This window comes from Phascolarctos cinereus, unplaced genomic scaffold (assembly GCF_003287225.1).
Source record: "Phascolarctos cinereus isolate Bilbo 61053 unplaced genomic scaffold, phaCin_HiC Scaffold_2;HRSCAF=192, whole genome shotgun sequence".
NCBI lineage: Eukaryota > Metazoa > Chordata > Mammalia > Diprotodontia > Phascolarctidae > Phascolarctos > Phascolarctos cinereus.
Window position 1 is genome coordinate 92,741,226 of NW_027555625.1, and position 121,896 is coordinate 92,863,121.

At 40.3% G+C, this 121,896-nt stretch overlaps 1 protein-coding gene and 1 long non-coding RNA gene across 4 annotated transcripts; one reads left to right on the top strand and one right to left on the bottom strand.

The window, feature by feature from the left end:
• Positions 1-27,661: 27,661 nt before the first annotated feature.
• On the top strand, positions 27,662-34,844 carry TMEM247 (transmembrane protein 247). Of its 2 annotated transcripts, none has more exons than XM_021001293.2 (3): positions 27,662-27,861; positions 30,405-30,746; positions 33,783-34,844. In XM_021001293.2, the coding sequence occupies exons 1-3, from the start codon at positions 27,739-27,741 to the stop codon at positions 34,026-34,028; spliced, it is 711 nt and encodes a 236-aa protein (XP_020856952.1). In that variant the 5' UTR covers positions 27,662-27,738; the 3' UTR covers positions 34,029-34,844. The 2 variants fall into 2 exon arrangements, with proteins under 2 accessions (XP_020856952.1, XP_020856953.1); XM_021001294.2 differs by lacking the exon at positions 27,662-27,861 and adding an exon at positions 29,728-29,868 and having other exon boundaries at positions 33,783-34,839.
• A 24,437-nt stretch (positions 34,845-59,281) lies between these two features.
• Positions 59,282-120,762, bottom strand: LOC110218533 (uncharacterized). 2 transcript variants are annotated; one of them, XR_002327339.2, is made up of 4 exons: positions 120,590-120,762; positions 119,234-119,287; positions 61,931-62,062; positions 59,282-59,994 (listed from the first exon to the last, which is right to left on the bottom strand). It is a non-coding gene; the product is annotated as an uncharacterized LOC110218533 (long non-coding RNA). The 2 variants fall into 2 exon arrangements; XR_002327338.2 differs by lacking the exon at positions 61,931-62,062.
• Positions 120,763-121,896: the final 1,134 nt, after the last annotated feature.

Genomic DNA, 121,896 nt, shown 5'->3' on the forward strand with positions numbered 1-121,896 from the left:
AATGTTCTTACATCAGTCTTTGGATCTGACTGTGTTTCTGGTCAGCATAACTTAGGTCCTTAGTTAAGGGTCTCTAAGCAGCAGGTAGAGGTGGTCCAGCTTCCCAGCCACACAGGGCTGGGTTCAAACAACACAACCAAGTTTTCTCACAATTCCCATAATTGAACAAAATTTTCTCAAAAGACAGAAATTGTCCTAGACCTGGAATTGAATAGAAACAGAACTGAGCTAGCTCTAGAATTGAGTCATAAGATAGAATCAGTGTGGCTCACCCAATTCCCACTACCACTTGCTGTTTTAATTTCCTTGATCCCCTCGGTATTAAAACACTTGGTAATTAACGTAAGTGCTGCTGGAGTTCAGAGAAGTTTTTTATTTGGCACTAAAATCTGGCCTGTGATAAAAGGACATTAGTATACAAAATGATCTGAAAAGGAGTTAGATTCATCTTATAGACAGTTTGACTATTTTGAAAGGCAACATGGTATATAGGATGGAGAACAGGGCTTGGATACAGTAAGATACTCTTCCTCCAACATTAGGATGCCCTTGAACATTCTTTAAGCCTAGGTGTAAATGGAAAATGGAAAGAGATATGTTCCGAAAAGTTCCAAAAAGATTCAGTGGGAAATGCTGGCCATGATGGGAGGAATAGGGAAAGAGGGGTAAGGAGCAAGAATTTTTTTAAGCACCTACTATGTGCCAGGCACTTTATAAATATTTCATTTGATCCTCACAACAATCCTTCAAGGTAGAGGCTATCATCACCCCCATTCCACAGATGAGGAAACTGAGGCAAATACAGATAAAGTAACTTGCCTAAGGTCAGGCAGCTAGTAAGTATTTGAGGCCAAATTTGAACTTGTCTTCCTGACTTCAGGTTCAGTGCTCTATCCCCTGTGCCGTCTAACATACTGCCCAAACCCTAACAATACTGAGAACTAAAGCCCTCTGGTTGAGAAGGATCTCTTGTGTGCCCACTGGTTAGGGTCATGTAGCTGACTAACAACAGGGCTAGAAATATGTTAACTTGTCCCAAGGAATGAGTCAAGGAAGTCTCATTCTGAAAGAACTCTAACATTTTGACTAAGAGGCAACAGTGGTGAGGGCAGCAACAGAAGAAAAAGGGCAGCAACAGATCTGGGGCAGGTAGGTGGTACAAAGGATAGAATGTCAGGCCTGGAATCAGGAAGACCTGTGTGACCTTGAGCAAGTCACTTAACCCTGTTTGCCTCAGTTTCCTCATCTGTAAAATGAGCTGGGGAAGGAAATGGCAAATCACTCCACTATCTTTGCCAGGAAAACCCTAAATTGTGTCATGAAGAGTCAGAAACAACTGAAACAAATGAAAAATAACAACAAACAAAAGATCTGGTGATCCATGGAGCTAGTAGCCATCTCCAGGCAAAGTATAAGGACTCATAAATCAGGTACACAAGCTTATGGCAGCAGACTAATGAAGTCCCTTGAATGGTGGAGGAATTTCTGGACCCAAGTGTACACCTTAATTTTGCCTGGTTCCTTATGTCATGTGTGTTGTGTAGGACTTCCATGACAACTCAGAATTCTGTCCCCATTTAAGGGACCTCAAGTCCAAGGTGATGCCACAAATCTGAAGCAACTGCATAAGTCTCCAAGAAAGGGTGGCTTACCAGAGGAGCAGGTTGCTAGACTCTTTAGAAAACCTGAGTTCTTTTCCTACATGGGGAGCCTGGAACTCTAGAGTGTTGCTATAAGTCTAGAATAACAAAATGGGTCCCTGAGGAAGATGGAGCTCACTGGAGGGCAAAGTGTTCCTTGCTGTCTGTGGGCTCAGGTATTCTTTGCTCTGTATCACACATGCATTCTGTATTCTATACCTCATCATCTTGGTACTTGCAAAAGACCTGAAAGCATGAGAAATGAGCCAAATTCAGAGGACTTAAGAAGGACAGAAAAATTCTTTGGGTGTGACCAACATACAGTTTACAGATTCAGAGGCAGATGGGATGTGGAGCCCACTTACTCAAACCTATTTATTTTGCAGATGAGGAAACTGAGTTGCAGGGAGACTAAGGAGCTTACTCAGGTCACACCGATAGGAAGTAACCAAGTTAGGAATCAAACCCCAGTTTTCTGACTCCAAATTCTGACTCTTGTCATTGTAGCTCAGATGGATTTATTATTGATAAACTTGCAAGACCAAACTTGCCCCAATCAATATAAGGATTACTGCAGAACAAATCAGCATTATGACACCTCTCTTTAGCATTAGGATTTCTTCCATGCTTTAGAGTCTAAGTCATTTCTTGGATTGGTTTGCAAGCCCTGAAGAACATTTCACAGACAGGACTCTGGTCCTTCCTTGAAGTCACCAGATGCTTAAAACGTTGATATCCTTTCTTTAATCTACTCAGGGCATCAAAGAGAAACCACATATTCGTTGTGCCATTGTCTGAGCAAACCCAATTACATACAGTTGACAGGAAAGTTAGTAATTCAATTTCTTCAATCTAATTATACCCCCCCATTTGGCCCCCCCTTACCCAACCTATTTTTCTGCTTACTATTTCTCAATACAGGAAAAAAATCCACTATTTACAAAGGACACTTGGAGATTGAATAGTTTCCTTGGAGTCTTTGAGTGGCTTATAATTACACTTACAATTATAATTTAATGTAATTAATTTGTCATTAGAAGCAGAGACTGATTCAAGGCCTGTGCTACTAGGACACATGGAAAAATAAGGCCTCACCTCAAATTAAATATTTGTGCTTGCAAGGAGCTGGCTGTTACATTGTACTATTGATCTTCCATTTAGATCTTAGGCTTTCAATGGCTGAATAGATCTGGGTTAGTGAAGGGTAGGTATTGAGTTTGTTTGTTTTCTTGGCTCCAGAGTGATGGTAGTCACTGGGAATATAAGCGAACTCAGGCTTCATGGACACTTTAAGATCCTGGGGTCCCTTGGTCAAATATATTTAAGAACACAGAGTCAGACCTTCTCAGTCACTGAACCTGCAAAAAGCCCAAGCTTAAGGTCAGAAAAAAGGCATCATTCACATCATCAGGATGGGAGCCTGAGGAATCTCCCACTGAAGATTCAATGGGATTGAAGCAGGGGAAAAACAGATTTAACCCATTTGTCATAGAGGAAAACCTACTAGAAAGTACAACCTAATAAAGTACAGAGATGAAGAGTGAAGTGAGCAGAACCAGGAGAACATTGTACACAGTAACAGCCATGTTGTGCGATGAGTAACTTTGATAGACCTAGCCCTTCTCAACAATGCAAGGATCTCCAAAAGTCTCGTGATGGAAAATGCTATCCACATCCAGAGAAAGAGCTATGGAGTTTGAATGCAGATCGAAGCATACTATTTGCTCTTTTTTTTTCCCTTCTGTTTTGTTTTGTTTCCTCTTTCTTGTAGTTCCTCCAATTGGTTCTAATTCTTCCTTACAATATGACTAATGTGAAAATATGTTTAATAGGAATGCATATTATAGAGCCTATATTAGATTGCACACCATCTTGTGGAGGGAGAGGGAGAAAAATTTAAAACTCAAAAGCATATGGAAGTAATTGTTGAAAGCTAAAAATAAATAAATAAATAAAGCACTGAAGACCGAAGTCTACCCATTTTGTAAGCATTGTAGAATCCTATTGAAAGAATTAATACAAGGCAAAATGTGTAAAGCAGATGAAGTGTGCCTTTCACATTTCATGAGGTCAGGCTTTTCAACGAGCAAAGTTATTTCCCCATTCATTTTTTCATTTCCTCACAATATGCCTGTGAAGTAAAATCAGAGCTGTTATTCCTATTCCCATTTCAAGGTGAGAGAACCGAGTTCACAGAAGTGAATTAACTTGCCCAAGATCACAGAGACAGAACGTGAACTCAGAATTCCTAATTCCTAGGCTAGCACTTTATTTTTCTTCCTATGAATTTAATAACCACAAATAAACATTAACAATTCATTTTACAAAGAGAACAAGGAAGAAAAGGAGACTGAATACAAAACTTTCAGCTTATGTTATGTGCTTTTTTCCTATTATATACATCTTAGGGTTGGTTTTTTTTTTTAATGTAATTCAAGTTTAACACGATAGCTCTAACCCTTCTCTGATTGTATCCACTTCCGGGCTTCATCTCTCTTCTTTTTTTTTTTTTAAATGATTCATTGATGGTTTTTTTCTTTTCTTCCTTTTTTGTTAGAACATCTATTATCATCCTTACAACTCTTCCCACTTTGTTGTTGTCATCATTGTTCAGTCATTTCAATTGTGTCAGACTCTTTGTAACCCCATTTGGGGTTTTCTTGGCAAAGATACTGGAGTGGTGTTGCCTTTTCCTTCTCTAGCTCATTTTACAGATAAGGAAACTGAAGCAAACAGGGTTAAGTGATTTGCCCAGGGTCTCCCAGCTAAGAAGTGTCTAAAGCCAAATTTGAACTCAAGAAGATGAGTCTTCCTGATTCTAAGCCCAGTGCTCAATCCACTGTACCACCTAGCTATCCCTTCCCACTTTATCCCGCCCTCCAAAAGAAGAAAAATAAAGCTTCTTCCTTGTAACAAATAATTATAATCAATATTGGTTGTGGCTGGAAATATCTGTCTCATGCTGCACTTCTGGTTCCTCTCTTCACCAAGACAGAAGAAGCATGGTGCACCATTAGTCTTTGGAAGTTGTGATTAATCATTGTATTGATTATAGTTCTTAAGTCTTTCATGGTTGTTTTCTCTTACAGTGTTGTGGCAATTGTATAAATTGTTCTCCTGGTTCTCAATGCCCAAAGTATTCTTTCCACTGTCCAAGTTCTCCCCTACTGGTGCCCTTCTTCCTTTTCCTAGCTGCATTTACCCAGGTGCCTTCATGCTACCCCAGAAGCTCTACTGGAGAATCCCCAGCCAGGTATACTCTCCTCAGTCCCTGTAACACCCTCTAGACCTTTCTGCTTCACCTAAGGCTTTTATCTCCAAAGTTAGTTGTCTTATCTCCAATCTACTATGTATGATTAGCAAATCTGAAATTAAATTATGCTAATGTATTACCCATAGGCCTTCTAACCATGTCTTTCTGTAGACCCAAATGAGAGATACCTGTTGAAATGGGATGGGGACAGTGTGTAAAATTTCATGCATTGTAACAGACCAGGGGAGAAGATACTTTGGGAGTGGAGCAAGGGTGAGCCAATAAACATTTAAGAATTGGCTCTCCAGAAAGGAAAAAAAAACTATTTACAAACATTTTTAAAGTTTAATCTCCATTATTCACATTTCCCCCTTCACTTTCTTAAGTCTAGACAATCAATAAAACAAATTGAGCCCTGATTTGTAGTGATTGCCAGTTCCCAGGGTGTGAATGTTCACACTGAAAATTTAATATATAACTCTCCTGAGCCAGTATGACCCCGCTCTGTCACTGGCATGGAGATATTTGTGGTAGCCCCTCAAAACACGTGGATGTCTATGCTTAAGGTTGGCATTTCCCATTAACACATCTTTTTTGTTCCTATATGAATTTGGAAATACTTTGGGCCAAATCACAGGGCCTGAAACATACCCTTTCCCTATTGTAATAGGGAGACAGTGTGATAACACAAAGAGTATTTGACTAAGCATCAGAAGTCCTGGATTCTAGTCCTGACTATGCCAGCAAACAAAAAACTCAAAAGCAGCCACTGGATTGGAAAAGATCAGTTTATGTCCCAATCCCAAAGAAGGGCAATGTCAAAGAACATTCAAATTACTGAACAATTATGCTCATTTCACACACCAACAAGGTTATGCTTAAGATTGTAAAAGCTAGGTAGGGGCGGAGCCAAGATGGCTGAGTGAAAGCAGTGACTTGCTTGAGCTGTCCCCCAAACCCCTCCAAATATTCATAAAAAAATGGCTCTAAACAAATTCTGAAGCAGCAGAACCCACAAAAAGACAAAGTGAAACAAATTTCCAGCCCAAGACAACCTGGAGGATTGATCAGAAAGGTGTATCGCGCCGGGCTGGGAGTGCAGAGCAGCGCAGCGTGGGCGTGCAGGCCGCAGGGGACCTGAAGCAGGCCTCAGAGGACTGAATCGCAGGCAGCTGTAGTGGTTTCCAGACTCCTCAATCCACGAATGCCACATACAACTTAGAAGGTCAGTGGGAAAAGTCTGTTTCTGTCAGTGCTGAGACAGGAAGGTGGGGTTTCAGCTCCATTCCCCAAGAGCGTGGCCCTGGGGGGGGGGGGGCAGCTGCTTCCCGAGCTTCTGGCCCACAGACTGAGGGGGAATCCAGTGACTGATCAGAGAGGGACTGTAGGGATCTCTTTGCCAGTGCTGAAGCAGGAATCTCTTGCTTTGCCCCTGTTTGGATCTGGGTGACAGTTCTGGGCGGCGGTGCTGGGGTGAAGAGGAACGCTGGCATGGTAGAGCTTGGAGTGGCTGTGGAGAGGAACCCTTCCTCACAGTTACAGGACAGAAAGGAATACTTGTGGTCACAGGCCAGGAAAGGAGTAAACACCTCGCCCCTTATCATACCACCTTGGAAGAACTGAAAATTTACAGGTCCCTACAAGTATCTCTGAAAACAGCTGTACAAACCCCTGAAGCTTGGGACAGTACATTCTCCACATTGGAAGCAGACTCTTACCTTAACAAAGAGTTTAAAACTCAAGTAATTGGCTGGGATCATGAGCAAGCAGCACAAAAAGTCAGATATAGATCTTACTTTGGTGAAAAAGACGATCAAAATATACAACCAGAAGAAGACAACAAAGTCAAAGCTCCTACATCCAAAGAAAAATATGAATCAGTCCCAGGCCTTGGAAGAGCTCAAAAGGGATTTTGAGAAGCAAGTAAGGAAGTAGAGGAAAAACTGAGAGTGATGCAAGAAAATCACAGAAAACAAGTCAACTGCCTGCTAAAGGAGACCCAAAAAATACTGAAGAAAATAACACCTTAAAAAATAGCCTAACCCAAATGGCAAAAGAGGTCCAAAAAGCCAATGAGGAGAAGAATGCCCTAAAAAGAAAAGTTGGCCAAATGGAAAAGGAAGTCCAAAAGCTTACTGAAGAAAATACTTCCTTAAAAATTAGGATAGAGCAATTGGAAGAGCAACTTTATGAGAAATCATGACACAGTAGAACAAATCCAAAAGAATGGAAAAATTAGGAAACAATGTGAAATATCTCATTGGAAAAACAACTGACCTGGAAAATAGATCCAGGAGAGAGAATTTAAAAATTATTGGACTATCTGAAAGCCATGATCAAAAAAAGAGCCTAGACATCATCTTTCAAGAAATTATCAAGGAAAACTGCCCTGATATATTAGAACCAGAGGGCAAAATAGAAATTGAAAGAATCCACAGATCTCTCCTGAAAGAGATCCCCAAAGGAAAACTCCTAGGAATATTGTAGCCAAATTCCAGAGTTCCCAGGTCAAGGAGAAAATATTACAAGCTGCCAGAAGGAAACAGTTCAAGTACTGTGGAAACACAATCAGGATAACACAAGATTTAGCAGCTTCTACATTAAAGGACCGCAGGGCATGGAATATAATATTCTGGAGGGCAAAGGAGATAGGATTACAACCAAGAATCACCTACCCAGCAAAACTGAGTATAATCCTTCAGGGGAAAAAATGGTCATTCAGTGAAATAGAGGACTTTCAAGCATTCTTGATGAAAAGACCAGAGCTGAATAGAAAATTTGACTTTCAAATACAGGACTCAAGTGGAACATGAAGAGGTAAACAGGAAAGAGAAATCATAAGAGACTTATTAAGATTGAACTGTTTACATTCCTGCATGGAAAGATGATATTTATAACTCATGAGACCTTTGTCAGTATTAGGGTAGTTGGAGGAAAAAAATTATATGTATGTATATGTAGATAGATAGATAGAGGGCACAGGGTGAGTTGAAGATTAAGGGGTCATATCTGGAGAATAAAATTAAGGGATGAGAGAGGATTATACTCGAGAAGAAGAAAGGGAGGTAGAATGGGGTAAATTATCTCACAAAAAAAACAGAAAAGAAAAGTCTCTTACAGTGGAGGGGAAACGGGGAAGGTGAGAGGGAATGAGTGAATCTTATTCTCATAGGATTTGGCTTAAGGAGGGAATAACAAACACATTCAATTGGGTATGGAAATCTGTCTTACCCTACAGGAAAATAGGGGGAGAAGGGGACAAGAGAGCAGGGGGATGATAGAGAGGAGGGCAGATTGGGAAAGGGGTAATCAGAAGTAAATACTTCTGAGGAGGGACAGGGTCAAAAGAAAGAATAGAATAAATGGGAGGGCAAGATAGGATTAAGGGGAAATAGAGTTAGTTTTTCACAACATGTCTACTATGGACGTGTTTTGCATAACTGCACATGTACAATCTATATTGAGTTGTTTGCCTTTTCAATGAGGGTGGGTGGGGAGGGAGGAAGAGAGAAAATTTGAAACCTAAAGGTTTAAAAACAATGTTTAAAAAAAAGTTTTCACATGCTACTGGGAAATAAGAAATACAGGAGATGGAGTGCAGAAGTCTATCCTGCCCTACAGGAAAATAGAAGGGGAAGGGGATAAGAGAAAGGGGGAGAGATAGAAGAGAGGACAGACTAGGGGAAGGGATATTCAGAATGCATGCCATCTTGGGGTGGGAGGAGGGGGAGATGGGGTAAAATTTGGAATTCAAAAACTTGTGGGAGTGAATGTTGAAAGCTAAAAATAAATAAATTTATATTAAAAAAAAAAAGACTGTGCAAGCTAGGCTTCAGCAATATGTGAACTGAGAATTACCAGAAGACCAGGCTGGTTTTCAAAAAGGCAGAGGAACTAGAGACCAAATTGCCAACATTCACTGGATTATAGAGAAAGTGAGAGAATTCCAGAAAAATATCTACTTCTGCTTCATTGACTACACTAAAACCTTTGACTGTGTGGATCACAACAAAAGTGGCAAATCGTCAAAGAGGTGGGGGTACCAGTTCATCTTACTTGTCTCTTGAGGAACCTGTATATAAGCCAAGAAGCAGCAGTTAGAACTGAATACGGTTTAAGATTGGTTTAAGATTGGAAAAGGATACACAAGGCTGTGTACTGTCACCTTTTTATTTAACTTCTTTGCAGAATATATCATGTGAAATGCCAGGCTGGATGAATCAGAAGCTGGAATTAAGGTTGCTTGGAGAATTATCAACAATATGCAGACAATAGCACTCTGATGGCAAAAAGTGAACAGAAATTAAGAAGTCTCTTGATGAGGGTGTACAAGGAGAGTATTAATATTGGCTTGAAGCTTAACATAAAAAAATTAAGATCTTGGCATCTGGTCCCATCACTTCCAGGCAAATAGAGGGAGAAGAAATGGAAGCAGTGTCAGATTTTATATTCATTGGCTCAAAGATGATGACTGTAGCCATGAAATTAAAAGATTTTTACTCCTTGGAAGGAAACTATGGCAAATCTGGACAGTACCCTAAAAAAGCGGAAACATCATCTTACTGACAAAGGTCTGTATAGTCAAAGCTATGGTTTTTCCAGTGGCAACATATGGTTGTGAGACTTGGACTACAAGGAAAGCTGAACACCACAGAATCGATGCTTTCAAATCAGGGTGCTGGAGAAGACTTTTGAGAATCCCTAGAACAGAAAGGAGATCAAATAAGTCAATACTTAAATTAATTCAGAAGGTCAAATACTGAAGCTGAAGCTTAAATACTTTGACTACATAAGGAGAAGACAGGACTCATTGGAAAAGACACTGATGTTGGGAAAGATTGAAAGCAAAAGGAGAAGGGGATAGCAGAGGATAAGATGGACAGGCTGTGTCATCGAAGAAACAATTATGAGCTTGGACAGACTTCAGGAGATAGTGGAGGACAGAAGGGCCTGGCGTGCTATGGTCCATGGGGTCACAAAGAATCAGACATGACCAAATGACTAAACAACAACAAATCACAGCAAGTGACCTTAAACAAGTCTCTATTCCCTTGCTTTTGTCTAGATGTCAGCTCCACTAGAATATCTCATTTCCCCTTGGGAATTCAACATATCTAAGATCAAATTCACCAACTTTTGCCACCTCCTTATTTTTGTCAGTGGCACTGTAGTTTTCCCAGTCACACAGGCTTAAAAGCTTCAAGTCCTTCTGGGCTCCTTTAGCTCTCTCATATCCCCCAAGCCATGTAGGTTTTTCTTTCCCCTTCCACATCTCTAGCATCTCTCTGTCTCACCATCCAGTTTAGATCTCCATCCCTTCATACCCCCTTAGAACTGGAAAGGACCTTAGAGATGACCTAGCCCCACTCCTAACTTTACAGATGAAGAAATAGAGGCTTATCAATCTAGACTTCTGTCAAGCACTCTTTGTGCTCCACTTCTTCCCTGATCCCGTCTTCACTGATGTCCTGTCTGCTCTCTTCCCATCTCCAATACATCCTACATAATGCTGCCAGATTAATCTTCCTACCACAACTTGTACACATGACTTTCATACTCACAAACCTGTGGCCTTCTAGATCCTTAGCAAATCAGAGTGTTCTGTAAAATTTGGATTCAGCCAACAGTCCACATTTAAGGATCCACATGTAGCCTCAAGGCCACAGGTTCCCCACCCCTGGACTATGAGAAAATCTAAAGTCAAACTTTGCTTTATTTTTTTTTATTTTATTTTTTTTTAGGCAATTGGGGTTAAGTGACTTGCTCAGGGTCACACAGCTAGTAAGTGTCAAGTATTTGGTCTGAGGCTGGATTTGAACCCAGGTCCTCCTGACTTCAGGGCCGGTGCTCTATCCACTGTGCCACCTAGCTGCCCCCCAAATCTTGCTTTAGACAATAGCTGCAGGATCCTAGACAAGTCACTTAACCTCTCTCAGCTTTAGTTTTCTCATCTGTAAAATGGAAACAATGATAGTACTTCCTTCCCAGTATTGCCATGAGAATCAAGTGAGATAATATATGTAAAAATGCTTTGCAAAAACTTCAAATTGCTGTATGAATGTTTATTGTTATTACATGCTACTAGTTAAACACAATGTTAGGTAGAACATGACAATACATTGTCTCATCTGAACCTTATAGTAGTACTCTGGGATAAAGATCCCAGAATTTGGATCAATGCACTGACCAATTCAAATGGCTAACTGTGAAACAGGCCTCTCCCTCCTCTCTGGAGAAAGGCAATGGGCTATAGGTGCAGAATAAGGCATACTCCATCAGATGTAGCCAATGACTTGGTTTGTTTTTCTTAACTGTACTTGGTTACAAGGGTGAGTCTCATTGAGATGCCAAAGTCATTGGAAAGTGATAGTGATGTTCAAAAAAACCATCAATAAAGCTTTTATCATGAGGTCAATAGGGCAAGTATCATCATCTTCATTTTATGGATGAGAAAACTAAGACAGAGAGAAACTACATTATATGTCCAAACTCAGACATCATCCCAGACATCACAACTGCCATATTTTATTTTTATTTTTTTTTAACAAATCACCTTTATTCTATGCCACACGACCTCATCTCTAGCATCAAGAACATTATTTGAGGCATATGCTATTTTTCTTCCTAAGAGATATGAATTCCCAAAAGCTAAACACACAAGCCTAGATAGTATTTGACAGGAGCTCTCTCCTAATGGGCCAATGTCTACAAAATGGCCTATGACTGGAAAAGATCTCAGTTAATTTTAATTTAATTCAAATTCCTTATTTTTCAAATGAGAAAAGTGAAACCCAGGATGGTGAAGTGATAGCTAGTTAGAAGTAGAGTGGAGACTGATTGCCGGTCAGTGTTCTTTCCACTTTACTGCACTGTGCATGGGCCCATGTAGATGTTGCCTCATTTGGAGATGAGTGGGGCTAAAAGTCGCCACTTCTACTCAATCCACCACCACCACCACCACCCAGACCCTAGTTAGATACTAGGTAGCAAGGAAGATACTTGGCTCCAGCATTTCTGGAACAGAACAAACTGACTGAGAGGAGGGGGAGAAGTACCTAGATTTACTTTGGCATTCTCAGTCCCTGGCTAGCTAAGCTGTCATCAGCATCTAGGCAATCAACAAAAGTAAAGCAACCTCTTAAAATGTGCACTGGCTGGCCTGACGATGATTGCTCAGCCAGTCCATAATATTGCAGGGCCACATTAATCCTGGGGTCCCACTGGCACAAAATTCCCCCATGTTGTCCTGCTTTTAGCTCAAAATTCTGTGATTAGATTTGAGTAAGGGTGGACTGTTATTCCCAGGCATGGAGTCACCCTTAGCCTGCAGACAGTATAATGTTCTTTGATACAGTAATACTCCGTCTATCTCCTAGAGCCAATGCCATTTTTTTTAACATGTGTTTTTAAAACTTTGGGTTACAAATTTTCTCCCTTCCTCCCTCCCCACCCACCCTCATTAAAAAGCAAGCATCTCGATACAGGTTATAGATGTGTAGTCATGCAAAACACTTCCATAGTAGTCATGTTGTGAAAAACTAACTATATTTTCCTTCATCCTATCCTACCCCCATTTATTCTATTCTTTCTTTTGAACCTGTCTCTCCTCTGAAGTGTTTGCTTCTGATTATCCCCTCCCCCAATCTGCCCTCTCCTCTATCAACATCCTGCTCTCTTGTCCTCTTCCACTCTTATTTTCCTGTAGGGTAAGATAGATTTCCATACCCCATTGTGTATGTTATTCCCTCCTTAAGCCAAATCCTATGAGAATAAGATTCACTTATTCCCTCTCACCTTTCCCCATTTCCCCTCCACTGTAAGAGACTTTTCTTTTCTGGTTTTTTTTTTTGTGAGATGTTTACCCCATTCTACCTCTCCCTTTCTTCTTCTCAGAGTATAATCCTCTCTCATCCCTTAATTTTATTTTCCAGATATCACCCCTTCATCTTCAACTCACCCTGTGCCTTCTATCTATCTATCTATCTATCTATCTATCTATCTATCTATCTATCTATACATACATATAATTTTTTTCCCTCCCACTACCCTAATACTGACAAAGGACTCATGAGTTACAAATATCATCTTTCCATGCAGGAATATAAACAGTTCAACCTTAATAAGTCTCTTATGATTTCTCTTTCCTGTTTACCTCTTCCATGTTTCACTTGAGTCTTGTATTTGAAAGTTAAATTTTATATTCAACTCTGGTCTTTTCCTCAGGAATGCTTGAAAGTCCCCTGTTTCATTGAATGACCATTTTTTTACCCTGAAGGATTATTCTGTTTTGCTGGGTAGGAGATTCTTGGTTGTAATCCTATCTCCTTTGCCCTTCGGAATATCATACTCCATGCCCTCCAGTCCCTTAATGTAGAAGCTGCTAAATCTTGTGTTATACTGATTGTGTTTCCACAATACTTGAATTGTTTCTTTCTGGCTGCCTGTAATATTTTCTTCTTGACCTCAGAATTCTGGAATTTGGCTACAATATTCCTAGGAGTTTTCCTTTGGGGATCTCTTTCAGGAGGTGATCAGTGGATTGTTTCAATTCCTAGTTTGCCCTCTGGTTGTAAAATATCAGGGCAGTTTTCCTTGATAATTTCTTGAAAGATGATGTCTAGGCTCTTTTTTTATCATGGTTTTCAGATAGTCCAATAATTTTTAAGTTCTCTCTCCTGGATCTATTTTCCAGGTCAGTTGTTTTTCCAATGAGATATTTCACATTCTCTTCTATTTTTTCATACTTTTGGATTAGTTTTACAGCGCCTTGATTTCTCATATAGTCACTAGCTTCCAATTGTTCCACTCTAATTTTTAAGGAACCATTTTCTTCAGTAAGCTTTTGGACTTCCTTTTCCATTTGGCCAATTTTGCTTTTTAGGTCATTCTTCTCCTCATTGGCTTTTTGGACCTCTTTTGACATTTGGATTAGGCTATTTTTTAAGGTGTTATTTTCTTCAGTATTTTTTGGGGGTCTCCTTTAGCATCACTCTCAGTTTTTCCTCTACTTCTCTTACTTGCTTGTCAAAATCCTTTTTTAGCTCTTCCATGGCCTGGGACCAATTCATGTTTTTCTTAGAGGCTTTGGATGTAGGGGCTTTGGCTTCATTGTCTTCTTCTGGTTGTATGTTTTGCTCTTCTTTGTCACCAAAGTAAGATACTATAGTCTGACTCTTTTTGTGCTGCTTGCTTACGATCCCAGCCAATTACTTGGGTTATAAACTCTTTGTTAAGGTGGGGGTCTGTTTCCAGTGTGGAGAATGTACTGTCCCAAGCTTCGGGGGTTTTGTGCAGCTGTTTTCAGAGATACTTGTAGGGACCTGTAAATTTTCAGTTCTTCCAAGGTGCTATGATTCCAAGGTGTTTACTCCTTTCCTGGCCTGTGCTCTGGTCAATGAGTGACCACAAGCACTCTTTTCTGTCTTGGAACTGTGAGGATTTTCTCTTCACAGCCACTACAAGCTCCACCACACCAGCGCTCCTCCTTGTCCCAGGATCGCCACCCAGAACTGTGATCTAGATCCAAACACGAGCAAAGCAAGAGAATTCTGCACCAGGAGAGAGATCGCTGCAATCCCCCTCTGATCAGCCACTCTATTCCCCCTCAGTCAGTGGGCCAGAAGCTCAGGAGGCAGCCACCACCCTGGGGCCAAGCTCAGGGAATAAGGCTGGGACCCCGAGCTTCTCTCTCACCACAGAAACAGACTTTTCACACTGACCTTCTAAGTTGTCTTTGGTGTTCATGGGTTGAGAAGTCTGGGAACCTCCACAGATGCCCACGATTCAGTCCTTTGAGGCCTGCTCCAGGTTGTCTGTGGCCTGCGCGCACATGCCAAACTGTGTTCCTCTCCCAGCCCAGCACGATATACCTTTCTGATCAACCATCCAGGTTGTCTTGGGCTGGGAATTTGTTCCACTTTGTCTTTGTTTAGAGCCATTTTTTATAGGTATTTGGAGGGGTTTGTGGGAGAGCTCAAGCAAGTCACTGCTTTTACTCCTCCATCTTGGCTCTGCCCCCAACCACCATATTTTAAAGAAGAACAATGACATCCAGAGAAGTTAAGAAACTTGACCAACGACCTACAGGTAGTAACCAGGGACCCAGCTCCTCCAACCAACCCAATATGCTTTTGTCCTTTTTCCCACTGCCAAACAGCAAGTCAATGGTGGTACTAGGACCAGGACCCAGTTCCCCTGACTCTCCAAGTCCAGTGTCCTTCCTTTTGCATGTAAGTCAAGAATGAGGAGTGGAGAGTGGCAGGTAAAATAGTTGCTTTTTTCATGGTGTGACAGAATGTTAGGGCTGGAAGGGCCTTTAGGTATTATTTAGTCCAATCCACTCACTTTTTAGATTAGCAATTTGAGGTCTAGAGAAATTAAGCTATTTGCCCAAGGTCACACATATAGTAAGTAGCAGAGCATAAACCCTGGTGGAAAGAAATGGGGCATCATTGTAGACCTGATAATCCTTGAGAAGAAGCACTTAGTAAAGGTTTGCTTCCCAATCAGCTAAGGGAACTAGGTCAAGCCTCAACTTTTTTAAAAAAAATTAACATAAGATTTTATTTTTTCTCTAATTTCATCTTAGGACTATATGCAGTACAGTGATTTATTCAGTCATTTTTCAGGTGTGTCCAACTCTTCATGTCCCCATTTGAGGTCTTCTTAGCAAAGATACCAGAGTGTTTTGCCATTTCCTACTCTAGCTCATTTTACAGATGAGGAAACTGAGGCAAATGGGGTGAAATGACTTGCCCAGGGTAACACAGCTAGTAAGTCTCTGAGGTTAGATTTGAATTCAGGAAGATGAGTCTTCCTGACTTCAGATCCAGCTGTCTATCCACTGTACCACCTAGTTACCCCATATACTGCTGCTTTAACTTACCCTCAAAGTTAAGGAAAAAGAGGTATAATTTTTTTTTAAATTCCTACTGTTGTGTAGTAGAAAATATTAGGAGGCAAATGTCTCTGGTTTCCTAGAAGATGGTACTCCAGGAAAGGCTGTTGTATTTGTGTTTTCTATATCATCATGTTTACTCGGGAGAGGTTTAATCTTTTGTCAGCTGATATAAGAAAACCCAGTAGCTCAGTCTTCGAAATAGGGCCTCATTGTGAACTAGCTGTCACTGGCTGGAAGCCCAGCTTTATCGCTAACAGAAGATTTAGATTGGGAGAAAAAGAGATCTCAGCTGCATCTTTAAAGACACTTTAGGTGTAAGATCTGGATAGTATCCTTGAGTCAGCTTTTCTTATCCTAACAAACACATTTCTGACTCAAGGGAAAATGGCCTTAGAGATAATTGTCATCTCAGATAAGAGTTAAGAAAATGCTCTTTCCTCTCTTTTTTGCAATGGTGAAGGATCATGAGAATGGAATATTGCGTCAGACATGGTTGGTGTGTTGGTTGAATTTGCTAAGCTGCTTTTTTCCCTTTTCTTTTTAAATCTTTGTTATAAGAGGTAGTTCACCTGGTAGTCAAGGGCAGAGAAATAAAGGCAATGCAAAACAAAAGAAAGAATAAGAAAAAAATTTAAAACAAGAAAAATAAGCTTTTAAAAAGTTAGTCATAGTCATAGGATCATAGATCAGGAGCTGGAAGGGACCTCACATCCCATCTAACCCAATCCCATCATTTTACAAATGAGGACATTGAAGTCCTAAGACATGCAGTGACTTTCCCAAAATCACACAGGTAGTATATGGCAGAGCTGGGATTATGAACTCAGGTTCTGTGAATCTAAGATCTGTTTCTTTCTACTGCACCAAGATGGCTTCCTATTGGAAATCCCTTGGGTGAATTCTTAGGGACTCTCCAAGAACATTCACATCACTTTAATTCTTTTTAGTCCACAAGTCTTTACTGATACCTACTGTGGACTATGCTTCCCTTTGTTAAGCCTCATGACAGGTACAAAGAGGACCAAGTAGTTCAACCACATATTTTCTAAAGAAAATCATATGTGGTCTGCAGGATTTTCCTTATGCAAAGTCTTATTCAAAACACACTTTCTTTTCTTGAAATAAAAACTGTTGACAAAAAACTTGGGGCATTTGATTGTTCTTCCCCCTTGCTGTATGACTCTGCTGCTTCTGTGTGTGAAGGTGACTCTTGGTTCTTGAAAACCACCCAAACTCTGAGACCTGCCACCAAACCAGAAGCTACCAACTGTTAAATACCATGTCAGTCACATGAACATCAACCTAGCTGGGTTATTTTATTGGAGAAGGTTGGTCATGAGCTGATTTGTTTTATTTAAGCTGTGGAAGACTGTCTACTAAGGCATGGAGGACCTGAGATATGCATCAGTGCAGAGAGCAACCATATAGATGAAATCATGAAGCTTAGGTGGGCTTTGAGGAGGTAGGGGAGTTCTACGTGTTCCTCTCCATCTGCAAATCGATAATCCCATAAAAGTATTGAAGGATAATTCCTGCAGACATGATTCTTACTTCTTAGAAGCTTCCAGTCCAGCTAGAGAGCAAAAATACAAACAAGAAATGGAGAACAATTTCCAAAGTCGTTCTTAATCCATTCTTTAAGAGCTAATCATCTTCAATCATACAGGGGAATTGTTGTTCAGTTGTTTCAGTGTGTCCAACTCTTTGTGACCCCATTTGGGGTTTTCTTGGCAAAGATACTGGAGTGGTTTGCCATTTCCTTCTCTAGCTTATTTTATAGATGAGCAAACAGGGTTAAGTGACTTGGCCAGGGTCACACAGCTAGTAAATATCTGAGGCCAGATTTGAACTCAGGTCTTCCTGACTCCAGGCCCAGCACTGTATCCACTGTACCACCTAGCTCCTCTGCATACAGGGGAATACAAACAGTTAAACAGATAAGGTCCTAGGTGGAAAGTGAGGAAGGTCTTGCCTGTGTCCAATTTATAAGGCAGGTAGGTAGATACAGTGGATGGAGTCTTAGAAGTTAAGAAGAGCTGAACTCAAATGCCATATCAGACGCTCAATAGCTGCATAAGTCTAGGCAAGGCGCTTAATCCCTCAGAGTGTCAATTTCCCTCATCTATAAAATGAGAATGATATTAGCACTTCCCTTACAAGGATCAAATGTGATCATCTAAAGTTCTTTACAAACCTTAAAGCTCTACATGAATGCTAGTGATTATTATTACTATTATTGTTGTGTGTTTTCACTCCTCTTCCCAACTACTTGAGGAGATGCTACAAGGAGGCTATGAAGTTTGAGTGGAAAAAGAAACAATTTCCTCAGTGCCTGCTCTAATTTCTTCTGTTTAAACAAGTTTTCAAAAGAAGTCCCCTTTCTAAGCTACTGTGGGGTGGAATCAACTGAAGTTTTGACTCAAAGGTCATAGCCTAAAGTCTATACACACTTATAGAAATAGCAAATATTTGTCTGACACCCAGTTTTCATGTTTTCCTTTATCTTTTAAAGGTAAGCAGGAAAAAAAATATAAACTGTGGGAAACTAAAAGTAAACCAGATGCCAGACAAAAATGAAAAGATTTTCTCTTAGTAGAAACTGCCATCTTGTGGAGGACTGGGAAACAGTTCTCTTCACTAAGCCCCACAGCCTCCTCTGACTTCCACTTTTAGCAGTGTGGGAAATTAACAGAAGTTTCCATTAGTGTTTTGGGGCAATAAAGGAGTAAGGAGGTGAAGACAAGTAGAGAGAGTACAACTAAAAAAAATGATTGGAGAGAAAAATAGTATTAAAAATGAACAATTTATAATTATGGGGAAATGGTATTTAATCCTTAACTACACTATATTATTATTTTACTATTTCATGGTGCTGTGGTAAAAGTAGAAAAAAATCTTACACATCTCAGATTGGCTAAAATGATAGAAGGAAATGACAAAATGACAAAGGAAAAACAACCCAAAAAATGAAAAGAATCTGTATGTTCTAAAATAGTTATAGCAGCTCTCTTCAGGGTGGCAGAGAATTGGAAACTTCAGGGATGCCTGTCCACAGGGTAACGGCCAAACAAATTGTGGTATCTGATTGTAGTGATAGAATACTGCTGTGCTGTAAGAAATGGTGAGCAGGTTTATTTTAGAAAAACATGGAAAGACTTGCATGAAATAATGAAGAGTGAAATGAACAGAACCAAGAGAATGTTGTAGCAGCAATAGTATTGGAAGAATAACTATGAACATCAAAGCTACTCTTAAGTATTACAAATATTCAAATTAGCTACAAAGGACCCGTGAAGAAAGATGCTATTCACCTCCAGAGGAAAAAAGAAAACAGGAGCAGCTAGGTGGTGCAATGGATAGAGCTCTGGCCTTGGAGTCAGAAGGACCTGAGTTCAAATCCTGTCTCAGACACTTGATACTTACTAGCTGTGTGACCCTGGGCAAGTCACTTAGCTCCGATTGCCTCATCAAAAAAAAAACCTGATAAATAGAAGTATATATAGTATAGTTTTACATATATAGGTACGGGTTTATCTGTGTCAAATGGTTGCCTTCTCTAATGCAAGGTTGGGAGAGGAGACAGTTCAAAACTTAAAATGTAACAAAAAATTAAATTTAATCAAATTTCTTTAAAAAGAAGAGCAACACTGGTGTTTTCCAGGGCAGAAAACCTAGCGTCAGATCCAATTTCTGACACCTACCTTTCTGGGCCTCAGTTTCCCCATCTATAAAATGAGAGGGCTGGAACAGATGTTTTCTAAGGTCACTTCTCATGCTAAATCCTATCATTCTGATTGTATCTTGCTTCTCCTACTGATATAGTAAACAACTTGGAATCAGAGTCTGTCTTCTATGAACACATTAAGTGCACAGCAAAAAAAAAAAATGTATTGAATTGAACTAGCATGCTAAATTGGAAAATGCTCTCACTAATTATATATAGTCATTTCAAGTTCATGGCCATCAGTAACACTGATGTTAGGGCACAGGTCCATGTGGGAGGCCATTTTTGGTTTAAGATTGTGAGGTTACTTGATTCTATGTGCAGTAGATCTGGATAAGTTTGGCCGCCCAGTGGTCACAGCATTATGACCTTGAGCTAATCACTTCATCAGTGTGAAGATTTGCTCATCTGAAAAGGGCTAACTCCAATTGACATCGCTTCCCCAGCCACACACTATACTGGTGACCTCAGTTGGGCATCTCCAGACCATAAAGCATGTGCTGTTGGCAGTCACAAAGGTCCTAATTGGTCATGGAAGCAGCAGAGCACAAGGTGAGTGAAGAGAATATGGCCCTATGGATGTTTCATTACAACCTCTCCCCATTACTGAAGAAAAAACTAAAAGTATAGAGCCAAAAAGGACCTTAGAGGAGCAGCTAGGTGGCGCAGTGGATAGAGATCTAGGGACCCAAGTTCAAATGTGACCTCAGACAGTTGACCCTGGGCAAGTCTCTTAACCCCATTGCCTAAACAAAAAAAAGAAAATGCCAACAAAAGGGACCTTAGAGATTATCTAATCCAACTCCTTTTACAGAGGAGCAAACCATGTTTCAGAGAAGTGGAGAGACTTGATCAAGGTCACACAGAGGTCACACAGGTAGTCAAGTGCCAGCACTAGAATCTGAGCCCCTGCCTCTAAAGCTAATGTTCTTTCTACTGCAGCAGTGGTCCCTAACCTTTTCTGGTATTAGAACTCCCTAACATTAAAAAATTCACAGATTTCCCCCAACACACACACACACATACACACACACACACAATAGTAGTCATGCTATTAGTATCTATTAATTGAGAAAATGAATAATGACAAAAAGCTGCTATGAATTTGGTAACCCTTTCAAAAATAAGTTTTTATCTTTTGTTTTGTATCCTTCTTCCACCCCCTCCCAGAGAGCCATCCCATATAACAAACAGTATTTAAAAAGAAAAAAGGAAAAAAATCAGTCAATACATTGAAAAGTCTGAAAATACATGCTACTGTGTTTTTTCATGTGAGCAGGAAAAGGGGTACATTGAGTCTGTCCTCTCTTATCTCTTCATGTGAGTCACGCATGTTCTTTATAATTTTGTTACATTTACTTTTGTGTGTGTCTGGCTGTTCTTTCCATTTACCTTGTTACAGTTGCTATGTATATCGTTTTCTTGGCTCTGCTTACTTGACTCTGTGTCAGTTCATACAGATCTTTCCATGTTTCTCTATATTCATCACGTGCATCATTTCTTACAGCACAACAATATAGCATTCCACTCACATACCACAATTCGTTTATCTGTTCCCCAATCTACAGGCATCTGTTTTGTTTCTAATTCTTTGCTTGCACCATAAGAAAAAAAAAGTGCTGCTATAAATACTCTGGTGTATATGGGGACTTTTTCTTTGTTGATGGTTTCCTTGGGCTTAAACCCAGTAATGGAGTCTCTGGGTCAAAAGGTATAGACATTTTAGTCACCTTATTTGCATAACTCCAAACTGCTTTCCAAAATGATTGTACCATTTACAACTCCACCAACAATGTATCTATCTCCTTCCATAAGTCTAGGACAGCCAGCTGAGTTAAGTTGATTCCGGGAAGGGTGGGGGAGAGAGAGAGAGAGAGAGAGAGAGAGAGAGAGAGAGAGAGAGAGAGAGAGAGAGAGAGAGAGAGCGCTCCCCCCATCTCATGATTGCCACAGAACAACCTATTTCACTTTCTTTTATATAGAGAGGTTCACAATAATAATAGCTAGCATTTCTATAGTTTTGCGCATTGTCTCAGTTAACACTCAGAACAGTCAAGTTATTCCATTATTACAGTTTTACAGATGATAAACCTGAAAGACTGACAGAGATTAAGTGTCTTGCCCAGGGTGTTACACAGCTAGAAAGTTTATCTAAGACAGGATTTGAACTAAGGTGTTCTTGACCTCAATTCTAAAAATCTATTCCTTGTAACACCTAGCTGACCTTCATAAATGGCCCATTTTCCAGAGAAGGCAGGCAGCAAGAGAACACTTAGGTAGACATCTATGGAGGGGTAATAAAAAGTGGGAAGCAAGAATACAAAAGACATAATTGGTTTATTTAGCCCTGCTAAGTGCCAGGTGCATACACACATATGTACATACAACAGCTAAATACATACATAGTTAAGATGCAGTGTATGGAATGAAGGACTTGGAATCAGCAAGCCCTGAGTTCGAATTCTGCCTCAGACACTTACTAGCTGTGTGACTGTAGGCAAGGCTTAACCTCTATCTGTCTAAGTTTCCTCAAGCATAAAATGGGATAATGCACCTGCCTCCCAGGGTTGTTGTGAGAATCAAGTTAACATATGCAAAGGTCTCTGAAAAATCGTAAAGCAAAGCTTGGCAGCTGCTTGGCTCTCTGCCCCCTTTGCTCCTCTGTCCTGCAAAATTAGGGTCATTTCACCCCTACCTATGAATAGCTTTCAGCCCTTCTTCAGATTCTCTGGCCAACCCTGGTGGTGGCCAAGGGAAGTTTTAGGGAGCCTCATTCTAGTAGCTCACTGGCTCTGCATTAATCCAGGGTAGCTGCTCATTCTACTCTAATGTGGGTCCAGCAGTGGCTCAACCCGTCTTACCCATGTCACCAAACCCCCACCTCACAGTTAATAATAATAATAGCAACTTTCAAAGCACTTACTATGTGCCAGGCATTCATTTGATCCTCACAAAAACCCTGGGAGGTAGGTGCTGTAATGATCTCCATTTTACAGATGGGGAAATGGAGCCCAACATAATTGAAGTGACTTACCAAGGGTCAAATAATCAGTAAGTGTCTGAGGTTACCCAACCCTCCATTTAAAGAAGCTTTGAATGCCATTAGGCTTCCTCTCATGTGGCAAAGTGCCTGGTGCTGATTCCATTCCAGTAGAGATTTACAAGGTAGAAGATCCACTGCTCATACAAAAGCTGATTGAGGGGCAGCTAGATGGCGCAGTGGATAGAGCACCGGCCCTGGATTCAGGAGGATCTGAGTTCAAATCCGGCCTCAGACACATAACACATACTAGCTGTGTGACCCTGGGCAAGTCACTTAACCCCATTGCCTAGCCAAAAGAAAAACAAAAAACAAAAAAACAAAAGCTGATTGAAATCTTCTAGGTTATATGGCAAGAGGAGGTTATCCCCCAGGAGTTCAAGGATGCCCCCGTCGTCCATCTCTATAAATAAAAAGGAAATGAGTTGTTCTGTGACAATCATGAGGTACAAGAGGAGGGATCTCTCTCTCCCCATTTCTCTCTCTCTGTCTCTCTGTCTTTCTGTCTGTCTCTCTGTATCTCTGTCTCTCTTTCTGTCTCTTTGTCTCTGTCTCTCTCTGTGTGTCATTGCTGCCAAGATTCTTGCCAGAGTCTTCCTTAGTTGGCTGATCCTTCACTGGAAGATAGTCATCTACCCAAGTGTTTCAGAAAGAGTCAAGGAATAGTTGATATGTGTTTGCTGCCTGACAACTCCAGGAAAAATGTCAGGAGCAGAACAGAAGTCTATACACAACATTCATCAATCTGACCAAGGCCTTTGATGCTATCAGTCATAAGAGCTTGTGGAAGATCATGGCAAAATTTGGTTGTCCAGAGAAGTTCATCAGTATTGTATGCCAGCTTCATGAAAGGCATGCTTGCGCGGGTGCTGAATGATGGGCAATGCTCTCCCGCTTTCCCAGGCACCAATGGAATAAAGCAGGGCTGTGTGCTTGCTCCCATGCTTTTTAGCATGATGTTCTCAGCGATGTTGTTGATTGAACATCTTCAATTAGGATAAAAGGTCAGCTACTGTCCTGATCACAAATCATTTAACTTGAAAGGACTATAAGCCAAGACTAAAGTGGAGGGAGAGTTGGTGTACAACTTTTTGTTAGCAGATGATTGTGCATTTAATGCAGACTTGGAGGCTGGGTTGATTCTCTGCTGCTTGTGCTAATTTTAGCCTAATAATTATGTTGTTGTTCAGTCATTTTTCAATCATGTCCTACTCTTCTTGACACCATTTGGGGTTTTCTTGGCAAAGATACTGGAGTGGTTTGCCATTTTCTTCTCCAGTTCATCTTACAGATGAGGAAACTGAGGCAAACAGGGCTAAGTGATTTGCCTGGGGTCACATAGTTATTAAGTATCTGAGGTCAGTTTTAAACTCATGAAGATGAGTCTTCCTGGCTCCACTGTACCACCTAGCTGCTCATGGCTTGACAACACCAAGAAAACACTCTCCCATCATTCATGCGAAGCCATTGGTGATAGCAAATGGAGAATCTTGAATGCTGTGGTTAAGTTTACCTTCCAGGGATGATGAGATTAACATATGCATTTCCAGAGCTAGCTGTGTTTGGTAGGCTCTGAAGGTAAGTGTGAGAGAGATGAGTTATTAGGCTGCCTACCAAACTGAAGGTGTACAGAGCCATTGTGCTGACCTCACTGTTGTATGCCTGTGAAACCTGGACAGCCTACCAGCATCATGCCAGGATACTGAATGTCTTCCATTTGAATTGTCTAAGGAAGATTCTGAAGATCACCTGGCAGGATAAGGTACCAGACACTGAGGTCCTTTCTCAAATTAAACTGCCACACATTCAAACTGTACTGCAGAGAGTGCAATTCTGAAGGGCTGGCCATGTTGTTTGAATGCAAAATGGACATTTGCCTAAATGTCCTAAATTTTATAGAGAACTCACAGCAGGCAAGCTCTCATATGGAGGTCAGAGAAAATGACACAAGGACACTCTCAAGGTCTCTCTGAAGAACTTTGGAATTGATTGTGAGACATGAGAGACACAGGACTGCCCAGCATAGTGTACCCCCAGCAAAGAAGGCATTGTGCTATATGAGCAAAGCAGAATTGAAATAGCTCAAAAGAAACGTGAGATGTGCACATTTAGAGACAGCTCCACTCCAAATGTTCATATGGACTATTTGTGCCCCACCTATGGAAGCACTTTCTGAGTTCGTATTGGTTTGATCAGCCACAGGTAGACACACTGTACCTTGACCCCAGCAAGTGATGTCATTTTGGTCTTCTTTGATCTCGAAATACAACTATCAACCAACCATTGAGGTTGGATCTGAACTCAGGTGTTCCTGACTGGAGGCCCAGCACACTTATCCATCTACTATACCATCTGGATACTTAGGTCTGTGTTCTCTTTCATTCCCACCCACACTCCCCCCACACTTGAGTCTCAACTGTGGCTCCCTAACTAATAACTTGATATTTCTCCAAGATCAGGGTCTTGTCTTGTGTCCCAGGCTTCCAAAGTCTAGACATCTAAGGCTCAATGCCTGAGCCCAGGTCCTATAATCTGGACCCCAGCTAGCGGCTGCTATTCCTATTTGATTCTGGCTACCCACATACCTGGACTCTAGACTTGGCTTTCTTCCCGAGACCTGCCAGTCTGGCCCAGGATCCATCTTGTTGTCCAAAGGGCCCAGATATGAATCCCAACCTCAGTCCTTTTTCTGGGGCATAGAACTCCAAGAATAGACTCTGTTCTAGAAGTAGAAACTGCCTCTGTGTGTCGAGGGAACAGTTCTCCAATTGATAGGGGGAGACCATCCCACTGATGTCCACTCCCTTTCCACAAAGGACTAGGCTAGGGAATGGCCACCATCTCCACTCACACCAAATACCTTCCTATCCCCACCCTTCCTCCTCTGCCCTCTGGCCAACAAAGATATTGAAGAAATGAGACAGGACCACAAGGGGGTGCCCTTAGCCAACACAAGATAATAATGCTAGTCTCAGGCTGCTCAATTCCTTCCTACAGAAGAAAAAAATTCTATCCCAAGAACATACTTTTTTTTCTTTTAATTTTGAAGTAAACCACAATGAATTACAAAGTGTCTAATAAAAATGTTTGTTCATTTGAGGGGGATAGTTTAAGTAATCTCTAGTGTCTCCTCCAGGAGGTAGCTAGGTGACTCAGGGGAGAGCACCAGGCCTGCAGTCAGGAAGATCTGAGTTCAAATTCAGCCTCAGACACCAAGAAAACCCCATGGACAGTATTACCATGGTCATGAAGAATCAGACATCTCTGAATAACAACTCAAAGATCTCTTCCAACTGTAAATCCTGTAAGTCTGACTCATTTATTCTCCATTATTCTACAATGAAATGGTAATTAGGAGAATGAGGGCCACAAGTCCCTTAGATAGATCTGTCATAGGCAGAGACCTCCTCTAAAGTTCTCCTCCAATACCTACCTTGTCATCAAAATTTGGAGGTGACCAGAGGTGGATCCTTATGCTGCTGCTGCTGCTGTTTCTCCTTTATTCTTGAAGAGAACCATGACATCAGGAAGGTGATGCCATGACATGCAAGTGAATTGGATTTAAGTGAGGGAGGGCTGTGCAAAGTCACCAGCCTCACTTTGTCCTCCAGAACCATCTGGGTCCATTGGCCAGATACAGATCAAGACAACTGGAGATGGCCCAGGATACATTGGGGGACCTTGGCCTTTTCAAGCTAAGGTCTTCAACAGGTCTGTTTGACTGAGGCAAAGCCCATTCAGTGATTAAGACTTAATAAGAAATGAGGCAGAGAATGGCATTTTTACCTCTTCCAAAAGAAAAATTGATCTAGGAATGGGGCACAAGCTCTGCTAGGTCATATATAACAAGATAGAAAGGCTTCAGGTGCAGACCTGGTGATAACATGGGAACCAGGCTAGCTGGGTTTGAAGATGTCCATGATGAGAAGGTTGACCACTGGATGATGAATTTGTCAATTGGGCAAGGGAGAGATCTTTTTGCAGATGGGGAAACTGAGGTCTAGAGAAGTGAAATTACCTTGGTCACATGGTAAGTCAAAGTTAGTACTAGCCTGTCTCCTAACTCCTAGTCCAATGCGCCTATCCATTACACACCATACTTTTCTATCTCCCACTTAATCAGTCAGAAGGTACCCTGAACGGTATGCTCAGCTCAGGTTAAGCACTAGGAAAAGGACAGAAGTAATGTAACATCTTCAAGGAGAAGAGGATTAACAGCTCAAAGCCTGTTTGCATAGGATTCTCCTCCTTGGTGGTGATTGATTACTCAATTCTCTGTGCCTGCATGAGACTCTGGGAAGAGGCCTACCTGCATCACGTCTTCTTCCTTTCTCTCACTTCAAGAGCCTCTTCAAGAAGAGCACCTTCTCCCGCCAAGCCAAAAGATCAGGCTCTCTTTTCCCAAGCTCTCTCTCTAGCTCTTGCCAACTTCACCCTCTCCAGGCTCCAGCATTGAATAATCAATATCTACCAATGAGGATAGTCTTATGCAAATGAACCTGAAGCCTCTGGCTACCCAGACATGAACCAACTAGATGGCATCATCCAGAATAATGAGGGACAAGTTGGGTAGCCCAGACTCTTAAGAACTGAGAGGGATGTGCATGAGAGGGCTAGAATAATTATAGAAAGCTTCATCAAGAAATGAGGGATTTGTTGTGGGCCTTGAAGGATGATGGGATTTGGACAGTCCACTGGGGCAGGAGGTGGTGGTCCTTGGCAAAAATCTTCATGCTCCCCTTCCCCTAACTACTATCACCATACACATACCCTTTCTATTCCTAAGAGCAGATTAAAAAACTCACCCACACTACAAAGATAGGGACTGGATGTATTCACCCTCCCAGGAGGATTTGCATTTTCAAAAATGGAGTTTGGGAAGGGCAATACTTAACCCAAAGGAATGGAGTTCTAACAGAATTCTAAGTTCCCTGGCAGGTCAATGGGAGAGAGAGAGAGAGATTTTGGAGCAAGGACTGTCACACTGCAGCAAAGTCAGCAACTACCTTCTCTGTTTCTGACTAAAGAAATCTCCAGTCCAGGCCCCTAGCAACTGGTGGAATGTAGGATATTATGAGGGCAGGGGATTGTGATGGCGGCTGAGGGTGGAATCTGATGAGGCCACGCCAGTGCTCTGAGAGTGCTCCTTTGGCTTAAATCAGATCCATTTTGGTTGCTCAGATGACAGCAGAGGTCAGAGACATTCTGAAGGCTGAGTGTGATGAGGGTGAGGGCTGTCTGGCTGATCCGGTGTGTCCTACTGACCCTCCAGTCCTGGAAGAGCTAGGGGTTTCCACGATAAGAGTAAGACTCTGGGCCTTGACTACCCCTATCCTAGTTATTTTCAGTGGTCCTATTGGGGTATCATTAAATAGGGGCAATCAGGGGACTTGGGGCTATCCAAACACATTTGATCTCTTTAAGGCCACCAAGGGTGCTGGATAGGATGGCATTATCTTCTAACAGAAGGGAAATTTTGCACTGAAATATCATCCCTTGACCTGCATGCTACTCCTCCTATACCTCACTATATACCTCATTGGGCAACTAGGTGGTGCACTGGATAGAGTGCCTGGGCTGGAGTCAGGAAGACTCATCTTCCTGAAATCAAATCTAGCCTCATACACTTAATAGCTATGTGACCCTGGGCAAGTCACTTAACTGTTTGCCTCAGTTTCCTCATATGTAAAATGATCTGGAGAAGGAAATGGCAAACCATTCCAGTATTCTTACCTAGAAAACTCCAAATGGGATCACAAAGAGTCAGATATGACTGAGAAAAACCTGATGGAAAAACAATATACCTCACTGATCTCTTTACAGCCTTGTTGACACTTGCACCTCTCTAGCACAGGGTCTGGCACATAGTAGGCACCCAATGAATACATGCTTGTTGACTGACTTATTGGGAGCCTAGCATCTTTCACAGTTTCCTTGGCTCAGGGTTAGCTCTCAAAAACAAAACAAAACATCAGAGTTGTTCCACAACACCACAATATTCATCTTCCCCCTCTATGTGTTTCACCCATCTTTCACTCCCTTCTGCTCACTAACCACCAAGTGCCATAGGATTCTAGAATTCAAAAGGACCCTAAAGATCATCTAGAAAAGGGGTGTTTAACCTGAGGTCCACGAACTTGATTTTATATGTAACATACATATGCGCGCGCACACACACACACATATATCTATACACACATGTATTATTGTGTGTATATGTTTATATATGTATGTGTGCATGTATATATGTATATGTGTACAATTATCCTTTCCACATCGTAGGGGCTGGGACACAGCACCCCCACGATTTGGAAAATCCATGTAAAATTTTTTGGCCCGCCCTTTATACTAGAGAGGAAATCTGAATTATTATTGTATTAAAAGATAAAATATATCAATATTACATAACACTATGCATATATTTTATGCATTTCTGAGTTTCTAAACTTTTTCTGTCATTTACTGGCCTACATGGGTTGTCTGCAGCTTCCACAAAACTCCTCAAAAATTTCCAATTAATTTCTTGCGCCAACCTGCAATACATCAAAATTGTAATGGGGAAAGTCATGACGTGGAAGGGATATGTATATGTGGATATGTATATATGCACACACATACATATATATGTACATATGTGTTATGTGTTCATACATTTATATATGTGTGTACATTGTGTGCTGTATTTTACCCACGTATGTATGCTGTGTTCATGCATGTACACATGTGGGTTGTGTGTTCATACATTTAGATATGCTTATGTACGTGCATATGTTGTGTGTTTGTATCTGTGTATATGTGTATATGTGCATGTGTGTATATGTGTATATCGTGTGTTTGTGCCTGTATGTGTGTGTGACTGTTTGAACATAATTTTTTTTTGTAAGCTTGAGAAGGGATGACCAAAGGAGTCCATGACACAGAAAAGGTAAAGAACTCCTGATTTAGAACAGCCCCCTCGCTTCACAGACTGAAATAAAAAGAATAGAAACAGGTAGTGACAATGGCCGGGATTTGAAGAGTCCTTTGCCTCCAAATCCGGGCATCTTTCCCATCAGTGAAGTGAAAGTACCTGCTGAAAAGATGAGAGGGACTCCCGTGTGTCTCCTCATAATAGCAAGGTGGGGCCATGTGTTTGTTTCCCTCCTCACAACAAGTGGGTGGGACGACAGCCGTCCCCTCACAAAAGAAGGGTGGGGACCAGACCCGTAGCTTGGCCTCCTCCCAGCTACAAGACCTGCCTCCTCACACCAGAAGATCCCTCATGGAGGGGCCATGTCTCTTCCATCCTCTGGACCCCCTGTGGCACACAATGTAGGGCTGACCTCATGTTGACAGAGGTCATAGAATCATAGAATGGTAGAGCCGGAAAGAGGCCGTAGAGATTACTTTAGCCCAACTCCCTCGTTTTATAGATGAGGAAATCAGAGAAGTACGAGTGACTTCTCTAAGGTCACGCAGTGACAGAACAGGGAGGGACTAGAACCCAGGTCCCCCTACTCCCTTGCTCCAGAGCTTGTAGTTTAAGGGCCACTAAGAAACCCAACCTCCCTGCTCCCGCCCCCCAACCCATTTCCCCCTCATCGGTAGATTTCTAGGTTTGAAACTCCAACACTGGGAACTTTGCTCCTTAGCCTGCCCACTTTTTAAAAATCACAAATCCCCCAGAGAGCGACAGCACTTCTGGTGTCAATGATTGATTAGAGATTTTTCCTTTGAGATAGATGGGTGCAAAATCACAGAGGACAGACTAGGGGAAAGGGAGAGAGGAGGCACTAGGGTATTTCTTTAAAACTGTGCCCAGCTCATCAGATCTCTCTGTCTCCTTCTCTCCCTGTCTGCTCTTGCAGGACCTGCCATATGTAACCCAAGACTCTTCCTATGACTTCCTAGAGGACGGCGGGGCCAATGTGGAGAGCAGCCCCCAAGAAGAAGTGAAGCAGATGAAGGTCCAGGTCACCGAGCTTCTCCCCTTGAAGCCAGCTCCAGGCAAAGGGCCGGCTGGCGATGAGCCCGAGCCTTCCGCTGCGCTCGGGGAGGGAGCGGCTGAACGCACCACCGAGATGGAGCTGGAGAAGGTGCGCATGGAGTTTGAACTGACCAGGCTAAAGTACCTGCATGAGGAGAATGAGCGTCAGCGGCAACATGAGGAGGTGATGGAGCAGCTGCACCGGCAGGCACCCCCTGGGCTGGTAGGTGCCAGAAGAAGGGGATGGGGGGGCCTGGGGGAGCATCTGCACCTGATGCATCCATCACCCGCCCATGAGGTTCAAGTGTCAGGCCTAGCGTCTCCCATAGGTCACACAAGCAGCAATCGTAGGGTTGGAAGGCTGGAAGGGGGCCTTTGAGGTCATCTAATTCAAGCCCCCTTATTTTATAGATGAGCAAACAGGTCCAGAAAGCTAAGAGACCTTCCTAAAGTCAAACAGGTCAGTGATAAATCCAGAATTTGAATCCAGGTCTTCTTACCCCTAATCTAGGGACAGCAAATCAACAAGCATTTATTTTGCTGTCCTTGTGCTGATGCTTTAGCACTCTACTGAATGCTGGGAATACAAAGAAAGGCAAAAACATTGTCCCTCCCCTCAAGGAGCTTACATTCATTTGAATGGGGAGGCAACATGTAACTAATTTGACATACAAGATACATACAAGGCAAATGGAATGTAATATCAGAGTTCTTTCCAGTGTGACCTTAGACGAGTCCCTCCCCTCACTAGGCCTTGGTTTCCATATCTGTAAAATAGACTTACTACTACTACACCCGCATAACTTACATGGAGTTTTGTTAGCATCACAGAGTCTTAAAGGCTAGGTGGGGCCTTCGAGGTCATTCCCCCTATTCAATGCAACAATTTTCTCTATAAAGCATTGCTGACAAATGGTCGTCTAGTTTTTGTTTGAACTTTTCCAGTCATGGGGAGTTCATTGCTTCTGGGTGCTGCCCATTATAGGACAGTTGGACGGTTCTGTTACAAAGTTCTTCCTTTTATCAGGGAAAAACTTATGTCTAATTCGTCCTAATTCTAACCTCTGGAGATAAAGAATAAGTTTGATGAAATTCCCATGTGGTAATCTTTTAAATATCATGCCCCCCAATCCTCTTCAAGTTAAAAAACCTGAATTCCCTCAATAGTTATTTTTGTCTAGACATACTCTAGTTTATTGATGTAATTCAATTATTTTTTAATCCATATCTTTCATAAAATGTGATGTCCAAAGCTTTAAATAATTCTTTAATAGCGTTCAGACCAATGGAATAGTTAAGGCCCTTCCCTACCTCTTGGATCTGGAAAACTATATTACTTTTGATAGAACCTACAATCACATTAGCTTTTTTAATAGACAATCATATTATTGGTTCATATTGAATTGGTACTCTTTTGAATTGCTGTCATGCCAGGTCTCCTGCTTTCTTTTCTTAGGCAATTGATTTTGTGACATAAAATGCCAGATTTTCTGTCCTTTTGTATTTCAAGGAGCTATGATTTTAACAATGTGGATACTCCTTCCACATATAAAAATCACAACCCCTCTACAATTTAATGGGTGGACTTTAAGAACTGTTGTGGCTAAAAAAGCCTCTCCAAACTAGGCTAGACTCACCTTGGACCACAGATAATCTTTCACCCAGCCCACCCTCAAAGACTTATTCACCTTGGTGGTGATACCTGCCAGTATTTGTGTTCTGCTGACATAGACTTTGAGGCTGTATTAACCCTGCTAACCCATCACAATTCTGCTATTCTCCCTCACCTTGGAATAAAGGTGCCCCTAAGTTCTAGAAAGGTAATGTCAGGGTTCCACAAGTTCTGGCAGGGCCTATCATTTTGAAAATATTTTGAGCAGGGGTCACATTGAAGATCAGCCTAGCTACTAAGGAGGTTCAGCACCAGGTTGGCCACCAACTGACTTATTGTTGTTGTTTTTTCCAACCACAGCAACCCACAAAGACCATCTACTAAGGTGTAGGGGCAATTGTGATCTGTATTGGTTGTTGGAATATCCACACCAAGGAAATTATGGACTTTGAAAATATTGAGGTTTACTTATGATTCTGATGATGATGATGATTAATTTTGGCCGATCAAAACCTTTTGTAATCTGATTCTATCTACTCTATTAGCTATATGAACTATAATCCCAGCTTTATGTCATCCACATTTGATATATGTGCCTTTGGTGTGCATTCAAGTTATTTATACAAAAGTTGAATAAGGCAGGATGAGTTCAGAGTTCTGTGGCATACTATTTAAAGATCATCATTCTCCAACTTGATATGGATCCATTAATGACATTATTTGAGTATGGTTTAATTTTCTCCTAAATCATTCCTCAATGTTTCCATCAGTGACAGATTCCTAGGCTTGCATAAACCATGGGACTGACATAAGACTCTTTACAGGAGGAAAAAAGTCGGAAAAAATAGGGCTCCCCAATGTGCCCACAAAATAGCCTATGCTCAGTCTTGTCCTACAATTCTCCCAAAAGTTGGTTAAGTATGAGGTTGGGTATGGTGGCAGATAGATCGTTGTACAAAGAGCTCCAACCCCATTAGCTTTTTCAACATCCATTCCTGGCTCATATTGAGTTAGTGGTCTTCTGAACTGATGCCAAACCAGGCTTCTCCCATTCTGTTCTTATGCAATTGATTTTGATCTCTACCTTCGAGTCAGATTGTCAGACATCAGTGACACTGATGCCTGAAGGTGGGACACAGAGACAGCTGGCTGGGCCTGGGTAAAGGTCAGTGGAGAGGAGGTGGCCCCATTCTCCCAGATTCAAGGTAAAGGCAGAAAGAGGAGCCATAGCCATGGCAGTCCTGTGTCCAGAGCAGGCAGAATCCTTCAGCTATCCCGATGACCTGAGGCTGTGTTGAGTTTCAGTCTCTTTTTCTTCCCCTTACAATTCCCAGGAGGATTCCAAGACCTCCTGCTTCCTCAGAATCAGTTTGCCATGTTCCTGTATTGCTTCATCTTCATTCACGTCATCTACGTCACCAAGGAGATGATTTTCTTCCTCTTCACCAAGCATTACCTCTTCTGCATTGCTGCCATTCTGCTCTGTTTGATTAAAACCTTGTGGTTTTATGTCCCTGTGCCCCCCTGCTCTACCCACCTAATGGTCCACCATGGAAACTTAACTTTCAAGTAGGCAAAGTTGTCCTCACTTTTCGTATCCTGATCCCTCATTCTCTGGTATTCTCTCTCTTTTTCTTCCCCTTACAGTTCCCAGGAGGATTCCAAGACCTCCTGCTTCCTCAGAATCAGTTTGCCATGTTCCTGTATTGCTTCATCTTCATTCACGTCATCTACGTCACCAAGGAGATGATTTTCTTCCTCTTCACCAAGCATTACCTCTTCTGCATTGCTGCCATTCTGCTCTGTTTGATTAAAACCTTGTGGTCTTATGTCCCTGTGCCCCCCTGCTCTACCCACCTAATGGTCTACCATGGAAACTTAACTTTCAAGTAGGCAAAGTTGTCCTCACTTTTCGTATTCTGATCCCTCATTCTCTGGTATTCTCTCTCATTCTCAGGCATCAAGACAATTCCACCACTCCCAAACATGTTCTGAAGAAAGGGATAATATATATTGTTCCTGTGCTCCCTCTCACATGCTTTTTTCAGGCTCCTCTCATTTTGAAAGGGAATGCATTTTGTTCTGTGATAAAGGAATTTCATATACCAGCTAAAGGGTGGGAAAGCTGTTTTGGAGGGGAGGGGGACTTTCAAAATCAATATCACCTCCAAGATCAGTATGAATTGTTTTAGAGGAAAAGGGCCCTCCTAAGATCAATCAGCTCCAAGTGGGGAGATAGGAAATGATTTGTGGCCCACCCCATGACCACTAACCTAACCAACTTTTCTGAGATTTGTGGAGTCAGAAAATGCAGGATTCATTTTGACTTCTGCCTGGAAGTAGATGCATTATTATCAAAAGCTTCCCTAGAACCCTGAGTGAGACCCTGTGTAAAAACAATGACATAGAATATGGCAGCCAGACAGAAAAGAATGTAATAGATGGACAGGCAATCATAAAATATTGACCTGTGAAGGGTCTTAGAAGCCATCTTGTCCCAAGTGATCTCGTTAGCGCGCATAGATTCTGAGCTAAAAGGGAGAGAGGCCTGAGCATCTATGCCAGTGATGTCCAAACTTTATGTAGCAATCCTCCCTTTTTTATGCTTTTCATAAAATGACCGATGCAAATAATTCTCTTAGCTCGCATTTTATTCAAGTAAAGTTAAGAATTTATTAAATATTTTTGGCACAAAAAATCTTAAATATATAATAAAATAGCACAACAGGAATTCGTTGATGGATTAAATTCTTTGCAATTTCCTTAATTATAAAAAATAACTACAATAATAATACTATGGTAGTGTGGCATAATAGAGAAGCAGGCTTAAAGGTTAAGAAGACTTGAGTTCAAGTCCCAGGCATGATACCTTGCCAACTTCTTTGTGCCCCAGGCAACTCTGTGGAAGTTGCAGGTGTAGATTTGCATTAGTAGAAGGTGTTTCTTCCCCGGGAGTTCCTTATACCAATGAAATCACAAGTCCAGTTTAATAACAGTATACAGTTACCCCTTCCACATCATGGGGCTTAGAGGTGCAGCACCCCCACAATCTGGAAAATTTGAGTAAAAATTTTTGGCCCTCCCTTCGTACCAGAGAAGAAGTCTGATTTTTTTTCTTTTACTTTTATGGGCTGTTTACAGTACCTTATTGTAAAATCTGGAATATTTGATCATGGGCTCTATGTCATCAGCTAGCCTTAATGTGTCATCTGCAGCTTCCACAAAACTCCCCTCAAATTCCCACGTATGCCGACTCATGATATATGGAAACTGTGATGGGAAAAGTCATGATGTGGAAAGGAAAACTGTGTTACTAATATGATGGGGAGGCTTATTTTTTGGTGCAGTTTCTCAAAACCTGGTGTCACTGATGACATTGCTACTCCTAATTCTTTTTCAGTCACAATTCAAGACCTATTTTTTTTTATAAAACATGCATTGCATTTTATTGTATAATATATACACAGCAGGAAACTTTCATACAAAAAAGACATTATGAATGGTAGTGAAATTTGTATCATTTAGTTTGACAATACCGAGAACTCTATATATGCAACCAGAACATAGTAATACTTTTCAGTTTCAAATTTTCATTTCAAACAGATGGTACAAGTCTGTTGACTGTTCCTACTCACAGAGGCAGCTAGGGGGAATAGGGAGAGGGAAGGACTTGAAATAAGGGAGACCTGAGTTCAAATCTTTCTGCAAACACTTAGGAGCTGTGTGCCCCTGGGTAAGTTGCTTACCCTTTGTGTCTGTTTCTTCATCAGTAGAAGGAGGATAATAATAGCATTGACTTCACAGGGTCATTGTGAAAATCAAATGAATTCATATATAAAGTGCTTTGAAAATCTTAAAGCATTATATAAATGATAGCTGTAAATGTTTTACATCTGTCCATGGCAAACTGATTCCTTATTCATTCTTATCATCTAGATCTTTAAAATCAAATTAGGATTGTTTCTGTGGATTAGTCAATTGACTAAGAAGCAAATCTTTACTTTCTTCTGGGTATTTTAAAAAATTAGGAATTTTTTTTTAAAAATTGTAAATGTACTATTCATGGCTCTTTTTCCATGAATGTGTAGCTACTTTTTCTTTCTGAATCAGTATATGATTTGAGGACCTTTCATTAATTTATTTGGAGTATTTAGATATTTTGGATATGGTGAACAGAAAGCTGGAAGAGTAATCACTTTCTCAAGACTTTTTCAATCCCACAGCCTCAAAAAGAAAGGGATCATGACTCAAATCTAGAGAAATTACCACTGATTCCATAATATCCAATGGCAGAACCACCCTCTCCTAAATATACACACAAGGTTAAACACCCCATAAATTAATGCCCGAGAACTCTAATGTTTAGAACTACCATTCAGAGTGCCCTTTCCCCCACCCCTGCCACAGCAAACTCAAACTTTCAGGCTTTTGACTGGGTACCTCATAGGGTAGGGACAACCCCCATGGCTACAGTGGAGTTGACCAAACATGCTACCCCTACCAAGAAGGATGATCTTGGGCAAGTCATTTAACTTCTCGTGGTCTCATTTTCCGCATCTCTAAAATGAGGGAGTTGGACTCAGTAGCCTCTAAGGCTCCCTTCCAGCTCTAAATCTATGGTCTTATGATCCTATGATATGTATGGGGAAGGAAAAATCAGGCAGGCTAAAAAAATATGCCTATGAAAGCAGCTTGATTCAGAGTCCTAGTGTACAAGAAGATAAACAACAGAAAAGACTTCTTTTAAAATAGGATGAGGAAAATCCCAGAGAAACCAAAGCATAGTAAGAAAACAATAAGGCAAATGAACCAATAATGCCTGTTGAAAGAATGTTATTACTGCCCCAGAGATTGTGGAACCACAGAGACTCCAGAATGGTTCAAAAGAGAAAATGCATAAAAGAGATTAGGAGTGAATTTAAGGAAGAAATTATAGCTCATACTGAATGCAGGATTATAAAACAATTATCACAGTAGGAAAAATTAAAGATATGGAGAATTTCTCCAAAGAAATAGGAGCTATGTGAGAGAGAATGACAGATTTGGAACACAAAAGTCCTGAAGTGGAGGAAAATTCAGCAGAAGAGAAGCGAATGGCAACATTTTTTTTAAAAGTATGGCAATTTAGAATGCTTTGTGGTTCGGTCATTTCAGTCATATCCAATTCTTTGTGACACCATTTGGAGTTTTCTTGCCAAAGATACTGGAGCACTTTGCCACTTCCTTCTCCATCTCATTTTATAGATGAAGAATTAATGCAAACAGGGTTAAAAGACTTGCCCAGAGTCACAAAACTAGTGTCTGAGGCCAGATTTGAACTCAGGAAGATGAGTCTTCCTGACTCCCAGGCCTGGCACTCCACCTACCTGCCAATTTAGAATGCTCAGTTTTGTTTTATTGTTGTTGTTGTTGTTGTTGTTTTTCAAAATAATCCACCAAACACGGACAATTCTGGTAAGATGGTGGAAAGACAAAAAATACCAGGCTCTCCAAATTTCTCCCTCAAACAAGACAAAATATCACCTCAAAGTGAACTTTGAGTGTCACAAATAATTAAAAGTCAGGGTAAAGCAGCTGTCCTAAGACCACTTGGGAGGATCTGGGGAAAGACCTGACCTCCAGAGGTAGGAATTTGAGCCCATGGACCTGCAAACACCTCAAGGCAGACTGTGCTGATCAACAAATAAAAAGCCCTGGGGGAGTGAGGAGGTGGGGGTGGCCGTTTTTGCTTCAGGAACTTTTACTTCTTGGGCTATGTGAGGGTTAAACAGCTGAGCGGGGAAAGATTGAAGAACCCTTGGCTGTCTTGGGATGCCAGGGCCAGTTGTGCTGACCAGACATGATCCTCGGTCGTGGTTGTGGGAGAGGATGAGTGAGCACACACCCAGTGAGTGCAGTGGCAGGAGAGTGAGGACCCTGCTGCTATGGGCACTTGCAGGAGAATGGAGTCCCTGGTTTCACATCGAGAACAGAGGGATGAGCTGAAGCTTGTAACCTTGGGAGGGACCACAGGAAGCAAGAGCATGTGTGGTAACAGCTTGGCTGGGAGCTGTAGCTGTGGCTCAGGAGTAGAGAGGAGTGGCCAAGTTTCCAGACAGAGCTTAGAAAACAACAGTTTAAAAAAAAACAAAAACCTGAAGCCTCCTACACCTCAGGACTAGAACCTGACTCTAATAATCTGATTTTAAAATAAAAAAAAAAATTAGTAAGCAAAGGAGAAAGAACCCAGCCATAGATATCTACTAGGGGGATAGAGAAGATCTGGGTTCATACTCAGAAGAAGATAGTGATGTTTTTAAAAGTCACTTCTACTTCAAAGAAAAATATCAAATGGTCACAAGCCCAAAAAAAGTTCTTGGAAGAGTTTAAAAAGGACTTTAAAAATCAAATAAGAGAGGTTGAGGGAAAATTAGGGAAAAAAAATAAGAGCAATCTAAGAAAATCAGGAAAATTGTGAAAGTCAATCAATTGGAAAAAGATATCCAAAAACTTAAGGAAGAAAATAACTCTTTAAAAACCAGAATTGGGCAAGGGGAAGCTAATGACATTACAAGACAGCAAGAAATAAAAAAAAAAAACAAAAGAATGAAAAAAGTAGAAGACAATGTGAAGCATCTCATTAGAAAAACAACTGGAGAACAGATCTAGGAGAGACAACATAAGAATTGTTGGACTACCTGAAAGCTGTGATCAAAAAAAGACACTAAATACAATATTACAAGAAATTATTGAGGAAAATTGACTTGAAATTCTAGAATGAGAGGGTAAAATAGAAATAGAAAAAAAAAATCCATTGCTCATCACCTGAAAGAAATCCCAAGATAAAAACTCACAGGAACATTATGGCCAAGTTTCAGAGCAGCAACAAGAAAAAAACCAATTTAAATACTGTGAAGCCACCGTCAGGATAATCGAAGCTCTAGCAGTTTCTGTATTAAAAGACTGAAGGGCTTGAACCATTCTATTTAGAAGAGCAAAGCAGCTGGATTTGCAACCAAGAATAATTTACCCAGCAAAGCTGAGTATAGTTTTGAATGAAAAAAGGGGGTGGAACATTTAGTGAATTGAAAGATTTTCAGGTATTTGTGACAAAGAACAGAAATCAATGGAAAATTTGACATATAAGATCCTAGAGAAACATAAAGTAAACATTAAAGACCAATTATAAGGGGCACAATAAAGTCAAATTGTTTACTTCTTGTATGAGAAAATGTTATCTCTTAAGAATGTTGTCATTACTTGGATAGTTTGAAAGAGTGTGCATAGAAGGCGTAGGGTTGAGTTGAGTGTGATTAGATGATTCTAAAAAATAAGATTGGGTAGGGAGAGGTCAAATGAAGTAATCTCATACAAATGAGGCATCAAAGGAAGAACTATACAGAGGAGGCAGGCGAGGGTGGAGGGCTAGCAACACTGGGACTTTATTCTCATTGGAACTGGGTTAAAGAGGGAATAACACCTATATCTAGAAGGGCATAAAAATCTTCTAAATTTACAAAGAAATAGGAGGGCAACAGGAAAAGAAAAGGGAGGGACTCTTAAGAGTGGGTAGATTAAGGAATAGGAAGGTAATGGAAGAAGATAAGGGAGGGATTCTGAAAAAGGGTAAGGGTTAGGGGGTAGTGGTTAGAAGTAAATTAGACACATGAGGAGGGAAAGGGTAAAAAGAGAGGGTGAGAAGGACAATAGTGAGGAAAAATAGAATGAAGGAAAATACACAAATAGTAATTATAATGTTGAATGTGAATGGCATGAACTCACCCATAAAACAGATTAAAAATCAGAATCCAATAATGTGCTGTTTACAAGAAGCACATACAAGAGATACCCACAGAGTTAAAATAAAAGGCTGGAGTAGAATTTATTGCGCTTCAGCTGATGTAAAAAAAAAAAAAGCAGGGGTAGCAGTCATGGTCTCAGACAAAGTTAAAGCTAAAATAGATTTAATTTAAAAAGATAAAGAAAGAATTACATTATGATAAAAAGGTACTATAGACAATGAAGCAATGTCAAAACTAAACCTGTGTGTACCAAACGCTATAGCATCTAATTTTTTTTTTAAAGAAAAGCTAAATGAATTAAAGGTGGGAAATAAATAGTAGTACTATAATAGTGGGGGACTTTAACCTTCCCCCCTCAGAATTAGATAGATCTAACCAAAAAATAAATAAGAAAGAAGTCAAGGAGATGAATAGAATTTTGGGTAAGCTACATATGATAAATATCTGGAGAGAACTGAATGAAAATAGAAAATAATACACTTTTTTCTCAGTGGTACGTGGTACTTTTACAGAAATTGACCCTATATTAGGCATAAAAACTTTATGGTTAAATGCAGAAGGGCAGAAATACTAAATGCATCCTTTTCAGATCACAATGCTATAAAAATTATGTTCAACAAGGGACCATGGAAACACAGATAAAAACTAATTAGAACCAAATCTTAAAGAATGAGTAGGTTAAAGAATAAATCATAGCAACAATCAATAATTTCATTAAAGAGAATGATAACAATGAGACAACATATCAAAACCTCTGAGACACAGCAAAATCAGTAATCAAAGGAAAATGTATATCTCTAAATGCTTATAAAGGGGCAGCTAGGTAGCACAGTGCATAGAGCTCCAGCCTTGGAGTCAGGAGGACCTGAGTTCAAATCTGGATTCAGACACTTGACATTTACTAGCTGTGTGACCCTGGGCAAGTCACTTAACCCCAATTGCCTCACCAAAAAGTGGAAAATAAATAAATAAATGTTTATATCAATAAAATAGAGAAAGAGTAGACCAATGAACTGGATATGCAAATTAAAAAAAGAAAAACTAGAAAAAGAACAAATTAAAAATCCCCAATTAAACACCAAATTAGAAATCCTAAAAAATAAAGATGAGGTTAATAAAATTCAGTGTAAGAAAACCATTGAATTAATAAATAAAACTAGGATTTGATTTCATGAAAAAAAAAACCAACAACAAACTAGATAAACCATTGGTTAAAATGTTTAAAAAAGACAAAGAAAACCAAATCACTATTATTAAAAATGAAAAGGGTGAATATACCACTAATGAAGATGAAATCAAAGCAATTATAAAGAGCTATTTTGCCCAATTATATGCCAATAAATTTAATATTTTAAGTTAAATTGAAGAATATTTACAAACATATGAACTGCCTAGATTAACAGAAGAAGAAATAGAATATTTAAATAAACCTATTTTTAAAAAAGAAATTCAAAAGGCCATAAATGAACTTCCTAAGAAAAAAGCATCATAACCAGATGGATTTACAGGTGAATTCTACCAAACATTTAAAGATCAACTAATTCCAATATTAAATTAATAATTTATAATAAGAGGGCAAAAAAGGAATCCTACCCAAGTCCTTTGACAAAACAGATATAGTACTGATATTTAAACCAAGAAGAGCAAAAACAGAGAAAGAAAATGATAGACCAATTTCATTAATGAATATGAATGCAAAAATCCCAAATAAGATATTAGGTAGGAAGCTACAACAATATATTACAAAAAATTTGCATTGTGGCAAAGTGGGATTTATACCAGGAATGCAGGGATGGTTTAACATAAGGAATACTATTAACATGATTATATCAATAACAAAAGTAACAAAAATTATTTAATTATATCAATAGATGCAGGAAAAGCTTTTGATAAAATACAATACTCTTGCCTACTAAAAACACTTGAGGGGCATCTAGGTGGCACAGCGGATAGAGCATAGGCCCTCAAGTCAGGAGGACCTGAGTTCAAATCCAACCTCAGACCAAACACTTGACATTTACTAGTTGTGTGACCCTGAGCAAGTCACTTAAGCCCAATTGCCAAAAAAAACAAGCAAACAAAAAAACACTTGAAAGCATAGTTATAAATGGATTTTTCCTTAAAATGGTAAGAAGCATTTACCTAAAACCATCAGTAAGCATTATTTATAATGGGGATAAGCTGGAAGCCTTCTCAGTAAGATGAGGACGGAAACAAGGATGCCGATTGTCACCAATATTATTCAATATGGCATTGGAAATCTTAGCAATAGTAATAAGAGAAGGAAAAGAAATTGAAGAAATCAAAATGTTGATTGAGGTAATAAAACTATTTTTTGCAGATATATGATGATATACTTGGAAAACCCAAAAGATTCAACTAAAAATCAAAACAATAATTTTAGCAAAGTAGCAGAATATAAAATAAACTCATATAAATCATCAGCATTTCTATGTATCACCAACAAAACCCTACAAGAAGAGATAGTAAGAGAGGCTCCATTTAAAATAACTCTAGGCTATATAAAATACCTGGGAATATACCTGCCACAACAAACCTAGAACATATATGAATATAATTATAAAACACATTTTATACAAAGTCAGATTTAAATAATTGGAGAAATATTAATTGTTCATGGGTAGGCAGAGCCAATATAATAAAACTGACATTTTGCCTAATCCATTTATTCAATGCCATTCTAATTAAATTACAAAAAAATATATATTCTACTGAGTTGGAAAAATATAATAACAAAATTCATTTGGAAGAACAAAAGGTCAAGAATATCAAAGGAACTAATAAAAATATAAAGGAAGGTTTAGCAATACCATATCTTAAACTATATTATAAGGCAGTAATTATCAAATCTATCTGGTACTAGCTAAGAAATATAGAGGTAGATCAGTAGAACATAGTAGACATACAATACACAGTAGCAAATGATTATAGTAACCTTGTGTTCAACAAATATGAAGATTTAAGCTTTGGGGATAGGTATTCATTATTTGGTAAAAATTGTTGGGAAAGCTGGAAAGCAGGCTGGTAGAAATTGGGAATAGATGAATATCTTATACTATTTATCAAGATAAGGTCAAAATGGATACAGGACCTAGACATATCACAAGAAAATTAGAATACAGAACATAGAACATATTACCTATCAGGCTTATAGATATAACAGGCTTATAGAGAACAACTTATGAATAAACAAGAGATAGACAGCATTGTGAGATATAAAGTGGATAATTTCAATTACATTAAATTAAAAAAGTTTTGTACAAATAAAACTAATGTAGGCTAGATCAGAAGGAAAGCAGAAAATTGAGGGGGAGGTGTTATAGACAGTTTCTCAGATAAAGGTCTCTTCTCAAAAATATAAAGAATTTTGTCAAATTGATAAGAATACAAATCATTCCCCAACTGATAAATGGTCAAAGGATAGGAATAGGCAGTTTTTGATGAAGAAATCAAAACTATATATACTCATATGAAAAAATGCTCCAAATCATTATTGATTAGAGAAATGCAAATTGAAACAACTTTGATATATATCTTTTACACCTATCAGCTTGCCTAAATTAATAGAAAAGGAAAGTGACAAATGTCAGAGGAGACGTAAAGAAATTGGGACACTAATTCACTGTTGGAGGAATTGTAAACTGATCCGACCACTTTAAAGAGCAATATGGAATTATGCCCAAAAAGTTATGAAACTATATATGCCCTTTGACTCAGCAATACCACTATTAAGTCTATTTCCCAAGATGATGAAGGAAAAAGGAAAAGAACTTATATATTCTAGAAGATTTATAGCATTTCTCTTTGTGGTGGCAAAGAACTGGAATTGAGGGGATGCCCATTAACTGGGAAGTGGCTGAATATGTTGTAGTATATAATTGTGATAGAATCCGTGCTATAAGAAATGATGAGGTAGTTGATCTTAGAAAGCTATAGAAAAACATGCATGAAATAATGAAGAGTGAAATGAGCCGAACCAAGAGAATGTTACACACAGTAACAGTGATATTGTTCTAAGAACAACTTTGAATGACTAAGTCATATTGAGTATTATAAATACTCAAATCAACCACAAAGGACCTATGAAGGAAGATGCTATCCACCTCCAGATAAAGAACTGATAAATAAAAGTACGTATAGTATGGTTATACATATATATATATATATATATATATATATATATATATATATATATATATATATATAATTGTGTCTAGTGGTGGTCTTCTCTAAGGTGGGGTGAGGAGGGAGGGAGAAAAAAATTTTAAATGCACAGAAGAAAACAAAAGAAAACTTAGGAGGAAGCACAGAAAAGCAGGGTACCTTTGAAAACATTGTGTAGTACTTTTTACATGGTTTTTCAAAAGAAGTAAACAGTATGAAATGGAAGTTTATGGTTTTATATTGAATCCTCTTTTTATGTTGTGCTGTGTACATGGAAATGTTCTTTCTTTGTCCTTATGTATGCAAATTCAAAATGAATGAGAAAAAAGGAAAATATCCACCAAACATCCACGAAAAATGGCAGGATAAAATTTTGATATAAAATGAATTTACTTCATTTTCATTATCAGTAAAAAAAAAAATGAAATTGCCTCCTTTCATTCAGAGTGCTTTGGCAGCAATAATAATATAGAAGTGAATATCACAGTAAGTGAAAGAGGCAAGATCATAGAATAACAGAATTTGAGAGTTGAAAGAGGGATCCCATGACCAGCTGAGATCTGAACCTAGGTCTGACTCCAAACTCAGTGGGCTGGGTTTTTTGTTGTTGTTGTTGTTTGTTTATTTTCCATTATTCCTTTCTCTTCCCAACTCACACTCATATTCTTTCATGCCTCTAATCCAGCCTCTGCCCTCCTGTCTCTTATACAAGGACATTATTTTTACTTCCAGGGATAACTCTCCAAAGTGCCCAAATCAAATGTGTACATTCTTCCCTCCAGAGCTCTCCCCAGGACCCCTATCCTGTTTTCCTCCTATCCTAGACTCTCTTTTTTGTCTGCCTCCAGGTCCTCAATTTCTTTTCTGTTTGCCTACATTCACCATCTCCTGAACCATCCTTTTAGTACTAGAGTCTTTCTTTTTGGGGGGGAGGGGGGTGGGGAAGAGAGAAGGCAATTGGGGTTAAGTGAAATGCCCAGGATCACACAGCTAATAAGCATCTAAGGTTGAATTCGAACTTGGGTCCTCCTGACTTCAGGGCAGGTGGTCTCTCCACTGTACCACCTAGCTGCTCCTAGTGGTAGGCACCTCCCTGTCTTAATTCCCCCATGACCAGCCCAGTGACTCATTGGTTTGGTCCATTGGTGTAGCCCATACCCTGAAAGACCAGGTATCCTTATACCTGCAGCAGAATCGCCTGTCCTTGGTCATCTCAAAGAGACCACCATTAATGGTCACAAGGATGCAGGGCTCCCAGCTGCTGATGAAGCATGCAGTTTGGGACTAGGTGAAATCCTGCTTCTTGAAACTTGCACAGATAGAGGTGTCTCTTCATCTTCCCCTGGACGCTGAAGGATGTTCCTGCCCATAATCTTTCAGAGCAGGAAAACACAGATACCTAGTAGGTAAGTTCAGCTGTCACTTGAAGACTTTGTGGCCCTGGCCTCACTGTCCACTTCATCAGGGTCTCTGGTCACCACTTCCTTGGTAGCTATGGTTACATGGCAGAAAATATCCAATAATTTTGGCCATCACTTCATGCCCCACCTCCCAGATTCTGGAGAACTCAAATCTAATCACAACTCCTTGTTTTAAGAGTTGAGAAAAACTGAAGCCTATACAAGTCAAGTGACTTGCCTAAAGTCACAGAGAACAAAGCCAGGATTTGAACCCAGGTCTTTTGACTCCAGATTCTGTACTTATTTCATAGCAACCCGGTGACATTCTTCATTGAATTTGGAACATAGGTAATAAGCATCAAAGCTTAGATTGGAAACTAATTTCTCTAAGCCCAGATCCACTTACCTTTCTACACTACTCCTCTGCTCCAAGTGGAGCCGTCACTTTCATTCAAGTAGTAAGTGCTTACTCAGGGCAGCTAGGTGGCCCATGCTGGTTCTAGAGTCAGGAAGACCAGAGTCCCAATCTGGCCTCAGATACTTACTAGCTATGTGATCCTGAGCAAGTCACTTGATTCTTTACCTTAGTTTTCTCATCTGTAAAATGAGCTGGAGAAGGAAATGGCAAACCACTCCACCACTCCAGTATCTCTGCCAAGAAAACCCCAAATGAGGTCACGAAGAGTCCAGCACAACTAAAACTAAAATAAATAGACAACAAAAAATTATATTTGTAAGGTATTGAGTAGGCCCTGAGAAGAAAAATGCAAGAAAATAAAAGAAAACATTCCTGCCCTCAAGGAAGCTTACCTTCTACTTGGAACTTTGGGTTTATCAAATTCTGGATTACTGTAGTCATTTACCACTGCATATTGTGTGTCTAATTTATTCCACTGATCCACCACTCTATTTTTTAGCCAGTAGTAGATTGTTTCAATTATTACTACTTCATAATACAATTTGAAATCTGCTACGTCTAAGCCATCTTCCTTCACATTTTTAAAAATTGATTCCCTTGATATTCTTGACCTTTTGTTCTTCCAGATGAATTTTATTATTTTTTTTCTAGCTCTAGAAAGTAATTTTTGAAAGTTTTCTTGGTATGTCACTGAATAAATAATTTAGGTAGAATTGTCATTTTTATTTTATTGGCTCGGTCTACCCATGAGCAATTAATGCTTTTCTAATTTATGTGAAAAATATTTTGTAAGTGTGTTCACATAGTTCCTGGATTTGTCTTGATAGATAGACTCCCAGTATTTTACATTAACTGCAGTTATTTTAAATGGAATTTCTCCATCTCTTCCTGCTAGACTTTGTTGGTAATATGTAGAAATGCTGATGATTTGTGTAGGTTTGTTTTATATTCTACAACTTTGCTAAAGCTATTAATTCTTCCAACTTGTTTTTTACTTAACTCTCTAGGATTCTCCAAGTGTACCATCATATCTTCTGCAAAAGGTGATAGTTTCGCTTCCTCATTGCCTATTCTAATTCCTTCAATTTCTTTTTCTTCTCTTAATCCTATAACTAGCATCTCTAGTACAATATTGAATAATAGTGGTGATAATGGGCATCCTTTTCTCTCCTCTGATCTTATTGGGAAGGCTTCTAGCCTATCTCCATTATAAATAATGCTTGCTAATGTGCCTAACATTTTAAGGAAAGCTCCATTTATTCCTATGCTTTCTAGTGTTTTGTTTTTGTAGGAAGGAGTGTTATATTTTGTCAAAAGCTTTTTCTACATTTATTGAGATGGCCATATGATTCCTGTTGGTTTTGTTATTGATATGTCAATTATGCTGATAGCTTTACTAATATTGAACCAGCCCTGTATTCCTGATACAAATCCCACCTGGTCATAGTGTACGATCTTTGTGATATATTGCTGTACTCTCCTTGCTAGTATTTTATTTTAAAATTTTGCATCAATATGTATTAAAGAAATTGGTTTATAGTTTTCTTTCTCCATTTTTGCTCTTCCTCTGGTTTAGGTATCAGCATCATATTTGTGTTACAAAAAATTAAAAAATAAAGTAGGACTCCTTCTTAGCCTGTTTTCCCAAATAGTTTCCTCTTCATTGGTGGTGAATTCATCCTTTTCATTTTTGATACTGGTAATTTGGTTTTCTTCTTTCTTTTTCTTTAAAATCAAATTAGCCAATGGTTTATCTATTTTATTGTGTTTTTTTTTCATAAAACTAGCTCTAGGTTTTTAGTTCAATGGTTTTCTTACTTTCAATTTTATTAATTTCTCCTTTTATTTTCAGGGTTTCTAATCTGGTGTTTAATTGGGGATTTTTATTTTATTTTATTTTTTTTGTGAGACCATTGGGGTTAAGTCACACAGCTAGGAAATATCATGTGTCTGAGGCCGAATTTGAACTCAGGTCCTCCTGACTCCAGGCCAGTGCTTTATCCACTGTGCCACCTAGCTGCCCCTAATTGGAGATTTTTAATTTGTTCTTTTCTAGTTTTTTTTTCTAGTTGCATGCCCATTTCGTTGCCCTGATCTTTCTCTGCTTTGTTGCTATGTGTTTAGAGAAATAAATTTCCCTCTAATGACTGCATCTCATAAATTTTGGTATGTTGTCTCATTGTTATCATTCTCTTTAATGAAATTATTGATTGTTTCTATGATTTGTTCTTTGACAAGAATGAGTGGTTATTCCTTAAAATTAGATTATTTAGTTTCGAATTAATTTTATATCTGTGTTTCCATGGCCCTTTATTGAATAATTTTGTTGCATTTTGATCTGAAAAAGATGCATTTAATATTTCTGCTTTTCTGCATTTGGTTATGAGGTTTTTATGCCCTAATACATGGTCAGTCTTTATGCAGGTGCCATGTACCACTGAGAAAAAGGTATATTCCTTTCTATTCCCATTCAATTTTCTGTTCAACTCCTTAACTTCTTTCTTGTTTATTTTTTTGGTTAGATTTAACTAGTTCTGAGAGGGGAAAGTTGAAGTCCCCCACTAGCATAGTTGAAGTCCCCCGCTAGTATAGTATACTGTAACTCATTTAACTTTTCCTTTAAGAATGTGGAAGCTATGCTATTTGGTGCATATATGTTTAGTACTGATAATATTTCATTGTCTATAGTACATTTTAGTACAATGTAGTTTTAATTAGGGCTGTTTTTGCTTTTACTTTGTCTGAGATCATGATTATTATCCCTGCTTTTTTATTTCAGTTGAAATGTAATAGATTCTGCTTCAGCCCCTTATTTTTATTCCATTTTTGTCTCTCTGCTTCAAGTGTATTTCTCGTAAACAACATATTGTAGAATTCTGGTTTTTAATCCACTCTGCTATTCGTTTCCATTTTATGGGTCAGTTCATCCCCTTTGCAGGTTTTTTACCTACATCATGCACTCTAACAGTGGACGTACCAAAGGCTTTGTCCTGGGCCCTCTTCTCTTTTCATTCTATACTATTTCATTTGGAGATCTCAGCTTTCATGGCATTCAATTATAATTTCTAGGCAGATGATTCCCAGATCTATATATCCAACCCTAGTCTCTCATCTGAACTAGTCATATATCACCAACTAACCTTGGAACATCTCAAATTGTTGATGTATGGGCATCTCAAATGCAACATGTGTAAAGCAGAACTCATTTTCTTCCCCCTAAAAACTTTCTTCTGTTCTGAACTTCTCTGTTACTGCTGAGGGTACCACCATCCTCCCAGACACCTGAATGTCATTCTCAACTCCTCATCCTCACTCACCCCACAACAGCAGCTTGTTGTCAATTCTTTTTGTTCCTACCTTCACAATGTCTTTCAAAACAGAAACCAAGGGGAACATTAAAGAATGAAAAACCAATAGGTATTTGAGGGAGGAATGGATTCAAGAGAGAAACGGGAATAAGAAGCCTAGTTCAAGCCCTCATCACATCTCACCCAGACTCCTATTAGATCCTTCTAACTGATCTCTCTGCCTCAAGGCTTTCCCCGCACTAACCCATCCTCCACTTAATTGTCAATGTGATTTTTCTAAAGTGTAGGTCTCAATAGGTCATTCCCCTCATTCAGTGAGTTCCAGTGGTCCCCTATCACCTCCAGAACCAAATATAAATCCCTCTATTTGACATATTCAGAGCTCTTCATAAAATGGTCCCTTCTTACCATTCCGGTTTTCTTATCCTTTACTCCCTCTATGTACTCTATGTACTCTATGATCCAGCAATTCTGGCCTATTTTCAGTCACTCAAACAGGATCCTCCATGTCTCATCACCCTACCTTTGAACTAGCTGTCCCTAGTGTGTGGAATACTCTGTTCCCCCTCCCTCTCTACCTTTTAGTTTCCTTGGCTTCTTCAAGACTTGGCTCAAACCCCCCCTTCTGTAAGGATCCTTTCCCAGCCCCTGCTCCCCATATTAGTGTTTTTTCCTCTCAGGCTGCCTCCTAAGTATGTTTTGTATGTGCCTAGTTATTTACAGCTTCTCTTATCCATTCAAATACGAGCTCCTTGAGGGCAGGAGCTATTTTTGCCTTTATTTTTACCCCAGTGCTTAGTGCAGCGTTCAACACATAATTAACATTTAAATACTCATTGACTCGACCATTCTCGGTGTAGCTTTCATAAGGTCTGCAGATCCTTATCCCAACTTCCACCTACACCAATGACTCTGGTCTCCAGAGTATCACTGCTACGTCAGCCTTTGAAGTGCTAGACATACCCCTGAGGGATTTAGATCACCTGTCTTTAATAGTGTTTATATGTACATACACATGTGTGTATGTATCTACATATATGTATGCACATTATGTAAGATTGACAAGAGAATCTAGGCTAGAATCACACAGGGTAATTTGTGATCTGCACCACTAGAGGGAGTAGCAGTATTGGTGAGATCATTATTCCAAAAAATTATGGAAGTGCCATTGAAGGTTTTTGAGTACAGGAATGAAACAACTGTCAGACACAGATAGGCCGTCTTTTGCCAAACCCATACTTGAAGCTACTCCAGCTTGGATGGACCTATTAGAGCTTGTTGTCCAATGGTATAACCATTGAAAGCCCCTTGCAGAGTCAGCTCCCCAATTCAGGGATTCATTGGAGAAAGACTTAAGTGAAGGAAATAAGACACATACCAACATGAAAGCTTGCATACACAAATACACAGCAAAATGCGCAAAAGAAAATTTCCAAATGCACACGCACCCCCAGAGGCAGACATTATAATGTCTATACTCCAAGGCTCTGTAATTTTGCTGGTATAAGTAGCTCCCTTCAACAATGTGCAGCTTCCATACCCCTCTTTAACTTCATAGGGTACCCACCCCTCTTTAACTTCATAGGGTACCCCTAAAAGCTGTGGATCTGGCTGGAGAGTTCATCATGCTGCATTCAACCTGGCACTGAGCATCCCTGGAATTAACCGGGCTCATGCTCAGAAAACAGACATACAGCCATTACCAGGTCCATATTTAAAGCCTCTCCTGCTTATTGGAACCTCCTAAGGCTTGTGTTTTCCTTATGTAGTCTTCAGAAACCAATCACCAACCACAATGAAATATTGGACTGGGATTTCAGGGATTTTGATTCAATTCACGCATATATTAAGTACCTACTATGTCCAGGCATTTTGCTGAGCACTGAAGGTTTGAAAGCAAAAAAGTGAAACAACATTTGTTCTGGAAAATATCCCCTTCTACTGGGGGAAACAATATCTTATAGATAAGAAAATGCCTCAAACAGGCAAGTTAAAACCCAAGTAATTTTGAAGGAAAGAGAAAAGCACTAACAATGAGGGGATGAAGAAAAGTTTCATGTAGAAGGTAAGACTTGAGTTGAAGGGGAAGGAAAGAAGAAACACATTTATTAAACAGCTACTATGTACCAAGCACATTGTAAAAATTATCTCATTTGATCCTCACAACCACCTTGGGAGGTGGGTGCTATTATGATCTCCATTTTCCTGTTGAGATAATTGAGGCAGACAGATGTTAAGTGACTTGCTGATGGTCACACAGCTGCTAAGTGTCTGAGGCCAGATTTGAACCTAGGGCTGTTTAACGCCAGGCTGAGAGTTCTATCCACTGCACCATGTAGCTGCCTAGGGATCCTATGAGATGGAGGTGAGGAGGGAAAGCATTCCATCAATGAGGGAGAGCCTGTACAAAGACATGGAGTCAGGAGATGGGATGTGATATTTGGGAAACAGCAAGTAATCCAGTTTGATTTGAACAGAGTACATAAGGAATAATACAAAATGTAGCTATGGCAAGAGAGGTTGGAGCCAGATTGTGAAACACTTCCAATGCCAAAAAGAAAAGTTTGTGTTTAATCCCAAAGGCAACATGGAATCACTAAAGCTTCTCGAGCAAGAAAATAATGAGTCAGACTCACATTTTAGGAAAATCAATTTGGCAGTCATGAGGAGGATGGATTGGAGAGAGCAGAGCTGTAGGCAGAGAGATGGATTAGAAGGCTCTTGCAATAGCCCAGGGAAGAAGTGACAAGGGTGATCTAGGGTTGGAGAATAAAAAGAAAAGAGCAACAATAGGATAAGAGGCCAAGGGATAAAAAGGTAGAAGACAGTGTCAAAATAAACAGGTTAACTTTAGCATAAAGATTTCTTGGAGAGACCTTCAGCCGTACCTTTGAAGAGACATATGGCCCAGGATAGAGCATGTACTACCCAACGGTCTGAAAAGGGAAGCCCTCAATGGGGCCTTAACTCCAGCCTCCTAGTTAAATGAGAAAGGAATTCCTGATTGGGGGGGGCGAGGTTGCCCCATGGGTACAAGTTAAAGAATTTTAGAATTTGGATTTTTAGCTAGAGAAGAGTGATTTCCTAGTCAATGTGATCATGGAATCTCATCCTTCTATCCAGAGAAGGGAGATTTTGGGGGGCAGTGCCAGTCTTAAGGGTTGCCTCAAAAATAACCCCAAGTTCTAGAAAAAGGGGATCTGGCCTTCTATCCAGAGAAGAGGAATTTCCTGAGCAGCATGATTCTAAGAGAGAGGAAAGGATCAAACACTTGACTCCCAGTGCTGGGCAGAATAGCGGCAAGGGGCCAAAAGCCCCAATATGGAGGAATTACAGATTTGGACTTTGCGTTCTACTATTACCATAAGGTATTGGATAATGTAGGTCCAATGGAAAAGGGGTTGCCCATTTAGAAACCTCACATGTGTTTCATTTCTGAGAGAATCCAAGCCCTTGGGGTCATAGCATGAGAGAGACTCAGTAGATTGTTGAAGAATTGCCCCCCCATCAGAGACCATAAGTTCTGTCCAGGCCACAGCATGGTATCATCTGGAGTATTTCAGGACCCTGTGGAAAAGTAGTACTCACCAGAGAGAAAGAAAATAATTTTATGGAGTTTTATGGGCTATTACGAATCTGTTTATATATTTTCTGTATTTTTTTCACAGGTTCCTATGAATCTGCACTTTTAAAAGATTCCTTTAAGAGTGAAATAAAGACTACACTGCATTAAATAAATGCAGTTGCTGCCTAGAGTGCTTGTAGAGGTTATGAGGGACCTGTTTCCTACAGATTTGGGAAACCAGACACAAACTATATTTAGCGATTTTCCTAGAGGAAACTGGGATAAAATGAGTCAGAGAAAGAATGATCTTTTAAGGGCCACCCGCAAGATTGGACCACGTCCATGTATGCCCAGAGCTTGAAATGCTTGGCTGTGGGTTATATATCATCATAAAGCTAGAGAAACTAAGGAATTCAAAAAATAAACCAAGGAAATCTACTCTGTCAGTTATAGGGACTGAAAGGAAAATGAGGGTTGGTCAGCAATGAGGTAATGATATACAAGTAAATAATAGGAAAAACAATTTTCTCAAGTGAAAGAACAGCCTCAACAGAAATACCTAAAGGTCACATAGAGTCTCATCTCTGAGCAGTCCTCAAAACTAAACCTTAAGATACTTATTTGCCAAAGCAAAGCATTTTGCAAGCTGCCAAAAAAAAGGTTGCGGGGGGAGGTAATATTTTCAGATTTTAGACTTTAGATGACTTTGGATTAGTCCCTCAGACACTGAAAAAAAGCAAGGGCTTAAGATAAAATCTACAAAAACAAAGGGAAATTATGCCATCAGGAGTATAATACCTTTACTGAATTTTTTTATTCTTTTTAAAAATTCTTTACTACAAGGGATGGCTTGCTGGGAGATGATATAGAGGGAAATCTAAGCAATGTAAAACAAAAGATATCAATAAGAGTCAGGAATACAATCTGTGGCCAATTTAAGGTGGTGCTGGGGTTGACCTTTAAAGAATGGATAGAAAGATAAGGTAGATTTTTGTAGCAGAAATCATGGAATGAGAGAAACAGGGTCACTCTATATTAGTGTACCAATTATACCTCACATTTATATAGTCCTTTACTATTTATTATGGCAAAAGATTCATTGACCAATAAAAACTTAATAATGTTGAATTTTTATGTCCCAAATCCCATCATAGCAATATATTAGAGAAAAGCTGGCAGGAATGCAAGAAAAAATAAGCCAGGAATATTATATAATATTATATAACTAGAAATCTCCACACTACTGTCAGTGATAGGTCAAATAGACAAAGTATCATAGGATTTAGAGCCAGAAGGGAACGTGAATATTATCCTTTCCAATCCCCTCATTTTGCAGATGAAGCAACTAAGTCCCAGGGAGAGAAAGTAATTTGACCAATATCACATAGCTAGCAACATTAATGAAGAAAAAAAATAGAGCTAAAAATATAACAGTGTAGAATAAACTGACATGCCACAAAACAGTAGGACAAAAAAAAAATCTTTTTTTCAATTGCATATTAATCAGTTGCAGGGGGAAACATCTCTTGGGACACATAGATGTATTTGATCAATACAAAAAGGCTGGGAAAAACGGCTGGGTATGTATATATCACATTCTCAGAGCACAGCACAATACAATTAGGAACATCTCCAAACGTAAGTTTCAAAAAAGCATTGTCATAAGTAACTCCTAGGTCAGAGAGATCAGCCAAAACACAAGAGAATTTCTTTAGAGCAGTGAAAAAATAAAAACAACAGCATATCAAGATGCATAGCAAAGGAGCACCTAGAGTGAACTTTATTGTTCTGAATGTAAATCTAGCATAGACACTAGAGGCACCAATACATGGCCTTTACTTAGCCATTGTGGTTTGCCCGGGTTCATATATGGAAAAGCCTGATTTCTTAATAGATAAATTGGGCTCCCCATTCTCAAAATTCATTTGCATGTCCCCCTTCCCCAGAATCATGAGGAAAGTTGCTGCTAATATGAATAGCAGTGGAAGACTATGCCATTACCTAGAGAGGAAGAAAGTACGGAAAATACTCAATGTACAAACTCTAATCAGGTATATAAAAGGTCATTTATCCCACACACACAGAAAAAGGAATGCTAAGCATAAAATAATCATAGTAAGCATTACAGAATATTTTGAGCAGAATTCAGTAACTCACTTATGACTATCATTGTGATCTAATGGAAGGTTGTTAGTTAAACCTTATCAAGACATAACAGAATTTGACAGTTCAGCTAATTAGTCTTTTCACATTCACCTCTGCATTGGACATTGTCCAATCACACTGCTCATCTTAATTTTCTTTCAGGTGGCTTCTCTCCTGGCATTGATTGAACCATCCAAATGTAGATGTTGCCTCCAGTGCCATTAGCCACTGTTGCTTTAGTGGGGGTGAGCTACTCCCACCAGCTTGCTGATAGAAGAAGCCATTGATACATTTTCTTCAGACCTTTCAGTGTTCATAAGGACAATGCTAGAGGAAGAAAACACACAAGAGAGGCAAAGGCAGCCAGGTGTCACAGTATAAACCCAAATAGTGGAGTATCTGCTCCATGTGGGGAATTGTGGCCCAAGCTGCTATTATACTGGGATAGAGAACTGTCCTTCACCCTTCCTTCAGATCACATCTAGTCACCTGAAAGCTTACATCCCAGAGAAGCCACTAGCTAGAAACTACCTCTACTTCTACCAGATGTGGCATTAGCTCTTCCAGCTCCACAAACAATCAGGGAATTCTTGGCAATAAGTCATACATGGCCAGAAGCCAGCCCCCAGAATTCTATCAAGATTGACTGACATGTCAGCTGTACATGTCCAGTGGAGGGTGGGGAGATGGAAAAGAAAAAAATAGAAAGAAAAGATTTTTTAAAAACAGAAAAAGGAAATATAATGCATTCAGTCTTTACCTAAAAGTATTGAGAAAATGAAAAAAAAAGTTATCAGGGAACAGAAAGAAGGAACCAGAAATGATTAAACTAAGAGTACCAATAAACAAACTAAGGGGGGGGGAGGGAGAGCTCGAAATAACCCAAATGCCCTAAAATAAGACAGTGGATAAGCAGATTCTGAGATTAGATGGATAGAGTACTTGTATATATACAAATGCACAAATGCATATCTATATGGTATAAATATGTGTGTCTATGTGTATACAATCCTTGGATCAAAGGGACAATTGCAAGGAACCATCCTTGTAGGTTGCTTGATTAATTGCTTGGCACTCCATGCCTGACTGAGGGGAGCTGGAGAGAAGAGGGATCAATCAATCAATATTTATTAAGCACCTATTATGTACCAGGCACTGAAAATATAAGGACACAAAAAATTTGTCCCTGCCCTTAAGGAGCTCACAGTCTAATAGGATTTTGCTCTTCTGGCTTCCAGCACCAAGAGAGAAGAAGCACCATTCCAGACTTTCCATGTCTATGAAAGAGAAGTCTCTGGGAAGAAGCTAATATGTGGAGGATCTGGCACTTCAGTCACATCCCTATTCCTAGCTTTCTATAGTAGGCAAGGAGGACTTCCCCTTGAATGAGACCCAGGGCTCTCTCCCTCTCTTGGTTGAGCTGAGTTAGTCACTCCCACTGGGACAGCTCCTTCACTCTGTAACTGGTATATGTTCTCCTACATATACTTCCTCTGATTCCTATTTTGCTATCAACTTGGATAAATGGGTTTATTTGCGATTTGCCATATGTGTGTTCATTGTGAAACTGGTATTTGGTGGGAAGGGAGTCAAGCCTTGGAAATATAGCTTGGAGCTTTGCTTTCCCATTAAGGAATAGCAATCATGAAAGTGGCTTGAACCTAAAAATTACTTCCCCTAGAATAACAATATTTAAGTGAGCAGGTGTCATTCTAGCTTAGTATCTTATCTCTCTGAGGAAGGTGGAGTGGCCTGCCTCTGCCCTCTGCCTCTTTCCCTTCTGACAGGAATCAAAGTCTGGGAGAAGAGGGGGGGAAGAGTAGGAATATCTATTCTTGCCTCCCTGCAATACGCATCACACACACACACACACACACACACACACACACACACACACACACATACACACACACATTATATCTATCTATACATCCATATACATATACACACATATATACACATACATACACACATATATACACACTATATATAGTATATACATACATATATATGTAGATATATATACATATATATATACACACATATACAATATACCATATATAGTATATATTGGAGTGGGGGTATATTGGGCAACCATACACAGTACAGTAAAGAAGATTCCACACTCTGGATAATACCTCAGAATATCACTAATTTGAGCTTAACTCATAAATCACTTTTTACCAGCCCCAGACCAGGCATTAATAGTGGCAGCAACAGGAGAAGATGCACATAATCCCAACCTAGGTAGCCATGAATTTATTTTAACAAATATCTAAAACAACTTAGAATTTTAGGGTTCATGATTCCCTATTATATAATGTCAATGTTGTGAGTTCTATTTTTTATTATTAATTTAGATCACTTAATTCACCAATGACCATTTACATTCACTGTAGCATATACCCACCTTTAAGGGAGGAGGGAGGCATGGTGATAAACACCTTTAATCTTTGCTGCTGGGGAGGCTGAGAGGAGGCTGGTGGATCACCTGAGTTCAGGAGTTCTGAGCTTCTGTAGGATTAGAGCCAATCAGGTGTCTGCCCTAAGTCTAGCTCCCTTAGCTGGGGGTCAACAGGCTGCCTGAGATGGACCAAACCATACCAGGTTGGAAATGGAACAAATCAAAGCTTCCATGCTAATCACTGGTGGGACCGGGCCAGTTAGCGGCCACACTACCCTTTCAGCCTGGACAAGATAGGAAGACTAGTCTCAATAAAAGTCTCTGTGTATACATATATTAATATGTATGTATGTATATATATATGTGTGTGTGTGTATATATATATATATATATATATATATATATATATATATGCATGCATGCATGTATGTATGGTAGTTCAGTGGAGAGAGCACCGGGCTTGAAGTCAGGAAGATCTGAATTCAAATCCAGCCTCAGATAATAGCTGTGGGACCTTGGACAAGTCACTTAATCCCTATTTACTTCAGTTCCTCATCCATAAAATGGGGGCACACTGGAGAAGGAAATGGCAAACCATTCCAGTATCTTTGCCAAGAAAATCTCACAGACAAAGGTCCATGAGGTCACATAGAATCAGATATAACTGAATAACTGAACAACAACAGTGAAATATGCACATATACAGGCATATAATAATCAAAATAATAGCTCACATTTCCATAGTATTTTCTATGTGCCAGACACTGTGCTAAGCACTTTACAAATATGATCTCATTTGATCCTCACAAGAATTCTGGGGGGTAGGTGCTATTATGATCCCTATTTTATAGATGAGGAAACTAAGGTAAGCAGTAGCTAAGTGACTTGCCCAGGGTCACACAGCTAGTAAGTTTCTGAGGCTGGATTTGAACTCAGTTCTTCTTGACTCCAGGCCTAGGGCTCTATCCCCTGCTTCACCTAACTGCCCTGAGGCAGATGAAATGCCTTGTGTGAGGAACTAAAAGAAGACTAGTTTGTCTCGACTGAAGAGTCTAGGAAGTGCAGTGATGAATAACGAAGTTGGGAAAATGGGTTGGGGGCCCAGGTTGTAAAGGGCATTAAGTCAAACAGAGGAGTCCATAGTTTATCATACAGGTATCAGTTTGTCCTTGTCACCTTTCTTAACATCTTGAGAAGTCACCTGGCATAGTGGAGAAAGGGATAGGCTTTGAGACCTGCCTCTGACAGATGTTAGTTATGTGATCATGGGCAAGTCCATTTGCCCCCAAATAACTCTCTCAGACTGTAAGTTACACAGGATTTAGTGATCTACCTCAGTGAAGGGGCTCTCCGCACTGAGAGTTCTCCACATTGATAAAATCACAGGCTTGGAGAAAAAAAAAATATATATATAGGAGGGTAAGGATGGGGAGGGTATTCCAATCAACCCACAGAGGGGTCAATGATGGCTTGAGGACAGGCCACGTTGTGAGAAAATAGTGGGCTACTTCAGAAAAGCCCAAGCCATGCTTTGTTTCATGCTCTAATTCCCTGACCTCTTCTCAGACAGCCTTGCTAACCACCTCCACCACCACCACCTAACCCTGCCCAGGTCTGGAACCATGGTTAAATCCGCTCTGTCATTTTTCCTGGAAAGGCTATGTCAGCCTTCTCCCCTATGATCTCACTCACCATCCTTGGAACTTCTCAAATGAAAACATTCTCCTCTTTGTGTTGTTCTCCATTTTTAGAATATAAGGCCTTTGAGGGCAGGGACTGTCTTAGCTTCTGTTTTGTGTCCTCAGTACTTAGCCCAGTGCTTGGCCCATAGTTGGCACTTAATAAATGCTTTTTCATTCATTTTTTTATTCAACGAGATGAAACAAAAGGAAGACCATGAGGAGTTACTCAGCTAATCAATAAATCAACAAACCAACAGATAGGTTCTGAGACTTTTAATTTTTTTAAGTCCTGATTTTATTTTTTATTTTTAATAGTATTTTATTTTTTCTCAAATACATGTCAAGACAATTTTTAACATTCATTTTTACAAGATTTTGAGTTCCAAATTTTTCCCCCTCCTTCTCCTCCCCCTTCCAAAAATAGTAGGCAGATTGATGTATGTTATACATGTTCTATCATAGAGAACATATTTCCATATTAGTCGTGATTGTGAAAGAAGAAATAGATCAAGAGGGGAAAAAAACATGAAAAAGAATGCAGTAAGTGGAAAAAGTATGCTTTGATTTGCATCCAGAGTCCATCAGCTCTTTATAAGAGGATGTGGATAGCATTTTCCCTTCCTTTGTACTTGTCTCGGACCACTGTGTTGCTAAGAAGACCAACCTCATGGCTGCTCATCACACAATGTTGCTGATACTGTGTACAATGTTTTCCTGGTTCTGCTCATTCCACTTTGCATCAGTTCGTAGGAGTCTTTCCAGATTTTTCTGAAATCTGCCTGTTCATCATTTCTTACTGCACAGTAGTATTCCATTACATTCTTTTCCTTTTTCCCTTATCATTTCCCTAATCATATTCATTTTACAATGAAGGAATTAAACCCGCCAAGGAGAATAATAACCTGAAGGAAGCAACATTTATCAACCTTGTCTGGGGCACCCAAGTAGCCTTGCTCTGAGATGAGATGCACCTAGAGGAAAAAAAAAATAATAACTTATGACACAAGTATGTTAAGTGCCAAATGAAAGACACAATGAATGCAATATGAGTTCAAAAGAGGGAGAGATCACTCTGGGCTAGAGTGAGTCTGGGAAGGTATCATGGAGGAGGTGAAACTTGTGCTTGGCATTGAAGGATGGATAGGATCTAAATAAGTAAAGAGGAAGGGGAAAGCATTCTGTCAGTTAGTCAGTCAGCAAACATTTAGTAACCCCCACAATGAGCCAAGCACAGTGCTAACTGCTTGGAACATCAGGGAAATGATGAACAATGAAATAGGGGCACGAAGGCTCCAGGCATATTCAGAGAACACTGAGAAAGACCAGGCTGTACCAGAGAGGAATATAGACATCAGGGAATATTAAAGAATCAGATTGAAAAGGTAGGTTAGGCCCAGATTCTAAAGGGCCTTGAATGTTGGGCCGAGTGTGGTTTGTGTCCTGATGCAATGAGAAACCCCAGAAAGTTTCTGAGTAGGGAAGGATACAGTGATAACGGGGGAAGGAGTGAATCAGGGGAGCCTGCTATCAACTGGATGCGTTCCTCAATAAATATGATGAAATTAAAGATGTGGCCCTTTGTTTAGTGCTATTAATGTGGCACCTCCCCATAAGGGGTAGGCATGAGCACTGGCATGAGTGTTTGCAGAGAAGGGACAGAAAACTCCTTTGATTTGTTCCCAGCGGCATTATAGTTCAAGTTTGAGAGTCCGCAAATTCAAGAGTTAGGGCACTGGCCTTCTAGATGGAAATTTCCTCAATAAAGCACTTACTTGTAGGAGAAGGAAGGGCATCTGGAGAACTGCATGCCCATGAGAAAAAGGGAAGGAGTGAAGAGGGAGATTCAGTACAATATGGGTCTGATGAGGCAGTTAGATGGCACAGTGGATAGAGTACCGGCCCTGGATTCAGGAAGACCTGAGTTCACATGCTGCCTCAGACACATAACACTTACTAGCTGTGTGACCCTGGGCAAGTCACTTAATCCCATTGCCTAGCCAAAAAAAAAAAAAAGATAAAAAAGAAAACAATATGGATCTGATGAGAAGGGATTGCTCGTTCTGAATGAAGCCCCCTAAATGTGTTTACCTTCCAAGAGATGTCTATTAAGCTATTGGAGTACTCTTTGTCATTCTTGTATCTCTCTATGAATTCCTTGAATACTTTGTATGTGATGTTTTTTCTGTGGAGTAAAATAAAAGCTGTCCCATACCTGATGTGCATTTAATACCTTGTGTGCCTGTGTGGGAGTTGGAGATCCTCTTACTCACATTTGAGGAAACTTAAACACAAGATACACCATGATTTTATTTAGAGATTTTTCTATAATAATCTGGGGGGGGGCAGCTAGGTGGCGCAGTGGAAAGAGCACCAGCCCTGAAGTCAGGAGGACCTGAGTTCAAATCCGAACTCAGACCAAACACTTGACACTTACTAGCTGTGTGATCCTGGGTAAGTCACTTAACCCCAATTGCCTACAAAAATAAAAAATTTTAAAAAATTAAATAATCTCTGTAGGGGCAACAGAAGCAAAGTGAAAAAAATGACCCTCATCTATCAGCCGTCAGATTGGCTATTGGAGCCAGGAGACTTTGGAGGGAGCTAGGCTACAAGTTTTCAAGATAAAACACCAAGGCTTCTGTTCTGGTGTCCAACCTTTCCTTTTGGGCTCTTCTTCCTCCCTTTTCTACTCCTCCTTTTTGGAGGCCCTAATCTTCCCACCTCTGAGCCTACATCCACCTGTCTTTCTGTTTTCTAAAGGCACAACCTAGATCCAGGGCCATGATGCTTAGAGTACTTCAGAAAGGAGCCTGACTCTTGGCTATTTTTTGCCTTAAGGGACTTTCATACACGTATACACACAACACACAAAAATGTTCAAATATACATAAACACACAGATACCCACAAAGCTAGAGCAAAACTGCCTTCCTGGATAGCCTTCATTTCTCCCCGTCACCACCTAAGTGTTCCAAGTCCAGGCAGTGGCTCTTTCCCTCTGGGTAATTAGAAGGAAGCAGTGTTTGCCCTCAAGGTCTCTCTGCCCAGAAAAGAAGACCATAAACATGGACATAATTTGTAGGTGGCAAAGGGAGAGAAGGTTAAAAGGTCAGATACAAGAAGCAAAACCCTTCTGTGCCATGCGGGAAACGGACAGATACTTTTATAACTCACAGTCCTTCCCACGTTTTTTCCCCCATTCCCCCTCTAGTCCCAAACACAATTCACAGTTACTTCATGCTACTCTCATCTCTTCTGTCCAAGAGAGAAGTATTTGAGAATTCATCCACACTGAGATGTTTTGGGACCTAAGGCAGAGCTTAATAATAAGCCTTAATAGCTTAAAACTGCACCCAGGCTTCTGGAACATCCTGTGTTCATCTGCCAAGGATTGTTTATATGTTAATTATTCAATTTGCATATTCACCCTGAGGATTGAGTCTCTAATAGGGAGACTTCAGGTCCTGAGACAGGCTTGTCCTCTTAAACCACAGCACGTAGGATAAGAGATATTGCACTTTGGAAGGGACCCCAGAGACAATCTAGTCCAATCTGGACCAGAGCAAGCATCCTCTCCACAACATTTCTGGCAAATGGTCATCTAGTCTCCACTTGAAGACCTCCAACAATGGGAAGTTCTCAAGCAAAATCTGGGCAGGAAGAGAGGTATGTTTTTCAAGGGATCTGAATCTACAGTTACTTCTAGACCTGAGCATCCTGGGAATAAGACCATGCTTTTTTTTTTTTTAAAGCAATTGGGGTTGAGTGACTTGCCCAGAGTCACACAGCTAGTAAATGTCACGTGTTTGGTCTGAGGTCACATTTGAACTCAGGTCCTCCTGACTTCAGGGCCAGTGGGCCATCTGGCTGCCCCACAGTATAAGACCATTCTTAAAGGTCTATAACTCTATCAACTCTGCTATATAGCATTCTCCATCCTCCTTCATAATGGAGAGTTAGGTGGTACAATGGTTAGAGCACTGGGCTTGGAATCAGAAAGACTCATGAGTTCAAATCCAGCCTCAGACACTTACTAGCTGTATGACCCTAGGCAAGTCATTTAACCCTGTTTGCCTCAGTTTCCTCATCTGTAAAATGTGCTGGAGAAAAAAATGTCAAACCACATCAGTATCTATGCCAAGAAAACCCCAAAAGGGGTCAAGAAACAACAGAACAACAAAAATCCTCCTTCATAGTAGGGTGGGCAGCAGTGGGGTATAGTGGTAAGACCACTGAATTAAGAGTTAGGGGACATGACTTCAAGTCTTAACTTGTATTAGTTACATGACTGTCCCCAAATCATTTTATGTCTCTGAGCTTTAGTTTCTTCATCTGTAAAATGGAGAAAATAATAACTTGTACTACCTTCTTTGAATGAATAAATGATTGAAGTAGCATTTATTAAGCATTTACCATGTGCCAAGAACTGTGATAAGCAGTGATTGATGCTTTCCATGAGGAAAGCACTTTGTAAAGCATAAACTATTTTGTTAATGTGAGTCAGTATTATTTTTTTTTCAGTTTTCAAGAATAGCCACAATGGTCATTGCTCCCCCACCTCACCCTGCCCCACCAGGGCATGATCCTGAATAGCCACCACATATCCTCAGCCACAGTCCCAATTCATGATTTCAAGATTTGGGGCACATCACTCTAAGCACAACTGGAGCAAACAGATCAGTTTGGGGCAAAAATTTCATTATATGTGAGTGGCAAGTTCAAGTTCCCTTTACTATGCCAAACACTGGCCAGGAAGTAGAAATACCCAGGTTCTATTCTCAGTTCTGTCATGAACAGGCCATGTCACCTCAGATAAGTCACAACTCTTCTGGCCCCCAATTTCCTCATCTATAAAGTGACATAGTTGGACTCTAAGACTTTAAGTAGCTCTAAAAAGATTCTGATTCTATTCCATCCCTGGCCACCTACGGTATGTCCAGTCCCCTTCTGGTAAGTAAGAAAGAAAGAGAGAGAGAGAGAGAGAGAGAGAGAGAGAGAGAGAGAGAGAGAGAAAGAAGAAAGAAAGAAAAAGAAAGAAAGAAAGAAAGAAAGAAAGAAAGAAAGAAAGAAAGAAAGAAAGAAAGAAAGAAAGAAGGAAGGAAGAAAGAAAGAAGGAAGGAAGAAAGAAAGAAAGAAGAGAAAGCAAGTTCCCTACATTGAAGGAATTTGTAATCCAATGGGAAAGATAAGACCCACACATGCAACATTTAAAGAATGAGATCAGAGTATATAGTTAAGTGATGAATTATTTATGCAGACTGTAGCCACTCAAAGAGTTCCAGCAAGGAAGAAAATAATAAAGTTTTGAGTAGCCCCTTCCCCCCTACTCCCACCAAAAAAAAACAAAAAAAATTGTTAAGTGACTCAGTACCTGCAAACTAAAGTTTTGCCTTAAGGCATTCTGTCAGTCAATAACTGTGAATTCCTTAGCCTGACATTCAAGCACCTCCAAACTATTCCATTACAAGGCATTCACCTCAAGGCAGCCAAAAACATAAAGACAAGCCAAAGGCATACGCCAAAATATTCACAGCAGTACCTTTTGTGTTGGCCAAAAAAAGGAAAAAGAAACAAACTGGGCCCATAAATTGAGAAATAACTAAATAAATTACATTCTATGAATATAATTAAATATTATTGCACATATAAGAAACATGAGGAATTCAGAGAAGCATGGGAAGACTTGTATCAACTGATACAAAGGGAAGAGAGCCCAGTCTGAACAATGTATACCAAGATGAAAATAATTTAATGAAAAAACAAAAACAAAAACATGAGAAGTCAGTCGAACTTAGAGTAAACAATGGCAAATCTTGGTCCTGGAAAACAAATGATGAAATTAATTTCCCTCCTCTTGACAGACAAAGAAAAGACTTCAAGTACTGACTGTTACGGAAGCTGACAAATGGGCTTGCTTATCCCCTAGTTTTGCTGAACTGTTTTTCATTGTTACAAAGGAGGGCTTACTGGAGGGGGCAGTATATATCAGTGTAACAGGGATGATCAGGAGATTATTGCTTGAATGACACAGAGAACTCCTGATTGGTCACTAGTCAGTCAATCAAATAATCTTTTATTAAGTGTTTACTATGTTCCTGGCACTGTGCTAAGAGAAAGGCGAAAGACAGTCTCGACTCTTAATGTGCTCACCCTCTAAGGCGGGAGAAAACATGGAAACAACTATGTATGGTGACTAGGCTGAGCAGAGTCATGGGAAATGGACTCTTGTGGAAGAATATCATCTCCCTCCTTCTGCCCCCCAACTCAGTCTATAAGAGTGCTTCACCCTTCTGCAGTCAAGCATTCAGCATCACTGGATGGGTCGAGCCATTGGAACCCCTGGGCTCAGGAAGCCTTTCCCAATCGCCCTGAAAGCTTATAATGCCTTCCCTCTGTTGATTATTTCACATTTCCCATCTATCTTGTTAACAGCACGGCTTATTTGTACATGGTTGTTTGGGTGTTGTCTCCCAACATGTGATGTGAATTCCTTCAAAGCAGAGCTTGTGTTTTGCCTTTCTCTGTGCTTAGCACAGTGCCTGGCTCATCATAGTGGGTTCCTAATTCACATTTATTGACTAACCAACTGCCTTCAGTCTCTGATTGAGCTACACTCTCTTCACCAGGAACATTACCAGGTCTATTAAGCTAGAACACTAATGTGTTCCTTCAGCAAGGTTAACAACGCTTATCCTAGATTTGACAGAATCCTTTTCTCTTTGGCTCTCTCTGGCATTGGTCTAAGGTTTGTCATTTGCATGAATGAAGACCTGTCCTATTCAAAAATTCTTCCTGCCTCAGAATTGGCTTCCCTAAGAGAGGGAACTCTAAAACGATCAATCACCGACGCTACCAAGGTTCCTATGGGGGTCTAATTGAAAAGGATGGTCAGAGAAAGATATTGAAGCAGCCTGTGCCCTGAGGCATCTGGCTGGCCTTTTCATAAACAATTAAGTTAGTCAATCTTCCGACCCTTTCTAAGCCATGCTATACTTCTTTTATATAGAAAAGGGTAAGGGTTTCCCCTATACATTTTAACATTCCTTTTGCTTTTGCACTTTGTTAAGTCTAAAGGGCCATTTCCTTACATACAAATATATATATATATATATATATATATATATATATATATATATATATATGTGTGTGTATATATATATATGTGTATATATGTATATACACATATATATATATATATATGTGTGTATATATGTATATATACACACACACACACACACACACATATATACACATATATATGTATCAAGTTGTCATACAATCTATTGATTATATGTATTACATTCATGATATGCACAAATGCTAGCTGCATCACTGGGGGACTTGGGATATTCAAAGCCAGCTGTGGGGAACATGAAAGGTAGCTCAGAGCTCACTACCACAGCCTCCTGTAAACTTAGACCTAGATCTCCTCTGGTCATTATTGTCCCCTGTCCTGCCTGCTTCTTTCCTTTGAGAACCATTCTACTGTGATGCAGTTGAAAAACTGCTTAACTTAGGTCAGAGGACCTGAGTGTAAATCCTGATTCTGCCATTTACTACATGTGTGAACTTGAAAGAGTCATTATACTTTTGTGGGCTTCAGTGTCCTCATCTGGAGGGCCAGTTAGGTGATGAGGTGGATACAGCACAGGGCCTGGAGTCAGGAAAACTGGAGTTCCAGTCTGGACTCAGACACCTAGCTGCAGAGAGAGAGAGAGAGAGAGAGAGAGAGAGAGAGAGAGAGAGAGAGAGAGAGAGAGAGAGAGAAGGAGAGACAGACAGAAAAAGAGACAGAGACAGGGAAAGAGAGAGAGAGAATGGATAATGCCAACCTCACTTCAGGCTGCTGAAAGAAAAGACAGAGAGGAAGCCAACGTAAGAGGAGCTGGGAGTCTGCATCACGTCTCTGTGTCCTACCTTTTTACTGAAGACCACACATCTTTTGGCACCTTCTCCAAAGTTGCTGCTCCTTTTTCCATACCTCCCACACACACATAGGGCCAGGAGGATGGGTTGGGATACTCTGCTTCCCACCACTTTTCTCGGACCTCTCCCTCTAAACAACCTCGATTTAGAAAGGCCAAGGTCATCCCCTGCATCCCAGGCCATCACCAATCATCTTGACTTCGCTCTTGCCACTGGGCTCAGATCACTCTAGCAGAGAGAGTGAGGCTGATAACTTTGCACAACTCTGCCTCACTTAAATCCAGTTCACAAGCAAGTCACCTTCCTGATGTCATTGGTCTTCTTCAAAAATGAAGGATGATGGGGCAGCTAGGTGGCGCAGTGGATAGAGCTCTGGCCTTGGAATTGGGAGGATCTGAGTTCAAATCTGGTCTCAGACACATAACACTCACTAGCTGTGTGACCCTGGGCAAGTCACTTAATGCCAATTACCTCGAAAAAACCAACAAAAAAAAAAGAACAAACAACAGGTCACTCCTCACCATTCCCATGGCTTCAGGTCCTCATTGCTTTCTTTAGATATTTCTAGGTCATTCTCACTCTGCTCCCAGAAAGTTTAGAACGATGGCCTGGGCCACAGTCTCATTCCCTACTAGCTCCCTTTGAGAACACAGGCCTCAACCTTTCCAACTCCTATGACCTCGGTCTCCAATCTACCTCAGCCACACACAGGAGTGGCCATACCTTAGACCAGTGATGTCAAACTCAAGCAGAAATGTGGGGCACAGAATCTATCCACAAGTACACCTATAGGTAACATATTGTTTAATTTTAAAATGTAATGTTATCTATGTTTTATTGTATTTTTATTTATTTTGTTTGATATTTCCCCAGTTACATTTTAATCTGCTTGGGTTCACTAGGGAGTGTTGTGGACTGTATGCCAACAGCATGTTCTATACCGATGCAGGACCCCCTTCCCCAATCCCACTTAACCAGGATTCCTAGTGAAGCCTCTGCTTAAGGGCCAAACCAATGGCACCCTCTCTAGGATTCATTCCCCCTGTCCCAAATGATCTTTCCCTCTCCCTTTTCTGCCCGTAGCATCTTCTCCGGGGCTGCTTGTACTGCTTATCTCTTTTTACTTGTTTCAAAGTTATTTGCTATTTATTTTAATGTCTTATCTTCCCGACACTCGATAACAGCCTCCTTCAATAATAATAGGTATGGAAATATGTCTTGCATGACTACACATGTATAATCTATATCAAATTGCTTGCCTTCTCAAGGAGGGGAAAGGGGAAAAAGGGAGAGACAGAATTTGAAAGACAATTTTTTTTAAAGCTGAATGTTAAAAATTGTTTTTACATGTAATTGGAAAAAAATATTTAAAATTTTAAATAATGATAATAATTGTTGCTGTTCAGTCTTTTTTTCATTCATGTCCAGTTCTGTGATCCCTTTTGGGGGTTTTCTTGGCAAAGATGCTAGAGTGGTTTGCCATTTCCTTCTCCAGCTCATTTTACAGGTGAGGAAACTGAGGCAAACAGGGTTAAGTGACTTGCCCAGGGTCAAATGGCTAGTAAGCATCTAAAGCCAGATTTGAACTCAGGAAGATGAGTCTTCCTAACTCCAGGCCCGGCACTCTAACCTAGGCACCACCTAACTGCCCCTCATAATAATAATAGGTAACATCTATATAACACTTATTATGTGCCAGGTATTATGCTAAGTGCTTTACAAATATTATCTCATTTGATCCTAACAACAACCCTGGGGTTATTGTTATCCCCATTTTACAGATGAGGAAATTGAAGCAAACAGGTTAAGTGACTTGCCCAGGGTCATTCAGCTAGTAAGTATCTGTGGCTAGATTTGAATTCAGGTCTTCCTGACTCCAGTCCAGTCTCTCTATCCACTGAGCCACCCAGTTATTCTTTAGGCAAGGGACTACGTCTTATCTGAATCTTCGCATCACGTGACTTCCCTAGTCAATGCAGTAGCCACGGAACTGTGTGCAAAGGACAATGGCTCAGTACGTGTAAGCCGAGGGAAGGAAGCCACTGACGTAACCTCCTCCATGCTGAGGTGTTAGGGGAATCACAACTGTTCTTCTTCAGCTGAACCCTTTGCCCAGCCCTTGCTGGCTCTGCCCCTTAGAGGAGCAGAATGACTTCACCCAGAGCTTGCATAACCCATTCCCGACTTCGGGAATACCCCCAGAGCTATCTCTGTCTTCTCTCTAATCCCTTTTGATCAGGCTCCAGTGAGAGGGAGGGGGGGAAGCTTGCTAATACACTTTCATTTATTATTTAAAAGTTGCCACCGTTCCTGCAGGAAGGTTAAACGTAATTAAAAGACGGTGTTTTTCCATGAGGCGCAGCAGAAAAACAATGTCTCCAGCATTTCAAAGTCATTTTGGCCAAGCCTCAGTGATCATTTATAAAGTCTGGGATTTATTTGGATTCAATCAGCCACAGAGGCAGCAGCTGCAAGTTCATCAGTCAGAATTCGTCCAGCGTCCTCAGAGAAGACAGGACATTGTCCACTAGCCAGAATATCGCAGAAGTCCCACCTTGGATCTCAGGAAATTTTCATTAAGTATAATTCCTTACTATTAACTCTATTCTCCTCAAAGTACTTTCCATTGATCCTCACAGCCCAGAGCTGTGAGATAGGAAGGATGAGCATTAGTAATGCAGTTAAAAAAAAAATTAAGAGCACTGGATTTGGAATCAGAAAACTAGGGCTCAAACTCCACCTCTGCTATGCAGCGGATATAGTGCTAGACTTGGAGTCAGAAAATCCTGAGTTCAAACTCTTCCTTCTACACTTGAAATTCCGATGACCACAGACAAGCCATTTCATCTCTCTAAACCTCAGTTTTCTCATCTGTAAAACAGGGAGCATAATCCCTGTGGTGCCTACCTCACTGGGGGGTTGTGAGGACCTGGTGAAATAATTGTGTATAGAACACTTTGCAATCTTAAAGAGTTATATAAATGCCAGTTATTTCTATTGCTATCCAAGTAACCCGGGCAACTAGATGGCGCAGTAGATAGAGCACTGGCCCTGAAATCAGGAGGACATGAGTTCAAATTCAGCCTCAGACCAAACACTTGACACTTACTAGCTGTGTGACCCTGGGCAAGTCACTTAACCCCAACTGCCTAAAAAAAAAACAAGTAACCTTAGACAAGTCACCTTATCTCTCTACGCTTCAGTGGTTTCATTTGTGAAAATGATAGAGGAGGATGAGGTTAACTCTGAGGTCCCTTCTAGGTCTAAATTCCAGACTTCCCATTTTACAGATGAGACAAGTGAGGCCAGGAGAATTTCAATGACCAGTTCAAGGAATAAGGGCTCAAACCCAAGTATTCAGATGCCCCATTCAAGGCTTTCTACTCTGCCTAGTTTCAATTTGATGCCCAATGATGGCCTCATTGGAAAACAATACACATCCCTTAAGCAGTTCCCACCTCATAATTAGACTCCAGAGACTGGGGGATTGTGGAGCTCTGCTGTCAGGTCACAGTTCTGTATTCTAGACGATTGCCAAACCCTTACAGAGAAGGTGTAGGCTGGAGACAGATGCCGAATTGGCCAGCAAAGACATTTCTTAGTATGCTGCTCACGTGTCTACCTTTCATCACATGGCTAACACAAAACTAATGTTCTCTAAGTTGACTTTACAGCATTCTTTTCCCCACAGAGGTAGGCGGGGATTTGACTAAAATGCTTTTTCTCTGGTATTTGAGCTATGAACCTATTCAATCAACGAAGTGGAGAATCTAGCTGGATGGTTTCCCCCCTGCTTTGCTAATGCCAAATGACTCAACCACTTTGCTTCAAACTTTCCATCAAAGGACCCTTTGTAATGTTCTTGGGGCAGAAAGCAAACACTGGAAGCTTACAGCCTAGAAATGTGTTGTTGTTTTTTTAGGTTGTTGTTGTTGGTTTTTTTGAAAGTGCTGAGCAAACCAATATAAGTAGGGTTGGATACTGCTGGAAGCACGGAGAGCCAGTCCCTTCACCAAAATCTGCCATACTGAAAACTCAAGCAATGTGTCAATTAACCAGCATTTCCTAAATTTCAATTATGTACTGAGCCCTATGCTAGTGCCTATAGGAAATACAAAGAACTAAAGGGTGAGTTTTTTAAAACTCAAGGAGTTTATCACCTAATTGGGGAGACAACTCCTATCAGTAAAACAATTACAGGACAATTCAGTTGAGTTAATAAATATATATATCAAGCATTGACTACATGCAAATCACTGTGCTAGGTTGTAAGGCTATCACGACCAAAAAAGAAAAAATGGTCCTACACTCAAAAAGTTGACATTTGCGGATAAGTACCTGTGTGGCCAGGCTCTGGATTTATACGGACTAGATTCAATCTCAAGGGCAATAGAAAAAATAATATCTCTTTGGCTCATTTTCCCCTCACCCATAGTTATTTTCTGGGAAACATCAGAATAAAGCTTGTGTCTGGTCTCCATAAATGTGGGGGAAAGGGTAAGCAGGTCCTATACAAGCAATCAAGGTAACAATGAATATCAGGTACAAGATAACCTTTATTCCACCAAACAGCAATTATAGAAAACATACGACAGGCTCACAACAGACCAAAAATACAACTCCTCTTCCTTCTCCCCTGGGTCTAACTTTCTACTCCTAGCCAGTACAGTCCTTCAGATGCATGACCATCCTATGGTTTGGATAACATTTAGAAGGGATTACCAAAGAGGAAACCCCATGACTTAGAGACCTGTATAGAAATCTAGCCTTATGGGACTACCATGAGATCTTGAACTTCCCCAGAAGGGGAAATGAAATGGAGTTTGCTAAAGAGACAGCTCCCTTCCCATCAGACCTAAACAGTAAAGAGCAAAATCCATGTTGTTTGTGTTTCCACCATCATAGCTTCAGTCCATTGTCCTTCCTCCAGATGTGAAGATCACATATATAATTTCCTTCAGCTAAGAGGATGGTAATAGGTGTCCCCTCTTTCTAAATGGATGGATCCATGAACTCTAAAACTTGGGGTTGCTAAAGAGGCAATTCTAAGTGTGATGCCACCCAGGAAATACCCATTCTTTCTCTGGGAAAGCCTGATTCCCTGAACTCTTGAACTTAGAACAACCAGTTAGCAAACCAAAGACTTGTGTTGCTTAGGAATTTCCCCTTCTTGCTCTCTCTAAAATGCTGGATTCCAGAACTTCGAGATCCAAGAATTCTCTGGGAGAGTGTGGGCGGAAGCACATGAAACTCCCATGTCTTCTGCCTTCCGGTAGTGTTGGGGGCAGGATTGGCGGGGTGTGCTATGCACGAGCACCAGCTCTCTGCCACTCTCCTCCTGAAGGACTCATGGATGCTTTCAGCTTTGCTGGTCACTAGCCTATTCTCCAGAAGGGGCACCATCTCTAAATCTAGCTCTAACTCATGCGACCTATGCTCTCTGAGAATGAGTTTTGTTGCCTGTAAAATGAGGAAGTTGGTCTCTTCCAGTTCTCACATTCTATGACTCCATCTCAAGAGGGTTTAAGACAACATTTTGTTCTACTTGGTTAAATGCTTTCCAAGACGTCAAACCACAATAAACACTGAGGGAGCTGATGTTCTCTATATCTTTCAGTCAGATGTATGATTCTGAAGATATTTTGACAATTTTCCTAAAAGTCTGATTTCAACGTGAGTACTCCCTCTGGCAACAAAGACCACAACACATACATCTTGTGTGACTGTGGTTTATGTCCTCCCAGAATCCTTCAAGAGGCATCTACCCAATACAGCTCAGGGCCTTCCTCTCGATATAGTCATCCATTGAATGGATACCAATGGAGCATGCAGTCTGTCTTCTGTATCCCTCACTTTCTCCACCTTCTTTTCCAATCACACAGCCGATGACATTTTGTATCCTGTTTCTCTCACATAATTCTTTCTTGGCCATGTGTTAGATCCTATTCCCATCTCCCATGCAGTCTGTAGAACTTTACTCTTTAGCTCTTTAGAAAATGGGCTTATTAAAGGAAATCATCAATTAGGTTTGAAGATGGAGGTGGGTGGAACTGGGGGAAACATAGTGCTCGCAGTGATTCCAAGTTCTTCTCTAGTACAAAAGGCTATCATTTTATTCATGAGTTGACACTATCTGGCTGAAAGTCATGAAACACCACCATACTGGCATCAGATTTACAAGCTACCCAAAGAACAATGGAAAGATCCTTGAGGGTCTTTCACTAAGGGCATACATGACTAGAAAAGGAGATAGGCCAGTCAGATAGCAAGAATAAGAGATAACAAATGGCCAGCCCTAGTGTTACATTTGTGTAACCGAAATACGAAAAGAACCAGAGGAAGGTTCTCTGAAGGGTTGCTGAAAAGAAAAAGACCAGAATTACATGGCATGAGAAGGCATGATCTTTACTGGTGGAGGGAATCCCCATAGAAGTCAAACCATGGATCTACCCAAAGCCTGTTGTAGCTTATTACTTCTCATAAGAGGATTCCAGAGGAACAACCTCTCAGAGACACGTTACTTCTTTCTGAGCTATGAGAGAATAAAGAAATAAAACCCCTAATATTCCACACCTCAAACCGACCCAAACAATTCTGTGTCCCCCACACATACAAGCAAATCTGAAATTAATAGCTGTACAGTGACTTCTTCAGCCCCTGGGTGGGATCGTCCCTGCTTCCCTCTCTCCAAATACCTGTACCTAGCCAGGAGTGTGTGTCTTAGGAAAGGGAAGTGGCCTGAATAGAACATACATCTCTTTTTCTCTTTCAGATATTTGTCCTGAATTCTCTAAATCTCACCCAATGAAGGCTAAATCCCAGACCAAGAGAAACATCAGGATAATTTGAACAGGCCCTCTTTAAGCGAATGTATTAGACTAGATGAAATAAGAAACAGATTGACTAGGAGGTGATTATACCCATTACTACAGAATTATTCAGACTTCAAGAGTCCTCTAAATAGGAAATCTTTAGAGTGCCTTTTAATAAAAAGGGAAGGGAAAAAAAACCACCTCCATGATTCAGTTATGGAAGGATGTATTAGGAGGTGATTTCTCTAGTTTACAAAAGGATTCACCGGAGGATACTATGAAAAGGCCTTTTAGGGGATTTAGAATCAGTTGAGGTTTATAGGGATCTAATTAAATGCAACTTTTCAGGATCACTTAGAACCAGGGGAGAATTCACTCACCAGAGGCCCATGATAAGCCTGTCACAAAGGTTAAGGAGAGTGCAGGGCTAGAACTGACAAGGTTTAATGGACAGCAAAGGGAAAATGGTCTCAGACACTAGGGCCAGGACTTAATAATGTCTGGCAGAGAAGGGAAACAGACAGCAATGGGAGCAAGGAGCCTGAAGTTAAGTAGGGAGTGAAGAGGACAGCAGCAGTAACTGTCATAGTAAGAGCAAGAGAAAGGAAACCACATACTGATTGGATTAGGGCTGGGTGGGAAAGAAGAAAGATCTTGGGGCAGCTAGGGGACAAGTAGGCCTGGAGTCAAGGAGACCTGAGTTCCAATCCAGCCTCAGATACTTATTAGCTGTGTGATCTTGGTCAAGTCATTTAACCTGTTTCCTTTAGTTTCCTCATCTGTAAAATGGGGATAATAATTGCACTTATCTCCAAGAGTTGTTATGAGGACCAGATGAGATAATTATAAAGTACTTAGCATAGTTCCTGCTATTATACAGTAAGTGCTATATAAATGTTAGCTATTATTATTATTATCTTCTTACCTAGCTTTCCTGTGTTACTACAGACCCTGGAACAGGCCTTTTCTCCTCAAATCTGCAACATCTTCAGATGTTCTAGATGCTTTGCAATAATTGTTGTGGCCTCCTGGATCTGGGATACCTGTGGGATCCCAGTTTTCACCCTTGACCTTCCTGTCCCCAACATATACGCACAGATTCTATCATGCAGTTTGCCATAGGCCTAATAGTAGCAAAGCACCTTCTCCTTATGCTAAGTAGCCACTTAACATACATATTTTCTAAATGAATAACTTCTTCCTTTAGGATCAATGAATTACTGAGGAGCTCAACAGGTCAGGTATATTTACTACAAGCAGGATAGACCTTATACTTAAGCAGAGTAGGCTGGTACCCATATATTGTTATGTGAAGGTCTCTAGGAGCCTCAATCAGCTCTTCCCCCAGCCTGCCACCACCTCAAGTTCCATTATTAAGGCTTTGTTCCAGACTAAAACATAAATCCACCTGAGGGGAAGAGTAAGACTTTAATTATCAACCATTAACACCTTGCCTTGAATTATCTTATCATAAATTACCAAAGCAGCCACCCAGCAAGGCCCTGAAGGCATGAGGCAGACACTCAACAAATTTGCATAGTGGAGTGGGGAGAAAAGAATGGAAAAGTCTGGAACCTAGATAGATTTTTTTTGTTGTCGTTCAGTCATTTCAGTCATGCCCAATTCTTCATGACCCCATTTGGGGTTTTCTTGGCCAAGATACTGGAGTGGTTTGCCATTTCCTTTTCCAGCTGATTTTACAGATGAGGAAACTGAGGCAAACAAGGTTAAGTGACTTGTCCAAGATTACACAGCTAGTAAATGTGAGGTCAGATTTGAACTGGTGAAGATGAATCTTTCTAATTCCAAGGCCAGTATGGTATCCAGTGCACCACCTAGCTGCCTAGATAGATATATAGATAGATAGATAGATAGATAGATAGATAGATAGATATGCAGATATGTACGTATGTATGTATACATACTCACTTCAGGTTGCTGAAATCCTGCTTCTATTAAATATACCTGACTTGTTTAACTCCTCAGTAATTCATTGATTCTAAAGGAAGAAGTCATTCATTTACATATATATGTGTGTATGTGTGTATGTGTGTATATAATATATATACATATATACACACATACATACATACATATATACACATATACATACACATATATATGTATATTTTGTTTTCTGTTTGCTACCAACTCGGATAAATAGGTTTCTTTGCTATTTGCCATATGTGTGTTCATTGTAGAACTGGTATTTGGTAGAGAGGGAGTCAGGTTGTTTTCCCCATTCATGAAACAGTGGTCAGAAGTTAACTTGAACTTGAATACCACACCCCCTACACTAATAATATTTAAGAAAGAAGACCTAGGTTCTTAAGAGAAGAAGACTTGAGTTCCAGTCCTTCCTTGGACCTTTACCATCTGTGTGACCCTGGGCAAGTCACTTTACCACTCTCTGCCTCAGTTTCTTCATCTGTAAAATAAGGATGATAATAATAACACCCACCTCTCAGGATTTTTATGAGGAACATAAGAGATTAACATATAAAAAGCCCTATATAAATGTTAGCTCCTATACATGTATGAGAAAGTAAATAATTTGCTTACAGAGGAAATAAGTAGCAGAGCAAGAATTTGAATCCCAGGCCAGCCCTCTAAGGCTACATACATTCTACTGCACCATGAAGCCTCATTTCCAAGGTCTAGTCTAGTCTTGAATCCAGAGACCTCACATCACAGTTTTACTAAGAATCAACCCTATGCCTGATTGTCGAGCTCTGAAGGTTCCTGTAAAACCTGGAGGCATGTGTCTCCCCCAAGAAGGAGGCTCAGGCATCAGTAGGTAACAGCTGTTCCATGAGATGGTAAATTTAAGTTTAAACTATCAGAGCCTCGTTCTCCAGTAAAGTCCGGGATAGGGACATTCACAGGGGCTGACTAGGCTCTGCTGGGTGACCAAGGAGCCATAGCTTATGGCTATACTTAGGCTTTCCAAGAGAAAAATGCCAAGTTATTGCCAACAGCCTCCAGATTTTAATGAATTGTCTATGTACTGGGGGGAATGGCCAATGAGGGTCCAGTTTTTAGAGCATGCACATGCCCTTCCTGACGTCAACCCATGTGAATGCATGGTGAGCCTGTTTCTAAGCATGAATGAATGGAGGACCTTTCCCTCACTTCAGAACTCCCACAGGTATCCTCTGACTGTTTCCTGTCTTATTCTTATTTCCTAATTATTCTGCTGTGACAAAAAGCCTTTTCATTGGAATCTGAGCAGCATCTGAGCATATGTACAAAAGGTTTGAGTAAAGGAACTCTTGAGTTCTTCCCAGTGAGGCAAGAATCGCTAGGGGCTTGGAGGGTAGGGCTAGTTGGCTGGCAGCCATGTGGCTGAGGATACATGGCCTCTCTGTTTCTTTCTTGATCTTAGGTGACAAAATACTCAGAGACAGACCTGACCTGGTTATGGCCTTGCTAGCTTTGAAAGGTTAGAAGGGTCAGTAGGGATTCAACAGCTGTCATCAGGAGCAGCATCTGCTTGGAGCTGCAGCAACCGTGAGAAGAGTCCAATTCAACAAGGAGTCAGGGCAGCTTAGCAAGACAGAGAGACTCATCCACGGGCTACAGGGATAGCCACCCCTAGAAGTGAATTTGGTGGGGCCTCTGCAAAGGCAGAAAAAGACTCCAAGGCCACAAAGCACTATCCCTCCGCTGGAGAGTGGGGTGGGGCAGTAGTGTTAGACCCAAACAGAGAAGGAGGCCTCTAAATAGCACATACAGATCCCTGCACTTCATATTATCTTAGAAAAATGCATATTAATATTATCTCTGTTTTATTGGATTTTTATTTATTTTGCTAAATATTTTCTAATTACATTTTAATCTGGTTCAGCTACCCTGGGGATTGTTGTAGGCCATATGCAGCCTAGGGGCTGAGTATCTGACACCCCTGGGGTGGGGAGTGCTACTCTGAATAAATTATTTTGAGGATATTTACCCCTAGTGGGGATCTGGTTAGTGTGTAAATGAGAGAGTGCATCTCCCAGTTTAGAAGGTCATTGTTAACACTTAGGTCTTTGCTATACTTTTGAGGTAAATATCCCCCTTTGTAAGAGCTAATCAGTGTTAATTGGCTAATAGAAATTGGGGAGATGTTAATTGGTTCAATGATAAATGGAATGTCCCAGTCCCCCCAGTAGTGATTTCCCTCAAATTTCAACGATGACTTACTGAGAATGTTGTTAAGGAGATGCTTCCCCCCCCCTTTTAAATAGTATTTTATTTTTTCCAATTACATGTAAAGACAATTTTTAACATTCTTTTTTTAAATAAAATTTTGAGTTGCAAATTTTCTACCTCCCTTCCTCCCCTCTTTTCTCCCTAAGATGGTAAGCAATTTAATATAGGTTATATATACATAATCATGTAAAACATATTTCCATATTAGTCATGTTGTAAAAGAAGAAACAGAATGAAAAGAAAAACTGATGGAAAAAATAGTGAAAACAGTATGCTTCAATCTGCATTCAGACTCCATAGCTCTTTCCCTGGATATGGATAGCATTTTCCATCATAAGTCTTTTGGAATTGTCTTGGATCATTGTATTTCTGAGAAGAGCTAAGTATATCATAATTGATCATCATGCAATGTTGCTTTGCTATGTACAATATTCTCCTGGTGTTGCTCACTTCACTTTGCATCAGTTCATGCAAGTCTTTCCAGGTTTTTCTGAAATCTGCCTGCTCATCATTTCTTACAGAGCGATAGTATTCCATTACATCCATATACCACAACTTGCTCAGCCATTTCCCAATTGATGAGCATTCCCTCAATTTCTAACTCTTTGCCACTACAAAAAGAGCTGCTATAAGTATTTTTGTACATGCGGGTCCTTTTTCCTGTTAAGGGGATTCTTGAGATATATTTTGGCACTGAGACATTCTTCGAAGTTTCTCCCAGCTCTGAGAGTCTATGGTTCTTTACTGAGTACAAGTGTAAGAAATGGTACCTGCCCCTACAGAGTCTACAGACTGTTTGAGGAAATAAGAGGAGCACATAAAATAATTAACAACACAGAACAGACCATGAGAGCCAATGGGTGGTACAAGAAGCAAGTATAGCAGAAAGCCAGAAGAAGGAGAAATCCCTATGGGCTTGAGTAATTAGGAAAAGTTTAAGATGGGCCTTGAAGGATGGGTAGGACTTGAAAAAGTGGAAGAGAATGTAAAAGGGTCAGTGTAAGCAAAGCCAAGGAGGCAGGATAGCCCTGTTTCAGGGATAGTAAGGAAGCTACCACTACATCTAGAAGGCAGTCGTGTCAACGGGGATCTAAGCTGTCTCCATTCATCCATGGCTACCTCTTGACTACTTAGTGTACCCTAAGTCTTTGTAAATCCAGGAAGGAAAATGAGACAAGGAGTGAAGTTCTTATCAAAGCAGGATGAATCCAAGGGAGAACAGGGACCCTGAGGAAAAATGTCCTGGGCTAGATTGGACCACCTTGTTTAAACAGCCTTCCAGGACAACAGGACACAGGGTGATATGTGTGCCGGGGTTTAGGTCTCCATTGCTCCCTCTCTCCTAGAAAAAAAAAAAAGTCAAATGGGCAGATTCCCAGATTACCCATAGTTGCTCTCGAGAAGTGACCTCTATCCAAGAGCATGCCATCTCCTATAAAAAGGAGCTTTGGCAGCTACAAAAAAAGCCCATAACCCCTACCCATTGTCTCTGTCATTCCCCCCTTGCCCTATAAAATATTCTGTGGTCAATGGGCCAAGAGCTCGTTACAGAATCCTAGAGTCTCAGAGCTGGATAGAACCTCAAGGAGGATGTCACCTAAATCATCCCAAACCAAAGGGAACACAGCCCGAGGGGGGGGGGAGATAAGCAAGGATGAGGCATGGCTTGAAGACTGGTTGTGAGAAGCTCACTAAAGGCCAGTAAGCTTAACTTATGTATTTGATGCAGTTCTAGAACATATTATTAACTATATGGTTTATGAAGGAAAAAAAGTGATCATTAAGAGCTTTAATACCTTCATCTGGAATAGGGCAGGTCATAAGTAAGGTTTTAGTTCCTCTGCTGGGAAAGTTACCAGATTGGTCAGTGAGGAGAATGTTGTAGATATAGTTTGCCTAGATTTTGGAGAAGCATTTGATAAAGTCTCTCATGCTATCCTTAGCATGGGCATTATAGAAAGATCGGCCCTAAATTATATTACAGGTAGGCAAATTCGGCACTCAAATTAGTAGGGGGAAATAAAAAAGCAATATCATGTATGCAAAAGATACTGGCTCTGCAATTAGAAGGCAATGTGTTCAAATGTCACCTCAGATGATTACTCTCAATGTGATCTTGGGCAAATCATTTAGGCTGAGATTTGACATCCTCACCTGTAAAAGGAAGGATTTGACTAAAAGGTCTCTGACATCTCTTCCAGCCCTAAATCTGTAATCTATAAGCAGTCATTAATGACTCAGTGTCTGTTCAGAGAGAAGTAGCTAGTGGAGTACTCCAAAGATCTATCCTTGACCCTGAGCTGTTTGACATTTTCATCAAGGATTTGGATAAAGGCATAGACTGAATACTTCTCCTTTGGCAGATTGCACCCATCTCAGAGTAAGAGCTAATACACTGATTGGATAGCAGTCATAATTTAAAAATTTCTCCACAGAATGATTGGGAGAAATCTAATAAGATGAAATTTAATAGAGATAAATGTAAAGACTTACACTTAGGTTCAAAAAGTCAACTTTACAACTACAAGATTGGGGAGAAATAGGTAGAAATACAGCTATAAGTAGCTCCCAATAAGCAGGTTTTTGCCATCAGGTTGGCCAGACTTAGAGGTGCACCCATCATGGGTTAAGTAGCTATATCTTGGTTGTATTGAAGGAAGAGAGGATTTCTCTTCATTTCCAAGGTAATGTTCTAATATGTTGTATATGTTGTCTCTTCTGTTAGAAGATAAGCTCCTTGAGGGCAAAGATTGATTATTTCATTTTTGTGCTTGTAAACCTAGCACATAGCAGAACACCTGGCACAGAGTAAGTGCTTAATGAATACTTGGTAATTGACGGATGAACTGATTGATTTCCATGCATAGGCCAGGAGACTCTGGGGAAGCTAAGTAGATTGGCCCAAAATAATGCTTCCCATCCCATCTAGCTATCCAATCTACATATCTCATCTTCTGCCCTGTTACCATGTGTGCATCACCACTCCCACCCTGTTTTCCACCTCTTGCTTTGAGGAGTATAATCAGACCAATATCATTACTGTTGCTTTTGGAAAGTTCTGTTCACCATCCTTGTGATTCGGGAAACCAAAACTCTTTCCTGGCCACCACTCCTCTATGTGTAATCTCTCCATATTAGAATGCAAATTGCTCTGTGAATCGTCCAACCCTTCTGGGAGTCAATTAAGAATCGTGTATGCAAAGAATGTGACTAAAATGACCACAGCCTTTAACACAGAGATCACACTTCTAGGCATATACTCAAAGGATGGAAGGAAACAAGCATTTATCAAACACCTACTATGTGCTAAACACTTACACATATTATCTCCTTTCATCCTCACAACAACCCTAAGAGGTAGGTGTTATTAGTATTATTCTAGGAAATTCAAGGAAACTGAGGCAAACAGCAGTTAAGTGACTTGCCAAGGGTCACAAAGCTAGTAAGTGTCTGAGGCCAAATTTGAACTCAAATCTTCTTGACTCCAAGTCTGGCACTTTAATATTTTTATCACCTGATGGAATAATATTAAGAAATTATGAGTATGATGAACACAGAGATGTATGGGAGGGCATATATAAACTGAGACAAAGTGAAGTGATCAGAACCAGGAAAACAATATGCACAATGACTGCAATCATGGAAATGGAAAGAAAAATAACAAAAAATGGAAACTGAAGGATACAATATAATAACAAACTTGACACCAAGGAAGAGATATGTAAATGCAGTTCCTCCCTTCTTTGCAGAGGTGGGAAACTTTGCATATAATGTCAGCTTTGGTTCACAAATGGATTAGTTTGGTTTAACTGTGTTTTTATTTTTTCTCTCTTTTTATTCTTTATTATAAGAGAGGACTCTTGGGGTGGAGGGATACATTGGGAAATGTAGGTAATGTAAAAACAAAATGTATCAATAAATTTGTAAAAGTGTATGTAAACTTCAGCAGAGAGACTCCCACTTTTGTATTTGTATCCCTAGTGACTAATAGGTGCCTGGCACATAGTAGGTGCTTAAAGAATGCCTTTTCATTCATTCATTCATTTATTCCTAGAGAGCTACTAAGGAGGCTATACCTCATCAGCTTTTCAAGGCTGGCCAGTGAAAGTCAAGTTGAGTCAGGAGTAAGAAAGGAACAATGCACCATGCAAATGAAGCATACTAATTGTCCAGATTATGATATGCAATTGGATGGAGTTTATCTGTCACTACAGTTATCCCTTCCATATCTTGGGCGGTAGGGGCACGTCGCCCCCTCAAACTGGAAAATCTTTGTAAAATGTTTTGGCCCTCCCTTTGTACCAGAGAAGTCTGAATTAGTATGGTATTAAATGATAAAATAGGTTGATATTTTACAATACTATACTTATGTTTTATGCATTCTTAAACTTTTTCTGTGTCATCTGCTGGCCTTTGCATATCATTTGTGGCTTCTGCAAAACTCCCCCAAAATTCTCATTTAATTTCTTATACTGATCCACGATATATTGAAACTGAGATGGGGCAAATCGTGATGTGGAAGGGATAACTGTGTGTATATATGTGTATGTATGTATATATATATATATATATATATATATATATATATATATATACACACATATACACATATATACGTATACACACACATATATAAATACATACATATATACACTCATATATAATATATATATATATGTATGTGTGTATATGTTGAACAGACACTGCAAATAGATCAATTAGTTGGGTCTAGAATTAAAAGAGGAATCTGGCTGGTCTTCTTTTCCTCATAGAACCAAAGTAGTGAGAAAGGCAAAGCTTCATTTCAGTCGTCTCTGAGAAATCATTCCTGACCAGTCCATAACTCAATGAGCAATTTGTCTTTTGAATCACAGAATCTCAGACATAGAAGGGACCATAAAAACCATTGAGTGTGACCTATACTGGAAAAGAATCTCCTCTATAACATCTGACGAATGGTCATCCAGTCTTTAATGTAAAGACTACAATGAGGAGGGACCAACCACTTCCTGCAGTATCTTCCAATGGGTCTCCCTGCCTCGCTATCTCCTCACTCCAATCTGTCCTCCTGCCAGCTACCAAAGGAATTTCTTAAAGCACAGATCTGACCATGTCATCTCTGCTGCCTTTACTCCATAAACTCCAATAGCTTATCTCTAGGATAAAATACAAATTCTTTGGTATTTCAAGTTCTTCACAACCTAAGCCTATCCTACGGTGCCTTTCTAGGCTTATTACACATTATTCCCCTTCACAAACTCTCTAGCCAGGCTATACTGGCCTTCCTGTGTGGTCAGTCTCTCAGCCACCTCTCTCCTTTGTGAACTGTCCTCCACGGACATGGACTGTCTTCTGAGCCTGGAACACATTTTCTCCTTGTTTTCACTTCTTGGAATCTCTAATTTTCTTCCAGACAGCTCAAGCATCACCTTCTACAAGAAGTCTTTTCTGGACCTCCCCACCACCCCACCTTTTGCAGCTGCTGGTGGCCCTCATCACCTTGTATCTATTGTGTAGCTTGTATATACATATCTATGTACATATGCCTATTTGTACATCTTGTCCCTACTCCCAGCTCCCTCAAAATGTAAGCTCTTCGAGGGCAGGGTCTATTTCAATTCTATCTCTATTCCCAGCATTGTGCCTGACACGTGGGAGGTTCTCAAGAAATCTTGATCGATTGACCGTGGAATGGATGAATACATGAGCTTCAGGCCTTTCACCATCCTGGTCACCTCACTCTGGTCATCTGCCCTCCCCCTAGATTAGTAGCCTTTGGAGTTTGAATCACAAATTAAAACCTTAATTGCTCTTTGTCCTGTACTTCTATTTTTTTTTCATAACTGAGTCTTATCTCTCCAATTAGACTATACACTCCAGCAGGGAGGGATCAGATTCCCAAAAGGACTCTGCTGGAGGTGTTCAATGAAGACTTGTTGAATGATGGATTCACTTTGGAGTGGGACAGAAACATCTCTGCCTACCCCTGTCCTCTGCCTGGGTCCAAAAAAAAAAAAGGCAGTTAAGCAGTTGGTCATGGATGTCTTTGCCCATCTCTCCTCTCAGGGAGCATCTGTGAGTTCCCAAATTCCCACATCTCCTTTAAATAACTTGCCAACTTGTACAGTGGAAATGCCTTCCACGCCTACTCTTCCCTCCACGGAGGGGAGAGGCAGGCAGCGGCAGAGCGAGGGAAGGAGGCTGGGGAACTATGAGGTCATGTTCTGGTCACATGACCGCTGCAGCATCTGTCAACTGTGAGACAATTACTAAGACAGAATGGTGCGTTTATGACATTCAAACTTGCTCTCTCCGCCTCCGGCACACCGGCCCCCTTTCACACCTAGGGACCGTCTCAAAAGTCTCAGGACTCAAGCTATGGTACTTCTCCAAGTACAAAATTTTACTGGAAGAATTAAATAGAGCACAAAAAAGAAAGAATAATTTTTAAAAATACAGGTTATGCTTTGTACTTACTGCATTAAGTTAAAATCACATGCATAACCTCTGTCATTTAAAATCATTTCCATCAAGTTGCTTTGACCATAAGCTCTGTCTCTGCCAAAGTTAACCCAGAACTGTATGGGTCCTGTTTTGCATTTGAACAGATAACTTCTTATTTCTTCTTCCTCTTCTTTTTTTTTCTTCAAAAGCCTTTCATAACAATTAACTCATTCATTTTTATAATACTCCTTCAGGCAAGAATTCTTATCCCTGTTATACAGAAGAAAACCAAGTCAGAAAGAAAAAAAAGAGATAAAGCAACTTGCCTACCTGGCCTTACCAGTAACTAGGGTGGAGTGATTGGAGCTTTGTGCCAGGGCACCAAAACTTAAGAGTGCACAAAAACAATAAATGCATTGTTCCAGCAATGAAGAAACCACTATAGTAATTCCTAGTTCTTCTTCTCTTTGGCTGAATTTGTCTTAATTGTTCCTCTTAATATTTTCAAGAAAGGCAAAGTAGTAGAGTAGACAAAGTGAGTCTTTTTTTTTTTGGTGAGGCAATTGGGGTTAAGTGACTTGCCCAGGGTCACATAGCTAGTAAGTGTCAAATGTCTGAGGCTGGATTTGAACTCAAGTCCTCCTGACTCCAGGGCCAGTGAGCTATCCATCATGCCACCTAGCTGCCCCTAAAGTAACAGTCTTGGAGAAAGGAAGATCTGGGTTCAAGTTCTGCTCCTGACACATAAGAGTTATATAACTGTGGGCAAGTAACAATACCTCATTGCCCTGGGAAATTCTGTGGACTAGGGAAGTTTCCACTGAGGCAGCTAGCTGAGGCAGTGAATTGTCACTCAATCAATAAATATTTGTTGAGCACCTACCATGTGTGAGGCACTAGGCTAATTGCTAGGGATACAAAGAAAGATAAAAGAGGGTCCCTGCTCTGGAGGAATTCACAGTCAGATGGGGGTGACAATATGCAAATAACTATGTACATAGGGGAGGGAAATCAACAAGAGGAAGACAGTAGAATTAAGAGGGATTGGAAAAGGCTTCCTGCCAAAGGGGGAACCTAGGGTCAGGAAGACCTGCATTGAGATCCAGCCTTAGATATTAGCTGTGTGACCCTAGGCAAGTCACTTGATTTCTGCTTGCCTCAGTCTATCCTCAGGGATAATAACGGGACCTACCTCCTGGGTTAAATACAAAAATAAGAAAATATTTGTAAACCTTAGAGAACTATATAGATGCTATCTATCTATCTATTATTATTATATCAGGTATTCCCTGTACAGCTGAAATTACAGGTCAGTCAGGACCAAATATATTGGTACATTATGAATTATAAAGTTGATTTGAAAAATTATTTCCTGCTCAGGACCTACCTTCCAGGGCTAAATACAAAAATGTATCTGTACTTTTATATAAATATTTGTAAAGTGTTTTACAAACCTTAAGGTGCTATATAAATACTAGCTGTTATTATAGAGAGAGTATTCTGTCCTGTTGAAATTACAGGCCATGGGCAGCTAGGTGGTACAGTGGATAGAGCACTGGCCCTGAAGTCAGAAGGACCTGAGTTCAAGTCTAGCCTCGGACACTACTAGCTATGTTACCCTGGGTAAGTCATTTGACCATGGACTGCCTTATGAATAAATTACAAGTCAGTCAGGACAAAGTATAATATCACATGCTGAATTACAAAGTTGATTTGAGTAATTATTTCCCGCTGACTTTCCTGGCTCATAGTTTATATTTCTTGCCTTGAATGCCAAAATTGCTAATTACTTCAAAACTCAGAAAATGAGTTAGTCACAGAGTCAGGACCTGATCCCAAGTTCTTACCACTAAACTAAACCATTCAAAGCAGTGAACTGGGATTTGGATCCTGGCTTTGTTATTTCCTCCCTTTGTGAGCTTGAACAAGTCATGTAATGTCTCTGAGTTTCAGTTTCCTAATCTAGAAAATGAAGGAGTTGGACCAGAGAACCTCCGAGGGTCCTTCTGGATCTGGGTTTATGATCCTACGAAGCCTTACCTACACGGACCAAGGGTATGCTGAAACCAACTCATACCAGCTTGTGAGAGCCAACTGTAAGTTTTCAATGTAAACATTAAATATCGCTCCCCCCAAACTGACAAACCTGATAAATTAGGGCTTGGTTTATTGTTTTGTTGAGAAAGTGATGGGTACAAGGTTCATTACGCAGATTTCACGGCACCCTGGGCCATCTACAGCCATCTTGACTTTTGTCTTGCCGCTGGACTTCAATGACTCTGGAGGAGAGAGCAAAGCTGATGACTTTGCACAGCTCTGCTTTACTCAAATCCAATTCACGAGTAAGTCAAGACCTCACCCTCATGACGTCATTGGTCCTCTTTGAGAATGAAGGATGAACAACAATAATAAAAATGAAACTTGAAAGTGTGACAACTCTTTTCAGAGAGCTGGTTGTTAAACATTCACAAGCACACCCCTGCCTGTAACACATTCAAAAAATAGATTAGTGCCACAAGACAGTAGGCTCCAAGTTCAGCCTTTTTTAGAGAACTGGCAGAGGCTTGCTGGAATGTGCCCTGTTGTCCCTTCCCCAGGGAAGGAGCAGCAGTGGCCTGAGCCATTGAATAGTTTAGCCTCTTTCTCACTCCAGCCTCCTGGGGAGGCTGTCCTACTCTGAAGAGCTTCTCATTCTCCTTCCTTTCCCTTCTCCCTGTCCCCAGGCTGTTGCATCTGACTCTTTGTGACCCCATGGACCAAAGCCTGCTAATGCTGCTCATGGAGTTTTCTTGGCAAAGCTACTGGAGTGGTTTGCCATTTCCTTCTCCAGTGGATTAAGGAAACAGAGGTTAAGTGACTTGCCCAAGGTCACACAGCTAGTAAGTATCTGAGGTCACGTTTGAATTCAGGTCTTCCTGACTCCAAGCCCACTGCTCTATCTACTGTGCCACCTAGCTGCCTCTCAGGATCAATAATACGTATGCCATTCCCTCCTCCACTTTAAACACTTTACCACTAACAACAAAGGGGCTTATTTAAACAGCTGGATGTTTTCAGCTGGCTAACCATGCCGCCAGAGGAAATAGTACAGTGTCTGCTTTTATTCTTTGGCTGATTTTGTCTCTCTCTTCAGACAGTACCTGGGCTGGAGGGGTATTACAAGGGTGGGGCACAGGGACTGAGTGCCTTGGCTCAGCCTCTACTGGCTGTAGTCAAATGATGAGAGAGAAGGAGGCTGCCAGAGCTGATGTGGCAGCTTCTTGTCTATCTGCACACAGGCCAAGTAGGTTTGGAGGTAGCTGTGGGGTAGGGAGGCAATAGCCAAATTTTCCTCCAGACATTGTTTACCAGCTGCATGACCCTGGAGAAAACTAGACTTTTTCTCCTCTAGAAAACAAGGAGATTGAAGCGGATTGTCTCTAAAGCCACTGGTTGGATGATCGCTGGTCCCTTCTTGCTCTAAGTGTTATACTTTGTTCGTCTATATTTCATCTTCTTGTGCCCTCCAGGACATAGACAGCTCTTTTGAGAGGATACAGAGTAAGAGACATAGGGTCTCAGGGGCACAGCATTCCCTAATGCTTCCACTTCAGTCTCCAACAAGGTCACCAACATCAGTTGAATCAACAAGTATTTCTAAAGACTGATTGTGTTTTAGGTGTTATGGGAACTACAAGAAGAGAATATCTCATTCAAAAGTTTACAATCTGTTTGGGAAAACAGAAGTGCTAACTGGTTATGTGATCAGGGATACATCACATCACTTCAGTTTCCTCATCTATAAAATGAGGGAGTTGAGGAAGATTAAATGAGCCAAAGTCTCTTCCTGTCTCTGAAACTGCCTGATCCTGTGAAGTCACAGTGTAAGTAGTTAGGAGTCATTGGTCAGAGCAAGTGAGTCGAGCCAGAAGAGACCAGTGTTTACACCAAAGTTTGGCAATGCTTCAGACAAGCAGCCTGGGAGAGAAGCAGAAGTCAGGGGAGGCCAAAAAGCAGGCAGCAAATTGAAAACCACTAGATTGCAAATTCCTTGAGGGCAGGGATAAACAATCCAGGGCTAGAAGAGACCTCAGAGGCTATCTAGTTGAACCACCTCATTTGAGGAAACTGAGGCTCAGAAAAATGAAATAATTGTCCAAGGTTACACAGGTAGCAAATATCAGAGGTGGCATTTGAACCTATATCCTTTGGCTCCAGAGTTAATGTCCTTTCCACCATATCATGTTGCTTCTGTCTGTCATTTAGTACATTTGAAAGTCATCTGTCATTTGGCCTAATTTTTCCTTTTTTTTTTTGTTAGGCAATTGGGATTAAGTGACTTGCCCAAGGTCACATAGCTAGTAAGTATCAAGTGTTTGGTCTGAGGCCACATTTGAACCCAGGTCCTCCTGACTTCAGGGCTGGTGCTGTAGCCACTGCGCCATCTAGCTGCCCCAGAACTAATTTTTAAAACAATAATAATAACAGCTAGATATAGCACTTTAAGGTTTATAAAGAACTTTACAAATATTATCTTATTTTATTCTTACAACAACCCTGGAAGGTAGGTGCTATTATTATCCCCATTTTACCGATAAGGAAACTGAGGCAAGCAGAGGTCAAATGGATAGGCCTTTTGGATCACAAAAAAAGGATAGACCTTTGGGTCACGCAGCTAGTAAGTAACTGAGGCTAGATGATAGAGCTATAAGAGACTCTAAGAAATCATCTAGTCCAGAGGTTCCCAAACTTAATTGGTCTACCATCCCCTTTTCAAAAAAAAAATTACTCAGTGTACCCCTGGAAATCTGCTTTCTTTAATCTTTTAATGTCTTTTTTAAATTTTTATCACTTCAAAAAATATAAATCATGTTTTTTAAAAGGAGATATCTTAAATTTAATAATTTATTGTAAATTTGTGGGGTTTTTCCTGCATTGAAATTTTAATGACACGATATTGCATCATGTAACCACATAATATCATGTTGTAAACAAGTCATTACACTCATATGTTCCTGCCAATGCATGCTGGACTTCACAATATGCTCACAGCCAACACTTGCTTGTTAAGACCTGTTGGCAGACTTGACCACCAAGCAGTTATTACTTGTATTTTGTGTGTTTATTTGGAAAATTATGTGATCACTATGACTTTAACTCTGTTATGCAACAGATGAAACAAGTATGAACAGTTTTTCAAATTTTTCTTCTCTTCTCTTCTTTCTTTATGCTTCCATTGCTTCCTTATTTTCATTCAACATCTCCCCAATTGCACATAAGGCTACTATCATGCCCCTGGGTCTTCCTAGTGCCCCTCATGGGGCAGTATCGCCCACTTTGGAAACCTGTGTCCTACCCCTTCATTTTGGGACCTAAACAGGTGAATTGACTTGTGTAAGATCACATGAATAGTGGCAAAATCAAGACTAGAACTTGGGGCTCCTAACTTCCAATACCTTGCTCTTTCCACTTGGGAATTGAAAGGTAATGAAACAAGAAGGGGTCAAGACCAGGGCGAGTGCCCCTGCTTCTGAATTATTCTATGGTTCCTATTAGGCAGTAGTTAATCTTTATGGAGTTAGATTAAGTCTTCCTGGCTACTCAGATAACTGACTTTACCCAGATAAAGTAGGGAGAAGGGATTGATCAGGGGGAGGGAATCAGCTGTATCTATCAAAAAAATCTGGCACTTAATACATATTTGTCAATTGATTGGCAGCCACAAACCTGATCCAGAGAACAAGAGGAGGTGTATACTGTACTCTTAAAGGGGTTCAGAGAAGAATAGGTTCAATGGGAAATTAACAAGGTAACTTATTTTTTAGTTTACCCTATCCTAAGTCTCTATTCAGTTTAGTTCTATTAGATTCAATTCAAGCTGATGGTAATACAGCTCAGTATATTGGTCTTGAGGCTCTTACTGTAGGGAACTCATTTTATCAGTAGTGATATACATAAATGTAAGGGATGTCACTGATCAGGGGAGTTACAAATCAATTTGATGAATCCCTTCAAATCAAAGTGGTAAGATTACGGGATGTGACTCTTTGGAAGAATCTAAGGGGCATCCTTTCCTGGAATGTTAGCATTTCCACTGGCACTTTGCTGACAACACACAAGGTATGCAAGATGACTGGTTGCCTGGGGTTCTGGGGGATGGAATTCATTGGAGCAGCTGCCCCTCCCTGGATATATAATGGTGAGCTATGACACCAACTTGACCTTTTCTGTGCTCTCCCCCTTCAGGTCTCTCTCTTTCCCTTTTCCCATACACCTTCTTCTGAAATGCAGCAAAGGTGGGGAAGGGACAGAGGAAGAAGGGTATTCTTCCTCCTCCTCATCCCCTATGGCAAGAGAGGGTGAAATAAACACCCATCCATGTATCATATGTCTTTGATATTTTGAATAGTAAGTAGCTTGGGGAAAACTAGGCATAAACTATATACCCTGAGAATATAATTAGGAGATTTCCCTAGAACAACTCCAGTTGAGGTCAATAAGCCAAAGAAAGGTAATGATCCCCTTGGGATCAGACCCCAGATCAGACTTAGTTTATGTAAATTCCGAGTCTTAGGGGATGGTCTGGGCCATAGGTTATAGAAACTGAAACTTAAATGCACCAGAGGGAGTTCACTACCTAAGGGAACCCTTCATTATTACTTCTGTAAAGTAAATCATCCATAACTCCTCTTTTAATATTTTAAAATAATATTTTATTTTCTCCCTAATTACATGTAAAAACATTTTTTAACACTCATTGTTCTTTTTTTTTAAAGTTTTGAGTTCCAAATTCTAATTCTCCCTCCCCATCCCCCTCCCTGAGATGGTAAGCAATCTGATATAGATTACACATGTATAATCACATAAAACACTTCCATATTAGTCATTTTGTGCAAGAAAACTAGAGAGAGAGAGAGAGAGAAAAGGAAAGAAAGAAAGAAAGAAAGAAAGAAAGAAAGAAAGAAAGAAAGAAAGAAAGAAAGAAAGAAAGAAAGAAAGAAAGAAAGAAAAAGAAAGTGAAAAATAGTGTGTTTCAGTCTGTATTCAGATGATACTAATTCTTTCTCTGGAGGTGGCTAGCATTTTTCATCATGAGTCCTTTGGGATTGTCTTGGATCATTGTATTGCTGAGAATAGCTAAGTCATTCACAGTTGTTCATCATACAATATTGGTGTTACTGTGTTCTGCTCAGTTCATGTAAATCTTTCCAGGTTTTTCTGAAATCATCCTGATTGCCATTTCTTATAGCACAATAATATTCCATGACAATCATATATCACAATGTGTGACTCCCCAATTGACGTGCATCCCCTCAATTTCCAAGTCTTAGTCACCACAAAAAGAGCTGCTATAAATATTTTTATACAAATAGATTGTTCTCCCCTTTTTTATTTCTTTGGGATACAGACCTAGCAGTAGTATTGTTCGATCAAAGGGTATGGACAGTTTGATAGCCCTTTGGGCATAGTTCCAATTTGCTCTCCAGAATGGTCATCTAATACTTCTTGAGGCAGCCCTGGGGTAGAAAATAGAGTTATATTTGAACTCAGGGAGACCTGGGTTCAAATTCTGCCTCAGACACTTATATCAATATACTTTCTTTCTTCCTGTTCTACTCACCGGTTTTCTCATCTGTAAAATCAGGAGGTTGCACATAATAACCTATAATGTCCCTTCCAGCTCTAAATCCTTATGATTCTCTCTTCTTTCTTTTCAGAGAAGCTTACTGATTCTATTTTTCTGGCCAGGCTCCCTACTGCCTCGGGTCTCCTTTGCTTCATTCCCTAGATAATCCAAATTCTTTTCATTGCTCAGGGCCTAGCTAAAGTCCCACTTGTTCCTTGATCACAATAACTTTTCCCTTCTTTGAATTTTAAGGCATTTCTGATAAATATCCCCTACTGGATTTAAGAAGAGGAGGCGAGTTAATTTACATCTGGAATGGTTGAGAAGGCAGGTATGATCCTCAACAAAATTGTGAAGTTAGAACTATTTGCCTCTAACATCTCCTTGTTTCCCTTCCTGGACCCTCTCTCATCTCTTGGTACCCCCATGAACCCCAGAAATCTATCAAATGCCTCAGTCTCAGAGAATCTTACTCTCACCTACTTCTCACAATTGACCAGTCTCAGCACCCCTGGTCATTGATAACCAGTTGACATGTCCTTAAGAACCAAAGGATTTAATTTCTAATTTCAGGATTTCAGGCAGCATATTAAGTAAGTGAAGGTTCTCCTCAGTGACCTTCAAAACATTTCAAGTGTAGCAAAGAACCAGAAACAAAGTAGATGCTTATTGATTGGGGAATGGTTAAACAAATGGTGGCACCAAATGTAATAGACTATAACTGTACTGTAAGAAATGACAAATATGATGAATACAGAGAAGCATAGAAAGACTTACCTGAACTGATACAAAGTGAAGTAAGGAGAACCAGGAAAACTATGTACCTAATAACTACAATAATAAGCAAAAAAAAGAAAAAACCCAACAAAACAAATTGAAAAATTATGAACAAGACACCTACCCCTACTCCTTTGCAGAAGTGGGAGAGGCGGTCCATAACTGTGGAATATTGCTAATAATATCAAGGTTTTTTTTAAATGATTATTGATTACTTTTGCTAAATCTTTTTTGTCTTCCTCTTTTCTTTTTTTAAAAAAAATCTTTGTTATAAGGAACGGCACTCTGGGAGAGTCAGTCAGTCAATAAGAATGTATTAATCCATTACTACATGCCAGGTCCTGTGCTAAGCATTGGGGATACAAAGAAAGCCAAGAATCCAGGGATTGAAAGGGAATCAAAACAAAATATGGTCATAAACATCTATTTTTAAAAGTAGAGCATGTAAATCTGTCTATCCTGTCTTCCCAAGATTCTTGGCCAGCCTGACATAAGGACACTCTGATTTCCATATATACTATGATGGTGAATAAAGCTAGCCAGTTGGAAGGGGGTGGGGAGGAGAGGGGAAATGCGCTAGGTTCTACCTCAATAGTGGAGGTTTAGGACTTTTCCTTAGGGCCATGGCTGAAGTCTTCCTTAAAATAAGTGAATAAAATAAAGACTTATCCATGGTTTTTCCATTTGCTCAGGGAATTTTTGTGTGAAATGTACTCTGGGCTTAGACCAAACAATCTCCTCCTAGCTTAAAATGCATGTTCCTTACCAGTGGAATTTGCTCTGATTTTCAAGAGAAATGTCAGCAGGGCTGCCCTCTCTCTCTCCAGTTTTTTTTCTATCCTGCATGGTAAGGGAAGAAAATTCCCACTCTTGGCCTTCCTCTTCCATTACTCCCCCCAGTAGCAGATGCTCAGAGAATCACCTACTGCATTTTCTTTTGTCTGTGTCCCTGACCATGTGCTGAAACACCTGCTTTCACTGTTGTATGTGCTTCAAGTACCCAAGGATTTAGAGCTTCCTGGGGTGGGGGTGGCAAGCAGCACCACCTTGAAGTTTAAGCCCTGACACCCTCAATTTTCTTCCACATTTTCCTCCCTAGCAGTAAGAGATTTGTAAGGACATACTCTCAGCTCTCCCCATCGCACAAAAGTGGCTTTATTCTAGGAGTAAGGAATGATCAGATAACACTGATCACACATTCCATCACATGAAATTTCATGGTATTTTATATGAATTCTTAATACTGAGTTAAAAATGCAAATGGAATTTTTCTGTCGCCCACCATTACTGAGTAATATGTGAATTTTCATATAAATTTTGCAATATGAGGAAGTATTAAAGTGATTGAGCGACACAGATATGGGGAAGGGGAGAGGGGAGGAGAAATCTTCTTCTCTCCTTACCTTACTGTACTGTAGAAGAATGCAAAAAGGAAAAAGAAAAGAGGGAGTCCTGAAGGGGAAGGAAGAAGAAAAAGATCCAGTTGGTGTCACAGCTCATGGTTACATACCAAGGGAGGGGTTGGTCCTCTGATGAAGGTCTAAGGGAGGGAAGGATAGAGGGGGATGGTGAGAAGTCACTAGAAGGTTCCTTCTTATGAGCTGTGTGAGGCCCCAGTTTATGTGGCATGGCACGGCAGGCCAGGCCAATATTTATGCTTGTTCAAATCATGCAAACTCTCAATATACAGGGTCCTCATGTATAACAGACATTTGTGCCAACTGCATGTTGGGCATCATTTGGTAAATATCACTATCATTTCTCATTCAGCTTTCTCAAGTATTTTACACTTCATAAATGTTGTGTTTTATTTAAATTCTCATGATGTCTTATGTGTCTGAATCTTTGAACTAATCTTTCAATCTCAGAGATGAAACATTAAGAAAGCATATAAATCCCATTTGGGCCATAAAAATAGATAACCAGGAGAAGGCTTGGTCCCTTCACTTGTGCTGTATTACTTGTCTTAGATTACAGTAACTGATAGTATTAACAGTACTGACAGGGTATGGGGATCTTGGCACATGCTGCTTGTGGTTCCTGTGATTTGAAAAGAGAGAAAAAAACAATACAAAACAACTATGCAGTAGATTGCTATTAACAACTCTATCAGGGATCATCTCCAAGTCTAAACATACTGTACAATATCTAAACCTACCATCAGCTGTAAAACCTCTTTCATACAGAGAAATATCTCTACAATTCCCAGAACATTGTATGTACTTAATAAATTCCTGTTGAAAAGACTTACACGAACTGATGCATAGTGAAGTGAACAGAACCAGGAGAATACCATACACAGTAACAGCAATATTGTTTGATGAAAGCTTAGCTATTCTCAGAAACACAATAATCCAAGACAATCCCAAAGGACTGATGATGAAGCATACTGTCCACTTCAGAGAAAGAACTGATATTGATCGAATACGGACTGAAGCAAGCTATTTTTCACTTTCTTTTATTTGTGTCTTCTTGCATAAGATGACTAATATGGAAATGTTTTACATAATTGCACAAGTATAATCTATATCTGATTGCTTGCCATCATATGGAGGGGGAGGGAGGGATAGAATGTGGAACTCAAAACTTTAAATAAAAATGTTTTTTAGAAAATTTGGAAAAAAATAAATACCTGTTGACTGTCAGAAAACATGGGGGAAAGGGGCAGCTAGGTGGCGCAGTGGATAGAGCACCTGCTCTGAAGTCAGGAGTACCTGAGTTCAAATGTGACCTCAGACATATAACACTTGACACTTACTAGTTGTGTGACCCTGGGCAAGTCACTTAACCCCAATTGCCTAAAAAAACAAAAGAAAAGAAAACATGGGGGGGACAGCTAGGTGGCACAGTGGATAGAGCACTGGCCCTGAAGTCAGGAGGACCTGAGTTCAAATCCAACCTCAGACACATAACACTCACTATCTGTGTGACCCTGGGCAAGTCACTTAACCCCATTGCCTAGCCCCCCCCCAAAAAAAAGTCAGAAACTTGGAATTTGGATGAGGATGATCAAGTGATTCTGATTGTAACTATAAGACTTACTTTGATAAGGTAGAAAGGTAGTGATGTGGTGAATGCACTATTTTAAACAAGTCTCTAAGGTTACCTTCCACTGATTCTGTATTTAACTTGTATGTCTTGATGTATCTATGTTGCCTCCCCCATTAGAACGTAAGCTCTTTGATAGAAATGACTGTTTTTGCTTTCTTTGTCTCTCTAGCACTTAGCACAGTGTCTGGCACATGTTTAATAGCTACCATTTATATAACACTATGGGGTTTGCAAAGTGCTTCACAAACATTGTCTCCTTTGATACTCACAAAAACCCTGAGAGAAAGCTGCTTTTATTATCCCCATTTTATAAATGAGAAGACTGAGGCAGATAGAGGTTAAGTTACTTGTCCATGGTCAATCAGCTAATAAGTGTCTAAAACCAGATTCAAACTAGCTACTTCCATGCGTGTTGATTATTTGTGATGTTACCATCCAATAATCAAGCTGGACTTTTAGCTTCTAGATTTAAATAATGGAATCTCTTATAAGAGGGCATCAAAAACATGAAAAAGCACTCTGAGAATGTGAAAGTGAATTTCCCTTTTATCAGAATTATAACTTGAGTGTATGAAATACTACTGCTTTTTTTGTGAATGGCACAGCAGACACAGAAAGAAAAAACCCCCAACACATCAAAAAACCAGTAGCTTCAAAGGAAGGAACTGATTCCAGGGAAGAAAAGTGTGATAAATCAACTACTGCTTAGTCTTTAAAAAACAAACCGGCACATCGATAGGCTCTTGATAAATGTTGATTGATTGATTGATTGATTGATCTTACCAGTTGCATAAATAAATTTGGTTTAATGAAAATTTTTGTCAAGGCATTGTTTTCAAATGACATGGGTTTTTTTTAACCTAAAAATAGATTTCCACAAATAGTTGAGGCTAAAACTAAAGAGGAGATATTGTGGGTCCTCAAATAATAGAAGTGATGAAAAATGAACATTTTGAAGAATGGCTGTATGCAATTAAAGGAACAACATGGAAATCATATTTTAAGGGATCAAAAACTCTGGGCAATACTACAATATAGATTACCCCAAAATTTCAATGATGTCAAAGTTTACAAAGAAATGTTAAATGTAATGGGCCATTCAGCATCTGTTTCTTGGGCTCACATTTGGACTTACTCCTGCAAAACTGAAATGCTACCAGTGATAAGCACAGGGAACCCTTCAATCCAGAAATCTCCACAATGGAAAAGCTATATTAGGGCAATTGGAGTCCAACCATGTTAGATAACAACCATTGGATGATGAAGAGGGATATTTCACAGGTGAAATACAATAGGAAGTCATTTTAGTTGAGTTAAACAAGCACTATTACTTTCAGTAAAAAATGGTTTAAAATATATAAAAGTGTTTCCCTAAAAATAATGGATTATGGACATCTAAATCCATATTTGCAATCGATACCCCAAAAATTCATGGTTTTACCTATTGCAGAGCGTGTGACAGAAAATAAACTTTTATTGTCATCGTCCTATGCAACTGCCTCTATTATTAGATGTAAATGCAACTTCAAAACTATGCTCGTAGCCACAAGTCTACTCAGACACAAAATTCTTATCAGCAGTGCTGCCCCAATGCACTGGAGCCATTTCCAAATCCTTCCTGCCTCCCATAGAAGCACACCAGAGATGTCATGTTGTTCCAGGGATTACAAAGGCCTAGATACATCTCCCCTGGACCAGTACTCATGGCAGTACTAAGAAAAAAAGCACATGCTCACAACACAAAAGAAGGGCAGGGCCAGCCACAGGACAAAAGGCATTCTCTCTACAATGCTCTATATCGGATATATATATGTATATATATATATATGTATATATATATATATATGTATATATATATATATATATACATATATATATATATATATATATATATATATGTATATATATATGTATATAGTTCCCCAGTGGAGCTGGGAAGTGGCCAGGTCCAGAGTAAAAGAAAGAGGAAATCCCCTGCAATGGAGGTTTTAGTCACATCAGCATGACTTTTTCCAATGGCAGAGATAGCTCCTCTGTAGGTATGGCTTCAACTGTGGGCCATGGGTAGCTGGTCACAAGTTCCACAGTTCTCTCGGGAGCACAGGAGTCTCTTCGCTGCTAAGCAACAGACTCTCTTCCCCTCCCCACCCCCAATAGCTATGACGGCTCTAAGTTGCTATCAGCTGGGCACAAAGCAGCTGCCCAATAAATTGTTGCTGAGTAACTGAAATGCAGGACAAAGAATTATTTCAGAATCCATTTTGTCCAGCTTCAGACTCATTTTTTAAATCAAATTTTATTTTTTTCTATAAACAAAAATCTATTCCCCCCCCACTAGAAAAGAAAAACAAAATCCTTTTAAACAAATATAAAAACAGGTATAGTTGAGTAAAACAAATACCCACATTGTTCATTACAGGGAAACAGTAAAAGAGCACCTACTCGCCCTTGATGAGTTCAGACTAACAGCCCCAAATGAACTATATCCCAGGGTACTAAAAGAAGTGACAGCTAAGACTGCTAAGTCACTGCCATTGGTCTTTGAAAGAATATGGAAAGGTGTTGTAGGGCATCAGAAGGGCAAATGTACCAATTTAAAAAAAAAATGGAAGAGACTGGAGACTTTAAATTATAGGCCAGGTAGCTTAGATTCCCGACACAATTCTAGAATGAATTATTACAGGTCTTTGAGGGAAGGGATTTCATGCTACTTCTCATTAAAAATCTGTAGAAGAGGGATATGAGGAATAATCCGGGGCTTTCTCCTTATGTTTTCTCCTTCACGTGTCTGTGTGCTAATTCACTCTAAAAGAGTTTTGTGCGAGAGTGTGAAGCAATATATCCAGAGAAACAGAGCAGAGTTGTCACCAAGGAGGTTAGGTTGAATAGCAACATGGTATGTAGTAAGTACCACCACCCTACCCATCACCCACAACATAAGGAAAATGCTGTGTGATGGAAGCCAAGAGAGAAGAGACCACTAAGGATGGAGTAGTCACAGCGTAGATTTCATCCCTGACCTTTCACTGTGTCTCTCCCCTCCCCCTGCTCCAGCCTGTTGCCAAGGCCTGTCAATTTGTCTTCATCACATTTCTTGCATGCACATCTGACAATGCCACTACCCTGGTGCAAGCCTTTATCACTTCGTACTTGTATTTTTGCAACAGCCTACTGGTTGTTCTGCCTGCCACTAGTCTCTCCCCACTCCAGTCCATCATCCATTCAGCTGTCAAAGGGATCTTCCTTAAGTGCAGGTCTAATCATGTCAAACCCTCTGCCTCCCAGCCCCAACTCAACTCAATAAACTCCAGTGGCTCCCTATCACCTCCAAGATCAAATATAAAATCCTGTATTTGGTATTCAAAACTCTTCATAATCTACTCCCTCCTCCCCCCTCCCCCTGCAACACACACACACACACACACACACACACACACACACACACACACATTTTCGGTCTTCTTACAACTTACTCTCTGTCTGGTATTCTATGATCCAATGCCATTGGCCTTCCTGTTGTCCCTCCACAAGATATTTCATCTCCAGAATCTGGGCATTTTCTCTGGCTACCCCCCATACTTTCCTTTTCATCTCTGTCTCCTGGCTTTCCCGTCCTCCTTTAAGTCCCAGCTAAAATCCCACCTTCTACAGGAAGCCTTTCCTGAGTCCCTTTAATTCTAATGTCTGTCCTCTATTGATTATTTCCAATTGATCACGTTTATAACTTGTTTGTACATAGTTGTTTTCATGTTGTCTCCACCATGAGACTGTGAGCTCCTTGAGGGCAGGAAGTGTCTTCTGCCTTTTCTTTATCTCCTCACTTAGTGCCCAACACATACTAGGCACTTAATAAATATTTCTTGACTTGCTGAATGTAGTCAGAGATCCATGGCTTGAACTCTGTCTCTGCCCCTTGCTACTTATGTGATCTTGGTCAAATCTCTGGGTCTCAGTTTACTCATCTATATATAAGGGTGGAGTTGAATGAACTAAGCAATCAATCAATCATACTACCCCACTTAAAGCAACTAGGCTCAGATATCTTGATCAAATGAAACCATCTCTTTTGCATCAATCAAATGTGTTACACTAATGTATGCCCTAGAGGTCTCCTATAAAATAGCAGAGAGATTAAGTGGCTTGATTAGTATCATTCAGCTAATAAGTTTTACAAGCAATATTTGAACAGTCTTCTTGATTCTAAGGAAAGCACTATACCCACCATGTCACACCTCTCTATTAGAAGAAATTTAAAAGAAAATGTACATTTTTTCCTTCTTTGTCCCCAGCACTTAGCACAGTGCCTGGCACACAATAGGTGCTTAATAAATGTTTATTAAATTGAATAGGTGCTTAATAAATGCTTATTGACTAACTGAAGTTTAAGAAAATCAGTTTTCCAAATATAAAATAGAAGAGTCATGGTTTTAGAAGCATTTCATCTGAAAACGATCTGGACACTTTATTGGATGTAAGAGTGTGTTATGGCCGTCAAAAAAATGAAGGCAAACTTTAACTGCATTGAGAGGTATGGTGGGGAGACTTCCCAGGGCAGAGGCAAGATGTCAAAATAAAGAAGCACTCTGCTGAACTCTCCCAACATTCCCCTCGAAACAATTTTAAAATAACACCTCAAATTGAATTCTGGAGTGGCAGAACTAACAAAAGGTCAAACTGAGATATCCTTCTGGCCCAAGACAACATGAGGTCAGAAAGGCAGATCTAGACACAGGGGAGGAGGCTATCCCGGAGCCCACATGGATGAAACAATACTGGTGGGACTAAGTGGTAGTGACAGAAGCAGCAGCAGTTTCAGGAGCTCTCATGACAGAGACAAGAAGGGAACCTGGCAAGTGGTCAGGAAGAAATTACAGGATACCCCTGTGTAAGTATTGGATGCAGGATCAGATGCTATTTGGCAATCGCATTACCAGGACCCACTTCTGGATCACAGTTCAAGGGTGAAGAGGAAACCTTTCATCAAAAGACAGTGAAAAGCCTGAGAGGCAGAAACTGACCCCAAGAGAAGAAGAGCCCCAAGGAGCAGTACCAACTGCAATCCCAACGCATCAGGGGCACTTCTTGGGTAAGGACCAGAGTGAAGACCAAGAAAGCAGTGACCACACCTCTCCCCTGATCACAACACCTTAGAAGTACTGAAAACTTCCAGACCCCTGAGAACTAACACTGAAAATAGCAGTGAGAAAAACTCTGAAGCTTGTGAAAGATTGCCCCCCACCTGCCCATGCTGGGAACAGAGCCCAACATTAATTGTAAGTTCCAAATCATGGAGTAGGGTGGGCAAATGAGCAAACAACAACAACGAAAGAAGAATATGACCATAAAAATCTACTATGGTGACAAGGAAGATCAAGATACAAACTCAGAAGAAGGCAATGAAATAAAAAGAGCTACAAACAAAGCCTACAAGAAAAACATGTGAATTGGACACAAGCCCAACAAGAACCTCGGAAGAGCTGAAAAATGATCTTCAAAGTCAAATAAGAGTGGTAGAGAAAAAAATTAGGTAAAGAAATGAAAGCAATGGAAGAAAATTATGAAAAGACAATTAACAGCTTGGCAAAAAAAAGGAACAAAATAAATACTGAAGAAAATAACACATTAAAAGCAGAATTGGCCTAATGGAAAAAAAATACATAAATTCACTGATGAAAATAACTCCTTAGAAAGCAGAATTGGCCAAAAGGATAAAAGAAGTATAAAAATTCACTGAAGAAAAGAATTCCTTAAAAATTAGAATTGTGCAAGTGGAAGCTAATGACTCCATGAGACACCAAGAAACAATAAATACAAAGTCAAAGGAATGAAAAAAAAATAGAAGAAAATGTGAAATATCTCATCAGAAAAACAACTGACTTTGAAAATAGATCAAGGAGAGACAATTTAAGAATTAGGGTTGCTTGAAAGCCATAATCAAAAAAAGAGTCCAGCCATCATATTTCAAGAAATTATCAAGGAAAACTGCCTTGATATCTTAGAATGAAAGGATAAAATAGAATTGAAAGAATCCGCTGATCACCACCTGAAAGAGATCCCAGAATGACAACTCTCAGGAATTATAGCCAAATTCCAGAGCTCCCAAATTAAAGAGAAAATGCTTGAAGCAGCAAGAAAGAAATTATTCAAATACAGTAGAACAACAGTCAGACTAGAGAGAAATAGCACTGACGACTGTAATTTAGACTATAGAGAGGAAGACTACAAGAAGAAAGAAAACACTTCCAGAACAGCAGCTACTACATTAAAGGAGCAGAGGGGTTGGAATATGATATTCTAGAAGGCAAAAGAGCTGGGATTACAACTAAGAATAACCTATCCAGCAAACCTGAGTATAATCCTTCAAGGGAAAAATAAATATTTGATGGAATAAAGGACTTTCAAGCCTTCCTAATGAAAAGACCAGAGCTAAATAGAAAATTTGACTTTCAAATATAAGACTCAAGAGAAGCATAAAAAATCAAACATGAAAGAGAAATCAAAAGGGACTCAATGAAGTTAAAGCATTTACTTTCTATATGGGAAGAGTATATATGTATCTTCTAAGAACTTTATCTTTATTGGGACAGTTAGAAGGATTCTACGTAGAAAGAGACTGCAGGAATGAGTCCATTATGTTGGGATTATGGGGAGGGAAATGGATAGGTGAGAAAGGGGGATGCCCCTGGAAGAAAAAGGAAGGGAAAAAAAGAATGTGGAAAATTATCTCACATAAAAGAGGTGTGCAAGGAAGAGCTTTTACAGTAAAGAGAAAAAGGGCTTGGGGTAGGCAACACTTGAACCTCATTCACATCTAAATTGGTTCAAAAGGGGGAATATACATACATACATATATACATACAAACATACATATAAACACACATACAACTGGTAATAGAAATCTGTCTTACCCTACAGGGAAGTAGAAGAGGAAGTGGAAAAGAGTAAAGGGGGGGGGTGATAAAAGGTAGGGCAGATAAAAGTAGTCAAATGCAAAACACACTTTAGAGGAGGGACGAGAGAGAGAGAGAGAGAGAGAGAGAGAGAGAGAGAGAGAGAGAGAGAGAGACAGAGAGAGAGAGAGAGAGAGAGAGAGAGACAGAGACAGAGACAGAGACAGAGACAGAGAGACAGAGAGAGACAGAGAGAGACAGAGAGAGAGAGAGACAGAGAGAGAGACAGAGAGAAACAGAAGATAATAGAATACAGGGAGATGTACCAATTAGTAATAACTGTGACTGTGAATGGAATGAACTCACCCATAAAATGGAAATGCATTGCAGATTGGATTAGAAACCAGAATCCAACAATATGTTGTTTACAAGAAACATATATGAAACAGAGAGACACATACAAGGATTAAAATAATTTAAAATAATAAAAATAAAATAAGTTAAAATAGCACAGAGTATATTATGCTTCAGTTAAAGTACAAAAGACAGGGGTAGTAATCATGATCTCAGACAAAGCAAAAACAAAAAAAGTCCTAATTAAAAGAGATAAACAGAGAAACTACATCTTGCTAAAAGGAAACATAGACAATGACGTGATATCATTACTAAACACATATGTATCAAATGGCATAGCATGCAAATTCTTAAAGGAAAAGAAATGAATTATAGGAGGAAATAGACTGTAAAACTATACCAGTGGGGCACCTCAACTTTCTTCTCTCTGAGCTAGATAAATCTAACCATAAAATAAATACAAAAGAAGTCAAGGAGATGAATAGAATCTTAGAAAGGTTAGATCTAATAGACTTCTAGAGAGAACTGAATGTAACTAGAAAGGAGTATTCCTTTTTCTTAGCTGTACATGGTACTTCCACAAAACCGACCATGTATCAGGGCATAAAAAACCTCACAACCAAATGCAGAAAAGCAGAAATGTTAAATGCACCCTTTTCAGACAGTAAGGCATGCACATAGGGAACATATGCAAAGGCAATTTACAACTCTGAAACCGCTGGGCCTGGAAGTCTTTACTTTCCTCATGTAGTCAGTCCTCTCTCTAGTCTAACTTGCAGTTGTCAGTGCTAGCTCTCTCTAGAATTCATTGCTTGCTCTCTTTTCTGATACCAGGGGATAAACTCCTTGAAGCTGCTTCCTTCCTCTGGTCACTGCTTCTCTGTATCTATTTCTTTCTGAAGTATGTATCTCTACTCCTTCAACTGGGCCTCAAACTCTCTTGAACAGACTCTCCAGTTTTGGGGTGGTGTATCTCTATTGCTTGAGTAAATCTCCTGCTAGATCACAAGGTTGATGGTGTTGGGGGAGGGGGGAGAGAAGCAGATTGAGGAGAAAGAACCCCACCCCCTTTCTTCCTACAAGGTCACACTCTACAAATGCTCTAAACCTACAGTGACACTCACTCTCTAGGGCTTCGTTATTTAAAGCCCCAAGCGTGGCTAATTTGTAACCTCGGCCAATCAAGTTATTGCTTTTGACTCAATCAGAGAAGCATCTATACTTTGTAAACAGGTCTTTAACCTACCTATCTGTATATGGATGTGGTCTTCCCCATTAGCCTGAGTTCCTAAAGAATAGGAATTGTGTTTTCACCTGTCTTTGTATCTCCAGCTTTTAGCACAGAATCAGGAAAATAGTGTTTATCAATTAAGCATTTACTAATGCTTAGTAAAATGTGTTTTGACTGACTGATTAGTTGATTATAGGTTACGCTATAGAGGTTATTCGGGTATAGGTTAGACCTCTGAGGTTCCTTCTAACTCTGAGATTCTTTGATTCCAAGTCCACATCAGTGATGGGCTTAACCGGAGTTTGGTAGGACTGGCCCAGGATGAAGATGGGGGTGGGGAGGGGAAAGAGGGTAAGGGCAGGAGAAAATAGAAGACCAAAATGGGATGGGGGGCACCAGGATACATAGGAAGTATGAACAGGGGTGTGGAGAATAGGGAGAGTGTTAGCCCTCTGACCCGTTTAGTGAAAAGCCTAGAATTCCTGGAAGACTCGGTTCTGAAAGGGATTTTAATTCTCAGGGTATACTCAGCTTTTGACTTCCACAGCTCCTTCTAAGAGCTCACCATGCACAAAATTGCCCAACCTGCTTCACAGAGGTCAGATGACACTGGGGAAGTGAGGAAAGGGTAGTGAGAACAGTTTCAGTTCCCTTCATTCTTAATTTTTCTCAATCCTCTCTCTTAATGTCAGGTCTGTTCGTATTATTTGAAGGTCTTGATGATCATTGATTCTCTGGGTGGCTCTGGATCTGGGTGGCTTAACTTTCTTTTCCCCATGCCCCACTCCCAGGCAAACAGGGTTTACTCAACTTCTCATCTTCAGACCTGCCAGGGGACCCCTCAAGGAGAAGGAAATCAGTGAGAGCAAGAAGGCAGAGTCACCAGCTGCTGATTCTCCCAAACAGTTTTACTCACACCTTCTAAGTAAGTGTTAATGAGGCTGCTGTGGAGAAGAGTGCGATAGGGCGGGGTTTCATTCTGTGGTGCCGGGCTAACAGTTTATTCTGCCTGGCTCCCTCTAAGAGGCTAGAAAGTATCACACCAACAAACACACTTACCAGCAAAAGAAAAATTCTGACAAGTAATAACAAACTCTTTCATTCAAATTGTTTAACAAAAATTGGATTACTGCAACAATTTCTAAACAATGCCCAATAAATAACTGTAGTTCATAGATGTAACCTACATGTACTCAGTCACTGCATGAAAATCTCACATTTACAGTATGAACAGAAAAATTAAAATTTTTTTATGGTCTCAAAATTGGCTGTAGGAAAATCTAGTTTAATTCTTTCATTTGACAGAAGAGAAAATTGAGGATTAGAAAAATCAAAGAACTTGCCTGGGGTCACACAGCTAATAGTAGTTGTAATAGACAATCATAGGTATTTTGAAGTTTATAAAACACTTTATGTACTGTATATTATGTCATTTGAGGCTCACAACAACTCATTTAAGCACATATTACTCTCTGTTTTACAGATGAGGAAACCAACGTACAGAAAAGCCGAGTGACTTGCCCAAGGAAACCCAGCCAGTTAATGTGGGAGATAGAATTCTAAACTCATATTCTCCTGATCCCACTAATGTGGACTTTCCAACTAATTGCACACTGCCTCATTTTTCTCAACTGTACAATGAGAGTAGTTATAGTACCTACTTCTTGGGGTTGTAGTAATGTTCAAATGACACAATATTTGTCAAAGGCACTTACCACAGTGCCTGGCACCCTGTAGGTGCTAAAGAAAGACTTGTTTCTTTCCTTCCTGCTTTAATTTTAAGTAGTCAATAGGATAACTGAGTTTAAAAAAATCCATCCTCTGTAGAATCAACAATGCACTTCAAGAAATGCATAAGAATCTATGTGCATTATACACGCATAAGAATCTGCTATATGCATTATGTCGCCATTTCTAGCAGCACCGTCATCAATCAAAAGCCTCAACAGATCAGAGATGCAAATATGTGAGGAGATAGCCTGGTGTAGTAGAAAGAGAAAAGTAGTGGGAGACAAGAAGAATGGTTATGCCTTCAGCAGAAAGAGATAAGTTTGGAAGAAGGTGGTTAGGGGACAAAGATCATGAATTCCATTTTGGAAAGGTTAGGTATGAGATGTCTCCTCAATATTCAGTTTGAAATGTTCAGCAGACAATTGGTGATATGAATTAAAGCTCAGGAGAGAGGCTAAGGCTGGATATAGGGCTCTAGCCCATCTGCATAGAGATGTTATTGAAACCATGGAAATTGATTAGGTCAGCAAGAGACCTTATCTGTGTAGAGACATAAGAGGGCCTTCTTCGGCAGTGACTATGGCAGCTGTCTCTTCCTCTATGCAGCATGTCATACTACTGGCTGTAGTACTAGATCTGGAGTCAGGAAGACATGAATTCACTTGCAGCTTCAGATGCTTATTAGCTGGGTGATATTGGGGTAGTCTTTTAACTTCCCTCAGCTCAGTCTTCTCACCTGTAAATAGTGGATAATAATAGCAACTACCTCATGGGGCTGCTATGGGAATCAAATGAGATGACATCTGTAAAGTAATTCGCAAATCTTAAAGTTATCATCACCATATTCCTACTGTCATAACCCTTGTTCCATCCCCTCCTCCACTAAATTATTTGTATTTATTTATGTATTCATTTAGCTGCAACTTTCTCATTTCTTCTGCTTTTATTTATAGCAAGAATATCAAGATTGATGTAATGAAGTTCCTCCAGCAACATGTCCACTGTTCATCAGTCAGTCATTGGATGAGGATCTTACATTTATAGTATCAATAGAAAAATTAAATTTTTTTTGAAAGTCTCAAAATTGTGGGATTCCTAGCATCACCTCTGGCTCCTTTCCCACCTCTTTGCCACCAGCTTCACAGAACTACAAATTTATTTTTTCTTTATTTTGTGGGGTGTTGTGAGCCAAAGAAATTCATCACCTACTGGTGATATTTTTCCTCTATAATTAGCTAATTTGGTCCTTGTGAAAAGAAAGTAGGTCTGTTAACAAATTCAGTCTACATAGTGAAATGGACCCTCAGGGACTCCCATGAGAGGTAAAGAGAGGAACAGGTTTTACTATATACTCAGAGGCAACAAGAAACATTATTCTCTGGGACATTTGGTTATCCTGTATCATAGATATGCTAGTCATAAATATTGGGGGGGAAAAAGGACCAGCCTGAAAATAATTGCAGCTTAGTGGTAGAGAAACTATGAAAACCTTGCTAAGACCTTTCAAATTAAATGAACATACACTTTAATATATGGTATCTACAGTGGAGAAGGGAAACAGAGGAGAAGGGAAAGAGAAAATTGATTTATAGTTTGGGAGAAAAGAATGAAAGAGAGCAAAGACCTACAGATTCTTACAGAAGTTTCATATCTCTATTTCATTAAATATTTTTCAAAAAAAGAATTGGTAGGCATTGAAGATGATGAGTACCAAATAACAATAACACACAGACACACACACACACACACACACACACACACACACACACACACACACACACACACTGAAACTGACTACATTTTAACAGAAAGGAAGAGACTTGTTATTGACGTAAGAATTATCCTTGAAGCAGCTCTGTGTGCAGTTAGACTATCAGCTCATCACAGATAAGACACAAATTTGTACAAAACAAGAGGAAAGAATAATAATGGGAAAAAAAGATAAGGAATACAATTAAAATGATCTAACCTTGAATTATTTACACAAATTAGTGAAAGTTTTAAGAATGGAAATGGACAACAGAAATGACCTCAGGACAGACTATAATAATTTCACAGTCATCCCTTTCCAGGCTGCATGGCTGATTCATCTCCACAGGACTTTCTCTAACATAACCAAACAAACCTCTTCACCCAGGAAGCTTACTCCACTCCTGCACTATTTCTCACATTGGAAATACCCTCCCACCCCTGCAGCCTCTCCTTCTGATTGACTGATTTCTGCTCTTTTACGCGTAGTCTTCCCTCATTAAAATATAAGCACTCTGAGGGCAGAGACTATTTCTTACTGCTTGCATTTGCATTCCTAGCACTTACAATAGTGCCTGGAACATAAATAAATGCTAGTCAACTTGACATCTAGAAATTAACTAGTGTGAATCAATTCTCACAACAAAAAAGACCAGAACAGCCCAGAAAGCACCATAATGAGCAAATGTCTGGTTTACTTGCCAAATGGAGAGATCTGGGGATGAAAGCAATGTCAGGTTAGAATATAAATTTGTTTATAAATTTTTTTCTTTTTGGCAATTGGGGTTAAGTGACTTGCCCGGGGTCACACAGCTAGTAAGTGTCAAGTGTTTGGTCTGAGGCTGCATTTAAACTCAGGTCCTCCTGACTTCAGGGGCCAGTGCTCTATCCACTGCACCACCTAGCTGCCCCTTGCCTATAAAATCTTAAAAAGAATGATGGATGATTATCAGCAGTGTTGTCTCATAAAACAAAAAGAAACAATATAGGGTAAAAACTATTTTAGCTGAAAGATATACAACTAAGCAAAATCATCCCAAGGGCATTCAAGGATGAAAATCGAAGGAACCTAAAAGCAGAAAAAAATGGAAAAGATTTACAAAAATCCACTTCAACAAACTCTTTTCTCAAACAAAGATAGTGAATCCTAACACCACAGTCCTCGAGATGCTTGCCACACAACAAAGACAGGAAAAAACATTCTGATTGGGCTCAGAAGATTCACACTGAAGGCAAAACAAATGTGAAAACCTTTGACGTAAAAGATATCTGAAAAAAGGAAGGATAGGAAAGATGTGGAAAAAATCTTGATACTTAGTAATATGGAAGAAGGTGACTTAGAACATCAATAACTAGCAACTTTTATGCCTACTCTCACATTTATGCAAAATCTCCATGAGAGCCATTCATCCTCAATGAGGGCATTAAGAGGGAACAAGTAAGCTTTCTCAAACAATATTCAACAATGGACCACATCTTCACCATCTCACAATTGACTGAAGGATGTAGAGAATGTAAGATACCATTGTGCTTGTGTGTTGATTACAGAAGAGCATTTCATTTGGCAGAACAAACACCACTTGACTGACTCTTAATGATAATAGCTAGCATTTATATAGTGCTTTAAGTCTGGCAAAGCACTTTACAAATATGCCATTCAATCCTCACAACTATCCTGGAAAGGTAGGTGCTATTATTATCCCCATTTTACAGAGAAGGAAACTGAGGCAAAAACCAGTCACATGACTTGCCCAGGGTCACAAAGCTAGTAAGTGTCTAAGGCTAGATTTGAACTCACATCTCCCTAACTCCAGATCCAATGCTCTATCTGATGCATCTTAGGGATTCAGGGGTCCTGGGACCCCAATATCACAACATGAGTGTCCTGCGTGAAAGAATTCGACCCAAGCCTTCTTTCAGCCAAAGACAATGTTTATTAGAACATCTGTCATATTGGGCAGACTCTTAAGGAGTCTGAACATGGGTAAGCAGTGCCTAGATTATAAGAATGTCGGCAGTGGCTAGATTTTAGGAATCTGAGCAGTGGCTAGATTATAAGGATCTAAAGCATCTTAATGGAGACAAGGTGGACCTTATATACAGAAAGACTGTGGGAGGGACCTAGGAGTGGCCAGTAAGCTGGGGGTGAACAGAACTCCTTGGACCTGGACCTCAGTGGCCAAGGGAGAATGGAGCCTAGCCAGGATTAAGGGTGGGACATGGCCAGGGGCCATAGGGAGGTAAGACAATGCAGGGGAGATTGGGTGTAGCCACAGTGAAAGGCCAGGTGATGGGATTATAGCTTCAGGTGAAAGCCAGAGATTTGGCCATGTGGGCTGGGGCCCATATCCCAACCCCATCATAGTCACCTACCTGCCCACATATGTAAGGTAAGCAAGAGAGAAGAACCTAATGGGTTTTGTTTTGGACATATCAAGTTTGAAAGGCCTATGGGGTAATCAGTTTGAAATGCTCATGGGGCAGGGGAAGGGAAAAGTATTAAGTACCTACTGTGTGCTAGGCACTGCATTAAGCACTTCATAAATATTATCTAATTTTATCCTCACAATAGCCCTGAGAGGTAAGTGATATTATTATTCCCATTTTACAGTTGAATCAACTGAAGTACACAGAAGTTAAATGACTTCCCCAGGGTCACACAGCTAGTAAGTGAAGCTGGATTTAAATTTAGGTCTTCCTGAGGCAGTTGATGATGCTAGACTAAAGCTCAGGATGCCTGCCTCTATCTGCTGTCTGGAAATGCCAAGACTTCTCTCCAGCTCTCTACCCTCCACCCCCCTTCTCAGTTCACCTGTTGTTGGTGGTGTTGTTAGCCCTTTGCCTTTCAGCCAAACATTGAGGCACCTCCCAGGTTAAGGGTTTCATGTATAGCAATCTTACCACCTCAGATTAGATGTGAGTTTGTAGGCAGCCATGGGGAGGTGGGGCTGGGGAGGTAGTGCTCATAGGAAAGGGGGAGATAGATGACCTCTGATGTCAATCCAGAATGACTGAAGCTCACAGCTTCACTTTGATCTACCTCCCTCATTAGACTGTGGGCTCCTTGATAGTAGAGACCATGTTTTTTTGCATTTCTTTGTATCCTCTCTGCCTGCACAGACCTGGCACAAATACTAAGAGCTTAATAAATGTTAATTGACAGAGTGACTGAATCCTAAAACAAGGTTTGTTGTTCAGTCATGACCCTGTTGGCAAAGATACTGGCGTGGTATGCCATTTCTTTCTCCAATGTGTCCCCATTTTACAGATGAGGAACTGAGGCAAATAAGGGTTAAGTGACTTGCCCTGGGTCATATAGCTAGTAAGTGTCTGAAGCCAGATTTGAATCCAGATCTTCCTGATTCCAAGCCCAGTGCTCTAATCATTAAGCCACCTAACTGCATAGAAATGATCATTTTGTTATTGTTCACTTGTGTCCCACTCTTTGTGATCCCATTTTGGGGTTTTCTTGGTAAAGAAACTCACTGGAGCGGTTTGCCATTTCCTTCTGCTCATTTTTACAGAGGAGGAAACTGAGGCAAACAGGGTGAAGTGACTTGCCTAGTGTCACACAGCTAGTAAGTATCAGTAGCTAGATTTATACTCAGGTCTTCCTGACTCCAGGCCCATGGCTCTATCCCCTGTGCTACCTAGCTGCTTATAGGGACTCAATAAAGATTTGTTGATTTACTGATTTGAGAACTTGGAAATGGAAGAGATCTCAAAACTAACATTTGGAGCAACACAGTTAGGAGAGATGATTAGAAGAGGGAGCTGAGAATTCTGTAAAGTCGGGCAGAATGCTGGTTCCTTAAAGCCCCCTGCCTCTCAGTTTGACACCTATACAGTTTTCTCATTCTAACTTGTGTTATACCCATGTGCATGTCCTCCCTCCAGTTCCCCTCCATTAAACTATAAGCATCTTGAGGGCAAAGACTTTGTACACCAAGTACTTCTACCTTCCCTATAGTAGGAGCTCAATTAAGAATTGTCAAATTCATGGAAACACAGAACACATGGTGTCATCATAGTGAGGGGGTGGAAAAGCTCACTGGGCAGAATGGGATTAGCTCTCCTGGCACGGAACCAGTAGCTTTCATCAAAGCTCATCCTGGGTATTTTTAGGCGAGCCTGAGGTCAGCTAAGTGTGGGCCTCCAGGCTCCTCACCAAAAGGGAAGATACATTCATTTGGGACAATTAGCTGGCTTGAATCTTGGCTGTCTTGGTGGGAGGAGGGGAGGGTGGCTGTCCAGAGCCATGAGCACACAAAGGGTTCATGCTCCCCTGGAAATGGGCAGAGGGGACAGCAGCAATGGCCTCCTTTCCCAGGTTTTATATAGGCATAACCCGGGAAGGAAAATAACATTTTTCTACTGAATTTTATATTTTCAATGAAAGAAGCTAAAGAGATGAGAAGATATTGTAGCACTCTCCAACTCTACCCTGCCCCCAGCACCCACCACTTTCCCTTTTTGTTTTTTGTTTTTGTTTTTTTGTGGGCTATATTCCCACTTTCTTTACTCATGACCAAGTTATAACATGGAACATTAGGGCTTAGGTAAGCTAATGTCAAAAGTGAAGGCCAGAATACATGAGTCATGAGAGGCATAATTAAATGAAATTCATAGCTGTTTTGAGAAACTGAATGATGTGAAGTATAGGAGATGAGTGGATTCAAATTGCAGGGAAGCCAGAAAGGATATATTGTGGGATCTGAAGCCAGGCACGAAGTTCAGTTGGTTTAGTCCTGTCTATTTGTAACTCCATTTGAGTTTGTTTGTTTATTTTTTTGCAAAGATACTGGAGTCCTTTGCCATTTCCTTCTCCAGCTCATTTTACAGAGGAAGAAACTGAGGTAAACAGGGTTCAGTGATTTGCCCAAGGTCACACAGCTAGTTAGTGTTTGAGGCTGGATTTGAACTCAGGTCTTCCTGACTCCAGGTCCAGTGCTCTATGCATTGAGCCACCTAGCTGCCTAGAAAAAACTTAAAAAATAAAGAAAGTTTGCCTAGGCTAATTTGTAATCAAATGGCAAATGGCAGCTTTGTTCTTGACACTGTCCTGCTGATCTGACCCTCCACTTGCTGAGTCTTCATCCATTTCAAGTCCAGTAGCTATTGGTGCCCTCCAAGGCTCTATTCTGGGCCCATTTTCTCTTTTCTTTGCTTTTTCACTTGGTGATCCCATCAACTCCCATAAGTTTAATTATATCTATGCAGATGATCCCTCAATCTGTATAACCAACCTTAATCTCTTTCTTGAGCTGCAATACTATATCATCAACTGCCAATTGGATATTATTAACTAGATGGTGTGTGTGTGTGTGTGTATGTTCAGCCATTTCAGTTGTGTCCAATTCTTCATGACCTCATTTAGTGTTTTCTTGGCAAAGACACTGGGTGGTTTGACATTTCCTTTTCCAGCTCATTTTACAGTTGAAGAAACTGAGGCAAATAGGATTAAGTGACTTGCCCAGAGTGACATAGCTAGTTAGTGTGTGAGGCTGGATTTGAACTCAGGAAGAAGAGTCTTCCTGACTCTAGTCTGGGCACTCTATCCACTGTGCCACCTAGCTACAGTTACACAGAAGTATAAGGCAGTCTGGTGGCATAGTAGACAGAACTGGATTTGGAGTCAGAAAAACCTGGGTTCAAATATCAACTCTGATGCTTATTATGTGACTCTTGGAAAGTCATTTAGCTTTTTTTTTTTCTCATTTAGCTTTTCTGAGCTCCAACCACCTCATGTTTAAAACGAAGCTGAGAATAATCTAGCATCTACCTCAGGTTATTGTGTCATATGAAATAAAGTATATGTCGATTCACAAACCTTAAAGTGCTATATAAACATGAAGGGTTGCTACTTTAAGACACAGTGCCTGCCCCTAAAGATGTTCCAGTCTAACAGGAAGACTACACATAGGCTTATGAAAAGATGGCTAAAGTCATAGGGCAGCATGGGCCAAGTGCTAAGTGAGTCCAGTGAAGGCTACCTCATCACAGTGGTGGTGTGAGGTTGGAAGGTTTCACAGGAAGTGTCATAGATGAGCTGATGCTTGATTTCAAAAAGGAAATAGGAGACAAGAATATTCTAGGGGTATGTGTGTGGAGACGGTGAATATTATAAGCAAAGGTGCGAAAGTGGGAGAATGGGAAACTCAATCAGGGGCAGAGGGTGTGTATAGGGGAATAGGAAGAGATAAGTCTTCAGAGGCAGACTGTGGAGGGCATTGTGTCTGGTTTGGGATATGTCTCCTGTAGACAACAGGAAACCACTGAAGATTTTTGAGAAGGGGAGTAACAGGATCAAAGCAGTGTTATAAGATTATAAGCCTAGCAGTGATGTGTAGGGTGGATTAAAGAGGAGAAGGGATGAAACCTGGGGTACTATTTAGAAAACTATGACTGTAATCTGGAGGTGACGGCCTGGAACATGGGAATGACAAATAGGAATGGGAGAGTAGGGGCAAGTACAAGAGATATTGCAGAGAAAACACAGGAAAAAAAGAGAGAGACCTTTATTAGGACCAGCAGAGTATTACCTAGTGTTCATTCCAGCTTGAACTCATCCCTGAAATCCTGGGGAAACCAGATGGAAAGGAATTTGCTCTTTCATTACTTGGGGGAAGAGAGAGAGAGAGAGAGAGAGAGAGAGAGAGAGAGAGAGAGAGAGAGAGAGAGACAGACAGACAGACAGACAGAGACAGACAGAAAGAGAGACAGAGAGAGACAGAGAGACAGAGAGACAGAGACAGAGAGAGACAGAGAGAGACAAAGAGACAGAGACAGAGAGACAGAGGCAGAGAGAGAGAAGAGGAAGAAGAAGAAGGAGGAGGAGGAGGAGGAGAATGAGGAGGAGGAGAGGAGAAGAAAATGAGAGAGAGAATGAGAGAGAATAAGAGAGAAGAGAGAGAATGAGAATGAAAGACATGGGGGGAAGGAGGGAGGGAGAGGGAAGAGAGTTCTAACTTGGACTGAGGGGCAAAATTAAGGTTGGGAACTGGGAGGGGGATTTGAAAGTAAATGTCAAAGCTTCCTTATTGTGTTAAAATAAATTAAATGAAATCAAGTAATGAGATTGTGTACCCTGAGGTCTACATACTGTAATAAAATAGATTTTTTCACCCTAAGAGCATACTGAGAATGTGTTGTGCTGGATAATAGTAATACAGAAAAGAGAGCAAAGAGTAGCACAAGGCACAGCTTTTGGAGGAGAGACACTAGCAGCAGTATCATCGACTTGGATGTTGTCCTCACTATCTCTCACCCTTCCTCCCTCCCCCCCATATCCAATCTGTTGCCAAGTACTATTCATTTACCATTGCAATATCTCTCTTATCCTCTTCCTTCTCTCCTTTGATCCTGCCACCACCTTAGTGCAAGCCTTCCTCATCTCATTCCTGGACTGTTGCCATAGCCTGCTCGTTGACCTCCCAAATTCAAGTCTCTTCCTACTCCAGTCCATCCTCCATTCAACAATCACCTTGATCTTCCTAAGGTGCAGGCTCCCCATCCCACCCCACTCCCTTTCAATAAATATTAGTGGTTCCCTATCACTCTCTAGGATCAAAGGCTTTTTTTCAAATATAAAATCTTTTTCTTTGGCTCTTACAACCCTTCATAAACTTTCTACCTTTCCAGTCCTCTTATACCTTACTCATTACCTGGGGGAGGAAGGAAGGAGAAAGAGGGGAGGAAAGAGAGAAAGGAAGAGAAGAGAGAGAGAGAGAGAGAGAGAAGAGAGAGAGAGAGAGAGAGAGAGAGAGAGAGAGGGAGGGAGAGAGAGATTTCTTATAGTCTTTCAGTCTTCTTACCCCCTCCTCACCTCCATGATCTAGTGACACTTTCCTGGTCCTCTCCCAACACTTCCTCTCCTAGCTCTTGACATTTTCACTGGTCGTCCTCCATGGCTGCACTTCCCTCCTTCTTCATCTTCATCTCCTGGCTTCCCTGGCTTCCTTCACGCCTCGGTTAAAATCCCACCTTCTATAAGGCCCTTTCCTAGTATCTTAGTACTAAGGGCTTTCCTTTTCGATTATCTCCAGCTAAGCCTCTACATATCGAATTTGTCCCAGTTGTTGGCACGTTGTCTTCCCTTTTAAACCGTGAGCCCCTCCTGGACAGGAACTGTTTTTGCCTTTCTTTGTATCCCCTGTGCCTAATGCCTGTTATTTGTTGACTTGACTTGGCAGAACCCTGAAGAGCCCCTGGTTTGGGAGTTGCCTGGGGTCATTTTGCCACAAATGTCCAAGCAGACATTTAAAGATATATAGCAAACTGTATCAGATTGCTTATCATCTCAGGGAGGGGAAGGAGAGAGGTAGGGATAGAATTGGAACTCAAAACTTTTTTTAAAAATTGTTTTAAAAATTGTTTTAACATGTAATGGGGGGAAAATAAAATATTACATAATATTTTTAAAAAAGATATAAACTAAAGTTAGTTGTCTGAATGTGGTTTGGCTTTAAAAATAGAAAGGCATAAAAGGAAATGGGGAAGTGGATTTCAAAGCACCTAAGATGAAATGAGTTGTTAGAATGTGACTCTGTGCCACAGACAGGGGTGAATTGAACCTTTTGGCATTAGATTAATTACTCTCAGTCTCAAACTGCTGTCACTGCTACAAATTCAATTTAATTCAGCAACAAGCATATATTAAGTGTCTACCAATGTGCAAGGCACTATTCTAGGCACTGAGGTTACAAAGGTGAGCATTTGTAAGCTCAAATCCTTGCCTGCCCTCAAGGAGTTTACAATTTCTTATTATTTTACTTCATTAAGTCTTATTTCCCCAACTAGATTCAAGACAGAAGCAATTTAGACTGTCGTTTCCTCCATCAAACTGGTTTTTCCTCATGAGTGGGAACCATTATTCTCTCCTGCTGCACAAAGGTAAAAATCAAATCTTGCCCATCCAATGGGTTGGCCCATCCCATGGTCAATAGACCAAGACCTCATTTACTTACTGAATGAGTTTAGGAACAACTAAGTTTGGATTATGGCCTGAATTCTTTCCCTCTGCACAATGCCCCCCTTCCTTTAGTCATATCAATCCTATTGTCTGTACTATTTATCTCTGTCCTGAAATCTATCCTTTCCAAGGCAGCCTGGGATGATAGTAGTTAGAGAGGATAGGGTCTGGGATATCAGGAAGACAACAATATAGTTTCTCAGAGTGAGGATAATTCTCTAGCTCTGTAACTTTGTTGGGAAGCAGAGTTCCTTTGCGGGGAGGAGAGTGGGGAGAGGGAGTGTGAGAGAGAAATAAGAGTGGAAAGTAGCAGAAAGAGGGGAAAAAATGGAATGAGAAAGGATCTGAGTAAGATAATGCATTAACAAGAGGAGAGGATGAGAAGGAAGATAGAAGGAAAAGGAAGAGAGAAAGGAAGATAAAAAGGACGGAAGGAGGGAAAAGCAGAAAGCGGAGGAAGAAAGAAACAGAAGGATGAGGGATGGCAAAGAGGAAAAGAAGGACGAATGGGAAGAAAAAAAGAGTTACGGAAGTGAAAGAGAGGGAAGGAGAAGAAATTCTTCTTCTATAGATCAACCAATATGCATTAAGCAGCTAATAAGTGCTCAAGATGCAAACCCAATGAATGAAATAATCCCTACTTGAAAGATTATGCTCTAAAGGGTGAGACTACAAGGATAGGGCACAATACATACAGAATGAGTGTAAAGAGACTAAATGCAAAGTAGGAATTGCATAGCAGTTGAGAAGAGCAGGCAAGACTGTGTAGAGGGCGCTGCTTGAGCTGTAGCTTGAAGGATAACCTGGGTTCAAATCCAGTCTGAGATATTTGCTGTTTTTTAGCTAGTGCCAGAGCAATTCATTTAAACCCTCTGAGTGTCAGTTTCTTCATCTGTAAAATGAGGGGTTTGGACTCTGTGGTCTCTAAGGTTCTTAGAGATTCAAGCTCTGAATCAATAGTCCTACAAGTGCCCTCAAGGTATGGGGGACAATCAGTAAAGAGTCAAAGATAGGTGATTGAATGCTATGTGTGTAGAAGAGTGAGAAGGTCAATTTGGCTGGATGGCACAATGTAGGTAGGAGTTGTAGTTGCTGAGTCGTTTTCAGGGCTATCTGACTCTTTATGATGCCATTTTCTTGGTTTTCTTGGCAAAGACACTGGAGTGGTTCACCATTTCCTTCTCCAGCTCATTTTACAGATGAGGAAACTGAGGCAAACAAGGTTAAATGACTTGCCCAGGGTCACACATCTAATACATGTTTGAGGCTGGATTTGAACTTGGGTCTATCCTGTCCAGGCCCAGCACTCTATACACTGTACTACCTAGCTGTCTCTAGGAATTTATATTTGATTCAAGAGGCAATAGGGAAGCCACAGAAATTTATTGAGTAAGGAAGGAAGGGTCAAATCTACCTGTAAGGAAAATTACTTTGGTAGCTTGATGTCGAAGTAGGTGGAGTGCTGGGTGTACAGTCAGGAAGACCTGAGTTCAAATATAGCTTCAGACAACTTACTAGCTGTGTGACCCTGGGCAAGTCACTTAACCTCTGTTTGCCTCAGTTTCCTCATCTGTAAAATAAGGATAACAATTTTCACCTATCCCCAGGATTATTGTGGTTAAATGAGATAATATCTGCAAAGCACTTAGCACCTTGCCTAGCACATAGTAGGAGCTACCTAAATGATTGTTCCTTTCTCTTCCCTTCCCCCACCCTGCCCCAGTAGTGTGTAGGATGGGTTGGAATGGGAAGACACCTGATTCAGGGAGACCAACTAGGGCTGTTACAAGGGTTTAGATGAGAGTTGATGGAGGCCTGCACCAAGCAGGTCGCTGAGTGAATAGAAAAAAAGGGTCAAGATGTGAGAAGTGCTGTAGGGATCAAAACAGCAAGATTTGGCAACTGATGGGATATGTGAGTTGAGAGAGCATGAAGAGTCTAAGATAATACTAAGAATGATGGTACCTTTGGCAGAAATAGGGAGGTCTGGAAGAGAACTGGATTTGGAGAGGGAAATCATAATTCAGTTTTGGACATGTTAATTTTGAGATGTCTTCAGGACATCTAGTTTGAGATACCCAATAGACAAAAGGTGATGAAGGACTGAAGCTCTGGGAAGACTGGAGTTGGAGATATACACACACATATGCCTAGATGCAAATGTATATATGTGCATATACAGGGTGTCCCAAAAATCTCAGTGCAGTTTAAAGCTTTAGGTATAGTGTATTCTGTGTGACCCTGGACAAGTCATTTAACCTGTTTGCCTTAGCTTTCTCATCTGTAAAAAATAATAATAGTACTTACCTCCCAGGGTTGTTGTGAAAATAAAATGAGATAATAATTATAAAGTACTTAGCATAGTACCTAACATATAGTAAGCACTATATGACTATGAGCTATTATTATTATTAGCTTTTATATATGTATGTATATATAGGTTATTTGTATATGTGTGTATATAAACATACATACCTCTCTTTCTGTCTCTGTCTCTGTATGTCACCTGCATGGGGATGATCATTAAACCTATGGAAACAAATGAGGACATCTAGAGAGTATAAAGTGAGGAGTAGGGTGTTTAGGACAGTGCCTTGGGGAACATCCATACTTGGGGGTGAGGGTGAGGTCTAATGAGGATTATGAACAGACTATGAACCAGAGAAAGGAGAAAGAGACAGTAGTGTCACAAAAACCCAGAGAGGAGACAGTATCCAGGAGAGGCTGATCATTAGTTTCCGGGCAGCAGACAGGCAGAAAATGATGAAGGCTGGGTGGGGGGGGGAGGGCGCAAGGAGAGGAGGGAGACCCATTCATTTTGGTAATTAAGAGATCATTCTTGTCTTATCTTATTTATTATTAGTGAAGCACTTGGATGGGTGTGGGATGGTCGGTATTAGACAGGCAAAAAAAAAATCATGTTAGGTCGTCAGAAATAAAGTTATCTCTCACAGAAACAAAGTTATTTCTTACTCTTCATATTTGAGAACTATGTTCTCCCTAGGACACTTTCCAGTTTGGAGCCAGAGACCGTGACAAATCAAGCTTCTGTGCAGTAAGTTCTGTGTGCATGACTATATTTGCATAGTTACCAGAGGCAAGTGGTATCTAACTTTGCAGGCCCTGTGGTTCTAGGTAACAAGAGATTAACCCCTCACTGTATTAGATGGATCCCCAAACCCTATGTATTCCTGGCAATCAATCCAGGCATTTCCATGAGCCAAAGCAATGAGGTCATCTTTACCAGTGAAATCATCAGCTGCATCATTCCTCTGACATCAGTTCCCTGCTTAAATTCTCTGACATTACCAGAACCTTTCCCCGGGTGCATTCTTCACTCCAGAATTCCAAGGCTGCTTTTTCTGAGAGAACAAGCAACCATAGAACAAACAACCTTATCCTCAGTGCCTCTCCCCACCCCCTTATTCCCGAAGGGAAAGTGTCATTTAGGGGATATATCTCTTTTTTAGGAAAAAAAAACGAGCTTGGGAAATGGAATCGCAGACTCCTTAGAGAGATTTCAACAAGCCATTTCTTCCGTTCCTGGCTCTAGTCAGGTCTCTATCTCTAGTATTCAGTAACAGTTGCAAGTCTTTTCTGTTCTTCCTAAAGATCTCCCCTTATCTCTGGTAACTCCTTCATCCACTTGCTCTGTTTTAAGGAGCTTGACAGCTCCCTTTTCCTAGCACTTATTTCTCTTTAGCCCCTCCTGATGGCCTTTCCTCTTATCTCTCCTCCACACTCCCCTCCACTGTTCTGTTTCCTCTATTTTGTGCCTGTATTCCAACCCTGAATATCCACCTCAGAGTCCAACCTCCCCAGGGAACCTACCTGGATTAATTATATCTTCCTGGATTTATTCACAGCCAATTTGACCAGTACATTACCCCTTCCCAGGGCAATTGCCTGTTGCCTTGTTATGGACAATGAATTTCTATGCTGCCTTGTATATATCAACTATGTCCTGTCGCTTTTGTAAGCCTCATTCTATCTCCTAATTAGACTCTAAGTTCCACGATTCAGGGACTGTGTCTAAATCACCAAACCTGTCTTTCAAGGTGAGGGCACTCAGTAAATAAGAATGCTAACATTGTAGCCAGGCCGGCCTCCAAACTATCTTCTGACAATACTCAGCCTCATCTCTAACTATTCCAATCCTACTTTCCTCCTAAACCCCATACAGGTCCTTTGGAACCTTCCCTGACCCCTGCAAACCAGAATGAGCTCTCCTCTGCTCTGAGTTCATACTTACCGTTTAGACGGTTCATTTGGCACTTAATCATATGCTTCTTTGTGACACCTCTTCTGAAGCCATTTTACATTGTTATTTGACTAGTATTATTAACTTTTTATGTGTTTTTTGGGATTTGGAACCTGGCGGAGTCAGGTTTCAAATTCTGTCTCTGATGATTGCCAGCTGTGTAACCTTAGGCAAGCTAAGCTTCCTCACCCTCAGTTTCCAAATCTGTAAAAAGAGGCAGTTGGACTATGTTATTTCTAGGGTCTCTTCTGGTCTACATTTGTGATTGTATGAGCTAATGAACTAGGGTATCAGCCCTTGAGGACCTTGAGGTTCATGTGTTCTTCCTATTCCTATCTATCTTTGGGACTCCTAAAACCCTTAACCTTCCTTTTCTTCCCAGTACTTAGCTGTTGTTCAGTTGTGCCCAATTCTTTTTTTCTATTTAAAAAATTTTTTTAATTTTTAGGAAATTGGGGTTAAGTGACTTGCCCAGGGTCACACAGTTAGTAAGTGCCAAGTGTTTGGTCTGAGGCTGGATTTGAACTCAGGTCCTCCTGACTTCAGAGCCAGTGCTGTATCCACTATTCCACCTAGCTGCCCCATGTGCCCCGTTCTTCATGACCTCATTTTTGGGTTTTCTTGGCAAAGATACTGATGGTTTGCCATTTCCTTCTCCAGCTCATTTACAGATGAGGAAATTGAGGCAAATAGGGTTAAGTGACTTGCCCAGGGTCACACAGTAAATGTAGTAAATGTATGAGGCCAGATTTGGACTCAGGAAGATGTGTCTTCCTCATTCCAGATCCAGTCCTCTATCCATTGTGCCACCTAGTTGCCCTTCAGTATCTAGAATTGTGGTTTACATCTAGTAGAGTTCTACAAATACTTGTTGAAT

Excerpts from the sequence above, each read along its gene's own strand:
- TMEM247 (XM_021001293.2), top strand. The coding sequence starts at position 27,739 with ATGACAGCAGAGGTCAGAGACATTCTGAAGGCTGAGTGTGATGAGGGT. Across the intron at positions 27,862-30,404 it reads TAGGGGTTTCCACGATAAGA|GACCTGCCATATGTAACCCA; the intron begins GTAAGACTCTGG and ends CTGCTCTTGCAG. Across the intron at positions 30,747-33,782 it reads GGCAGGCACCCCCTGGGCTG|TTCCCAGGAGGATTCCAAGA; the intron begins GTAGGTGCCAGA and ends TTCCCCTTACAG.